This window comes from Xyrauchen texanus, chromosome 11, assembly GCF_025860055.1.
Source record: "Xyrauchen texanus isolate HMW12.3.18 chromosome 11, RBS_HiC_50CHRs, whole genome shotgun sequence".
Lineage (NCBI taxonomy): Eukaryota > Metazoa > Chordata > Actinopteri > Cypriniformes > Catostomidae > Xyrauchen > Xyrauchen texanus.
In genome coordinates, this window is record NC_068286.1 from 5,660,165 (window position 1) to 5,783,195 (window position 123,031).

Genomic DNA, 123,031 nt, shown 5'->3' on the forward strand with positions numbered 1-123,031 from the left:
AAGCTGTTGTCAGGTTTAGCTCACTTCTAGTAACAATTCTGTCCTCAAACTGTAATTCCCAACTATGTTCACACGCTCACACATTTTCTCTCCTGTCCTCTGCATCTCATAAACACACACCGATGTGCAGCTGTCGGTCAGATTATACATGTAGCAGCTGTCTATTTATAGTGTTGTTTAAACAGCTCACAAAAGCACATCAGCACTTCTGATCATACCATTTAACAGCCCATAGAAAACACAGACATACATGACATCACTGCATTCATCATTCAGACCTCGGAGCTGTCTGTCAGCAAGGCCAAACTAAACCCCACTGGCACAGTCTGTGTATGATGGTAATGATTTTAATAAGGACCCTGGGCACAGAACCACTTTAGGGCCCCCTAAACAACAATTTAACAGATTTTTAGATGGATATTTAAGTGTGCTTGAATACTATGATTTAAGGTATGAACAGAATATTGAGGGAACATGATTTTACTCAAACATAGTTTATTCACTGCAATGCATTCAGGGCATGTCTGTTGTGAAGGTGAAAATATAATTACCTGTGTGAGTACTCGTGTACAAATACAGTGGTCAAAATGTAAACATTGCTGACAAAAAAACAAGTTGATATCATTTGATAAAGCATATTACATGCCTGGGTAGCTCAGTGAGTAAAGACGCTGACAATCACACCTGGAGTCGTGAGTTTGAATCCAGGGTGTGCTGAGTGACTCCAGCCAGGTCTCCTAAGCAACCAAATTTGACCGTTTGCTAGGGAGGGTAGGGTCACATGAGGTAACCTCCTTGTGGTCACTAAAATGTGTGGTTCACTCTCGGTGAGGTGTGTGGTGAGTTGTGCGTGGATGCCGCGGAGAATAGCATGAAGCCTCCACACGCACTAGGTCTCCGCGGTAACGCACTCGACAAGCCACGTGATAAAATGCGCGGATTGACGGTCTCAGTCGCGGAGGCAACTGAGATTCGTCCTCCGCCACCCGGATTGAGCTAATCGCCACCACGAGGACTTAGGGCGCATTGGGAATTTCAAATTGGGGAGAAAAGGGGAGAATAAATAAATAAATAAAAATGTAAATGTCCAGATAGTCAACGGAGATTAAAAATACAACTAGCAAAGCAAATTGAGCACTCATTAAGGGTAATAAAGTGTTGCTGCTCATTCAAAGTGTCACATGTCCAGTGCTGATCAGATGCAAATATCATACAAATATATACATGAGACATCCAGAAATATGTATTTTGAAAATAATCTGTGCACCATCAGAAATATAATGAACTCAATGTACGATAATGTGCCACATTCACAAGGATCAACAGATTGCCTTCGACTAGCCCTCGGTTTGTTCCTCCTTAAATTATTGATAACTTGACATCTTTGATGTGTGCACAAACTGGAAAATACATGATTTAAATAATGACTGTTAAGGGAAATTTCCCTTTTTGTAGAAAACATTTTCAACCTAGTCTCACAGAATGACCGTTACTACAACAACATTTTTGCAAACGGACTTTTACGTGCCGCGTTCTACGTTTCGCCGCAGTTTCCTGGTGAAATGAACACTAGAGGCGTTACGATAACTGTGCCTTTCATTCGCTTTCACACAAACCACGAGTACAACAGTTGATTACGACTTTATATACAATTATTTTTCACACTATTAATCACACACTGCTGTTTTGATATCGAAACACTTTTACTGCAATGCATCTTTTGATATTGGACACTATCGGTTAGATTTAGGTGTTGGTTCAGGGTAAGGATGTCTGTTTTGTTTACCCCGCATTTGATCTTCGATTACTATTGGTTAAAGTTTTAGGTAGGGGAGGATCGTTTTACTCATTAAAACCTCCATCTAATATTCACTTTAAAAACCTCGTCTGATTACAACAACATTTTACTCGCGTTTGGCGCCCCCTGCTGGACATTTCACTGGGAAACTGCAGCTAAATGTGTAATGAAGCACGTCATTTTGTTTCATAAAAATTTTGCCATGGTCACGTAATGTTCATGAGACCAGGCTGAACAGTTCATGACAAGACTGCACTTCTAACACCATCTTTCAACACCAATTCATTGACCATCTATTAAAAGAAGCACAAACCAAAATAACCACGTCAATCAATTACATTCAAAAGAGCAAGAATGTGTTCAGCTTACATATGAAGCAGTTTAACTTATAACATAGCCAGGCTGGAGCAACTAAGACTCTAGAAAGTGAAAATGAGAGGAAACAAAAGTAATGAACAGCTCTTTTCACGTCTCTCTCTATAAATTGTTTGGTCCACTCAAACAATCTGAATACGAAACATTATGACCATTAAAGGTCATGAAATTGTAGGCGGAAACAATATTTTGTAAACAAAACACATCACAATAAGTGTACTAGCAAATGTGTTTTGGTGTAGTAAATAAATGTTTGTTCCTTCTTTGCATTCATGAAAAAGTGATTGTAGCCAGTCTCCAAAAATACAGAATTATCCCTTTTATTACATTTTATTCTTCTCATATCACAAGTGAAGGAATTCAAATCAGAATCCCTCTGATTCTTCCCAACTTTATTTTAAAATTGTCCTGTAGTGCTGGTTTGGGATCTGTTACCTGTGACCTGTACCTCATATCAAAACCATTGACATAAACTGATCTGGGATCAGCCGTCTATCTCAGTCGAGCAGAGAAGCAGCGCATGTACTCGGTCATCCAGCGCTCATCCACAACACACAGTTCTGATCGACGGCACTTCTCCAGGTCAGCTGATCTTGCCCTGCGTTGATCTAATCCTCTTCCACGTTTTTCCGACTCTCTACGAGTCTGAACGCCCACGTCGGCCCGATGAATCTGAAAATGAAGGCGAGTCAGAGTGTCATGCTTTGCATCAAAATTTGCATCATCTCTGTATCCATCCGAATATCCAGTTAAGAGTTCAAATGTATTAAAGGAATATAGTGCACAAGTCATGTGGACTACTTTTGTGGTGCTTTTATTGTCATTTCTGGAGCTCTATGGACTATATTTGTGGCATAATATTGATTACCACAAAAAAAAATATTGACGACTCCAAAAAAAGCAGAAATCTGGGTTCCAGTGAGGCACATACAATGGAAGTGAATGGGGGCCAATTATTTTACATTAGAATACTCACTTTTTTAAAAGGTATAGCAACAAGAGATAAACAATACGCATGTAAACAAGAATTAATTTAAGTGATTTTATAAAAATTATAAGCTTCACATTTCTGTCTTTAAACCCTCCAAAAATGTAACATTTACTTCCATTGTAAGTGACTCACTGTAACACAGATATTTGCTTTTTTAAAGAAAATGAAGGACGACTTGAAATACATTTTTGTGGTGATCAATATAATGCCACAAATGCTGTCGATTGAGCTTAACTTGTATTGAACCCGGAATATTCCTTTAACAACAACTGTCCCAATTCACCTTCACTGTATGGAAGAGTGTTTTCTTCAACTTCGGGCACTTTTAGCCGAGTGGATTTCTAGAAAGTCTCATTAAACATTTTGCCTACTAACAATGTCCAACAGGGTGCAGAATATATGCATGCATAACTGAAGATTTGTGTCATTATTCACCAGTAAATAAAGTCTCACCAGTGTCACTTCCAGCTCAAATTCTGTATTGTATGAATTGAATCCGCAGTGGAAATGATATTATACGATATTATGATATTATACGTGTTGCTAAGGCTTATTTCATAGGTAACATATTATGTAAATACACACAATTAAATAATATTGTCACACTTTTTGCATAATTTGGCAAAATTCGAGCTTGATTGGAAATGACGACAAATAAAAACATTCTGCTCACAAGTGATATTTGCATTGAATTTTCTTTGTTTCAATCTAACATCACTTGTCTCATATTTCATCTCAAGCAGCTCTTTTGTCGATTTGGTTAACATGAACACTAACTTTTGATAAACCTTTATTCAATTGTTTGGTGTCGTAGAAATGGCACTAACGACCTCGTTTAGATTTGAAAATTGATAGAAGTCATTTTCACACAATAAATATTGAAATAAGTTAATTTCACTTTGTTTAGACTATCATAGGTTTAAATATGTGGACATTTGTATTTTTATAGTGGATTTTCATAGTTTAATATTGAAAGTCTGGGTCTGGGACAAGGCCAAAACAGTCACATCTATACATAAAGGGGGTCTGGGTATCTCAGCGAGTATTGACGCAGACTATCACACCTGGAGTCGCGAGTTTGAATCCAGGGCGTGCTGAGTGAATCCAGTCAGTTCTCCTAAGCAACCAAATTGCCCTGGTTGCTAAGGAGGGTAGCGTCACATGGGGTAACTTCCTCGTGGTTGCTATAATGTGGTTCTTGCTCTCGATGGGGCACGTAGTGTGTTGTGCGTGCATGCGGCGGAGAATAGCGTGAAGCCTCCACACACGTTACGTCTCCGTGGTAACGCGCTAAACAAGTCACGTGATAAGATGCGCGGATTAGCGGTCTCAGACGTGGAGGCAACTGAGATTCGTACTCCACCACCCGGATTGAGCCGAGTCACTACGCCACCACGAGGACTTAGAGCGCATTGGGAATTGGGGATTTCAAATTGGGGAGAATTTTTTGTTTTTTATCTATACATAAAAGGTATTTAAAAAAGCACCAAACATAATCTAGAACCAGTTATGTTTTCCATTTCTACAAAGATGAAATCCAGCCTTTGCATAACCTACTAGACTTTTGTTCATCAGAGATGGTAATCTGGCTCCAGCTTCAGGATATCCTGCACCATGTTGAATAATTTACCCTTTCCACATTTAGTGTCAGATGTCGGTTGGTGCTTTATTCCAATGATTAGCACACCACTGTTCAGTTAGAACAGGTCGCTTTTGTGGTTGAAAAGTTCCCTTCTTGTATGTATAATTTATTTAAATCACTTGTGTTTTAAAAACACTCATGTTCATTTCCGCTAAAGCTCTCTCATTGTGGTTTCCACAGTTTTTCATCTAGTGCCAGTGATATATTGTTTTATTACACGGCGCTCTGGAATACTCAATGGCGCCATCTAGCGGTCTGATATCTTTGAGTTACAACCGCACATCTGGGGAAGAAGATGTATTAGACAGGTATTGCAGGTCACGTTTCCTGCTTCTCGGATCACTGTACGATCTATACAAGTAAGCTAATAAAACTCGAATCAACGTTTCATGTCCATTTATGTACTTATTTGGCAAGTAGTCTAGCTGGATAATGAAGAGTCAGACAGTCGTTTGCACAGAATAAACCAACAGAAATCGGCACAAACCAGAGGTGTATTTCAGCAGGTCAGCGATTTATTTCTTCTCGTATAATTACATAATTTCTACACAAATAAATGTTTTATGTCCATGTATTTATTAATTGGGCTAGTAATAATTTAAATGTGCAATATAAATATATGTGACAGACTGACTGCCAGTCAGCCAGTTGCCAGCGTGAAATAAATCCCTTCAGGGTGATCACGACCCCGAAAACCGGCCGATAACAACTTCTGCTTGGCCAATTAACAGAGCAAGAAAATCAAACGGGTTTGCAACAAATGTGAGATTGAGTGAATCATGGCATATGTTGGATGGTAAACAGCATGATCTCATGAAAACGACTTGACTTTGGCAACACTTTTGCGAAATGACATAACATGGTTAATTACTCGTATCGCGACCCAACCTAATTCCCAACTGTAACAGTGACATAAAAGCAAAAGTTTGTGAAAAAAAAACATTTGCAATCGCTTGCTCTTCAGGACTTGTACCCGAGTCCTTGGCACCGCAAGTACAACGGTCTATAAGTTGAGTTACGTAATGTACACGTTACAATGTATCACAATACAAGTCATGCCCTATAGTAATAGAGTACAGATCTGATAAGATAGCATTGTGTGAGGAACAGGGCAAAAAGTAACAAGTGTTAACAACGTTTTATGTGTGATTTGTGAGAAAGTGAATAAAAGTAATGAAACTGCCGTGATTTTATGCACAATGAGTCACGCAATAATCATTTAGCAAGAATGTTGGTATAGTAACGTGATTCCATGAGACTTTATATTGCAATCGGCCACCTGCTGGACGACTATGCAGTACTAGATTTCCTAGATGCGATACAGAAAGCTCCGGTTACTAGCTGGTCTCACCTCTCCTGCTGACATGGATGTTCTTATGTTTGGTGTCCTTCTGTCCCTGGTCTCAATATGCCTGTCGGCCCAATCATACTGGATAAAAGACCGTCTGTTGTCACGGTTGGATATCCGGTCCTTGGTGTTGCCTGGTGGTTGGCTCTTGGCCCTGGATGGTTTTCTTAACACAGATAGATGTGATTCATCACTGTCCAGCTCCCTTTTAGGGTAACACAGTTCTGAACGGGGCACCCGATGTCTCGGACGGCGTGTCGTCACAGATTCCGATGGTCCGTTTGTAGTTTTTGCGCCTTTGCAACCATTTTCTATAATGAATTAAAAGAAAACGGACTCATTTGCTTCAACGTTTGTTGGGCAGTTCCTAACCCATATGCTGTTATTTTCCCAAGACACACCCCTGATAGCACACATACATCACTCAGACATCTACCGGTATTTGATGTGTTTACATCTGGAAGATGTATTTTTTATAATGACAGAATTTTCTTTTGTCCTTAAGAAAGATTCCAATCAATTTAAATCAATCAAGCGATAAAATGAAACTGGCATGATCGCATGAGACGTTCACCTACCTATGGGGGTTGAGCTTTCCAAGGCTGCACTAGTATCCGTGTGAACTTCCCCATTCACCTGTGGCTTCCAGGAATTCCGGACCTCTGCGGTCTTGTTCTTGGACTCTGAGGAAGATGTGTACTGTTTGGCATTTGAGTGGTTTACCTTGTACATCTTTGGACTGGACCTTCCACTTGAGTCAGACCCGCTGTCCCATCCGTCCTCAAATAACGGTCTATGAGTCTGCTCCATCAGCCTTCGGGTCAGTCTGTATTTCACACAGTCCTCATAACATTTCGACAATGTCTCCCACTTTGGATCCCGGAACTTCTTCATGTATTCCGTCCGGATCTTTTTGGACATCAAGTTGTTATTGGTCGACATTTGGTCCTGTTGAAATAGTCACCTAAGGAATACACATAATCTAATAATAATGCAATATCACAGACTTAATATTTAAGCAGCGTTGCGATGGTCAAACTTGTCTGCCCGTACTTGACGCGCGCGCGTCAGTCACCATCTGTTGCAATGTTAATTGTAGTGTATGTGCGTATTACGCGATTTTCGCGGAATATGTTGTTTTTCCAGTTTCCCTGTACAGTAGGCTGCAGCCCAGTGACCACATAATTTATTTATATTCTTTACATAATACATACGTCGATGACATCCTCTTTCGAAAGGTATATGCGATTTAATGAATGTTTTTCGTGCAATTAATAAATGCTGCGTCGCGATTATTGAGTCCACATGCGTCATCAAAATATTTAAGTATGCTCCACTAAATAATAGGCGTATCATAAATTCGCATTTTAAACCTGTCATAAATTAAATAAACCTGCTGGTTACACTGTGAGCGCAGTGTGTTTACATGTCAGCTGCACTTATGGTGGTAAATATTGGATCGGTTAAAAAGAAGCGATTTAAGCTCACCCACTTTGACATTCCTTAACGTGAGAGATGAATAAAGACGTGCATTTTTATCTTCACATCCTCATGAATTCCACGAACATTTGTCTACTATTCCTGAGCGACGGCTGCGTAGTAAAATAAAAACAACCCTCCCCGTACCTGATGTTACAGCCAGAGATTCTTTACAGCCTCTCTGTGATTTACAGTGCGCATGCGCACAACATCCTACTATGATTGTCCGAGCACTTGACGCTGAATTGTGTACACACACGCACACAAATACACCGTTTTATTGTCCCTTATTTGATTACAACCACGTACTTTGCTACAGTAGGTGGTGGGAGTATTCTTTGGCCTTATTCCAATAATTTTGTCATGGAAAATGTCATAGACTGGGGAACGTCGAATCTAGCAGGTGGCAATCAAGCGTACTAAATAAACTTCTCTCATTACAAAGCGCATGCGCAGTAGAATTTCCCTTCTACTTGAGGAAAAGAAGCGGGAATATTTCACCTCATGAGATATTAACCGTTGTTCGACCTTCGGGGCACTTTAGTTTTTTTTCGATCATTTTGGCTGTGTTAATTGCCAAACGTGTTTATGATTTGGGGAATTTTTATATTTCAACGTCAGTTCCTAAAATACATCTATAATACACTGTGTATAAATACAAAATACAAAACAGTTACACTCAAGACCTTCAGGACAAAAATGTCCTGCAATATTTGATCGTGGTGCCATAAAGTATAAAGTCATGAATTCTATGTCCTGGTTTTATATACAAAATATTTTTTTTATATATATATATATATTTTCCACCAGATGGCGCCATTTTTCCCTCATGTTTAGCCTACGGAGCTAAAATTGTGTGGGTGTGTTGGTATGGATGCCAAGAGTGTGTTTTTAATGTGTGTATTGAGAAGTGTGTGTGTGTGTGTGTGTGTGTGTGTGTGTGTGTGTGTGTGTGTGTGTGTGTGTGTGTGTGTGTGTGTGTGTGTGTGTGTGTGACCAAACAACAGTGCCGTTATGTAAACAAACTGGCATATAAAGTGTTAAAATCCTGAAAATGAATGAATATTTGGTAGTTATGATCAGGACTGATGTTGGTTAAAAAAAAATTACTAATTGAAAGTGGAAAATAATATTAATAATATATCATATTCTTATGGTGCAGTTGATGCAGACATTTTTGTCCTCTGAGGAGTAACTTTGTTTTTTAAGGATTAAATGTAATTTTATGTATGACATTTTTTTTTCTCTTCTGCTTTCCAAAGGTTTGATGGCTTTGTATTCAAACTCATTTCCATTTTTTCTTTGAGTGGTTTGTTAAAAGTTTAAATACATTTCAGATGCTAACACTTGCTAATGCTAGCTGAACTTACCTAGCATACAGGTGAAACTCGAAAAATTAGAATATCGTGCAAAAGTTCATTAATTTCAGTAATTCAACTTAAAAGGTGAAACTATTATATTATATAGACTCATTACAAGCAAAGTAAGATATTTCAAGCCTTTATTTGATATAATTTTGATGATTATGTCTTACAGCTTATGAAAACCCCAAATTCAGAATCTCAGAAAATTAGAATATTACGTGAAATCAATAAAAAAAAAGGATTTTAAATACAGAAATGTCGGCCCTCTGAAAAGTATAATCATGCATATGTACTCAGCACTTGGTTTGGGCCCCTTTTGCATTAATTACTGCCTCAATGCGGCGTGGCATGGATGCTATCAGCCTGTGGCACTGCTGAGCTGTTATGGAAGACCAAGATGCTTCAATAGCGGCCTTCAGCTCTTCTGCATTGTTTGGTCTCATGTCTCTCATCTTTCTCTTGGCAATGCCCCATAGCTTCTCTATGGGGTTCAGGTCAGGCGAGTTTGCTGGCCAATCAAGCACAGTAATACCATGGTCATTGAACCAGGTTTTGGTACTTTTGGCAGTGTGGGCAAGTGCCAAGTCCTGCTGGAAAATGAAGTCAGCATCTCCATAAAGCTTGTCTGCTGAAGGAAGCATGAAGTGCTCTAAAATGTCCCGGTAGACGGCTGCGTTGACTCTGGACTTAATAAAGCACAGTGGACCAACACCAGCCGATGACATGGCTCCCCAAACCAACACAGACTGTGGAAACTTCACACTGGACTTCAAGCATCTTGGATTGTGTGCCTCTCCATTCTTCCTCCAGACTCTGGGACCTTGGTTTCCAAATGAGATGCAAAATTTGCTCTCATCAGAAAAGAGGACTTTGGACCACTGAGCAACAGACCAGTTCTTTTTTTCTTTAGCCAGGTAAGACGTTTGACATTTGAAGCCCATGTCCAGGATCCGTCTGTGTGTGGTGGCTCTTGATGCAGTAACTCCAGCCTCAGTCCACTCCTTGTGAAGCTCCCCCACACATTTGAATGGCCTTTTCCTGACAATCCTCTCCAGGCTACGGTCATCCCTGCTGCTTGTGCACCTTTTTCTTCCACACTTTTCCCTTCCACTTAACTTTCTATTAACGTGCTTTGATACAGCACTTTGAGAACATCCAACTTCTTTTGCAATTACCTTTTGAGGCTTTCCCTCCTTGTGGAGGGTGTCAATGATGGTTTTCTGCACAACTGTCAGGTCAGCAGTCTTCCCCATGATTGTGAATTCAACTGAACCAGACTGAGAGACCATTTAAAGGCTCAGGAACCCTTTGCAGGTGTTTAGCTGATTAGAGTGTGACACTTTGAGCCTACAATACTGAACCTTTTCACAATATTCTAATTTTCTGAGATTCTGAATTTGGGGTTTTCATAAGCTGTAAGCCATAATCATCAAAATTATATCAAATAAAGGCTTGAAATATCTTACTTTGCTTGTAATGAGTCTATATAATATATTAGTTTCACCTTTTAAGTTGAATTACTGAAATTAATGAACTTTTGCACGATATTCTAATTTTTCGAGTTTCACCTGTACTATTGAATAATGGCTGTCCTTATAAGAAAGTGCTATGGTACAGAGATGGCGTCATACTTTTTAGCTGATCAACATTGGCCAGTTTTAGCAAATTGGATTTATTCATTTAAAAAAATGTAAATCTAGGTGTCACTTCTGACCAGTGTTGAGTAAGTTACTCTAAAAAGTAATTAATAACTACTAATTACATCTTCTACAGTGTAATTAGATTACTGTACTAGTACTTTCTGAAAAATAATTGCATTACTTATAACTAATTACTTTCTAAAACCTCGACCGGATGAAAAATACAAGAATAGACATGAAACGGTTCTTTTAATTCTTTCAAATAAATCATATAAAATCAAATAAATTATTTGTGAACTGGCCAAAGAATTTAAGGGCTCAGCGTTAAATTAGAAAACATATATTTTAACATTAGACGTTACATTTATTTTATTTAGAATTGTTCTAGTTTAATAATAATACATTTAACATAATTACATCAGAAGTAACTGTAATTAAATTACTGAAAAATAAAGAGTAATCCCTTACTTTACTTTTCTCAAAGTAAAAGCTTCTGAGAGAGCGCTATAGACGTTTAACCTGCAATCGTTTACTTTTGAGTTCCAAAAACACCCGAATTTGTGAAAATGGTCCATGATTTGCTTTCTCCAGATTGAAAGCAATTATTCTAGATTTAACGTGGAACTATTGTAGACATTTATTTTGGGTTGTAAATAATTGTAATAAATACAGTATGTGATTACATTATAATCAGGCAGTATTAACTAGACTCGTGGTTATTAAAGAAGATGATTGTTGTCATGGCGAGGGGCGCATTAATGCACAGGCTTACACGGGCTGAAGCCCAGGGGCCTCCCAACTTCCATGGGGGCGACATTCGCGGCATTCGTCACGCTATTCTCCCCCGTCGACATTCGCAGGAGGAGCTCATATAAATGCATTCAGCGAGAGATGCTGATATAAACACAGAGACGGTGCACAACAGTGAAAGACTGTAGCGTATGTCCACACAATAACAATCCCTTACGGTTACCTTAATACGCCCCTAGCTCCATTTTATGCAGTGTAAACTTGGAGTCAAGTGCGATTGTCAATGCTACTGAATATAATGTCTAAAAACAGCCTTGATAGTTTATAGTTGTCAGTTTTCAGGCATAAAAAGACAAAGCACCGAGTAATTGATCTGTAAACCATCTGAGAGGTTGTGTAAATATTATGCAGTCCGTCTCAGTGTGGAGTGAATCCTAGTGCACTGTCTTATTAGAGCAAGCAGCAGTTTCTGGAATGGCATATTCATTGATGACCACCATGTTTAAAAATAAAGTTTAAGTTTTATTAATCTGTTGGTGTGTGATGTGTTGGTCATCAACTGGGGAGGGTAAACAAATGGCAGTGTCAGCATCACTGGAATCTAAGGGAGCAGGGTCATTCCATTTCAAACAGCATTCACCAAAATACAAAACCATGTAAATCAGTAATAAATACATTTCTGTGCAAGAGAGCATGCTTGGTACTTTTCTCAGTTTATCTTCACAGCTGCTCCTACGACATCAAGCAACTGCAAAAGTGTCATTCGAAAAATAACGACTGTAGAATACAATGTCCGACAAGGAGCAATCGCTCGGTTCCCGAGCAGGACGCAGTAATGAGATGGAGGGCCGGGCGTTTAGAAACACTTTCGGTGGACGATGCTGGGACCAGCCTCATCGTATTCCTGCTTGGTGATCCACATCTGCTGGAAGGTGGACAGGGAGGCCAGGATGGAACCGCCGATCCATACGGAGTACTTGCGCTCAGGGGGAGCAATGATCTACAAAGAAGCAGAAGATCAAATGTAAGCAGTCATGACACAACACTTGCCCACATCTGATAAACCGGTAAGAATGCTGGTAAATGGGTTTACAAGGAAAGTGAAATCACGGTTATGGGCAAAATCGACATCTCCCAATCAATTTTTTATATACAGTAAAACATACATGGCCCAATAAAAGAAAAGCCATTTAAGGCTTTACATGGCCTTACAATATTGCATATTCGGTCTAAGATTGTGCATGTATTCACACTCAGTGTTGTGTTCCATGCTATAAGTCCAGATTGGTTTTAACTACATGGTTTAGCTGTGTGCTCCATTACCTTAATCTTCATTGTGCTAGGAGCCAGGGCTGTGATCTCCTTCTGCATGCGGTCAGCAATACCAGGGTACATTGTGGTACCACCAGACAGGACGTTGTTGGCATACAGGTCCTTCCTGATGTCAATGTCACACTTCATGATGCTGTTGTAAGCAGTCTCGTGAATGCCAGCAGACTCCATACCTGGGTTAGTATATTGAAGACAGCACAGACTTTAGAAACAGAGAAATAGTTACAGGACTAAATTGAGCAGTAAGGTAGGAAGAGACAATCTCACTCAGATTTGTTTTCAAACGTACCGATAAAGGAAGGCTGGAACAGGGTCTCGGGGCAACGGAAACGTTCATTACCGATGGTGATGACCTGACCGTCAGGAAGCTCGTAACTCTTTTCGAGGGAGGAAGAGGAGGCGGCAGTGGCCATCTCATTTTCGAAGTCCAGGGCAACGTAGCACAGCTTCTCCTTGATGTCACGCACAATCTCACGCTCCGCTATGGTGGACAAAATGTTTTTTTGATTTGTTAAGACTTTACACATGCTAAATGCTTTAAGATACCAAGTACTCAAATGCCCTGTCCAAAATGGCCTTGGGTAAGCAGTCCAATGTTGAGTCTACACCAGTGTGGCCACAACAACAAATCAAGTGTCCCATTGGGGACAGGGCCCATCCTACGGTTAACTACATATTTTAGTATGAAGGAACAAGATACACACCAGTTGTGACGAAAGAGTATCCACGCTCAGTCAGGATCTTCATCAAGTAGTCTGTCAGATCGCGACCGGCCAAGTCCAGACGCATGATGGCGTGGGGCAGAGCGTAACCCTCATAGATGGGTACATTGTGGGTCACACCATCACCGGAGTCCAGTACAATACCTAATAGCCAACAAGAGCAAGAAATCAGTCAGCTTCACCAAACAGAAAGGTATGTTGGCATATCCTTAAATACATAGCTTAGCTACAAGTTTAGAATTATAATGGCATCAAATGCCTTGAGTATAACTATGTTCTAATTTCTCAATCACAGCATGTAATCTTACCAGTGGTACGGCCAGAAGCATACAGCGACAGGACGGCCTGGATGGCCACGTACATGGCAGGAACATTGAAGGTCTCAAACATGATCTGGGTCATCTTCTCACGGTTGGCCTTGGGGTTCAACGGGGCCTCAGTGAGTAAGGTGGGGTGCTCCTCAGGGGCCACACGGAGCTCGTTGTAGAAGGTGTGGTGCCAGATCTTCTCCATGTCGTCCCAGTTGGTGATGATGCCATGCTCGATTGGGTACTTCAAGGTCAGGATACCTCTCTTGCTCTGAGCCTCGTCTCCAACATAGGAGTCTTTCTGACCCATACCGACCATGACACCCTGGAGAGGACCAAGAGAAATGGGATGATCAGAACTGCCCAAAAGTGGTCTATGGTCAGTGTGAGAATACCAAGATGATGTTGTACACATAAATGCTATCTCATTCGCCTTGTGAAGATGAATCCAATTCCAGTCAGGAAATCGGTATTTACCTGGTGACGAGGGCGGCCAACGATGGAAGGGAAGACAGCCCTGGGGGCGTCGTCACCAGCGAAGCCAGCCTTGACCAGGCCGGAGCCGTTGTCGCACACCAAAGCAGTAGTCTCCTCATCGTCACACATCTTGATAGGTTCTAAAAACAGACAAAGCCAGTGAGACAACAATGCCAATGCGAAATAAAGAGTATGGGTCTTTTGACACAAGCCACTAAAAACTCCATATACTACAAATAGTATCGTATAGTTTACCAAATCATGCCAAGCTTGGACTAAGCGTAGTATGGTTGTATGCCAGTTCAACTTTGTTGGAGCATAATCCAAACCAAACATCCAATAACAAATGACATCAAAGTAATTCAATGAATATCTTAAGATTGTATTGATTTAGTTAGCTTTGAGTTCATCTGAGATCCTTTTAAAAAATGAATAAAGTAAAAACTGCAAAAACGTATCTAGATAATTAGCATTTAAATTAACTGATGGCATTTTTACTTTAAAGATGTGATAGAGAACAGTTCAGTTTTATTTATTTTGTATTTAATTGATAAAAATATTTGTATGCATATATAGTCATTCTGTAATTGTATTATTGCATACTCATTATAAGCATGCATGCTAATCATACAAGCTTCTTGCGCGTTACGGCTCCTTATTCGTTCAAACATTATGACGAGATATAATAGGAGTGTATGCCGCAGATTATGACTGATAGAATAGAATAGACCATTTTGAACAATTTAATAAATTGTAAACATATGAAGAGATCACTGCGTGGCATGCTAACGCATCAATGCAGTAAATTGAAGACTTTTGAAACTTAGTCATAAAATAAATTGTGGTAAAATGTTATCGTTAACATTTCCAGTTCAGATTAACGATCCTTGTTGATGTATTTTCTAAAATAAAATGTTAAAAGGCAGCAACCTCCGCTTCTCAGTCGCAAGGGTGCGCGTTCCCGCGTCTCCACGCGCACTTACCTGTGAATGTTCCTGCTCAGACTAGTGCTGAAGTCAAACTCAAACGCCGCAGGCTCCTGCTAGACAATGACCAGCACACGCCGCTATCTTATATACCCGTCCTCTTCTTTTCCAGCTCTTCGGACAACCATTAAGGAATGTCCCTGCATTCAGCAGGAATTCCTCCCGATCCTTGTCCATATTTGGGTGTCAGTGTGTCGCGCGGAGAAGCTCAGCTGCTTGTGAGTTGCACAGCGCCGCGGCTCGCGCACCCGGGACGCTCCATATATGGCGCTCCAGACCCCAAACCACACCTGGTGGGCGCAGGGCCGTGTATGGCGAGTCCAGGGCTGTGACCCGCCTCGCAACCCACATTCTTCTCCATTAGAATGGACATAGCATGAGTGTATGGATGGACGCTTTTACATTTTATTAAGGGCATGACAGGAAATGATGCCTTGTTATGCATGATAATAAACTTATTTAAGATTATAACGTTTAATTGAATTATAAATATATATGAATAATTTTTTATTAAGTTTATTTTCGTTACAGATACATTGGCTGATATGAAGGATGACAACAGAACCAGACATTACAGAGAGCATGCATTCAGTATTACACACACTGTATGAGCAACATGGTATTTCTGAGTCAAAAGAGGGGTGTGGTCAGTCTATGGGGGTGTTTAGGTCAGTTTTGGACTGTTCCACAGAAAGCCACTTTCCTTCTATATGGGAGTTTGGGCACATTTAGACAACCCACATCAAACTCAATATCACCAATTGCCAGTAAAAATAGATAAATAAATAAATAGCACACTCAGTATAATTACCATGCAGAGGAAATGCAAGATATGCAAATGTTTTTATTTCTCTTCCTATTCTTCAATTAGGGGCAAAAGGTTTATCTGTCATGTAAGCAGCTATCATTAATACTCAACCTTGTGCAATGAGTTTCATTGATGTGAATCTGAATGTTTGATGCCAAGCCTAAATTCCATTTCACAACTTAACAAGTGAGTATCACATTTCCTCCTCTCAAGCCAGACAGTGTCTGGGTATTACAGAGGCTCCTAACCCCATATAGGGTGTCGGAGGAGCCCCCATAAAACGTAGCTTATTTATCGTGGACGGCACTCATTTTACACCCTCTTCCCTATTTTTAGGAGACATTTGCTTCACAATCAGCTCAGCTGCTGCTTCACACCAGCTGCTAGAAGAAGAAAAGGAGAAAGACGGAGTCAGGGAATAAGAAAGAGAACTACACATGTTTTCACATGAAGTATAGACAAAAGTCCCACGCCAGTTCACAAGTAACAAGTGTTGATTGGGTGCGTTGATTCAACTAACATAGTCCAATAAAACAAGAGAGAACCTCTTCGGTGTTCTTTAGAAGTCATTCCTGCCCACCTGTTGTTGTTGTTGTTGCTGTAGTGCATACTATGGATGACTCCACCGATGTGGGCAGTGCCTGTGCATCATTTGACTATTATCTGGTGTCTCCACTCAGTGTTTTAAATCAATGTCGTGCTCCAATGTGTGTATATTTATGCTGTTTAGATTGAAGATGCAAAGCACTGAGCATAGTCCACAATGGACTGGATAGTTTGCTGTATTCGTACCACTTTTTTTGTTGTGCACGTTTGTACAATTAATCCTTATCTTGGACTCTGAACCTCATTTTCTCTTTTTTTGTAACCTCAACGGCCTGCCGAGCAAACTCTAATTTGGTCTCACATGAAGCCCACAGTTAAAAACATAAAACCTGATCGCTATTTGATTGACACATCTGGCACCATCGTGCATAGTTAGGCAAAAGCCCATACTTTAAGGAATAGCTCACCTAAAATGGTGTTCCTGACCCATATAATACGTGCTAAGTTTGACGTCAATGATGCCAAAACAGTAGGAATGCTATAAAATATTGATACATTGATTATTGACCAGCACGTTACTTTTTTAATACGGCTTTGAGGCATCGATACATTAACATTAGCCGACATTTCATTTAAAAGCCTAATTTGTGTGCTATCCATTCACTGTCAGTTGGCCTTCCATTGAATATATTCTGGAGTAATAGCTTTGGGAGACCACAAGGGGGTGATATTAGATTTACTGTGCTTAATATTGAAGCTAGACGAGAAGTGCTGTATTGCGGGTAGGACAAGGCACAAGTATCACACATAGTGTCGATGCAGGTGCAAAGTTTAGAATCTTGTCACCATACACAAAGTTTCGAAGGTTTTTGTACTTTAAGAATGAACAAAGTGATGTTGATGAGTTTGCAGGTTAGTGTATGAAACTGGTGGAGCATGGTGTTGGCAGTGCCAAGATCATGGGTTTGATTGCCAGGGAACACACAAGCTGGTAAAATGCACACACTGAATGCACCGAAAGTCGCTTTGGAAAAAAGCGTCTGTAAGTACAATTATGCATTGTGTAACAGCAAACTGAATGATTAGCAATGCTAACTATTTGTATGCAATTTCTCTGTATGTAGCTTGAATAGGTTTCATTCAAGATGTCAAACCACAAAAAGACATCCTTGTAACTGAAAATACATTGTGTAGGCTATTTGAAAGATTGTGTATATGTATATGTGATGGCTAGATTAAATCTATGTCCTTTGAACATGATTTTGGTCAAATTTAATACAACTTTTAAATATGGAGATAAATGGTTAACAACACCACATTGAGGGTGATGTCAATGGGATACAATGTTATCCCATATTTGTGTGGAAATATCAATTAAAATGTGAAATAATAAGTGTTAACTAACATGCTGGGAAAAATCACTATGTGCAAATTTTCCATAACTTTTGTATTTATAATTTTTTTAATTATATCCCCTTTTCTCCCTAATTTTGGAATGCCTAATTCCCACCACTAGGTCCTTGTGGTGGCACGATTACTCACCTTAATCCGGGTGGAGGAGAACAAGTCTCAGTTGCCGCCGCTTTTGAGACCGTCGATCCGCACATCTGATCACGTGACTCGTTGTGCATGACACCGCGGAGACTCACAGCATACTGAGGCTCATGCTACTCTCCCCGATCCACACACAACTCACCACATGCCCCATTGAGAGCGAGAACCACTAATCACCACCACGAGGAGGTTACCCCATGTGACTCTACCCTCCCTAGCAACCGGGCCAAGTTGGTTGCTGAGGAGACCTGGCTGGAGTCACTCAGCACACCCTGGATTCAAACTAGCGAACTCCAGGTGTGATAGTCAGCATCAATACTCGCTGAGACACCCAGACCCCACTTACTTTTTGTATGTACATTTTTTTTTAAACATAAAAGGTTTTAACATTAATAACACCAATGCCATGAAATCAAGGGACAAACATACATTTTTTTAAATTATTATTAATATTTTTTTTTTTTTGCTTTTGCACACTTGCTCTGCCTTGAACTAATGCTACTAACTAAACCCCCTTAAAAGTCAAGAGACATGTTTGTCAACATATTTTGATATGAAGTGGTGTAGTAGTGGTCTAAACCACAGTACAGGTAAGCAGAAGGTTGCTGGTTCGATCCCCACATCCACCACCATTGTGTCCTTGAGTAAGGCACTTAACTCCAGGTTGCTCCGGGGGGATTGTCCCTGTAATAAGTGCTCTGTAAGTCGCTTTGGATAAAAGGGGGTTCTAGACGCCTCACAAAACATAATCCTCCATTGAACTGCATTCAAATCTCAGGACATTTTACATTATCCAATTTTTTCACTCTGGAAAGTAACTTTTAATTGAAACTGATAGTTGCAAGGATTCATACTTGTTAAATCCACCACAGCAGTATCTATAAAAAATTTTTTAAATCCACCAGTAACACTTGATTGTGATTGGCCCATTCTGAACAGCGCTGCTAAAGTAACAGGTGCCACGTGACAGCACCGTCTTTGCGCTGCCTGCTTCAGCAGCGGTCTAGTGGTCTGTCGACATGATTTTCCAAAAATAAATGCATTTGATTTATTTAAAAGATTGCAGCTCCATATTATGATTTTCTATAATTCAATAACTTTTAAAGCACCTCTTGAGAAAAAATCAAATCAACTGATTAAAGAAATACAAAAACGTTTATTTTGAAAATTCATCTGCTGAATGCTCATGCATGTGTTTATATTTATGAACTATAAACAAGGGAACATGTAGCAGAGACAGGAAGTGATGAACAAGGGAACATGTAGTAGAGACAGGAAGTGATGTCATATCTAAGCTTTCAGGTAGTGCTCATAATTTGCACGCAGGACGAACTCAAAGTAAGGCTTTGATTTAAGACTCTCCAGCTCCTCTTGCTGCAGTAGCTCCTTCACGTCAGGCAGGTATGACTGCAGAGAAACACCTATAAACACAAATACATCCGTCATGTCTTGTCTCACGGGGTGTTTGTAAATCAGTCCATGTCCCACCGCAGTAGTTCTCTGATAAACCGATCCCATGTTTCATGCTGCATAATTAACTAGCAAAAGTTCATGCCTCAAGTCTAAAACCTTTATTTATAGTAACCCCGAGTGTGTTGTAAAACAGAATGGAAAGGGTTACCACACCTCCTTGGATGAGTTTCTGCAGGATCTTGACAAAAGTGCCGTCTCTGGCCGCTTCCAGAGGGTCATCGTTGTCATCAGAAGACGACCAGCTGCAGTACAGACAAACCAGTCAACCAAATACAATTGTGACCAAGTAAAAGCAAAAACCCAGACATATCTCAAAACCGAAGCGCATGTACAGTCTAAAAAGATTAGCCTTTAAGCGTTAACATGTTAATAGTCACACAAATGTAAGTGTGTTCAATTAAAAGGATAGCTTATACAAAAAACACTTTCATACAATGTAAGTGAATGGTGACTGAGGTTGTCATTCTGCCCAACATCTCCTTTTGAGTTTCACAGAAGTCATACAGGTTTGGAAAAAGATGAGGGTGAACTATCCCTTCAATTGTATCTTATGGAAGTAGCCATACACAATAACGGCATAAAGATTTGACTTGGTGCTTTAGTAAAGCAACAGTCTTTATTGGTGCTCACCTCTCCTTCCAGTCTTTCTTTAAGGCTTTACTGAAGATCTCTCGTTTCAGGGCCTCAATATCAACTGCATCCTCCTATGAATGCACAGAATGAAAGGATGTACAAAAAACCCCACACTTGTACAGGTAACTTGTTTTCAATGTTTTATACGTGAATAACGCGATTCTTCAAGTGCAGATACCTCCTCAATGTACTCCAGCAGGTCGAGAGCTTTCTTAAAGTCATACTCGTTGGCTCCGCGGTTCTCATCACAGATGTACAACTGGAAACACGAAAAAGAGAAAAATAAGAGAGATGAGAATAGACAGTAAAGCATGTGGGTGTAAAATTGCAGGGGAGTCTGAAAACAGCGCAAGTGTGTGGGTGACCGGAGAATTCACATGTGTGTGTGTGTTCTCACATTAATGAGGTTGTTTGGTGTCAGTAGAGGCATATTATCTGGGTTCAGCTGTTTCTCATCCAACAGTTGTTTAGGAAGTGTCTCCTGATGAAGCAGAAATCTCTCCTGCTCTACTATATCTAGATAAACACACAAACAGCTCAGTCATGACCGCTCTCTGAAAGATTTAGCATGTTAATGTGGGTATGACATATTGATCTGCTAGGCTGTTGCTCATTCAGAGCAAGTACTGAGACTTGCAACTGCTAGAAAATACACAGACATACTGAGTTAAGCATGTGGACATGCTGCTGCACAATTAGACCAAAACCATGTATGATATGCTGTTGCACAAATAGACATTACAAACAATCCACATGTAGCACATCTAGACCAGTGGAGCTGGGGTGGAGGAGGGTTTCAGAGAAACTATACCGCAGCACGCTGGAGTGAAACCAGCTTGTCTACAAAACTGAGCAATTTAAATGTTAGACAAAGAGAGAGACTCAAGTTGACTGGCTACCCGATTACATGTCAAAGAACCAATCAGCTTACACCATACTAACAGATAACAACTTGGGACATTTATAAAAATCAGAAATATTCATTAAGACATAAAACAACCAATTTTGGGGGGGCTTTAATAAATTTTTATTTGGACATGTTTAGAGATAGGACAAGAGAGGGGGATTAACACCATGACCCAACGTGTTGAGCACATTCTAACCACTAGGCCATGGCTCTGGACTGATCAAATTTGAACAAAATGTTAAAAATAATCAATAGTCCTAAAATGGCAACTAGAGGAAGAACAGCCCACCGAGTGGCACACGCTGTTAAACAAACCACCTTATTTGCATAAATATAAACCAATCAGTGCAGTAAATGCCCCAGAACTGACCGTTGAGCTGTCTGGTTTTCACAGGTTCAGGCATGTTGGATGCGCGAGCCGTGAGTTTACTGAGGGCCAGCAGGGTCTTCTTCTTCGTAAAGTATCTCTCCTCCATTTTGGCCTGACTGTACAGAGTGCCATGAGCCTGTAGCAGAGACCAGAGAGAATTTAAAAGGTTAAACAAAAACCCGCTCCATTCTGCTGCACATTAAACCTCAAATGTGTTCTGGTTAGTTGAGATTGTGTAACTTCATTCAGCAGTCCGGATATCATTTACCTGATGCTTCTATTAATTCCTCTAACCTTATGTTTGTGCATGCATCATAAGAAACGAGGCGCACTTACTCTCTGGTAGTCCTGCATATGGATGTCATGCAGCCAGCTGAGGTGATCGTGAGCCTGCAGGAAGCTGGCCAGCTGCTGGTGTGATGCTATTGGTTGAGACAACAGCTTCCCTCTCTTGCCTTTCTCCATGTACCACCGGAACAGGAAGTCAGAAAAGTTCTAAACCAACACAGAGGCATGGTTATGGATAAACATTTTAGGCAAGGGTAGCAGTAAGGCCGATTTATTCTTCTGTGTCAAACCTACGGCGTAGGGTCAAGCGGAGCTGACGTGCACGTCTTCAAAAATCTAATAACACGTGCGTCGACGCGGACCATAACAAATGTGGCCGCTTTGATACTAGAGAACGCCCCCCAGGATGACAAAAGATATCTGTGGTAGCTTCGCATTTTGTCCAAGATTATTTTAAGATCTATGCATCATATCCAGGCAGCGGCTCTGACTGCTCCAGGCGGTCGGCTAGGAGCCTCTTGCCCCCCTCTGTCCTCTGTCCCCTGGCAGATGACCACGGATGCTCCGTTGGGGTGGATGGTAGTGGCGAGGACTCTACTACGGTGCATCCCTCCTCCTTCCCGGGTTATACAAGCCCGAAACACACCGGATTAAATAAAATTACGAAAAAAATATTGGCGAGTTTTGTCATAGATTTTGGACTATAACGATAGTTCCAAAAAGCAACTATCGGCACAGATTAATTTGGTAAAACCGATATATCGGTCTATCTCTAATAAAAACAGATTTTTACTGGATAAATATTTGGTTTGTGAGTGCAACAATATTTGTTGTATTTTACTCGAGACCTCTATGTTGATGTTGTATGATGTTTTGTCTAGATTTGGCAGTATGGTGTACAGTAAATAATCATATTTCATTAATTATGGAAACCAATCACTTCTAAATTGTAAGCAGATTAAAAAAAGTACCTGTTAAGAGTTGGTTATTTTGCCTGGTAAAGACTTTAAGCTTTAAAAATGACACCCACTGTGTGTTGGTCAAGAAAGCAGTTTATTAATTTGATTTATTTTTTTAGCACAGAGTGTCAAAGTAGGCCACGATATTTATTAATTATTATTTAAGCGACTCAAAAGCAAGCGTACAGTCAATGCCTGATTTATTATCTCTCTGCATGGCAGGCAACATGTATAATAAATATGGACCTAATAATGCTATAATAACTTAATACTTTTGAAACTACAAATTGCTTTGCCTTTATTTATGAAAAGTTATTTCAGAAATTATAGATTTTACTCTTAATACAATAGCATTTTGATGGTGTACTGCACTCACAAAACGAAGCAGACGTGCCAACGCAGAACTATAACTGCAATCCAGCGCATTGGCCACTACACTTGCGCTTACGGCGTAGATTCAACGCAGAAATATAGACCGGCCTTAATGCCATTTCTACACATTTTTCAACAACTAGATTGCAAATACCATAAATTTATCTGTGTGAGAATGGCCCTTATTTTTACAGATGAACATTCATAAACATTTTTAAAATGCATTGGTCAAAAGCTACTGAGATGAAGATGATTTGCGTCATGTGTTGAATTCCTGGAAATGCTCGTGAAAATGTCACCGGGTGCGTTTATTACCTGATCGGCGAATTTGACCATGTACTGCTGGAGTCGACTCTGGTTATCCGTCCGCTCGCACAACTGAACTAATATGTCAAAGTCGCAGTATTTCTCCGCGAGGGCTGCGACCCACTGATGCTGACCCAACTCCACTACAAGAATGAAAGAAAACAAGATATGCATTAATATCCTTGTCTCCGCTTTGGGCATTCATTGGGCAATCGCAACCCACTTCTGTAATGATTCATGCACAAGAAGACTTGGAATTAAGTAAATAAACCAATTAAATTAAATAAACTAATGTAGATTTTCTGCCCTTTTTCTCCCCAATTTGGAATGGCCAATTCCCAATACGCTCTAGGACCTCGTGGTGGTGTAGTGACTCGCCTCAATCCGGTTGGCGGAGGACGAATCTCAGTTATCTCCATATCAGAGACGTTAATCCGTGCATCTTAGCACGTCTTGTTGGGCACATTACTGCGGAGGCTTCACGCTCAACTCACCACGCGCCCCTCCGAGAGCGAGAACCACATTATAGCAACCACGAGGTTACCCCATGTGACTCTACCCTCCCTAGCAACCGGGCCAATTTGGTTGCTTAGGAGACCTGGCTGGAGTCACTCAGCACACCCTGGATTCAAACTCACGACTCCAAGTGTGATAGTCAGCGTCTTTACTTGCTGAGCTACCCAGGCCCCCTAGACCAATTTTTATTTGATGTTGACACGTGTTCTTAAAATATCTTTTAAGCACAGATAAAATCACAATTCCACCCCATGGATAAGCCTTGTATGGTGAATGCCGTAAACCCACATAGAGGTGCAAGCAGCTCCGAACGCTTCTGTGTGTACTCATTCTCCAGAGCGTCATATCGGTCCAGCTGTCCGGAGCGTCGGATGGACATCAGCTGAGCCACGTAGCTGCTCAACAGAGAGTCCAACAGTGCCACCAGCTGCTCACTCAGCACATTGCGCAGTTCAGTGTCCGCGTGAGGATACGCCGCGCGGAGAATCAGCTCATGCTGCTGCGCGATTATGGTCCTGACTCCGCCCACTCCTCCTGATGCTGAGAAGACGGAGAGATATAATGGCAATACTGATTAAGAAAAACAGATTCTGTTGCGGTCATGATGCTCTGGTGGTCTGAAACAGTATTTCTCTAAAGCGTGTTTGTACCCGTCCAGGGGATGTACTCAAGTTCAGGACTGGAGCTCTCTGGTGCTCTATAGAGAGAAGCTTTCGTCTCTCTGTACTGTACTGCGGTTTGAAGCATATCCTAGCAAATAAAACACATATTATAGACGCAATCAGCAATTATCGGGAACAAGTACACCAGTGGAACTCTGTAGTGTCTTATATGCATAAAGCAAGTAAAAGCATACGATTTAAGACATGCATGAATGAATGTGGGACGCGAACCTTGATGATGTCATTGACGTTGAGCACAACTTCAGCCCACCTGACGGAGTCGTCAGGGGTTTCTTTTAAAGCTTTCTCCTCCTCATCCAAAAGACACTCAAAGATAGAGGAGATCCGAGACACCTGGAGAGACGAACACGGGATAAATTAATCAAACTCCTCAGGCACCATGTTTCTAACTATACAGCCATACATAAACAACACTATCCGCACCTTTCTGAAGAACAAGTCAGCGGGGGTGAGGTTGGCGAGTATTTCTGTGTTGCTCTTCTTCAGGGCGGAGAGGATGGCCGCGTTCATCAAATCTGGATGTTTGGCGTGATGGTTCTTCAGCACGATGGCGGCTGAAAGCTTCTCAGCATGTTCACATAGTAACAGCCGTGTGGCCATCGGAGACGAGCGTGCTGTCGTGGAAGTGAGGCGGTCCAGAAGACCTGTCTGTAGAGCGGACAGAAAGAAAGAGCATTGCTGAATTAAATCTTCTTGAAGTATGAGCGTGTATCTCAGAGTGTGTTTGAGACATTGAGGAACCTGAAGCAGGAAGTCCATGAGGCAGCGGTGAGCTTTCATCTTATCCTCCAACTGATGCAGCAGCAGCAGAGACGTCAGTGTAAATCCAGCACCCTCTACAGGACAAAACACACTACTGATTAGACAAATTGAAACTCACAAAGCACCAAATGTAACGCTACGCTAACCCATGACATACAAACTGCCTACCTATGTCAAGCCAACATAATGAACTTAAATGAAAGCATTTCTCACCATCAGGTACTGACTCAGCCCAGCGGGGGTCACACGCAGGGTAGTCATCCACAAGGTCCAGGTCAATCTGGGTCACAACCGCATCCAGCTCCGCACTTCCTTCACCATCACTGGGGAAGAGCTCGTCCACCATGCTTTGAGCACCAATCAGATCATGACTGCAGAGAAAAATCACAGGAAATGATCTGCAGCTGCATTCACTAACTCAACAAATATTCCTACAAACCGGCTGTGATAAGGAACACAATTCCATCTACAAAAATTCCCCTTTTATTGTGTAGAAAAACACTGACCGGCAGAACTGCAGGAACGCTTGCTTTAACAGTTTCGTTTTGTCCTCTTGGGCCACCATATCCATTTTAGGGGGCGTTTCTAATGGAGTGCCCTGAAGTACAAACAAGAACATATTAGGTGATGATGTCCCATGATCTCTAGTTAAGTATTGATAACCCTGCTGAAACAACCTGCTTAAACCAGCCTTAGCATAAAAGTACCCAAAGCCCATTTAAAACCAGCCTGGGAGACCAGCTAAGACCATCCAACAAGTTTAGGATATTTTTTCAGCAGGCAAGTCAGAACCCAGTCCAGACCTCAGGTCCAGGTCCAGCCACTGAAGTACAGATCGAGTCCTCCATGGCCTCGGGCAGGAGGGAAGTGGCCTCTCTCGGTTCCACTGCAACCAGTCCATTGCTCTGAGAGAAGAACACCAGTAGACCAGCGCACACACCACCGCCACGGATACGGTCACCTAGAGAACAGACAAAAGAGAAAAATGTGTAAACCAGAACACCTTGTTTTGACTTGCTTGCATCAGCGCAGTCATTCTGCAGGCGGTACCTGGAGAGCTGAAGGAAATCTTCTCCTCTGGAAGACCTCCGCGTCCAGTGCCAGTGCTGCAGGCATACAACATCTCCTCATTATAGAGGAACGCAGCAGGACTAGATGCCTGTGGCAACACCATTCGTGTCTTCTGTAGTTCCTCCTCACTCTAACGGACAAAAGAGAGAGGATATTATTGATAGTTCAAGTATTTGAAATGCCTGTACTATTTTAGCCGTTTATCACCATTTATATGTAACGTGAATTATAGCTCTGGCCTCTAGTATACCTGGAAGGGTGGGTTGTATTTGGTGACCTCCACAGTGAGCTGGTCTGGGGAGGGCACTGTGGTTTCAGCAAGAGTGACCAGGCAGAAATATGCCAGACATGGAGAGTCAGCCGGATGCCACGCTGCTGCCAACACCACCAACCCTGCACTGAAGAAACATGATAGAACATTCATCATTACGGTCTATATATTTACAGTGTAAAGGAATAGTTCCCACCCCAGAAAATCATCATTTACTCATCCTTAAGCCATACCAGATTGAATGACTTACTTTCTTCTGCAGAACACAACTGAAGATTTTTAGAAGAATATTTCAGCTCTGAAGGTCCATATAATGGAAGTGGATGGTGACCAGAACTTTAAATCTCCAAAAAGCACATAAAGGCAGCATAAAAGTAATCCATACAAATTCAGTGGTTAAATACATGTCTTCAGAAGCGATATGAGAAGTCCTTTTTTACTGTGAATCTACACTTTACTTTCACATTCTTCTTTTGTTTTTGGCGTTTCGCACTCTTCACGCATATTATCATGTGTGTGGTGCTTAGTGGGCTAAAGCACATAACTGGTAATCAGAAGGTTGCTGGTTCGATCCCCACAGCCACCACCATTGTGTCCTTGAGCAAGGTACTTGACTCCAGGTTGCTCTGGGGGGATTGTCCCTGTAGTAATGCACTGTAAGTCGCTTTAGATAAAAGCGTCTGCCAAATGCATAAATGTGAATGTAAATTATCACCTAATAGTCGGGGCTGGTCAAGGGTGGAGACTTATAATTAAAGGACTTAATTATTGATCGGATTCTCACCCACACCTATCATATCACTTCTGAAGACATGGATTAAGCCACTGGAGTCTAATGGATTACTTTCATGCTGCCTTTATGTGATTTTTGGAGCTTCAAAGTTCTGGCACCCATTCACTTGCATTGCATGGACCAACAGAGCTGAAACATTCTTCTAAAAATCATAATTTGTATTCTGAAGAACAAAGAAAGTCATACACATCTGTGATAGCATGAGGGTGAGTAAATGACGAGAACATTGTCATTTTTCAGTGAACTATTGCTTTGAAATATGAAAATGTCATATTCAAAAGACTCACTTGCTATGCTGCATATCCAGATAAGAGACATTCACTCCTTTCTTGATCTCAGAGTAGTTACTTTCGGAGTCCTATGTGAGATGAGCAGAGTATAAGACAAGCACATTTCCAATGATGTGTCTGCATGGCATTTCAGGTATGTACTGTATATTGGACACTAGGCATGAATCTACTTCTAGACTTTTCTTTTGGGGGGAAATCTGCTCTGTTTCCATGCAGAAAGATCAAGTTCACAAATGCAGACTTTATATAAAATCAGGCCCCGGCTCTGGTCTGAACTTAGTAAGATGTCAATGTAAACATAGAAGATGGTTCTGACCCAGATGGCATCAGCAATGCAGTCTGAGATCATCTGATTGGTGCTCCAGCTCAAAACCTGCTGCTCAGAGTTCTCATCCACCTCCCATTTACTGACACCACACGAACTGAGAGAGTACAGACAGCCAGTCTCCTTCACCCACAACACACTGAACACCTGTGCGAGAGAAGAGAGAAATCCTGTCACTGCCCAAAGACATCAAAAGCATAATCCTCATTTAAGGCAAAACCGAACGCATGGTGCTAACCGAGAGGTCGGCCGGTGGGCCACGGATGCCGAACAAGCTGGAAACTCTGCGTCCAATGCCAGAAAGCATTCCCTGACCCTGCTGCACGGGCCTCTGGTGCAGTTTTCCAGAAGAATCGGGAATGACCCGGAGCAGCTGCCCACGGTACGATGACACAATGAAACTACAACCCTAAAACATACAGAGAAAATGAGTCTCAAGCTTCTGCTGAGCAAATGCACAAAGACCAGCATCTGAGTTTAAGTGCCCACCTTAACAGCCGAAACAAAGTTGCACAAGTGTCCGCCCAGGTCTGCAGACATTTCCGTGTAAGTCCCCTCGTGAGCCAGTCTGGGCCAGAACCGGGCTGATCCATCTGGAGACACTGCCAACGCACTGATGGACTGCAAATAAATAAAATAAAAAACACACAAATGTATTTAGATTTTTTCCTCAATGACAGAAGAAAATTAATAAGTGCAGAACACAATCCAATTACTATGACAATACCTTGAGTAGAACTCAATACGTCAAACTCATTCAGAAAGAAGACCTCACCTGTATGGGTGCATCCTCCAATGGACTGGAGGAACTTATGGAGATGAGGTCAGCACTGTATGCAAACTCACTGGGGGGCAATTGGAGGTCCTTACACACAGACAACTACAGCAACGAGGAGAACATGCTCTTATAAACAGTACCACCAGTAAATTCAACAAGAAAACCCATTACACCATCTCCTTCCTACCTTTGCCACGGAGGTCAGAGACACTTTCCATATGATCAGCCTCTCTCCACACACCATCCACGCCCAACCGGACGCCTCAATCTTCACAGAGATCTGATCCTCCGCTGCACAGACAACACAATGTCAGTACACTTCACACAAATACACTCAACAGCATTTTAGGACATTGTAAGTGCATTCTGAACCTCTGATGACCAAATACTGTATGCTACTCGATATATAGGCCTGGCTGATTTATTTGAGCAAACATTGCATAAAATAAGTTTCTTTTACTTGAGAAATGTTGTGTACATCTGATTTGCTGTTGTTAAATTGTATTATGCATTTACAGTTCAAGTCAGAAGTTCACATACACCTTAGACAAAAACATTTAAACTCAGTTTTTACATTTCCTGACATTTAATCGTATTTATGTCAGTTAGGATCACTACTATATTTTAGGAATGTGAAATTCCAAGTTGCTGGATTTTTGTCCCATTCCTCCAGACAGAACTGGTGTAACAGAGTCAGGTTTGTCGACCTCCTTACTCAAACACGCTTTTTCAGTTCTGCCCACAAATGTTCTATCAGGCTTTGTGATGCCCGCTCCAATACCTTGACTTGGTTGTCCTTAAACCATTTTGCCAAACTTTGGAGGTATGCTTTGGTTCATTGTCCATTTGGAAGACCCATTAGCGACCGAGCTTTAACTTCATGGCTGATGTCTTGAGATGTTGCTTCAATATATCAACATAATTTTCCTTCCTCATGATGTCATCTATTTAGTGAAGTGCACCAGTCCCTCCTGCAGCAAACACCCCCACAACATGATGCTGCACCCCCATGCTTCACAGTTGGGATGGTGTTCTTTGACTTACAAGCCTCACCCTATTTCCTCCAAATATAACGATGGTCATTATGGCCGAATAGTAGACCAGAGGACATTTCCCCAAAAAGTAAGATCTTTGTCCCCATGTGCACTTGCAAACTGTAGTCTGGCTTTTTTATGGCAGTTTTAGAGCAGTGGCTTCTTCCTTGCTGAACAGCCTTTCAGGTTATGTTGATATAGGACTCATTTTGCACTTTTTGCACCAAACTACGTTCAATGAGTCTCCTTCCTGAGCAGTATGACGGCTGTGGATCCCATAGTGTTTATACTTGCATAATATTGTTTGTACAGATGAACGTGGTACCTTCAGGTGTTTGGATATTTCTCCCAAGGATGAACCAGACTTGTGGGGGGCCACAATTGTTTTTCTGAGGTCTTGGATAATTTTGTTTTATTTTCTCATGATGTCAAGCACAGAGGCACAGAGTTTGAAGGTAGGCCTTAATATACATCCACAGGTACACCTCCAATTCAGCACAGCTCCTAACAGAAGAGTTAGTTCAACAGAAGCTAATTGTCTAAAGGTTTGACAATGTTCTGGAATTTTCCAAGCTGCTTAAAGGCCCAGTTAACTTGGTGTATGTAAATGTCTGACCCACTGGAATTGTGATATAGTCAATTAAAAGTGAAACAATCGGTCTGTAAACAATTGTTGGAAAAATTATTCATGTCATGGATAAAGTAGATGTCCTAAATGACTTGCCAAAACTATAGTTTACTAATATAAAATCTGTGGAGTGGTTTAGAAAATGACTTGTAATGACTTCAACCAAAGCGTATATAAACTTCTGACTTCAACTGTATATTGGGCATCCTGCACTCTAGATATCGGTATCAGCCATTGAAAACCCCATATGGGACGACCACTAAAAGTAACACTAATGTGTACCGTCAGCCATTGTCAGCGCCTCCATGACTTTGACAGGCAGAGATGATCCAAAAGTCTTAAAATCAAAATTATACGAGTCCACGGCAGCATGAGTTTGAACTCGAGTGGGAGTAGATCTGAAAAAAATACAAATATATATAAACACGTTTTATTTATATAGCAACATGTAACCCATTTTTTGTTATAATTATGTTACGTGAGTATATTCAGTTCATCATATGCATTTTTGGTAATATATTTTTGAGGTTTTACAACTAAAATCCAACTTAAAATTTGTAAAAAGAAAATAAGATGGAATTTAATAAGTGCTGAAATCAGATGATGAATCCATGATAAATTAGTAATGTAGTATAATGTTATAGACTGAGGTACATGCCATTTATTCATGTTCACATGCATGGTATTCCTTAGTACCATTATTTGTATTTATTTTTTTGCATTATGTGTGGTGTGTCTTTAATGTATTTTATTTTTTAATCTGGTGTTATTTCAAAGTTAAAGGAATATTTTGGGTTCAATACAAGTTTAGATCAATCGACGGCATTTGTGGCATAATGTTGATTACCACAAAACATTATTTAAACTCGTCCCTCCTGGGTTACAGTGAGGCACTTACAATGGAAGTGAATGGGGCCAATCAGTGAACATTAAATCACACACTGTTTCAAAGGTAAAGACAAAAGACTTAAATACTTTTAAAGAGTTTTACGACTTAAAAGAGTTACAGCGCAAATAATACAGAGGTTTCAGCAAAATTAATGGAAGTGCTTTTTTAAAAAAAAAAAAAAAGGAAAGTGTCACATTTCTGCCGCGGGACGAGACGAAATCATTTTTGTGGTTATCAACATTATGACACAAATGATGTCGATTGGTCTTAACTTTTAATGACTCGGATTATTCCTTTAAGCCCTGTTTGTGTAAATGGACACAGGTTTACCTGGCTGTGACAGCGGAGCGGCGTGGGGAGAACAGCAGCCCGGGCTGAGCGGCGCTCATACTCTTCCGACCGCCGGTCCGGGGCGCCTGTCTACGGCCTGAGCTCGGTGTACCGCGGGGAGTAAACATACTGCACCGACACAATGTTTAACTCATTCAAAAGCGATGAAACAGGGTAAACATCTGAACCCTCCTTTTACCGCGCACTCACTGCATTCAAGCGCACTCTATTTTGCGTCATTCAAATGCGCATGCGCTTTGACCACTGACATAGATCAGTGGTTTTAACCAATCGCTCGTAGTGCTGCTCCTGGATCAGCTTTCTGACGCCTGTTAATACAAATGATGCGTCTGTTAGGGTTCAAACCTGATCTTGGACCAGCCCTACAGGACAGGCGTTTGAAAACAGCACGTTTTGGTAGATGGTTTTCTGAAGAATACATTGGGAAAGGGCTTTTTAAACTTTAATCAAAATATTGAATATTGAATTACTATAAATAAAAATACTATATATAAAATATACAACTAATAATAAAATAAATATACGTTTATATAAATCAAATTAATATAACAAATATGATGATAAAATTTGTGTGCATATTATCTGTTTATCTCAATAATATTATGTTGAATTTTCTGTCTTTTTTTATTATTTAACATTGAACAAATGATAATTAAGCTCTCATGCATCACTCGCCAGCCAATGATTTTATAGAGAGATTGTTTAGCCCGAGAAGAAACACAGTGTTAAAACTAATGTTGGAAAGTGAAACACCAAATATGGCGGATGAAGAAAAGGAAGTCCCGCCTTACAGGTAAAAGAGCCAATCACCTTTTAGAAAAAGACATCACCTGTCAGTAAACTCGCGCATGCGCATTATCTGGACTATCCTGAAAAAATAGCGTTTTTTTTTGTTTTTGTTTTGTTGAACTGAGCTAAAGAAGAACAATTTATAAAACCATTGTAGTTAGATTTTATTGTTTATTTGAAATATTTTCTTTGATCGTAATTTTGATCAACCGTTTTGTGAGATTTGGTCTTTACCCATTCAAGTGAATATGAGCTGTACTTTTATGCCACTTGTATCCAGAAAATTGTTGACAGGGAGCGTTCCAAAGATGGCCGCCGAGTGGACTGACTTGCTTTGAAAAAACTTTGCTTTATGTCACTTGCTTGGAGACATTATTTAATAGTTATAATAATAATATATATATTTAATCTATACTGACTTAATCGTACTTTTAATCTCTATTTTTTTTTTAAATAAACTACAATTGTAAAGATATTCACTTCACTTGCAGTTGTTTTAACGTTGGCTGTTGTTTCGCAGTGAGGCGCTAGATGTCGCAGATCAGCGCCTGTGATGTCAGGTTAACCCGCTGAAGAAGAGAGCGTGGAGGGATTCTAATGAAGCTTCTACTGAACACCTCTTCAATGGCTTAAAAGGGCGACTTTCTATTGACTTGTCACACGAGGCTGTGGACTGTGCAGTAGGTGCTAAACAGCATTGTTAAACTGTATCTAAACTGCTCTGAGTTTTGCATGTTTCAGATCAAAGTGTGGAGAAGTCTCAGTCATTGAGGCCGCGCTCATATCTGCAGCTGCAGGACTTTTAGTTTATTTAATAGAGTTTATTTAATAAATGCAATCCTAAATTACACCAAATACTATTCTAGTGTTAATGGCTGCGTCTCAAAACCTAGTGGAAGTCAAATGCGCGTATGTTCAAATGTTCTAATGCATTAGTTTTAAATATGCAATGATTACTTATTGCATGACATAAACTTCTGCTGAGACCAGAGATGCATGTGAAGTATAATGGAATATGTCCCCTGCAGGAAATGAAGCGTGCCAGGACAGAACAGATCCAGTGCACATTGACCCAGTATCTGAAGAGGAGGCAGTACATAGATACAGATGGGTCTTTGAAGGGCGGCAAACTCTCCCAGTCTGCGGAGGAGATGGCTGCTAGTCTCACAGGTAACAGCCCTTTTAAATGTGATTTCTCAGTTGTAATTTAAATGAATGAACTAGAATTTTAGAGTGCTGTTCTCTCTCTTCTGTACTGTGCAGTTCATACAGAGTCCAGCTGTGCAAATGTGGTGTCTGCTTCCCCTGCCAGTCAGACCCTCAGCAGTATGAGACCCAGTTCTCTAGACTGCGCTCATTTCTGAAGGGTGAGAGATTGTATCAGAGATGCTCTTTCTTAACACTTTAGTACTTTTGGCTCTGTTCTTGGTTGTTTTTTTTACAGGGATAGTTCACCCAAAAATGGAAATTCTCTCAATAATTCAGCCTCATGTTGCTCCAAACCCATAGACTTCCTTTCTAAGGTGAAACACAAAATGAGGTTTTAGGATGGTTATAGCTTTGAGGGTTTTAGAATGCTAGCCTCTGTTACCATTCACTTTCATTGCATCTGTTGAATGGGTTTGGAACAACATGAGGGTGAGTTTTAATATTTGAGTGAACTATACCTTTAAGAACCTCATTCTGGTTTAGATGCTGAGGTGCCGTTGAGGAAGGAGGTTAGCGGGATGTTGTTTCCACTCTTCCTCTACTTGCACTTGGACATGGCGCAGTGCGGCCTGAAGGGGGCGGTAGACTCGTTCTACCATCGCTTCCACACGCTCTTCCAGCTGGACCCTGAGCAGAAAGCCATTGTGGATCTGCTGCGAGGAGCCGTCACATTGCAGGTCAGTAACCAAGGCAACATCTTGGTGTAATGCATCTCGAGATAAATGTCCAAATAAAGTCTTCAAGTCATGATAGAATGACCGTATTAATGATAATAATAAAAGGTGCACATGAATGTGTCATAATTACCAGCAGGTCATTTTAGATCTTCTTTAAGCCCTGACTGTTCGATTTGGGGGCGTGTCAAATAAAGAATCATGTCGGCAATAAAACTTACAAAATTCACGTTTCAATGTTTGTTATGACTTCAGAAATGTTTCGGAAACTCAGATCTGTCATGAAGAAGAGAGGTTGTGATACTTCTTCAGAAGCATTCTGAAGAATGCCTATTGATTTTGTTTTACAGGATGTGACCTCGAATCCTAAACTCTGCTCCCTCCTGGATCACAAATATGTGGTTCACCTGACAGATCAAGCATATAGCTACTTGCTGCGTTACCTGCAGAGTGATGACAATAGCGCCATCTGCTGGGTGCTCAGCTCACATGTACAGGTATGAACAATGTCACTATAGCGGCCTATTTTTGTGGTATAATCTATTGCAGATTTGTGGTTGGTTGCTTGATATGTGGGTTAGATGGTCTCTTCCGGTCTAAGTGGACCGTTCTTAATAATCTGCAACAAGGTCTTCTCTTGCCGATTCACCAATAGTCTAACCATGATCTAAATCAGAATCCCTCCATCCTTTTTCTAGTTTTTAATTAGCCTCATATCACAAATACTTTCTTAGGTGGAAGTGACAGCAGCACGTCAACCTGACTATCAGTTGTATGGGGCGGGGCTTGGAACAGGAAACGCAACCTCCACTTCCTCTTCCTCCGCTACCTGGTGTGCAGTTGACAGGTTTGAGGGGGCGGAATCTGTAGATGTCACGGCAGGGCTACCTCAGAACGAGGCTGCATTGGATGTGTTGCAGGACTGCATCAAGCGTGTGTGCGAGGGACCGCCTTCCCTGACCACTATCTGCTTCTACGCATTCCAGCACACGGATCAGCTGCTGAACACTGCCGAGGTGTCGGCGGACAGTCGCTTGCTGGCGGCAGGGTTTGATAACTCCGCCGTCAAGCTGTGGAGTTTACGGCCACGAAAGTTGAAGGCGGGGTCTCACAGGGTCGATGTGTCGAAAATAAGGCTTGCCTGTGATGTGCTGGAGGAAGAGGTGAGTGAACTTCCTTAGTGTTTCCTGCAAGATATTTCTGCGGCGTTTCCTCAGTCTTTCTTACAGGATTTTACTGCAGTGTTTTCCTTAGTGTTTCCAACTGGATTATCCAGGAGTTTTTCCTACATGATTTTCTTACAGTGCTTTCCTCAGTGTTTCCCACTGGATTATCCAGCAGTGTTTCCTTCAGAATTTCCCTGCAGTGTTTTCTACAGGATTTTCCTGAATTATTTGCTGCAGTGTTTCCTACAGGATTTTCCCATCTGTGTTTCCTGCAGTTTTCACCACAGGAGTTTCCTTTAATGTTTCTTGTTTCTATTTTTCCTGCAGTGTGTTCCTCTGTGTTTCCGAACGGATTTTCATGCAGTGTTCCCACTGGATTTTCCTGCAGTATTTACTGCAGTGTTTCCTACAGGATGTTCCTGCAGTATTTCTCACTGGATTTTCCTGCATTATTTCCTGCAGTGTATCCTACAGGATGTTCCTGTAGGAAACACTGCAGGAACATCCTGCAGTGTTTCCTACAGGATGTTCCTGCAGTGTATCCTACAGGATGTTCCTGCAGTGTTTCCTACAGGATGTTCCTGCAGTGTTTCCTACAGGATGTTCCTGCAGTGTATCCTACAGGATGTTCCTGCAGTGTTTCCTACAGGATGTTCCTGCAGTGTTTCCTACAGGATGTTCCTGCAGTGTTTCCTACAGGATGTTCCTGCAGTGTATCCTACAGGATGTTCCTGCAGTGTTTCCTACAGGATGTTCCTGCAGTGTTTCCTACAGGATGTTCCTGCAGTGTTTCCTACAGGATGTTCCTGCAGTGTTTCCTACAGGATGTTCCTGCAGTGTTTCCTACAGGATGTTCCTGCAGTGTATCCTACAGGATGTTCCTGCAGTGTTTCCTACAGGATGTTCCTGCAGTGTTTCCTACAGGATGTTCCTGCAGTGTATCCTACAGGATGTTCCTGCAGTGTATCCTACAGGATGTTCCTGCAGTGTTTCCTACAGGATGTTCCTGCAGTGTATCCTACAGGATGTTCCTGCAGTGTTTCCTACAGGATGTTCCTGCAGTGTTTCCTACAGGATGTTCCTGCAGTGTTTCCTACAGGATGTTCCTGCAGTGTATCCTACAGGATGTTCCTGCAGTGTTTCCTACAGGATGTTCCTGCAGTGTTTCCTACAGGATGTTCCTGCAGTGTATCCTACAGGATGTTCCTGCAGTGTATCCTACAGGATGTTCCTGCAGTGTTTCCTACAGGATGTTCCTGCAGTGTTTCCTACAGGATGTTCCTGCAGTGTATCCTACAGGATGTTCCTGCAGTGTATCCTACAGGATGTTCCTGCAGTGTATCCTACAGGATGTTCCTGCAGTGTTTCCTACAGGATGTTCCTGCAGTGTTTCCTGCAGTGTTTCTTCAGTCTTTCTTGCAGGATTTTCTGCAGTTTTCCCCTCTGGATTTTCTTTTAATGTTTCCTAAATAATTTCTCTGCCGTGTTTCTAAAATAATTTTCCTGCTGTGTTTCCTACAAGATTTTCCTGCATTGTTTCCTACAGAATTTTCTAACAGAGTTTCCTTCAGGAAGTACCTACAGTGATTTCCCCCCTCCCCCAAAAATTGGGCTTTAAAACATGCTTAAACTTTAAAGCTTAAAGTCTTTATTTAAAATCCATTTATTTGAGCAAAACTGTGTTTTTATATGCATGTTAAAAAGCGATATCATAATTCTTTTAAATGAGTTAATGAGTTAAGTAGTAAGTCTCGTGTTTGTCCTAACATGACTGCTAATTAAACATCAAATATCTTCTAATTGGCTGTCAATATGAGCAATATTTTCACCTTTAGCTTGGACTGAAAATTTGCTTTTCATCAGACCCAATTAGGACACAGTGCAAACCACATTATGGTGGTGATGATATTGACCATTTTACTATATAAGATTAAACAATTGTGTAACAATCATTTATTTGACAATGAAGATTCTCTTCTGTTTTTTTTCATACCAGATTTGATTGATGTTTAGGTGTGTTTAATGAATGTTCTCAATTTAATCACAAGTTATTCTTGTTTCATTTGATTCTGAACAGGCAGATGATGAGCACACATCAGGCAGTGAGATCAAGACCCTGCGTGCTCACAGTGGTCCTGTGTACCGCACGTCGTTCCTGACGGATGGCTCCGGTCTGCTGTCATGTTCAGAGGACTCCACCGTCCGCTTCTGGGATTTGAATAGCTTCACCAACACTGTCCTGTACCGCGGTCACACCTACCCCGTCTGGGACTTAGATGTCAGTCCCTGCAACCTGTACTTCTCTACTGCGTCTCACGACCGCACCGCCCGCCTCTGGAGCTTTGCCTGCACATACCCACTCCGTCTCTACGCTGGCCACCTCTCCGACGTGGACTGCGTCAAATTCCACCCGAACTCCAACTATGTAGCGACAGGCTCTACTGATAAAACCGTGCGACTCTGGAGCACACAGCAGGGGGCATCCGTCAGGCTGTTTACCGGGCACCGTGGTCCTGTGCTCTCGCTCGCCTTCTCGCCCAACGGAAAGTACCTGGCATCTGCAGGAGAGGACCAGAGACTGAAGCTGTGGGACCTGGCATCTAGTGCTCTGTTTAAAGACCTCCGTGGTCACACCGACAGCATCACAAGCCTCTCTTTCAGTCAGGACAGCAGTCTGGTGGCTTCTGCCTCCATGGATAATACTGTGCGTGTGTGGGACATACGGAACGCTTATGCAACCGCCCCGCCTGATGGCTCCAGCAGCGAGCTGATCGGACAGTACACGGGCAACACTAGTAATATTCTTAACGTGCAGTTCATGGCCTGTAATCTGCTGCTAGTGACGGGCACTGCGCTAGAGAAACAAGAACAGTGAGAGACGATGTGTGTGAATTGCATAATAACATTTTCAGGTCACACTTCACCAAATCAGAAGTATAAAATGATATGTTGCTTAAATGAAGCCTATTTTGTTCATGAAAATCTGTGTAAATTTAAAGGCAGAACTGTCCTACTGTAACAATTTTAAGTACAAAAAAAATAACTAAAACAAACTAATTTAAAGAACATTGTTTTTGTTTTTGCATTTCATTTTTTGCATTATGGTAATGAGAAAAAAATGGTTTCATGTTCTTTATTATAATTTATATAATAATTAGGGCTGTCAATCGATTACATTTTTTAATCGAATTAATTACATGTTGTCCTGATTAATCGCGATTAATCGCATATACTAATATTTGCTGAGAAAGCCCCTCATATAACAATAATTCAATATATAATGATGAAATATTTATACATAGGTATATATATATATATATATAAATAAAAAATATTCAGATAATTAAAATGCATGACATTCTTGTAGCAGAAGAGTTCATCATTGATAAGACGATACAAATAGCAGCTTTAGAATACAATGTATTGTTCATTACCATATTATTGATCAGAAGTCAATCATTGACACACAGTTCCGCCACTGCTGCTAAATGACTAAATGTTAATTTTCGTGTGATATGTGGACCCTTAACCTGTTTTGCATGTATAGCGGCCACTCAATCCTATGATGATACCGCTGAGAGACTAAGACAGGGACTTTATGCACTTGTGACGCATAAATAAAAACATCGATTAGGTGGCTGATCTTTTACTAGCAATTCTTTACTGCTGGTTGATGTTTCTTGATGGTACAAAGTTTAATGGTCAACAAAGAATACATCGCCCCTGCTCACCCCTCACACCTATCTTAATCAGTGAACAGGTGACTAATATTCACATACCTACGTAATCCCGCGACACCCCCACCATGATCACGTGACAATCAAAACATTAACTCGTTCATGTCTACTACAGCATGATTGTAAAGCAATTCAAGGCCTTAAATCAACTGGTTTGGAGTTTGAACGCACCACTAGTTAACTACATTATATTTTACTTTTCTTTGAGTCTCAACAGAGTGGAGCTGTATGGTGCATTTTGACCCATAAGAGACGTTTATGAATGGAATGTAGCCATTGCAGTGGGTTGCCATGCAACAGTTTTGGAATGCAGGTTATTTATTTATCTTGCTGATTCTAGAATCTAGGGTTTGTTTTGGTGGAAATAGGCTCTTAAAGGGATAGTTCACCTATAATTGAACATTCTGTCATCATTTACTCACCCTTATGGTGCTTCAAACCTGAATGACTTTCTTCTGTGAAACACAAAAGCAGATTTAATGCACACTTTTATGGACTGGCGACTTTAGTCCCCCTTCATATTCTTACATCCATAAAAAGTTACGTCTTTTGTGTTCCATATAATTTACTCACCCTCTTGTTGTTCCAAACAAGTTTATTTATTACAGAACATTTATTTTTGGGTGAACTATCCCTTTAAGAACTGGCTGTCAGTGTTCACCAAGTTGTGGCATATCTAATTAGATTATCTTATCAGTTGATCTCCCTAAGTGTCCACACCCTTCTCGACTCTTATGTTCTCTTTCGATTCGATTTTTAGGATCTCTCAATGAAACTACAACTGCATTTCATTTCAGGGTGTTGCCTCAGAGAAGTGTGTGAGCTCCGTGGAATTGATGGAAGTTTGAGAATGCAATAAGAATGTGAACTTGCCCTACACAGGCCGCTTAGGCATTCGCACATCTACAGTCACCACAGCTCATCGGAGGTGTTGTGCCTTCTAGATACTTCTGCACAAAATAGCTTTAAGTTTAACAATGCCAAACTGTCAGGAGCAACAATAGACGCCGGGTACTAATGACACCCACAAACCAACTTTTATTATAATAGATACATAAAAGGAAAGAGTTTTTATTTGATTGCTGATGTATTCTCTTTTTAGATCAGTTGCTCGTTGTGTGGACAGTGCATAGAGTAGCTGTTTTTGAGGATATCTTCTTTGCTCTGTTCAGTTTCAGCAAATCTGCAAAGACCCCAAATTCATCACTGGAGGAGCAACCAGGACAGACATCTGTCAAGGACAGCTGGGTATGCTGTGCCATTAACTGTATGCCAAAGAAGAGCCCTGACATTACCTTTAATGTTTTCTAATTATGTTTATAAGTTACAGAACTGTATATATCCAGTTTGTAAAAACTAAACGTAAAGGTATCTAATCATCCAATTTGCATTGCATTTGTTGCTTCCGTATCACTGTACAGGAGACTGTTGGTTGTTGGCAGCGATCGCCTCTCTCACTCTCCATGAAGAAACACTGAAGAGGGTGGTACCACATGACCAGAGCTTTGACCACGGCTACGCTGGCATCTTCCACTTTCAGGTACTGTATGAGAGTTTACTCTCTCATGTCTATCTCCTCATTAAGCCTCAAATGGAGGTTAAAACTTTATTAAAAGGGTTTTACAATGTCATATATTTTGTTGCACAGTTCTGGCAGCACAACAAATGGCTGGATGTGGTGGTGGACGACAGACTCCCATGTGTGAGGAACAACCTTGTCTTCCTCCATTCTGCTGACAACACTGAGTTCTGGAGTGCTCTTCTGGAGAAGGCCTATGCCAAGTATACACTTCAGTTTACGAAACAAAACATCTAGCAAATCTGTTTTTGTGTTGTTGTTGTTGTTTTTTAATAAGACAAGGCAGAAATGGCGAACCAATTGTCTCCTATGCGTTTGCCAGGCTGAACGGCAGTTATGTGGCCCTCAAAGGTGGAAGCACCATGGAGGCCATGGAGGACTTCACTGGGGGTGTGGGGGAGATGCACGAGACCAAGAGCGCTCCAAGCAACCTCTTCAACATCCTGAAGAAAGCCATAGACAGAGGATCCATGCTCGGCTGCTCCATAGATGTATGTTAGGAGAACCATTTTAAAAGTAAAACTTGACTAATTTACTAAAAAGCTCGGCACACTATGTTTAACCCTTGGTTAATGTCTTTATTAAAACCAGGGTTAGGCCACTGTTAACCCAGGGTCAAGCAACATTTCACACTTGCAATTCAACCCTGGGTTATGAAGATTTTGTGGTGCTTACCCGACTTTTGTCCAAACAGTGTGCAACAATCCGTTGCTAGAATGGCGAGATGTTTAGCCACAGACAACCAATCGTAAACAAAACAATGCTTAACTCATTGAATATTCATGTGCTTTGTACAGTCACAGAAACTTTCATGTGCTGCGTTTCCTTTTTAAGTCTGAGGGAAAGTTAAAATAAACAATTTTTTTATATAAGTGAGTGAATATAATTCAGATGCTCATTATTGCAAAATAAAACTTGAACCATCACAAACTAAACCTTAAGTTTGCGTTCCCTCGCAATATGTTTTACGCTTCCTCTGCAATAGTTTTGGATTATCTCACAGTAAATTTTACGTTCTTTCCAAAATACAATTTGCATCCCCTCTGATTGTGTTGCCTTGCAATAGTTTGCATTCACACATAATAGTTTAGTGTTCCTCACAATAAGTTTTACGTTCCCTCCGCAAAACATTTAGCATTCTCTTGTGTTTTGGGTTCCCTCAAAATAGTTTTTGGTTCCCTTTAAATAGTTTGCGTTCCCTCGCATTAAGTTTTACGTTCCCTCTCAATAATTTAGCTTTGCCTAGCAATACATTTTGCGTTTAATTCCAATAGTTTGCGTTACCTCGCAATACATTTTGGGTTCCCGCCAATAGTTTTCCATTCCCTCGCAGTAAGTTTTCCGGCTAATGTTTTGCATTCCCTGGCAAACGTAATAGTTTTGCGTTCGCTCGTAATAGTTTTGCGTTCCCTGGTAACAGTTTTGCGTTCCCTGGTAATAGTTTTGCGTTCCCTGGTAATAGTTTTGCGTTCCCTGGTAATAGTTTTGCGTTCCCTGGTAACAGTTTTGCGTTCGCTGGTAATAGTTTTGCGTTCGCTGGTAATAGTTTTGCGTTCCCTGGTAATAGTTTTGCGTTCCCTGGTAATAGTTTTGCGTTCCCTGGTAACAGTTTTGCGTTCGCTGGTAACAGTTTTGCGTTCGCTCGTAATAGTTTTGCGTTCCCTGGTAACAGTTTTGCGTTCCCTGGTAATAGTTTTGCGTTCCCTGGTAACAGTTTTGCGTTCGCTGGTAATAGTTTTGCGTTCGCTCGCAATAGTTTTGCGTTCCCTGGTAACAGTTTTGCGTTCGCTGGTAATAGTTTTGCGTTCGCTGGTAATAGTTTTGCGTTCGCTGGTAATAGTTTTGCGTTCCCTGGTAATAGTTTTGCGTTCGCTCGTAATAGTTTTGCGTTCGCTCGTAATAGTTTTGCGTTCGCTCGTAATAGTTTTGCGTTCCCTGGTAACAGTTTTGCGTTCCCTGGTAATAGTTTTGCGTTCGCTGGTAATAGTTTTGCGTTCGCTCGTAATAGTTTTGGGTTCGCTCGTAATAGTTTTGCGTTCGCTCGTAATAGTTTTGCGTTCCCTGGTAACAGTTTTGCGTTCCCTGGTAATAGTTTTGCGTTCCCTGGTAATAGTTTTGCGTTCCCTGGTAACAGTTTTGCGTTCCCTGGTAATAGTTTTGCGTTCAGCTCGTAATAGTTTTATGTTCGCTCGTAATAGTTTTACGCTCCTGGTAACAGTTTTATGCGTTCCTGGTAATAGTTTTGCGTTCGCTGGTAATAGTTTTGCGTTCGCTCGTAATAGTTTTGCGTTCGCTCGTACTAGTTTTGCGTTCCCTGGTAATAGTTTTGCGTTCGCTGGTAATAGTTTTGCGTTCGCTGGTAATAGTTTTGCGTTCGCTCGTACTAGTTTTGCGTTCCCTGGTAATAGTTTTGCGTTCGCTGGTAATAGTTTTGCATTCCCTGGTAATAGTTTTGCGTTCGCTGGTAATAGTTTTGCGTTCCCTGGTAATAGGTTTGCGTTCGCTGGTAATAGTTTTGCGTTCGCTCGTGATAGTTTTGTATTCCCTGGTAATAGTTTTGCGTTCGCTGGTAATAGTTTTGCGTTCGCTCGTAATAGTTTTGTATTCCCTGGTAATAGTTTTGCGTTCGCTCGTAATAGTTTTGCGTTCCCTGGTAATAGTTTTGCGTTCGCTCGTACTAGTTTTGCGTTCCCTGGTAATAGGTTTGCGTTCGCTGGTAATAGTTTTGCGTTCGCTCGTGATAGTTTTGCGTTCGCTGGTAATAGTTTTGCGTTCGCTCGTAATAGTTTTGTATTCCCTGGTAATAGTTTTGCGTTCGCTGGTAATAGTTTTGCGTTCAGCTGGTAATAGTTTTATGTTCGCTGCAGTACTAGTTTTATGCTCCCTGGTAATAGTTTTGCGTTCAGCTCGTAATAGTTTTGCGTTCGCTGGTAATAGTTTTGCGTTCGCTCGTAATAGTTTTGCGTTCCCTGGTAATAGTTTTGCGTTCGCTCGTAATAGTTTTGCGTTCCCTGGTAATAGTTTTGCGTTCGCTCGTACTAGTTTTGCGTTCCCTGGTAATAGTTTTGCGTTCGCTGGTAATAGTTTTGCGTTCGCTGGTACTAGTTTTGCGTTCCCTGGTAATAGTTTTGCGTTCCCTGGTAATAGTTTTGGTTTCCCTCACAATAAGTTTTGCTTTCCTCTGTGATAAGTCAATCGCTCGTAATAGTTTTGCGTTCGCTCGTAATAGTTTTGCGTTCGCTCGTAATAGTTTTGGTTTCACTCTAAATAAGTTTTGAGTTCCTGCTCAATAACTTATTGAGTTGTAATCATTTTACATTCCCTCGCAATAGTTTGCGTTTTCTTGCAATAATTTTAGTGTTCCCTCACAACAATATATTCACATTATAATCGTGCATGTTGCCATTTCTGATTTCTACGATACTGATGTTTTCATATCACTAGATCACAAGTTCTGCTGAATCCGAGGCACAAACCACCACAGGTCTGGTTAAAGGCCACGCCTACTCCATCACTGGAGTGGAGGAGGTAACCAAAGCAACTGTATTTAATGTTTGTTTATTGTTATCTTCTTTGTTTTTTTTCTCATATTCACTCTCTATGATTTCTTTCATCTTGCCTCCACAGGTGAACTACAGAGGAGCAAAGGTCCAGCTGATTCGTGTCAGGAACCCCTGGGGCCAGGTGGAGTGGAACGGCCCCTGGAGCGACAAGTATGTGTTCACTTATGATGACATCACACCTAATAGTGCACTCCGTAAGATCGCAGACACCTCGAACCATTTTCTTCATTAGCGACGTCATTGTAAAAATGTGCTATTTATAGTCAGCCATGATTCATTTATTATGCAAGAGGATGCGTTCATCTCAATTTATTGGGATGAATGGAGTACAAATCGGCTGGTCATGTGATCTCAACATAAATGTGCGCCCAGCACCATATATGTAGTATAAAGCAGACTGCTAGGAGTCTTTCTTTCACATGCGTCAACATCATGTAAGTATACAGTAGTTTTAAAGAAACTATTCTACTTGTACTATTTCTGGCTGTTGAAAGGTTTAGCAATTGCCAATTGGTAGAGCATAACTGAGTGCACCTTTAAATTAAATTGAGTTGGCTGTGAGAGGTTAAAGCTGTAAATCAAATTTTACCTATCAGTTCTTTTGCACATTATAAGCTCAACATTGCATTTGATGAATGTATTTATATTTTTGATGTCAGTGTAATAATAATAAATGCTCCATATCTTGTCTTTGCTCAGCTCTAGAGAGTGGAGCGTGATTGACAAGGCGGAGAAAACCCGACTGCTGCAAAACTCCCTGGATGATGGAGAGTTCTGGTGTGTTCCTTAGAGACCCTGTTTAGGGCAAAATTACAGTTTTGTTGTTTTCAGTCCTTGCGTTAGTTTTGAGCGTATCGAATGAGAGGGAAAAACATTTTTGGAATTTGAAAATCAAATATTCTTACTGTATTCCTCACTAAAACAAACATCCAATAAGCTCATTCAGACCAGAGGAACTCATATGACTTGGTGTGTATCTCAGGATGGAGTTTGGATCTGTAACCTGACTCCAGACTCTCTGACAGATGACACAAAAATGAAATGGGAAGTGAACATGTTTGAGGGCAACTGGATCAGGGGCTCCACCGCTGGCGGCTGCAGGAACTTCATCGGTTAGAGAACTGATCTGATAACAGATAACAGCTTTATTCCGTAATGCAAAACCGAGGCATATTTCTGATTTCCATTTTTCTCTCATCAGACACGTTCTGGACAAACCCTCAGTTTAAGCTTCGTCTGGAGGACCCTGATGATGGAGACAATAAGTGCAGCGTCATCGTTGCTCTGATGCAAAAGAACCGCCGTCAACTGAGGAAAGAGGGGCTTGACATGGAGACCATCGGCTTTGCCGTTTACGAGGTGAGGTGGAAAGCAAAGAAAGGGATTTGCATTTAGATTCCCGGCCCACACGACTCCACATGCCGAAGTGTCCTTGGGCAAGACACTGAACCCCAAGTTGTTCCCGATGGCAGGCTAGCGCCTTACATGTGTGTGTGAATGGGTGAATGAGACGCAGTGTAAAGTGTTTTGAATACCGCTAAAGTTAAAAAGGCGCTATATAAGTGCCGACCATTTATCATATCCACAGGCACCTAATGATGAAGACTACCAGGCAAAGGACTTTTTCCGTTATAAAGGCTCTAAAGCCCGAAGCCGTGCGTACACCAACATGAGGGAGGTGTCGGAGCGCTTCAGACTTCCTCCTGGAAACTATCTGCTGGTGCCCACCACCTTCCAGCCGCACACGGAAGCCGACTTCCTCATCCGGATCTTCTCAGAGAAGAAAGCTGGAGCCATGTATGTTTATCCAATCACGTATTTTAATGAAAAATGTCTGTTTTGTGGGGTTGTATATTTCAACTGAAAACATTTTTCATAAAATGTCCTAATTCAAAATTCAATAATAAATATGCACCTTCCAAAGTTCAGTTCTGAAATATTATTATTTTTTTATTTTTTTTCAACATTGTATTTATTGATTTTAGACACATTTACAAAAAAAAAAAAAAAAAAAAAAGGACAACATCTATACTATACAAATGTCAAGACAATGGTACATTAGTATCATAACATGGTAAATGTTATTCCTGGTTACACCGAAAATAAACTATTTGGTTCAGCTTCCTTCAAAAATTCTATAAAGGGGTTCCATACTTTGAAAAACTTTCCAGATTTTCCTTTAACAATATATGTAAGTTTCTCCAGAGCCAAACAACCTGACAATTCTTGTAACCATTGTTTAAAATTAGGGGTTTCTGAGTTTTTCCAATGACGAGCAACTACAAGTTTTGCTTGTAATAAACAGAAGGTCAACATTTTCTTACTAGAGTTAGTTAGAGTGCAAGTTACAGGGAAAATATTAAATATACAAAGTTTAGGACATTTGGGGACATTATGTTTCACCACCAGTGACAAAAAGTCCAAAACCTTTTCCCAATAAAGTTGAACTTGAGGGCACTTCCATAAGCAATGGTATAAAGTTCCTATCTCTAAGTTGCATTTTATACATTGATTGGGGATGTTGGGATTACATTTATGAAGCAATTCTGGAGTTATGTATACTCTCATTATCCACTTGTACTGCAGAAGTTTAAACCTGGTATTTGTGCATCGGCACTTTACTGCTTTTCCTAAGGTTGAATTTACAACTGAATTTTAACCACGGAAATTTTAGAGGCGAAATATAATTGACCATATTATCTAAATTTTTTTTAAAATAAATAATAATATTTCACAGAAGATGAATGGCAGAGTATCTGCTTAAAGGCCCAAACCCAGACAATAATCTTCTCTTGCTGCTTCTAGGATTCACCACTAGGTGGTGCAAGCACTGTTGAGGCAATACGTTTGTTTTTCAATTAGACATAAAGACATTTGTCATTAAAATACTTCCATATACACTGATATCGTAAAATCACAAATTTGGATACACAAGTTGATTTTATTGTTCTGTCATACAGCCAAACAATATGATTTCTTTATTTGTGTTTTCAGTGAGATGGGAAACACCATTGAGTTCTGTCAACGGCCACGAACAGATGATGTGTCGTGTTACTATATATATATAAAACTAAAAAATAATTTTCATCGAAATACCATCGTTAGGCTACTAGAGGTATTGTTGCAATAAACTGACAACTTGTTATTACCCACCATTGATTGCAACATCAACAAATGTAATTAAACATAATGACAGAAAGATTTGGAAAGCTTTTACACTGCTTGAATCCCACATTTAGTTTTTCTAACATTAACTGTAATAACTGTGGTTTCCGAAAGTCACTGTGGTGAATTTCTCTCAGTGTGCTGGGAAAGACTCATCCCAGCAAAATACAGACCGCATGACAGACATTCACTGGTAATTTATGTAAGAAATATGTGTTTTTCTGTGGGACTTGTGCAGCCACCAGCTCCCAACCCTCCAGAGGAGGAGACCGATGAAGAGAAGGGTTTGAGGAGGCTGTTTGAACAGATCGCTGGCTCGGTAAGACAGAAACATCTGCAGTATTACACAATTATTATTTCATTATTCATTGGCATTATATGCATGTATATAAAATAAATATATATTCAGAACTGCCTTAATTCTACGTGGCATTGATTTAACAAGGTGTTGAAAGCATTCTTTAGAAATGTTGGCCCATATTGATAGGATAGCATCTTGCAGTTGATGGAGATTTGTGGGATGCACATCCAGGGCACGAAGCTCCCGTTCCACCACATCCCAAAGATGCTCTATTGGGTTGAGATCTGGTGACTGTGGGGGCCATTTTACTACAGTGAACTCATTGTCATGTTCAAGAAACCAATTTGAAATGATTCGAGCTTTGTGACATGGTGCATTATCCTGCTGGAAGTAGCCATCAGAGGATGGGTACATGGTGGCCATAAAGGGATGGACGTGGTCAGAAACAATGCTCAGGTAGACCGTGGCATTTAAACGATGCCCAATTGGCACTAAGGGGCCTAAAGTGTGCCAAGAAAACATCCCCCACACCATTACACCACCACCACCAGCCTGCACAGTGGTAACAAGGCATGATGGATCCATGTTCTCATTCTGTTTACGCCAAATTCTGACTCTACCATCTGAATGTCTCAACAGAAATCGAGACTCATCAGACCAGGCAACATTTTTCCAGTCTTCAACTGTCCAATTTTGGTGAGCTCTTGCAAATTGTAGCCTCTTTTTCCTATTTGTAGTGGAGATGAGTGGTACCGGTGGGGTCTTCTGCTGTTGTAGCCCATCCGCCTCAAGGTTGTGCGTGTTGTGGCTTCACAAATGCTTTGCTGCATACCTCGGTTGTAACGAGTGGTTATTTCAGGCAAAGTTGCTCTTCTATCAGCTTGAATCAGTCGGCCCATTCTCCTCTGACCTCTAGCATCAACAAGGCATTTTCAGCCCACAGGACTGCCGCATACTGGATGTTTTTCCCTTTTCACAACATTCTTTGTAAACCCTAGAAATGGTTGTGCGTGAAAATCCCAGTAACTGAGCAGATTGTGAAATACTCAGACCGGCCCGTCTGGCACCAACAACCATGCCACGCTCAAAATTGCTTAAATCACCTTTCTTTCCCATTCTGACATTCAGTTTGGAGTTCAGGAGATTGTCTTGACCAGGACCACACCCCTAAATGCATTGAAGCAACTGCCATGTGATTGGTTGATTAGATAATTGCATTAATGAGAAATTGAACAGGTGTTCCTAATAATCCTTTAGGTGAGTGTATATATACAGTATATATATATATATATATGTATGTATATGGTGCATTAAAAGTAATTAAAAAAATGATTTATGGTAATGATTGATTCTTGCATGGAAATAAGACTAGGCTGTGTGCGCCCTCTTCTGGTCTGTTTAAGAATCACTGTGTGTGTTTACATGCTGTATTTCATGTCTGTAGGATAAAGCCATCAGTGCCAGAGAACTGCAGCAGGTGCTGAACGGCGTTCTGAGCAGGAGTGAGTCCGTTCCTTCACATCTTCATGAAAAATGTTTATGTGTTTCTCAAACAAGTGTCTCAGATATATGGTACAGTTCTTGAAACAGGTCTCAGATCAGACATGTAATGTTAGTCCAGTGCTGTTTGACTTCAGTCCGTATACAATGAAAAGGTCTGAATACTAACATGTCCCTCTCAACACTGCTGTGGTCTCTTGCAGGGAAAGAGGTGAAGTTTGACGGTTTGACCCTCAACACCTGCCACAGCATCATAAACCTCATGGATGTATCCTTCACATGGTCTAAACTACGGTTCAGTGCTGCCCCTGAGATTATGCACATTCATATTCTTCTAATACATGCTACTACGACAAGTTTTCCTCAACTGAGCTCAGGTTGATAACACAGGAATGCTGGAATTCGAGGAGTTCAAAGTGTTCTGGGATAAACTGAAGAAATGGATGGTAAGTCATACAGAATGCAACATTTACCTTCAGTTTCCTATTAATAGGAAAGATAATTCAACTGTCCGGAGAGATTCATTAACACTATCAGTGTGAGCTGCTGTAGATGCCATCGTAACTGTTTGTGTCTTGTTTTAGATGCTGTTCCTCTCTTTTGATACGGATCGTTCAGGACGCATGTCCTCCTATGAGCTCCGCAGTGCTCTTAACGCTGCAGGTAATAGTCTTCACATTTAATAGAACTGCTTTTATGATTTTAATATTTTCTGAAATTAATTATCAACCCTTTTAAGAAGCTATCGTAGTTCTTTGAAACGTGAGATGCAGCATGAAAGTGAGTTTTACTCCGGTAGACGGATCATTTTTATGTTTCAATATCTCCACAGTGACCCGTCCATGATCTTAAACGGCCTATAAAACGTATATTGTTTGTGCTTTCTTTATCAAGGGATGCATTTGAACACAAAGCTTTTGCAGTTGATTTGTCTCAGGTTTGCTGATGAGCATTTTGACATTGATTTTGATGATTACCTGACCTGCATCGTTCGCCTGGAGAATATGTTCCGTAAGTGGGCGTGGCCAACATGAGACAAACATTTGGGGCCATATGTTCTAGGTTCTGTCTAGTCTTTAAATAGCTTTTTTCTTCTATCAAACAACATACTTTGTAGGCCATTTAAGATGATGTAAGTAGTACAACAATTATTGTGTTCCAAAAACATGTGCAACGTAAATAAAACTTGAAAACCACTTATTTCAATGCATGTATTGTCCTTTGTTCCAGGGGTTTTTCAGGCCTTTGACAGGCAAAAGACAGGAGAAATCAGCCTAAACATTCAACAGGTAACGCATCCTGTTTTTCCAGTTTGTAGAGAAACTGTAAGTGTGTCTGGGGGCATGTGACTGCCTGGGGTTTTAACATGGTCCAATCACTTACTGTAATATTAAAACGGCGTGGACCAAACTTCCTCATCTTATATACATGGGCTGGCGCTGTTTCAGTACATTAAAGGAACAGTTCACTCAAAAATGAAAATTCTCATTTACTCACTCTCACGCCATCCTAGATGTGTATGACTTTCTTCTGCGTAACACAAATCAAGATTTTTAGAAGAATATCTCAGCTCTGTAGGTCCATACAATGCAAGTGAATGGTGACCAAAACTTTGAAGCTCCAAAAATCATTCAAAGGCAGCCTAAAAGTAATCCAGTGGTTAAATCCATGTCTTCAGAAGTCATATCATAGGTGTGGGTGAAAAACGGATCAATATTTAAGTGTTTTTATACTATAAATCTCCACTTTCACTTTCACATTCTTCATGTGTTTTTGTTGATTCGCATACTTCATGCATATCGCCACCTACTGTGCAGGGAGAAACATTTATAGTAAAAAGGACTTGAATATTGATTTGTTTCTCACCCACACTGATCAAATTGCTTCCGAAGACTTTTATTTAACCACTGGAGTCGTATGAATTACTTTTATGCTGCCTTTATGTGCTTTATGGTGCTTCAAAGTTCTGTTCACCATTCACTTGCATTGAATGGACCTACAGAGCTGAAATATTCTTCTAAAAATCTTTGTTTGTGTTCTGCAGAATAAAGAAAGCCATTATTCCCATTAAGGTGCCATGTTTATAAAAGTCATGTGTTTATAACAATCAATGAGCTGAAATTCTCAACAAGTCTTTATTTTTTCCACAGTTCCTGTTTTTGTCCATGAATGTCTGAAGATTTCACCAAATGAGAGAGAAGAAAAGGACAAAGACGTTTTAGATGGAGTCAGTTGTGCCACTGTGGATTTTGAGTGTTGAATACACTTGTTTGTTTGTTTGTTTGTTTAGGGTTCTTTCCCATTAGGCCTACTTCTGAATATGGGTTTATAAGAGTTTTGCTGTGATTAAAACTTTCATGAAACTGTTTTGTAAACAAAGTCTCCGTGTTGTGTTCTTGGTGTTTATGCTGTTTTGTTTTAGGGTGATTTGAGGTATATTCACCTTTTATATTTGTTGCAACTTGCTGAAATTGTTTTATATTCAGCTTTCAGCTATAATTTGCATGTAAGAATGAACAAAAGCACGAAAATAAATTAATTTAAAAAAGTGACACAATGAGTTGCTGTGGTTACTGCAACCTGTGAGAGAGAAACCAAAAATGGAAAACTTTAAACGTCAGAAAATGAAAAAGAAATTAAATAAAAATAAATGCTATCCCTTGTTAAATAAATACGATCATAAACTAAAGGGATAGTTCACCCTAAAATGGAAATTCTGACATCATTTACTCACCCTCAAGTCGCTCCATACCTGTATGACTTTCTTTCTTCTGCAGAACACAAAAGAAGATATTTTGAAAAAGCCTCAGTGTTTTTTGTCCATTTGATACAAGTCAATGGCGTCCAAAACAACATCGGACCCCACTGACTCTTAATGTATGTACAAAAAACACTGAGGCTTTTCCAAAATATCTTCTTTTGTGCTTTGCAGAACAAAGAAAGTCATACAGGTTTGGAGCGACATGATGACAGAATTTAATTTTTTGGGGTGAACTATCCCTTTAAGTCCACCATCTTTTAAAATGAAAAAATACATCCATGTCAACTCCAATTAAAATACGTAGTTAAGATGTAAGAAAAAAGTAAACAAAATTAAAGCACTTCGAATTCACAATCGTCATCTCTTTATATTTAAAAGAGTCATCTCGATTTTTATATTACTTATATATTTAAGAGACTCGGTAAACAAAACAATCTCAGTTTATAAAATCATTAAATGTTTACTTTTATATATAATTTACCATATACAATCCATATTCAATTCACCGCTGTCTGTGACGTATTCAAGACGTCACTTCCCCGCCTTAGTAGACTAAACCAAAAGTGAATCAGGGATGTCTCCACACAACTACAAACCAAAGTTGTTCCTTGCAGTGTCTCCTTGTTCCGTTCCGTCAATGAGTCTTTACAAATTAGACCAATATGTTTAGTTACGTTTTAAATGTTATAACCCATGCTGTTTACGTCTGCTCTCGAAGGCGAAACTACCCCAATGTTTGTGCCCCCCTCACTCAGTCAGAATGGTACAGTCTCAAAAAGGCCGTTGTTGTCCACGTGTTGGTGTTTTCGCTGACAGAAGATTTCTTATGATTTCAGTCGACAGAAAATACTTTATGCAACATTGATGTTTTTGATGTGACTTCAGATTTAGAATACACAAACTCAGATTATAAATTTGCTGTCATTTAAACATGGTAAGTCATTTTACTCTGGTTTTGTCTACACGGTTAGCTGACAGGCTAGTGAATCTAGTCCCTTTAAGAATCACACGTTTTGCTGGAGTTGTTTAGAAATGTATTACATGAACGCTGACTTAAACTTAAAAAGAAAGTTTTCTGTTGCATTGACTGTTTATAGCTTCAGCAAAAAGTTATATGTATGCTGTGCTAACGAGGTGCCTTTTTATAAATGTATGTAGTGTATTTAATGTATCAGTTGAAGTTGTCCAGCTTAGTTTATAGTCCAAATAGGCATTTTGTTACACATTTAAAAGAAGAAGAAAAAAAAACATGGTCTAAAACGTATATTTTATTAATAACATGTGTCTAAATGACTGCTGTCATTGAATATGCCATATCTTGATCAGGTGTGATCTGTTTCTCTCCAGCCTCACAGAAAGAAGAAAGCTTTCATCAATAAGAAGAACTCTGTGTCCTTTCATTTGGTGCACAGAAGTCAGAAAGATCCACTTGCAGCTGATGAAACGGCACCTCAACATGTCCTCCTACCTGCCAATAAGGTAAAACAAATTGTCCTTCATGTACATATGACAGTTATTGATGTACGTGAAATTAAAGAAAAAGTTCACTGAACATTTTTTATTAATTTACGTCATTTACTCACGCTCGTGCCATCCCAGATGTGTGACCTACCTACTTCTACAGAACACAAGCGAAAATTAAAAGAAAAATATCTCAGCACTGTAGGTCCTCACAATGCAAGTGAATGGTGACCAGAACTTTGAAGATCGGAAAAGCACATAAAGGCAGAATTAAAGTGAGTGGTGGTGGCGGCGTAGTGGCTAAAACACAGGGCTGTTAATCAGATGGTTGCTGGTTCGAACCCTACAGCCACCACCATTGTGTCCTTGACCAAGGCACTTAACTCCAGGTTGCTCGGGGGGGATTGTCCCTGTAATAAGGGCTCTGTAAGTCGCTTTGGATAAAAGCGTCTGCCAAATGCATAAATGTAAATGTAAAGTAATCCATAATACTCCAGTGTTTTAATCCATGTCTTCAGAAGTGATGTGATAGGTGTGGGTGAGAAACAGATCAACATTTATGTCCTTTTTTTACTATAAATTATCACTTTCTTATTCTTGTGGTGTTGTCAATATTTATTCTTTGTGCATATCGCACCTACTGGGCAGGGAGGAGGGTTTATAATAAAAAAGGACTTGTATATTTATTCTCACCCACACCTACCATATTGCTTGCAAAGATATAGATTTAACCACTGTAGTCTTAAAGGCATGAGTAAGTAAATTACATTTTTGGGTGAACTGTTCCTTTAAATGCACAATACAGCGTTTATGTGAGTGTTTTGATAAATGGACAGTACGAAAGAAAGTTTTGAAGTGTTAAAAAAAAAGAATCTGTTATTAATTATTGACCCTCATGTCATTCCAAACCTGTTTGACTTTGTTTATCATTGGAACACTAAAGATGATGCTGAGGAGAATGTCCGCACTGCCGTTTTCCATATAATGACCATAAAATGTTTTTGGGGACCGCCAAGCTCCAAAAAGCACAAAATAGACACTATTGAAAGGAAAATAAGGAGGAAAGTAAGGAACCAATTGAAAGTGTTATTCACTGAAAATCTTCGCCTATTTCATGGCTCATCTCATTTGTGCTTGTGTGCATCCAAACATGGCTTCAATTTGGTCAAACATCATTAGTTCTGTTGTGTGTGAAAATCCCAGGAGACCAGCAGTTACAGAAATACTCGAACCAGCCCGTCTGGCATCAACAATCATGCCACGCTCCAAATCACTGAGATCACATTTTTCCCCCGTTCTGATGGTTGATATGAACATTAGGGCTGCCCCCTAATAGTCGACCAAACGTTAGTCGATGAGAAGTCTTGGCTGACCAAGTTTTGATTGGTCGTATAAAAATCATGTCAATCAGTGATTTTTATATGTTACATTAGGAATTGGTATAGAGTTTTGTTTGATGTTCAGTTTTCAGAGTTGTGACAAGATTTACTTTCTCATGTCAAATGCACTAAAGACTTTCAATAAAAAGGCATTCTTTAACCAGAATGATGTGTTTTCTACTGAAATATCAGTAATAAAATTCCCACTACTTAGTAGGTCCTCGTGGTGGCGCGGTTACCTCAATCCGGGTGGCGGAGGAAAGTCTCAGTTGCCTCTGCTTCTGAGACCGTCAATCCGCGCATCTTATCACGTGACTCATTGTGTATGACACCGTGGAGACTCGCAGCATGTGGAGGCTCATGCTACTCTCCACAATCCACACACAACTCACCACACACCCCATTGAGAGAACCACTAATCACCACCACGAGGAGGTTACCCCATGTGACGCTACCCTCCCTAGCAACCGGACCAATTTGGTTGCTTAGGAGACCTGGCTGGAGTCACTCAGCACGCCCTGGATTCAAACTCACAACTCCAGCGGTGATGGTCAACGTTAATACTCGCTGAGCTACCCAGACCCCCTAGTCAATGATTTTTAATACATGTATTATTAGCAAACTGTACATTTGGGTGTCCAGCTATACAACCCACGTTGCACAAATGCCTGTTTTCCCCATTCTATATGTACCACTTGATATGAAAACTAAATGCGAAATAGAAATAAAACTAAATTAAAAATGTAAAACTATTATAACCTTTATCCCCATCATAATATATCTCGGTATGAAAAAGAGTAGCTCACATGTTTGTCATAATGACAGTGTCACTAAAGCTCTGATGTGTTTTCGCAGGCAGATTTGGAGAAAAGGATGGTGGAACAGAGGAACTTTGGAGTGTTTTTCGATGATGACTATGATTACCTGCAGCACCTGAGAGAGGTGGAACCCCCCACAGAGCTGGTGTCCGCCCCTTGTGTCCGCAGAGACGCTCAATCAAAGACCGCAGAGCAGGAGACAGAGGAAGAGGACATCAGCGTTCCTGTAAGGCCGGACAACAGCTCCTCCCTCCAGACATCCGAGTGTAGTCTGCACATTTGTTTTAAATTTTAATCTGATCTAGAGCCACACACACACACACACACACACACACGGAGTAAAATTTGCTCGCTAACCTTAGTGATAACTGATTTGTGATAGTATCATTCTTTTGAGATGTTCTTTACGATGAATCAATCAAACCAGTTCACAAATTGGTCTGAATTTTTAAAACCTTATCCTGGAAATTCAGCCTTTAAAAACTGTCAGAGTGCTCAAAAATAACCACAGAACTCTATTAAAGCAGTCAGGGAGTGTGACATGCAGACAGTGTCATGGTCCGATTGTGTCCCCTGTAGATCTTATGATGAGCATCATTAGACTTGTATTTGCAATCCAGATAAGGTTTTATTTATGGTAAGGTCTTGTGTGTGTGTGTGCAGGTGTCCTCCATCAACCTTCCCTCGTCTGTGTTCGCATCAGAGTTTGAAGAGGAAGTTGGTTTGTTAAACAAAGCAGCTCCTATTTCAGGTGAGTCGGGCGGATCTACTGCAGCTCACATTATTCATAAATAAGAATAAAAGGATCAAGATGTGCTGCCATCCTGTGCATGTAGCTACTGTCACAAACTGGTCAAAACATGAATTTGTGGCAAAATGATTAACACACAAATTTAGTTCCAGGTGATGCACTTACAATGGAAGTGAATGGGCATGTCTGTGAACTTTTAAAATACTCACTGTTACAAAAGTATAGCTACAAGACAACAACATTACATGTGTTAAGATCATTTTAGTGTGATAAAATCACTTACTGACATTATCTTTGTGAAGTTATATCAAATATTGCAACTTTGTTGCCATGACGTCTTCATGCTGTTATCTTGTAATCAATTGTATCACATTAAAATCACATTACAATCATATTAACATGTGTAATGTTTACATCTTCAAGCCATACTTTTGGAACAGTGTATTGCAAGGTTTATTGACTGGCCTCATTCACTTACATTGTAAATGCCCCCCCCAGTAACCCAGATTACTTTTATTTTCTATTTAAACGAGGGGCCATGGGGGTCTGGGTAGCTCCGCAAGTAAAGACGCTGACTACCACACCTGGAGTTACGAGTTTGAATCCAGGGTGTGCTGAGTGACTCCAGCCAGGTCTCCTAGGCAACCAAATTGGTGCAGTTGCTAGGAAGGGTAGAGTCACATGGGGTAACCTCCTCGTGGTCGCTATAATGTGCAATACTCGCTGAGATACCCAGACTCCTCTTTTTAATTCTTAAAAAATATCGATTCAAAGCCCTAATTTTTAGCTTGCTTTTTGTTCTTTATAGAGAAATATTTCCATCGTTTGTGTTTTACTGTCTCCCTCAGGGCCGCGGCTGGATATGGACCCAGACATTGTCGCTGCTATGGATGTGGACTTTGATTTCAGTGACCCAGAGAACATGTTGGATGATGATTTTGTCATCAAGGCAAATGACATCATGGGCAATATCGGGTAAAACTGATGAAAACACAAAATAAGATCATTTGCAATAAAATCCAGATTTGCTTCAGGACGTGAGTGAGCAAAATTGAATTATACAGGAAGTGATGTAGACTGACAATGTTGAAATTAAAAGAAATTTGCATGTATTTCTCATTGTTTTGAGGATTTTCAGCTGGAGCTGGTGTTATGTAAGTCTTGATAATATAAGTGAAAAAAGTCGGGCACTGATCTGCGTAATCCCGCCCACATCAGCTGTCATAATTATTTCCTGTCTTTGACCTCAGTGATGATGATGATGATGAATGGGAGGACACAGATGAGGAAGACGATGAAGAGGATTCAACAGGCGATCTGTCATTTGATGAGGAAGGTGCCCCGCGAGAGTTCATGTTTGGGGATTGTGAGACGAAGAGTCGTTTTACGGAGTACTCGCTCACCTCCTCCGTCATGAGGAGAAACGAACAGCTCTCATTACTGGACGATCGCTTTGAGAAGGTCAGTCAGTAAGTGTGTTTACATGCACGCCAATAAGCTAATAAATGCAAGAAAAGTAAGTTTGCGTGACATTTGAAATCACAGGATTGTTCTCTGCTTTTGATGTATGTTTTACACACACTGCATAAGCCAGAAAGAACGCTGGTAAAGGTGTTTACATGCAACATGAAATTGCCAAAAGTCTTCATGTGTCATTGGGTTTTTGCTTACACTGACCATACTCCGATAAAGAGAAAACATTTCACGTTTAAGGCGTTTACATAACCACACATTTTGTCGGCTTATTAAGCATAATCGGTCTAAGATTGTGCATGTAAACACGCTCATTAGAGATGAGAACAAACGGTTAATTCCAGTTCACACCAAGCGTGAAATTTTGTCTCATAATGTTGTCTTTAAAGCTACAGTGTGTGATTTCTGTGCCACTAGTGTCACCAAACAAAATTGTAATAATAATGAAAAAAAAAAAAAATTATTTCCATTGTATTTTTTCCACGTTTTCAGTTTTATTTTCTCTGAATTCCAGGATTTAAAGTTAATTACATATCATTAAAACAAACTGTCTTGGTCACTCGGCGAGTATTGATGCTGACTATCACACCTGGAGTTACGAGTTTGAATCCAGGGCGTGCTGAGTGACTCCAGCCAGGTCTCCTAAGCAACTAAATTGGGCCGGTTGCTAGGGAGGGTAGAGTCACATGAGGTAACCTCCTCGTGGTGGTGATTAGTGGTTCTCGCTCTCAATGGGGCGTGTGGTGAGTTGTGTGTGGATCGTGGAGAGTAGCATGAGCCTCCACATGCTGTGAGTCTCCGCAGTGTCATGCACAACGAGTCACGTGATCATATTGACGGTCTCCGAAGCGGAGGCAGCTGAGACTCATCCTCCACCACCCGGATTGAGGTAACCGCGCCACCTCGAGGACCTACTAATTGGTGGGAATTGGGCATGCCAAATAAAAAAAAAAACTGTCTAATCAAATGAATGCATAGAATTGTAATCAAATGACAAGTTACTTTTCAACATACCATTGTAGTATTTTTATCAAATGAAGACCTTCTATACTGATCCTCACCGCACAATCCAAAACCCCAAAATGTTATTTTTTGTTTTTTTGTCAAATAAATTGCTGCACAGTAGAGCATAACCGCATTAATGAAAGCAGCGATGAAACTCTTGCTGTTGAGATATTGCTTTAATATAATGTAATTATTGTTGATATATTATCATCATTATTTTTACTACTACATTGAATATTGCATTCATCTATATAGAAGTAATTTATTTGTTGCATTTTTTCAATTTAACATGTCTAGTTGTTGGAGCTTTTATTTTGACGTTTAGGTGGAAATTCAGATTTCTTTGGCAACGTCACACATCCGGTAATGTAGCTCGCTACATGGCATGATGTGCTTGCTAAACAGCAATAGGCATTGATTTAATTATAAAGATATATAATCTCCATGTTCACAGTGAATAAAGTGTTTTGCTCTGTCATTAACGCACACACAGAGCGCATGTGACGTTAATGATGCGGTTGGTATGTAAGGAGCAGCTTCTCAAATTCACTTAGTGTTTAAGCGTTTAGCTCAAGCATACCATACATTAGTTTGAATATTAATCTGCGATAGGAATAAGTATTTCAGCGTTGCAGCTACTTTTAAATAAATGAATCCCTGTTGATCCCTTCAAGAATTTGCTTTGCACATTTTTTCATTGCAATGCAAATTTCCTAATGTGGCAAAAAAAATCGCTGACTGTTATGACGTGATGTTTAATTTAGCAATAAATCAAGTTTTGCTGTAACATGGGCTACATGTGTATTCGGAATATGACTTTTGTTTAGTAATGTGTAGTACGCCGGCAAAAATGTGTGCCACATGTAGGATCAATCATTTTGAGGCTCTTGGTGTTCATATGTTTAAAATAATGTGCAATAGTATTTTTCATCAGTATTCTGTTTCTTGCACTGTTTGCTGTTGAATAGTTTTACGAGCAGTTTGACGATGATGAGATCGGAGCGCTGGATAACGCTGAGCTGGAGGGATACATCGAACCGGACAGCCAGCGACTGGAAGATGTCATCAAAGATTACTTCATACAGAAAGAGAAAGAGTGAGTGTGTGTTTATGAGCGAGACTCACATATGTGTGTGTGTACGTGCTCACTCAATGAGTGTATGTGTTTGTGTAGATGTCAGAAGCCAGATCAGTTGGGTCCTGCACAGCTGCCTTCTGTGAGAGAGGAGGAGGAGGAGGAGGAGGATGACGACGACGACGAAGAGCAGGTGGAAATGGAGACACTGGTGATAGAGCCGCCTGTAGAGCGCTGGGACTGTGAAACTATCATCAGTGAGTCTCGACGTATATGCTTATTTATTGTGTTTCATGAGAATAAAACAACAATGTTGTTTTGTGAAATTCCAGCTCAACTTGATTCATTGAAGTATTTGATTCAGTGAGTTGCTGATTCAAAGTGAATCATCTGATTCATTTAAGTGACTCATTTGACAGAATTTTCCCGCTATTCTATATAGAGTAACTGGAAACTAGTTTATTGAACAAATAAGTAATTTTTCTTGTTAAGGTTTTTGAAACTTGATTCTTTCTGTGGTGATTCACTCAAAAATAAGAATGATCTCCTCATTTACTCACACTCATCCCAGATGTGTGACTACTTTTTTTAATTTTTTCTGCAGAAGACAAATAGTTTTTAGAAGAATATTTCAGCTCTGTAGGTCCATACAATGCAAATGAATGGTGACCTGAACTTTGAAGCTCCAAAAATCACATGAAGGCAGCCTAAAAGTACTCCTTAAAACTCCCGTGGTTTAATCCATGTCTTCTGAAGCGATCCAAATGTTTTTGGGTTAGAAACAGACCAAAATGTAAAATTTTTACAAATCTTGACATCAGCAGTCTCCCTGGCGATTTCAAGCTCTAATTTACTTCCTAGCATCATCTAGCATTTTATGCATGCGTCAGGACCTTGAAAGTGTAATCCGGCTTGAAATCGTAATCGCCAAGGAGACATGATTACTTCAGAAGACATGGATTAAACCACTGGAGTCTTGTGGATTACTTTTATGCTGCCTTTATGTGCTTTTTGGAGCTTCAAAGTTGTATTGATCAAAAGAGCTGAGATATTTTTTTTATCTTAATTTGTGTTCAGCAGAAGAAAGACATTCACATCTGGGATGCCATGAGTGAATAAACGTTGAGAATTTTCATTTTTGGGTGCACTGTCCCTTTAAGAAAAATATATATTTTGAGACCATACTTTCAATGTTGTTTTGTGTAGATTAACATAGATTTAAACTCTTTATAAAAGTACATAGACTTTTAAAATCCCTTTAATGCATCAACAAACCCAGAGTGCTCTTTATGTTTTAATGAGATTATGAGTATCTGGAGTGATTTATCATGTTTGTACTTTCTCCCACACAGGCACTTACTCCAACCTGTACAATCACCCCAAAATGATCCAGGAGCCTCCAAATGTAAAGACCTTTTGTCCCAAAACCTCTGATTCTGCCCAGTATATTTATGGTCTGTGAGAGAGATATGACTGTCAGTATTTTAGTTCAAGAGAAAGCATGTGTGTTCATTGGGATCATCTCCATCATCTTTGGGATGCACAGAGAGTTTCTAATTCAAATCCAAAGTTTGCATGTAACCATCAATCAAATGCATTAAAGGTGGCTCATAACAGAAGGTGTGTGTGTTTGTAGCCCAAACAGATCCAAGTGTCCAATAAGACTGGGATTCCTCTGGACGTTCTGCCTAAAAAGGCCTGACGGCCAAACAGGTGGAGAGAATGGAGCGGATCAACGACTCTGACTTGCCCAGAGCCTCAACACAGCCCCGCTTACGGGAGGAGAGCACAGAGGAGAGGAGAGCCAGGAAACAAGCCATCAAGACGGAGAGGAAGGTACGTACAGCTAGAGTTTGAATGCCACACTAAAATAAATCTTGCTACTTCTGAAACATACAGCGTGACCAGTGTAGCTCAATACTCAAGACATATTACTCCTAATAATTCAGTTCTTTTGAACCTACAGGGGAAACATGCAGCCGCCAGTGTTGTCCGATTTCTTAACTAGGGATGCACCGATTTTATCTCTCACTCAGTTTGAGTGAACTCTTATCTCTCAGAGTTTGTTTTTTTGCATAATCCGTTTAAAATATCGTTACGTTTATTGTGTGGAATTAATTGAGTACACTTTAATATGAGAAGAAACACAAACCTCTAACTACACATTATTTCAATATAAGCGTATAGATTATTAAGAAACACTTTATTATCTCGTATACTGGATAATGTAGCAGCAACAATAACAGTAATTCCAGTCATCAAGTCTTCAGTAGAAAATAAACCAGTGTTTTATTTGTGCATTTTTCTTTTCCTCAAATATTTGAAATTGCATCTGGACTTAAAAGGATTCATATTTCTGGTGCCGTTCTAAATGCACGTTATAAGTGAACCGAACTATTGAGCATCTACATTTGAGATGAGTAGTGCTCGTGTGAAGGCTAAAAATAGCCGCGAGTGCATCACCAGCTTGTCAACTGAGCAGCAGCGTTCACTAACATGCTGGTGTTGCACATACTATATACTTATTAAAAAGCCTTTCATGATTCACAGCTATCGCACGTCTTCAGGTGGCTTTTTGTGGTTTGACAGTAACACACAGAATCAGATTTGGACTGATACCCAATCCGTCTAAAAGTTTCAGTATCGGAGCCGATACCGATCCAGGTATCGGATTGGTGCATCCCTATTCTTAACGAACGACTCCTGAGTCTTTTTGTATTTTTTTTATATCTACAGCACAAAACATACAGTGCGACAAGTATAGTGCAGTTCTGACTCTTGTTGGTACTTTTGAATCTACAGTGTCATCAGTGCAGTACGATTCTCGAACGAATGACTCTTATTTACTGGTTCTTTTGGATTTACAGCAAACGGATCATTAAAGTTGCACTGACTTGCTTAATGAGCACTGTTCATGTTGCTGTTTGGACTTTGCTGTTTGGACTTATTGCCTACTGAAACAGGAAGTAGGGGTGGGACATGAACGACTCGTCCCATGTTTAAAAATAGCCAATAGGCTTTAGTTTGCAGCCCCACACACACACACCTCTTTCCACAAAGTTTTGAGAACCGAATGATAATCTGTCAACATTACTACATAACCAGCCCACAAACGCACACAGCGGTCTTTGTTTACGAAGAGGCGGGAGCAATGTGCCAAAGAAAATATATAAATAAACTCCAGCCACTTTTCCAACACATACGCGAATACTCCTATACTCCTTCAAAGTGTAACTGGCTATTTCCTCTATATGATATTAATCTAATATAGTATCACATATCTACATGTGCTTATAAGCCAATCAGAAAGTGTGAACAGAGTGCTGTTATTTGTACATTACCTTCTGTCAGATGGCATCATTATTTGAACATCAGTTAAAAGTAGATTATTGTTTCCAACACCCTGATGCTTGTATGCATTAGCCAGAACATCTCTCGGATGTTTTGTAAGTTCACTCTGTTGAAACTGAATTTTAACATGGTTTTTTTTTTAAACCTGTGATCGTGCAGGAGAGAAGAACAGAGAAGAAAGCAAACAAACTGGCGTTCCAGCAGGAGAAACAGATGCAAGAGAAACAGATGGTTGGTTTAAGAGCAAACGTTCAAGGTCTGAAGCTCTCATAAGACCTTAAAGACCATCAAGAGACTGTTCTGAATTTCGGAAGAGAGTCCAGGATCTCACTGAGGAGTCATTCTTTGACACAGACATTATGTGCAAGTGTACTGATGATGTCATGACATCATTCAGGTACCACTGATGAAAGTCGGACCCAACTTACTTGGATGTTTCTTTTACACACTGACAACACACTGTTTAAGAACAACCTGCAAGGACCTTTTATTATAAGATTAACTCTTGCATGGGTCCTTCACAATGAACAGAATATTACAAAGTAATTTTCTTAATGAAGTTTGGCTGTTTATCCATATAGGGGTGAATATATTTGCTGCTTTGGAATATATTTGCTGCAAATGTGATCTTTAAAATGTAAATTAAACCTCTATCCATTTCGAACATGTTTCTTAATGTGCAACCAATTTTTACATATGAAAAACTACAAGTATTTTAGCATAGAATCCCAATGTCATTTTTAATAAACAATTTACACTGGACAGAAATCCCTTTCACCACTTGTACTCAACCAATCTAACAACAGAAACTATGATTGTACCGTATCAGCTGTCTATAAGCTAAACGAATCTTGATTATTGAACGCAAAATGCATCATGTTGTTTACCTGAAATGTTCCTTCTACCTTACGATATTCTCTGATGATGATCCACGTCAGAACTTCCATGCTTTGTTAGTCAAAATTAAATGTAAAAAAAAAAAAAAAACTTTTGGAAAGCTCTGACATCTCTCTCTGTCGTTTTGACTTCTAAAAATAACCAAAATAGCTGCAGCTTTAACAATTAAACCAAAGTAGTTAATTAGCAACTAAGTCTTTCTAGCATGTCAGTCCACTGTCGGCCATCTTTGGAACACTCTTGGAAGAGAGCATGAATATTTCCAGTCACGCCTGTGCAGCTGTTATCTATTTGAATTGGGGGGGGGGGGCACAGAAACTCAAAAACACGATCAAAGAACATCTCTCAAATCGGCAATAAAATCTTATATTGGAATCATAAATTGTGCTTTACCTCATATTACGCTAAAACACGCAATTTTTCCGGCTTGTGTAGCTAATGCACGTGTGTGTGTGTTAGCGAGTTGATTGACAGGTGATTTCTGTATCTTAAACGGGATTGGCTCTTTTACCTGTAAGGTGGGACATCCTTCTGGTGACCATTGGGCGCTAGAGCTTCTTAGTTGGGCGTTCCAATGTATGTTCTCCCATTCAATTAAATAGAAGTGGCCCGTCTCTTATAGCAACCTCTACACACACTATTGGGTATGCAATTTAATTTGACCTAGTGTGACGTCTCATCTTACATTTTTCTAAGAGGTATTTTGGGAAAGTAATTTAGTTAAGTTTTATTTTTCTGGGCCCAATTTGGTTGACTTGCTTGAGTTAAGTCAGTTTTCGGTCATCTCGTAATAGAGTGCAACAGTCGGGTTCCAGAAGTAATTTCCTCCAAAGGCAATTCGCTTTAACGATAACATTTTGCAATAGAATTTATAGGTGAATTCATGTAGCTATTAAGTATTTTCCAAGACAAATTTTGCCATAGAAACACATAATTTGAGAAAATAAATAAATTAACAGCTCAGAATTAAACCTTTCAACTAATCGTGTAATTACGGCAGTTCTGCCGAAAAGTGAACGCAGCACACATCCAATGGCTTGATTCACATGACCTGAGAAGCACCATTAAAAGATGTTGTAAAACTTGTCTTACAATGCCTTATGACATCATTCTGGCCAACAAGATACATAAAAACCTGCTCAAACATGATGGAAAAGAAATGCTTAATTCCAAAAAACGAGTGTAGAGATGACATGCTTAAATCATTGTTCCTTTGTGTTGTGAACGGAAGTATTTGGGAAATTCCATTTCATGAATTCATGTGGAGACCTGTCCATGTACTGACAACGGTCACATCAGGCTGCTGGCCCCAGGCCAGTGAAGTTCCCAGCAAAACGACATCCCAGAAATGGGTACTGGGGGGTGTTATCGTGTTTTTAGGTGCTTTTCCTTTTCTTGTAGGCCCCTGAAAGCAGTCTATTGCAGCGCCAAGGTGCTTTAGTAGATTCCGTAAACTTCTACCATATCGTCAGGACTCATTTCTTGTTTCGTGACATGTGGACAGTCATACCCTGCCGATAGGTCACTGGTGGACCCCATTCTTGACTCAGTTTTGACAAGGTCATTAAATCCACTGGAATAGTCATCTTCCAGCTCATTGCCTCGCACATTCTTGCAGTTGTGGTCGGAGCTGCCGGAAGTGTTGTGCCAATCTGAGGACTGGTCCTGATTGCAGATCTCTATTAATGATGATGCATTTTCTATAGGGTCCCCGATGCATATTAGCGGTACAATCTGAAGGTCTCTGACCACATACTCCTCCTCCAGTTTCGAAGGTTTGCACAGGTCTGTTTGTGTTGGTGGGAAAACCTGACAAATCAGAAGAGAAACAACTTACAATAACCCATCCCAGTAATGCCACAGACAAACAATTCTACAATTCTGTTCTGACAAAAAAAGATCAGTGCTTATGAAGCTTCATTCTTTGAGCGCTTGCCTCAAAAAGATTTGACACTTAAGTTACTTCATATTTCTGAATGGCAGTGCACAAGATGAGGAAAACCATAAAAACAAGTGGCATCTGCATGCAAATGCTGTAAGAGCTTTTCTCAGAACTAGCATCACTTTTCTGAGCTTTTAATAAACTGATGTCAAGGTGATTTTTAGTGGATGTGTGAAGTTGGTTCCCATCAAGTTGCAACAATCACTCTGGAAGTCGTCACGATGTTTCCGAGCGTTCCAGTGCTCGAAGATCCGCCATATTATGCCGACTCGCTGAAAAGAGGCATGTCCCAGTAGACAATGTGCATCAGCTCTAGCAGGTTTACCCCTGTGGCGCAACTGGATGTCCGGAACTGGGTTTGGATTCCCGCTTTGAAACCAGGAAGTAATCGTGGCCGCATAATCAGTGACGAACTCCATTCGGAGATTGCATTTTTTTAGGTTTAGGTCGGGGAGGATCAGTTTACAAAATAAGCATTCCTCACTCCTTCACATCCTGTACTGCTAAAAAAAAAACATGCCTGACTACTCTCTTCTGGTGCCCCCCTGTGGACATTACACATGCCCATACGCCCAACAACACTTACCAATTTTTAGCTAAAGAAAACTCAACCCTCTGTTTCCGATTTTTACACATTTACCATCAACATGTTCCTCTGCAATTTGACAACCACCTAGACTTGTGCCCCCATGCCAGCAACATTGTATTGGCAAGATTGAGCAACCTTTGTATTTATCCACGTAAATATAAATATGGTGGTTAATTGTTGTCCATATTTCGGTCATTTGATTAAAAGTGCACTCAGAACTTTTTTTGTTTGTCGGGCTTCCACTGACACCTAGTGGCCTGGATGCAGCATCATCCAAACGCAATCGTTTTCAGATACTGATGTAAATATTCACAATTCAGTCAGCCATGATTGCTTTAATCAATGAGTGAAAGTGTCAAATAACTGGGTGGTTACTGAGATTAAACGAGTAGCGTTCGGCTGGTCATGTGATCCTAACATGGCTGCCCCCACAAGGGGACCCCCTCTATGTAGATTGAAACAACGTTTATAAGGTTACAGATATGACGAGTCCTCATGATTTTATACAAATATTTAAAATTACAATTAATTTCTATTGGGGAAAAAGAAAATGCAATGAGTAAAAAATGACTGCATGCACCTTTAAAGACAATGAGAATGTGTCTTACCAAGAACTTGCGAAGAGCAGATTCGGCTTTCATGTTCAATTTCTTGATTAATTCATTTGCTAGCAGCAATAATAAACCAGCTATAAACAACAGCATTAAAACAGCTCCCAGCACTGAAAACAGGACCTTATCTTAAGGAAGAAAAGGAAAGAAAAAACAGAATTACATCAAGCTTCTTTAAAACCTCTAGAGCAGACAGCTGTTGGTGCAAAGTATATTTACAGCTTTTAATGTCTCCTTCGTAACACTTGGAGGTGGGCCTGAGCTCTCTCTGTCCGATCAGTCCCGTGAGATTGATGCAGTATTTCTTCCTCTCCTCGGCAAATTCAATGGAAGTCTCACATATTTTAAGCTCCAATCCACAGCTGAATGTATTTTCCTCTCTGTAGAGATAATAAATCTGTATATGAGACTCGTGCATTGTCTACAGAAGACACGTTCCTGGGTTTCCTGGTGATGTCATGTGAAGTCAGATTTACCATTAGCTAGCTTCTAGATGGAAAACTGAGCTTTACCTCTTCGGTTTTAACATCATATTGAAGACTGTCGGTGACATTGTGCAGAGCCGGTGAGTTTTTGTAGAGTTGCAGAGGATTGCTGAACTGAAGGTGAAGTTTTCCGTCTTTGGGAGACAGTTTAACCTCAGGGAAGTCCAACTGACCTGAGCATACAGGAATAGCTCAGGTTAGCTTAAACAGAAGGGGTTGGGTATGACAGGATACATTTACTTCAAAAATAAAGAAAGAACAAAATGTAGACTTACACGTAATTTTGCTTGTTGCATATTTATTGAAGCTGAATCTTTCTGATTTCGCTTCCTTAGACTTGTTTATTCCTGAGATGGCCGTCACAGTGACAAAGTATCTATTGAACTCCGGGTTCCACAGCATACTGGATATGTTTAAAGAGTGCTTCCTGGTAATGTGGGATTCAACCCTCATCCTGGACAGATTAATACATACAAATTAATAAACTTGGTTGGTGTAAACAATGGAAGATTTTTTAATCTGAGGATTAATTACCAGATGTCTGGCTTGATGACCACCTGGAAGAGGACACCGTTGCTGAGATGAGGATATTGCCAGTGTACTTCAACTCCATAGTTGTCACACCGGATAGACACATTGGTGGGAGGAGGAAGGGAGCTTTGAGCTAAACGAGTGCGACAGACAGATTAAATAAAAGTTAAGAATTACAGTTTGATTAATAATTCTCACCTGCATTTCCAGAACCAGGAGAGAAATGTTATGGGTTCAATACAAGCTAAGCTAAACCATAGCATTTGTAGCATAGAGTTGATTGCCAATAAAAAATTTTGACTGGTCCCTTGTTTATATATATATATATATATAACAAAAAGTGGTTACAGTAAGGCACTTCAAATATTTTTAAATAAATGAGGGAAATTGCCAAAAACTGCAGATTTCATACAAAGGTGTCACTACAGTTTTCAAAGATAAAGCAAAACTGTCTCTAACAAGGACAGAAAGAGATGTGGAAGACCAGATGTGCAACTAAACAAGAGGATAAGTACATCAGAGTCTCTAGTTTGAGAAATAGACGCCTCACATGTCCTCCGCTGACAGCTTCATTGAATTCTACCCGCTCAACACCAGTTTCATGTACAACAGTAAAGAGAAGACTCAGGAGGACTTATGCGAACAATTGCAAAGAAAAAGACACTTTTGAAACAGAAAAACAAAAAGAAAAGATTCGAGTGGGCAAAGAAACACAGACATTGGACAACAGATAATTGGAAAAGAGTGTTACGGATCTGAACCCCATTGAGCTTTTGTGGGATCAGTTAGACTGTGAGGTGCGTGAGAAGTGCCCGACAAGACAGACACATCTATGGCAAGTGCTACAGGAAGTGTGGGGTGAAAGTTCAAGTGCTACAGGAAGTGTGGGGTGAAAGATCAAGTGCTACAGGAAGTGTGGGGTGAAAGGTCACCAGAGTATCTGGACAAACTGACCGCTAGAATAACAAGGATCTGCAAAGCTGTCATTGCTGCACATGGAGGATTATTTGATGAGAACTCGCTGTAGTAGTTTAAGTAAAAACAAATTTAATAGCAATTTTTCACGACAATATCCTTACTATACATTGTGATTTGGGGAATAAAAGTTGCAATTTCTTTCCATAAGAGCAAAATCTACATTATTCCAAACTTTTGGCCACCTGTGTGTATGTATATATAGAGTATTATGTAAAATTATATCGAGATCACAAGGCAGGTCACTTGAGAATTTAGGCCCTGGTATAAATATATTTCAGGCCTTAAGAGTCTCTCTCTCTCTCTCTCTCTCTCTCTCATATATCAGGCAGTATATCAACTGCTAGTTCTATGGTCCACACACTCAAACTTGCAGCACATTATCAGATGTCATCTTATATATCACGCACATTATTCCGTTATTACTCATGCTGGTGACAAAGAAAGTCCTTTGGGTGGACCAGTTTTTCCAGTTTTGTTTGTTAACCAATTACCATCACAACTGTGCCATTAAAACTTTGTAGACATGGTAAGTAAATGTGAGAGCTATACAAATATACATCCACCCTTTACGGTCATCAATTACACTTTTGAGAAATTCCATTGAAAAAATGACGCAATGTTTCTCAGAAAGTTTTAAAGGGATATTTCACCCAAAAATGACTATATACTTTCATCATTCAATCTTCATTTTAGCATTAATTATTGCTTTAACGTTAGTTTCACAAGAAGGGCCAAGTACAAACCACACACTGAGCAACTTTAACTTCCTTAAATCTGTGCCAACATCTGAGAGCTCTCAAGTTGCAATCGCAACAGTGGCCACTTCTTCAGCTGTCTTGGTTCCAGAAGTATTTTCTCCATAGGCATTTAAAAGAAATTCGTCAGTAATGAGTTTTAAGCCATAAACCAAAGCAACCAGCTCTGAGGTGAGTCACAGCATTCCAACTTTGATTCAAAGTGAAAAGCATGTGTTCAAAAAAACATACGACAATAGAAGGATTGGCGACTCATCCCGAGAAGCATTACTAATCTAATCAGATACAACAATACAATATAAAACTATTGAGTGCAACGGTTCCGACTATTCATTTCTTCCATTGGGATTTCATAAACTCAAACAATGAACCAAACCAACCAGCCCCAATGTGAATCTACGAAGACTAAAATGTTTAAATGACATTACGAATGGCAAAATTTTATAAAACAAAACTTGCTTTAAAGTTGCGGCTGCTTTTGCAACTATTCCAATTTCCATCTTAACACTGACTTCTCTGATTGGTGGATCTTGCTTGAGGGTTGTGGGTTGTGTAGTGCTTCACTGGAAAGTTGAATGATTTCTTCAATGAAGTGAAAGCACACAGACTTATGACTTCAACAGAAGCATATACCATCATTTAACGCATTCAGAAATCATGGTGTTTCTTGAAAGGTTTATATGTTATCGCTAAAAATCAGTTTTCCATTGAGAAAATGCACATGTATAAAGTAGTCAGCTTTACATTATTATAATCTAAATTATGTACAGTATAACACCAAAGATAAAAACAAAAGACCAACAATGATCTTACAGGACACACTATCAGTACCAGCCACTGTGCAAAATGGCTTTTTGTGAAAAGATATGCAAATACACCCATGCAAAGCAGAAATACACCAATAAGCCACAACATTAAAAACACCAGCTTAATATTGCATAGGTCCCCCTCGTTGATCCAGCACATCCCATAGATGCTCAATTGGATTGAGATCTGGGGAATTTGGAGGCCAAGACAACACCTTGAACTCTTTGTCATGTTCCTCAAACAGTTCCTGAACCATTTTTGCAGTGTGGCAGGGCACATTATCCTGCTGAAAGAGGGCACTGCCATCAGGGAATACCATTGCCATGAAGGGGTGTACGTGGTCTTCAACGATCTTTAGGAAGGTGGTACGTGTCAAAGCAACGTCCACATGAATGCCAGGACTGGAGGTTTCCCAGAAGAACATTGCCCAGAGCATCACACTGCCTCCGCCGGCCTGCCTTCTTCCCATAGTGCATCCTGCTGCCATCTCTTCCCCAGGTAAACAACACACATGCACCCGGCCGTCCACATGATCTAAAAGAAAACGTGATTCATCAGACCAGGCCACCTGCTTCCATTGCTCCATAGCTGCTAACGTGCCCATTATATGCGCTTTCGGCAGTGGACAGGGGTCAGCATGGGCACTCTGACTGGTCTGCAGCTCCACAGTCCCGTACACAGCAAGCTGTGATGCTCTGTGTGTTCTGACACCTTTCTATCATGTATTAGTGCAACAGAAGCTCTTCTGTGAGATCGGACCAGACCGGCTAGCCTTCGCTCCCCACATGCATCAATGAGCCTTGGGCGACCATGACCTGACGGCGGTTCACCAGTTGTCCTTCCTTGGACCACTTTTGGTAGGTACTAACCACTGCATACTGGGAACACCCCACAAGACCTGCTGTTTTGGAGATGCTCTGACCCAGTCATCTAGGCATCACAATTACACCCTTGTCAAAGTCACTCAGATCCTCACGCTTTCCCATTTTTCCTGATTCCAACACATGAAATTCAAGAACTGACAGTTCACTTGCTGCCTAATATATCCCACCCCTTGACAGCTGCCATTGTAACAATATAATCAGTGTTATTCACTTCAGCTGTCAGTGGTTTTAACGTTGTGGCTGATCAGTGTAATGTGTGTATATGACGAGGAGGGCGTGGCAGAGCCGTGATGATGCATGGCCGGCGCTGAATCAGCTGATTAGCGGGAGAGCGAGATAAAGGGGAGCAGGAGACGCCAATTCGAGAGAGAGAGAGAGAGAGAGAGAGAGAGAGAGAGAGATGCATGTGGCCGCTTTGCATGTGTGTCTGTGTCCCGCCTCCTCCTTGCCCGGCCTTTAACTGTTACAGTCTATAGCATGTATAATATTTGTTTGGAATGTTGAAATTAACTAAAATGTGTATTTATTCAGTGAAGACATATTGTTCACCTGCTGGTTGCATTTTAGAGATAAGTTAAAGCAAGTTTTGAACCGGCGACCTGTTGCAACAGAGCCAAGCGCACTACCCCAAGTCTATTGGTCTATACGTGGCATTAAAGAACTATTATAAAGTTTACTCCACACCATCCTCTTTTATCACATATAATAACAACAAAATAAAGCACATTTACATTCCAATATGCTTATGAGCGGGGTTTTAATTAAACCATTTAGTCTACCACTACCAGCTAGTCGGGTCAATTAAAACACGGGTTAATGCCGTAAATTAAATGCATTGTTGTTTTTACAGTTAGGGCTAACAAATCAAATTAAGAATGTTTACAATACATTTTGATTTCGATTTTCAGGAAGATTGCACGATTAAACAATATCTATGAAGCAACTGTTTCCATTTATTAAAAAAGGCTTATTCTTGCATTTTCTTCTATATACAAATGGTACATTCATGAGCTAACTACGTTAACGGAGTTAAAACTTCAATGATGCCTTTAATGGGTTAGTTCAACCCTTTACTGAAAATTAAAATTATCCCATAATTTACTGGCTTCTGGATACGTCCGCACGTTCACAAGAGAGTCAAGTTCTGGCGTATCGTAAGCTCCAGTGAGAAGAGACGAACGCGGAAGCGCAGAGGACAGAGGAAACCAGAGAACATGCGGACGGCCGTTAGCGGAAGCCAGTGATTATAGTTTATACTTTTATACATATCGCTTCACTTCAGAAGGCTTTTATCAACCCCTGGAGCCGTATGGATGACTTTTTTGATGGATGGATGTGCTTTTTTGGGATTCAAAATCTAAGGTACCATTCACTCCAATTATAAAGCTTGGAAGAGCAGGATATATTTTAATATATCTCAGATTGAGTTTGGCTGAAAGAAGAAAGTCATATACACCTAGGATTGCTTGAGGGTGAGTAAATTATGGGATAATTTAAATTTTTGGGTGAACTAACCTTTTGATTTTGCATCGTTAGATCTCCTTCTACACAATTCAAATAATAATAATAATAACATTGTTAATCTTTATAACTCTCACTTTCTTCACACTTAACTATGGTGCAAATCGTGTCTCTTTTGTGATGCTGTGAACGAGTTACACATGTGGCTTGTGTGTTTTTATCACAGCGGGGGTCGACACGTTAGAAAGGATCATTCTGGTTGACAACCTACTGTAGACAAAGTTTTTGCATTGTTTCCACACACAATTTCTGCCATGTTTTTAGTATTTCTGTAATGATTTTCAATCATTTAAGCATACGCCTTCAGATCAAAAGATTTTTAAGATCATGAGAAACATTTCAGGCAAGTGACACCAAACTTTTGGCTGGTAGAGCGCATAACGAATAAAACGGTAAAAAGTATGCAGACACCCACTTTGAATGAACGAGTGTCTTTTTTCAACTACACCCCTAATAACAGGTGCATAAAATCCATGTGGTCTCCCTAGACAAACAGACTCACTTTGTGGAGTCCTTTTCTGTTCAGCCATGACAATAAAGGCTTTTGAATGCCCTGTAATCAAAGCTTCTGCCAAATGAACAAACGTAAATACCAACACCCAGTAATGATATCTGAAAGCTGTTAGGTCATATGTACTGTGATAAGAGTGTTCCAGCTAATTCAGCTGTATTATGCTTGAACTTCACTCCGCTTTATGGGTTTGTTAAAGTGCATTGCATGTACTGAGATTTTTAGAGAAACAGTGATGCTGAAACTATGAAGAGACAGGATGTGTAAAATGTTAAAACATGTTTGAAAGGTCTGCCGGTTAGGGGAGGGCTTTATCTGTCTGTCTTTGTCTTTCCATGGCGAGTTTTGACAAGTGATTCCAGCATTCGGGTTGAAACTGTAAGCACAATAAAAACTGGCACCCGTTCCAAACATTAGAAACACACAACCCACGTAAAAGTGATCATGGTAAAACTATGCTGTTAAAGGAGCAATGACCTTTGTAACAACAGTTACATTTACAGAAATTTACATTTCTATTTCAAGTATTTCCACATCAATTAGGTAAGACCGGGGCTTTTTGTCACATGGGAAGTTGTCAGAAGGGCTATATCACAGTATCTAAATTATAGACTATTTGTCTATATTAACTATGCTGGGATACATTCAAGGGCAAGGGTCAACTATAAAATGAAGATTTTACACAGCTCAAAGGTCAGGACTAAAGTAGTTTTTATAGTAGAGCCGCGTCAGGTCACGAAAGGAGGACGAAACAATATTTTGTAATCTTTACACTTTTTTTTTTTTAACTGTTTTATGGCTTATAATCATTTTACTGTTTGCACTGGGTTGAAGATCATCTTAAAGGCTGTTTTAAAGGCAAGTTCTGACAACTTATCCCCATATAATGTAAGTGTTCATTGCTCTGTGAGCAGTTGCCCATAACTGTATTGTTTTCACCCTGAGCAATAACACTGGAACATTTTCAAAAGCATATTTATTTACTTTTTATGTATTTGTAACCAAAACATTAAGGTATACGTCCCTATTGAGCTAGCCAACCTCCCCTATGCATAAGATATATTTGTATGTGAAACAAATCAACAAGATAAGCAGTAATAGCTATTATACATACACTGGTGGCCAAACGTTTGGAATAATATAAAGATTTTGCTCTTATGGAAAGAAATTTGTACTTTTATTGACCAAAGTGGAATTTAGTCAGGACATTATTAACGTGAAAAATTACTATTACAATTTGAACACAAATGTACTTAAACTACTTCAAAGAGATCTCATCCAAAAAATCCTCCACGTGCTCCACATTTCACCCCACACTTCCTGTAGCACTTGCCATAGATGTGTCTGTCTCGTCGGGCACTTCTCACGCACCTTACAGTCTAACTGATCCCACAAACTCTCAATGGGGTTCAGATCCATAACACTCTTTTCCAATTATCTGTTGACCAATGTCTGTTTCTTTTGCCCACTGAAACCATTTCTTTTGTCAGTTTCTTTGGCAATTTCAAGCATTGTGTCGCTTTCATTCTTCAAAACAATGATTGACTGACAAGTTTCTATAGAAATGGGTTTCTGTTTGCACACTGTGGCAACCCAAAAACAAAGACAATGTTAAGTATGTATGATTTTATATGATCAAATTAGCAATTTAGCATGAATACTCGAGGTTAAGGTGTTGGAGTGATGCTGCTGGAAATGGGGCCCGTTTAGTTTTGATAAAAATTACTTTTTTCAAAAAGTGTTTTTTACATCAGTAATGTCCAGACTATATTTTGTGATCAGTTGAATGCCACTTTGGGGAATTAAAGTACCAATATCCTTCCAAAACAACAAAATCTTGTAAATTATTCCACATTTTTGGAATAATATTCATACTATAACAAAAATACAAATTTAATTCAAGAAAAATAAATAAATATATTAATAGATTATATACAAATATAATTAAATATAAAAATAAAATGACATTTAATGCAAGAAAAAAATAAATATTTAAATAAGTAAAACCGAACACTGCGTCTCACCCTCTGTTGCAGATGTGTAGATGAGGATCAAGGTAATGAGAGAGACCTGTATCCGCATTATTATTCACATAGTATAATCCCCAGTGAAGATAGAATAAATCACGTCGATATTATTGTTCTTCGAGTTTAATAAAAGTCATGTTTCCGTGGTTTCAGCGCGCAGGAGCAGCGGGAAATGACGCGCCTCAATCCTTCAGTCCCTCTGGGACAACACGACGACGACTGTTGCTGAGGGTGTTTACAGGTAACTTCAGGAACTCCATGTACGGAGATTTCAACTAGCTGAGACTTGAATCATAGTCATTTAAATTCATTAATGTCGCGAATCAAAAAGAGGTTCCTTCATGCGTCTCATTTCAAAGAGATAATCGGTAATTTCCTGTGTGACGCACATCAATTATTCAGATCCACCTCATGTTGGGTCAAATTTCGCCCTTTGGTTAAAATCGGATAGTGCCCTCTGAAGTTATATCTCTGTATTACATTATAAACAATGTGAAATTTGCTATGATAGACCTACTACTGCGTTTGAAATATTTTGGGAAAAGTGCAAACATTTCCTGAATTGAATGTTTGCGGAGTAGCTATAATTCCCTGATCTTTTACTTTAAATCCTTATTTTCTGCAGTAATCCAAAGTAAATCCAAAAAGTAGCCTATTTGAACACTTAAGTCACACTTAAAAATGTATAACTGTGATTAGCATGTATCAAAGCACATGCCATGCACCTTAAAGTGATATGCACACAAGCAAAACATTTCACAAAAAAGAAATTAGTTGGGTTTAAATTTATAATAACATGGATAACATGTTCAAAATGAAGATAATATATATTTGGGCTCTTTATGGTTGTCAAACATTAGTGGAACATGTCCATTGGTAATGTGCGAGCGAGTATAAGAGCCGGCACCAAGGGTGTAGATTTGGCTCGAATATTGGGGGGTTGGGAAAACGTCCCTTTATCAGGACACTGCATTTTAAAGATAATTTTGGTAAAAATCCAAATAACTTTACAGATCTTCATTGTAAAGGGTTTAAACAATGTTGTCCATGCTTGTTCAATGAACCATAAACAAGTAATGAACATGTACCTGTGGAACGGTCGTTAAGAGACTAACCGCTTACAAACGGCAATTAAGGTCACAGTTATAAAAACTTAGGACACTAAAGAGACCTTTCTACTGACTGTGAAACACACCAAAAGAAAGATGCCCAGGGTCCCTGCTCATCTGCGTGAATGTGCCTTAGGCATGCCTCATGGTGGCATGAGGTACTGCAGATGTGGCCAGGGCAATACTGTGAGACACCTAAGACAGCGCTACAGGAAGGACAGCTGATTGTCCTTGCAGTGGCAGACCACGTGTAACAACACGTGGTGCAAGGACACGTGTAACAACACCTGCAAAGGATCGGTACATCCAAATATCACACCTGCGGGACAGGTACAGGATGGCAACAACAACTGCCCGAGTTACACCAGGAATGCACAATCCCTCCATCAGTGCTCAGACTGTCTGCAGTAGACTGAGAGAGGCTGGACTGAGGGCTTGTAGGTCTGTCGTAAGGCAGGTGCTTACCAGACATCACCGGCAACAATGTCGCCTATGGGCACAAACCCACCTTCACTGGACCAGACAGGACTGGTAAAAAGTGCTCTTCACTGACGATACGCAGTTTTGTCTCACTAGGGGTGGTGGTTGGACTTGCGTTTATTGTCGAAGAAATGAGCGTTACGCCAAAGCCTGTACTCTGGAGCGGGATCGATTTGGAGGTGGAGGGTCCGTCTTGGTCTGGGGCGGTGTGTCACAGCATCATCGGACTGAGCTTGTTGTCATTGCAGGCAATCTCAACGCTGTGCGTTACAGGGAAGACATCCTCCTCCCTCATGTGGTACCCTTCCTGCAGGCTCATCCTGACATGACCCTACAGCATGACAATGCCACCAGCCATACTGCCCGTTCTGTGCGTGACTTCCTGCAGAACAGGAATGTCAGTGTTCTGCCATGGCCAGCGAAGAGCCTGGATCTCAATCTCATTGAGCATGTCTGGGACCTGTTGGATTGGAGGATGAGGGCTAGGGCCATTCCCCCCAGAAATGTCCCGGAACTTGCAAGTGCTTTCATGGAAGAGTGGCGTAACATCTCACAGCAAGAACTGGCAAATCTGGTGCAGTCCATGAGTAGCAGATGCACAGCAGTACTTAATGCAGCTGGTGGCCACACCAGATACCGACGGTTACTTTTGAGTTTGACCCCCCTCCCTCCTCCCTCCTTTGTTCAGGGACACATTGTTCCATTTCTGTTAGTCAAATGTCTGTGAAACTTGTCCAGTTTATGTCTTAGTTGTTGAATTTTTTTATGTGAGAGGACGTTTCTAGAAGTCGTTTAGGACATCTACTTTGTGCAAGACGAGTCATTTTTCCAACAATTGTTTACAGACAGATTGTTTCAGTTTTAATTGACTATATCACAATTCCAGTGGGTCAGAAGTTTACATACACTAAGTTAACTGTGCCTTTAAGGAGCTCTGAAAATTCCTGAAAATGATGTCAAGCCTTTAGACACTTAGCCAATTAGCTTCTGCATAGAAGGTGTACCTGTGGATGTATCTTAAGGCCTACCTTCAAACTCAGTGCCTCTTTGCTGGATTCTATTATATGCTTAGAGTCTGAAATCAGGAAAGCATTAATGAATAAAGAAGTGTTAGTGGGAGTGTTGTCGACGTGGAAAAAGCCTATGATATGTTGTGGAAGGAGGGACTTTTAATTAAATTGGACAAAATGGGTATTAAAGGTAGGTTATATAATTGGATGATGGATTTCTTATTTGGTCGAACAATACAGGTCAGGGATGGATCAAGCTATTCAAAGATATATACAATAGATAACGGAACTCCATAAGGGAGTGTTTGTAGCCCGATATTGTTTAATATTATGATTAATGACGTCTCTAAAGTAGGACAAAGGATAGGTAGATCCTTATACGCAGATGACGGAGCACTGTGGAAAAGAGGAAGGAATGTAACATGCAGAAAGTGGAAAAGTGGGCGAATAACTGGGATCTGTCATTTGGGGGTATGGATGGACTCAAAGCTTATGTTTGATTATCACATTAAGAAAATATTAGACAAATGTAAAAAAAGAATAAATATTTTAAGATGTCTGGCAGGGGTCTGTGTGAATCGGCAATCATTAAAAATAATATATTGTGCAATGATGGAAGCATAGTATATAGTTCAGCATCAATATTAAGGAGAATTAATGTCATCCAATCACAAGCTTTAAGAATAAATTACAGGACATTCAGAACATCCCCTATTCTAGCAAAACTGGTAGAAATGGCAGAGATGCCTTTGGAAATTCGGGGGGTACATTTAAAAATAACATACTGGAGTACATCAAAGGGACATGCTGATAAGCACCCAGCTAAAAAGGTTCTTGAAAAATGTTGGGAACCTGAAAGTGCAGAATTAAATGGCTTGGGATGGAATGTACAAAAAGAAACTCAGAACATAGAAATGGACCAAATTAATATCAGTTCCACAGTGGCAGTGCCAATAATACCTCCCTGACTTTTCCCAGTGCCAGCCATTGATCGTCAGTTGCTAGATAAGATACATGAAAAGGGAAGAAAAATTTCAATGGATATAATTGTGAACTTATATACAACAGTTCAACGAACAAGTATATTTAAAAAAATTAGGATAAACAGAGTGCGGTCATAAAAACGCATTTGTGCATGGAACAGATCAGAATCTGCCGTTGCTGTTCAAAATAAATGATGCGTCCAAACCTTCATTAGTGATTGAAAAATGTCACTTTAGAAATAGTATCATGACTTGTGCTGTTTCTAACAAGTCATTGGATAAACAAGGATAGACGGCTGGATGTGTGTGTGTGTGAGAGAGAGAGAGAGAGCCTTAATCCTGAAATTGTCCATTTAAAGCTATTTCCTATCTTTGATAATGTAGTGGTAATAGGAGCGCTGTTCTATGTAAACAATAACTAACGGATTCACATTACATCACCAACTGGCTTATATTACACACAAAAATTATCTTTTGCCACCACCTGATGGTGTCAGACCATCAGTGCTCATGGAATGTCCCTCGTCCAATCAGACTCGAGGACCAGAACTAACTGTGGTGTATATATATATATATATATATATATATATATATATATATATGTCCCACTGAGAAAAGTTAAAGTGAATGGAATTATTAAAAAAGCTCTAAATAAGAAGCATAAAGGAAGATACTATAATATCCAAACTTCGAATTGGGCATACGTCCCTTAATTATTCTCTTTTGGTTATTTGAAAAACACACACCTCTCTCTCTCTTCCCCCCCACACACACACCTCTCTCTCTCTCTCTCTCTCACACACACACACACACACACACACACACACACACACACACACATCCATCCTTGTTTATCCAATAACAGGTTCGAAACAGCACAAGCCATGGTACTATGTATTTCCATGCACAAATGTTTTTTTATGATCGTTTTATGATCGTACTCGTTTTTTCAATTTTTCAAATTGACTTGTTCATTGAACTGTTGTAAATAAGCAATATCACACGAGGAAGAGTGTGATATGGCCCTATATCAGCACTGCTGTCACTGTGATTACCCGCGGCCGAATCACAGCTGTGCTGATGTAGGGACATATCTCACGATTGCCAGTGTGATATTGCTTAAATGGATGCATTTCCTTTTTTATTTCTTTACTTTAATTTCTGTTAATAAATATATTCTTACCTGTCAATCATTAAAAAAATGAATTTGTAAGCTCATAATTTTTTGCTAGGTTTGAAAAAGTCTCTGATCCTTTATCAGTGAACAGATGCTGATATCTTATCAGACCTCCATGTGCCCAAAACGGAAATGTATTATTTAATCTATTTGGCATGAAATCAGGATTTCAGCATTTAGCATTTTCTTGTAAATGTCTTTCTTAATTGTACTATTTTTCTTAACCAACTTCTAAAAGTACTTTTAATACAAATATTATCTATTGATTTGAATGTGTTGCTTTGGGTAAGAACAGGGATACACTAATAGTTCCCCCATTTGATACATTTCCATCTTGCTCCATTTCACTTTAGATTATTTGTTCATCCAAATCAATATAGGTTGAATTTGGGCAGCTTTATAATAATTTATTACATTTGGGAATTCCAGTCCTGCAAACCTTTTTAACAATATAAAATGTAAGACTGATTCTAGGTTTCCTGTTATTCTGTATATATTTACAAAGTCATTTATTCCATTGTCTAAAAACACTTTTACACTAACTGGTACATTTTGAAAAGGGAAAATAAATTTAGGGAGAATATTCATGTTTATACTCTTCGTTTTGTAATCAATAGTAGCCTTTATTATTAGTATTCATTTTGAATGATGTATAAAGTTTTCAATTCAAAGACATGTAAAAGCTTTTATTATTAATAAGCCTGTGCGTTCTTGTTGCAGGCCTACATGAATTCACTTACACATTGCTTTACCAGCTGCTTTATATATATTTATCACATTAAGAATTAGTTTGCAGCAGTCCTCTTGAGCTCTAGTTGCAGCTGCTGTTTTTCTTGTTGTCTAAATGCCTACGATTGGTTGTGCACCACAAACGTCACTCATTCATGTGCACGAGAACATGTGCATCTTATCTTAAAGTCATGATTGAAACCTGAGTTGACAGAGAAAGTTGATGTGCTGCATCATGGTACCATTTAAGCCTGATTGGATTGCTTTGAAACAATCCTGAAACCTTGAGTTTTTTCAGTTCGTTCTGCGCCCTTCATGGTACAGGCCTCTCGTCAGGTTAAAAATGTAAATGTATACAAAACCCTTCAACAACTGAATATATAGGTTACAAAAAGCTTAATTTGGTAAATACCTATATATAAAGGGTTGTAACGTAGACAAGTCTCCGTCATTTCAAAATAAGCGTCCCCAGTGTGTTTTGGGGTTGTTTATAAAAGTCCTGCTTTATCCATCAAATCTTCATTTCCTCTTGACATTACCCCATAGATTCAGGCGAGTTGGCTGGCCAATCAAGCACAGTAATACAATGGTCAGCAAACCAGTTACTAGTAGTTTTGGTACTGTGGGCAGGTGCCAAGTCCTGCTGGAAAAGGAAATCAGCATCTCCATAAAGCTTGTCAGCAGATGGAAGCATGAAGTGCTCTAAAATCTCCTGGTAGACGGCAGCATTGACTCTCGACTTGAGAAAACCTAGTAGATGTCACGACACCCCAAATCATCACTGGAAACTCAAACTATGGAAACTTCACACTGGACTTCAAGCAACTTGGATTCTGTGCCTCTCCATTCTTCCTCCAGACTCTGGGACCTTGATTTCCAAATGAAATGCAAAATTGACTTTCATCTGAAAAGAGGACATTGGACCACTAAGCAATAATTATTTGCAGTAATTCGTGCAAAATGAGCCCCGGCCATGTATTGAGTGCATAAATTAACATACTTTTCAGAAGGTCGACATTATAAATTCTTTATTAGAATATTTTGGATGCTGGACACCTGTATATGGGGTTTGTTTCCTCTCGCTACATTTTACATTGTACATTTTGTGCTCAAGACAGTGCCGAAAACATACAAAGCAGGTAAGCAAGCATTAGCATAAAAGGTCACATTGTTCCATCTGAGGCCTATTTCTCACATGCGCAAATCGTTCACGCAGCACCACACATTTCTCTCTTACAATGACTTATTGGGTTGCGTATACCCTTGTCGGGGAAATGCAAAGTGACTTACATGTGAACAATTCTTGTTATAAATTCAACATAAATAATACTACTTTGGCACTGTGTGACCCATGTAATGTTAACTGATTACATTACAACTGATTGTTATCAGCTTCCACCCAACACTAGTTATTGATACATTTATATTTCCTATAGATTGAAAAAAACAGCTAATAATTTCGGTTACAGGCTTGAGCCTGATCAATGCAATTAACATTACAACTTGTTCAAAAATCAAGATCATTTCTTTTTAGCAAACTCACCGAGATGTTATTTACATTCATATCGCTGGTAGTTTATAGCAACCTACTGGGAAACAGAGTTCGTAGAAGATAAATAAGGACATTACTCAAGCAGTTATAATAAACTTTACACTTCAATGACAACAATACAGTGACTAACACATTAACACAGTGAGTTGAATATTAAGATTAATATGTTGTCAGTCAGTTATTAAGTCAAAATCCTAAAGTGTCAATAAAAAGCACATGCACAAAGAGAAAGAAAAGGAAAGCCATTGCTTAAGCCTCTTAAAGGCTTACAGCTGATGTGCTTTGTGAAAGCAGATGTGAGGTGAATGTGATCATTGAACAAACAAAGAATCCTGCCGGACAGGTGCACTAGCGTGAGGAGACATCATCTGGCAGACATCACCGTAGACGGCCAATCAATGTTTTAACAATGCATTGTAATGGATCAGGAAAATATCAGAGGTATTCAACTTAAAAAAACAAAAACATTTTATGTAACGAATTGCACTCAAATTATTATGTCTATTTTCAAAAATGACTGGTCATAAATGTGTACTACTTTTTTATGGATGCTAGCATATGGAAAAAGTGTGTCAGAGTAGCTTAATACCTTCAAATGTCCTGCATTGTGACATGCTACACCATTTAATACTACTGAACACAGTGTTTTGAAATGAACTTGTGATGGCAAAATTATGAGAAACTTGAAAGAAATGGTTAACAGCATCTTAAAGCATACACTTTACCATCGACATATGCAGTATAGTAGTAGACACACACTCTCCACACCATTGAGTTTGCTATAATACTGCTGCACACAGAAAAGCAGATGCAGGTCAATCTTCATATAGCAGCAATATGCTGAGAGCTCAGCAGTTGGTATAACCTCCAACATGACCGGTCAAGGGCACACGCGCTAAATCATCAAATCCCTGGCAAATGTTCCCACCCTTACTTTACGCCCTTTATAGAAGCATCAGATATACAGTATTCACATGGTATAGGAGATGAACACAGCCCTGTTGGTAGATCACAGAGGGCTGTTCCCACACAGGACTAACTAACTGACCCACTGACTGACTAGCTAGCTAACTGTGGAGAAACAAATGGAGAGTTATTCCAACGCCAAACATAAGGAGAGTTGCAACCAACCAACCCGTACAAAAAATGTTGTTCAGACAGATGTTCGTCTAACAGCTGTTTTGTGTTTATCCTGATTGAAAGAGAGTGAGAAATAAAGCTCTACAGAATTGTAATTAAGAGACAGAAATGACATGAAATTAAACACAAGAGCTATTCATATTTAGATCATCTATAATAAAATAAACAGATAAATAAATTGAAAAACTGTAGCAGGAAATTTAAATTGACACTTCTCAACATTTCTGATGTAAAGAAACACAAAGAAATATTTAAATGCTTTAAACATATTACTCCATTTATAAAGATAGGCAGATGTAGGATGCAGCTGTAACCTCACGGTGTGTCTTTTTAATTTTTACACTTAATACTCTATTTAATAAACTGTTAATGCCATTTATGTGCTTTCCTTCACACATTTTTGTGAATTTGTTACATGATGTTACATGACAGTTTTAAATGATTTGATAAGATATAACGTAATGTAGCTGTAACATCTACATGATGAAACAAATCATTTAAAATAAGCTATTATTAAATTATAATGAACTAAAAGTAAATAATGAATTCATATTTACAAAATTAGTGTACATGTTTATGCTAATATATTTTAATAAACTATGTTTTTACTCCTTGTTTTAGGGGAGAACAGCAGTTTGGCACGTGAACACTGATTTTTATCCCCAAGAATATATCATGATTTAAAACAAACAGATTCAAATGAGCACAAGGGCATATGCACGATGAGACAAAGGTATTATTGTAGAATTAAGGACAGTGCCTGTAAATCTTCAGTATAAGTGATTGCGTAACACAACAGAGAACTTAAAAGAGTAAAACCGAAAGAGTGAAAGCGCCAGTAAAGACTTTATATTACAGCTTAAAAACAGAGACCAAACAGATTGTCCTCCTTTTTTTATATCCCCTTTTTCTCCCCAGTCTGGAATGCCCAATTCCCACTACTTTAGTAGGTCCTCTTGGTTGCGCGGTTATTGACCTCAATCTGGGTGGCGGAGGAAAGTCTCAGTTGCCGCCACTTCTGAGACCGTCAATCGGCGCATCTGATCACGTGACTCGTTGTGCATCCACGGAGACTCACAGCATGTGGAGGCTCATGCTACTCTCCACGATCCACACACAACTCACCACACGCCCCATTGAGAGAACCACTAATCACCACCACGAGGAGGTTACCCCATGTGACTCTACCCTCCCTAGCAACCGGGACAATTTGGTTGCTTAGGAGACCTGACTGGAGAAAGAAGAGCAAGAATGAGAACAAAAATATTTAACAGATGGAATAAACAAAAAAATTAGAGAATGAAAATGTGAATGAACAACCACAAAAGAAACAGAACGAACAAACAAAGGAAAGAAAATAAACAAACAATGAACAAAAAAGGAGAATGAACAAATGTAGAACAAAGAACGAATAAAAGAATGTAAAAACAAACCAAAGAAAAAACAAACAAACAAACAATAGAATGAAAGGAGGGAAGGAAGGAAAGAAGCAGATTGTAGCATATGTTTAAATAATAGCAGATTATTAGAATCCTTTTGTGATTCTAACTGGTCATTTCCTGTTTGAACTGAATGTATGTTAATAGACGATCAGTCTGCACATTCTTATGACATGCACACGGATGTTGTTGGACGCAGACACTAGTCTATTTAGTTGGGTCACAGATTTTCTCATCACTCCACCCAGGACCAGCGCTCCCTGCCTGGGAGCGCTGGCCCCCTCTGCCTGGGAGCGCTGGCCTCTGCCTGGGAGCGCTGGCCTCTGCCTGAGAGCGCTGGCCTCAGCCTGGGAGCGCTGGCCCTCTGCCTGGGAGCGCTGGTCCTGGGTGGAGTGATGAGAAAAGCTGTGACCCAATTTATGTCCTCGTGCCAAATGTGTGTGTGATTAAGAGTGTGTGAAGGGCTAACGTGTCTGGTTGCTCTGTGAACATGGTGCTGAATATGAAGCTGGGTGACACTGAAAAATAAAACTGAATAACTAGATAAACTGAAGGCAAAAGTTACTATATTCAACGATTTGTTTTTTAATGGAAGAGTTATTTACGATATGACCGGAAGTCCTTGTCTTAATGAAATCGCGAGAATGTGTCAAAGGAAAAAAGGATGATTTTTTTGCCTTGTTTCTCATGCAAATTGGGGAGTAAATTATAATTTTCTTAGAATTATGATTTTTGGTGAATTATTCTTTTTAATTTTGTACATTTTATTTAAAGACAAACACACCGCCACAGTGCTAGGGTGTTGTGGGTGGTTGCTGGGATGTTCTGGGTGGTAGCAAGGGTGTTGGTAGGTGGTTGCTAGGGTGTTCTTGGTGGTTCCTGGTTAGAAAAATCCAATGTTCAAATCCCTAACTCTAAAGGCACCCCGCAAACCTCCGTATGCGAAGAAGGCATGGACGGACATTCAGCGCATGTGAAACCAGTAAAAACCAATTGCCAAGCGGTCTCTTTTTAATGCTGCACTTGAACTCTGCTAGAGTGAAGTAGAAAAGTAGCTTGATGCTAAAATAATATCCTTGCCATTGTTTATTTAGTTTAGCTGTGTATGAAGCACCGCCCACACAGGGGTCACAGCCATACCAAGCAACTTCCTAATGGTCCACACGGTGATTTCGTCTGTCAAAGTTCGCCAAACTTGAAGAGATTCTTACCCACGGAATGTCCATCGTGCAAAATTCACTATTGCACATATTCCCATTAAGGTTTCTAGGTTTGGAGAGGGACGTCCTCAACCACTAATAAATGAAATGTACTAACAGTGATCCACTGCATAACAGTAATGAGCTTTAGTCCTATTAAAACTATTACAGTGATGCTGCTTTGGATTTTGCAGTGTTTTATGACTGATTGATTGTAGCTTATCTTAAATCCCCAGGCAATCATTTCACATTGTCAAACAACTAGACTAATTCACCCAGAGCGGTTCTTTCTTAAATTCTTCCCAAGCAATTCTGTCTCTTATGTCAACAGCTGCTTGCCTTTACCATTCCTAGAAACTCGTGTGAACATGTATCACGCTCGCATGAACACGAAAGTTCTCAGGACATCTGGTGATTTCATCGCTCGTGTGCCACGTGCCCGGTTTGAAAGCAAAGAAAATGTCCTGCCTGTTTCTGCCACTGTTATAAACAGCAGTAGCACTTAAACTCGGTTGATTGATAGCTCAAAGAGGCTCTATCCTAGTCTCCTCAATCCCTCTTCACATTTTATTAAATATAGGCCAGCTGCACACATCACAAATCCCACACTGATTGCCATTCGCGTCTCTCTTTGCCCCGCGCCATTGGCTGGCTGCTGGCCTGATTTCCAATGATCTGCGAGCATGTGAGAGCCTGTGAGACAGTACTTAACACGCAAACTCTGACTCTCTCACACACACACACACACACACACACACACACACACACACACACACACACACACACACACACACACACACACACACATACTCTAAAATCAGATGTTCTGTCGCTGTACACTTTAGACAGCTGCTGGTCTGTCTGTTGCATCCATTGAGCGTGCACTCAGTCTCAACCACCATAAAGTTCTTGTTTTCGGTCAGAATGCGGAGGTTGCTGGACAGCAGCTGGATAAAGTTTGGACCGGCTGGTAGAGATGACTGGGTGTCGGGGTCTCCTTCACCGCCCACTGTTGAAAAACAGCGACAGGTTAGTAGTGATGCCACTTCAAGAAGGCTGTAGTCATTGTTAGCCTATTTTAGTGGAGATTAAAGAAAGGAACCGATTGCTAAAACAATTGCAGTTATCTTAAAAGAGTCCAAAAGTCTGACACTACGAGTGAAAATGATACTATCGCTTTTTCGAATTTAGATATTTTTTAATAGTAAAATGTATATTAAATATATATTATACATTAAATCATTATTTTTAAATAAATATAACATAATTCTAGTTATATATATATATATATATATTTCATGTATATGATTATATATATATACTGTATAATATATAGAGTAAAAAATATACAAATATAATTTAAATTATACACACACACACACACACACACACACCAATCAGCCATAACATTAAAACCACCTGCCTAATATTGTGTAGGTCCCCCTCGTGCCGCCAAAACAGCGCCAACCCTCTTCTCAGAATAACATTCAGAGATTATATTCTTCTCAGCACAATTGTACAGAGTGGTTATCTGAGTTACTGTAGACTTTATCCGTTCAAACCAGTCTGGCCATTCTCTGTTAACCTCATCAACAAGGTGTTTCCATCCACTGAACTGCCGCTCACTGGATGTTTTTTGTTTTTGGCAGCATTCTGAGTAAATTCTAGAGACTGTTGTGTGTGAAAATCCCAGAAATACTCAAAACAGCACGTCTGGCACCAACAATCATCCATGAGATTTATCTTATCAGCCAATCGTGTGGCAGCAGTGCAGTGCATAAAATCATGCAGATACGGGTCAGGAGCTACAGTTAATGTTCACATCAACCATCAGCATGGGGAAAAATGTGATCTCGGTAATTTGGACCGTGGCATGATTGTTGGTGTCAGACGGGCTGGTTTGAGTATTTCTGGGATTTTCACACGCAACAGTCTCTAGATTTTACTCTGAATGGGGCCAAAAATAAAAAACATCAAGTGAGGGGCTAACAGTCAAGTCTACAGTAACTCAGATAACCACTCTGTACAATTGTTTTGAGAAGAATATAATATGTGGTGTGGAGTGGTGGTGGTGCAGTGGGCTAAAGCACATAACTGGTAATCAGCAGGTTGCTGGTTCGATCCTCACAGCCACCACCATTGTGTGCTTGAGCAAGGCACTTAACTCCAGGTTGCTCCGGGGGGATTTTCCCTGTAAAAAGGCCACCGTAAGTCGCTTTGGATAAAAGCGTCTGCCAAATGCATACATGTAAAATGTAAATGATATCAGAATGCTAATCTGTGGTGCGGGTTAGCGCCGTTTTGGTGGCACGAGGGGGGCCTACTGTACACAAATTTAGGCAGGTGGTTTTTAATGTTGTGGCTGATCTTTGTATATTATTTTCCACATCATAATTAATAATTCATTAAATATACATATATTAAATAGCATAACTTTTTTTTTTTCAAATTTGAAAACTTTTGTCAATATTTGTTATTTTATCAATATCCTGTAATGACAGTATGCACTCGGGCCGGCATTGAATCTGCATGTTTGTGCAAAGCCTGATAATCCATGTGATCCAGCACGATTTGAGAACGTTCCAAAGAACATCTTGTATGCTTCAATAGAAGCAAGGAAATCTTTTGCATAAGGAGTTAACATGGTCAGCGCCACAAATTTGTTTCATCGATTGAACCTTGAAATATGCTGAATCTTAAAAATGTCTTCCTTTATGTCATACTGTGTCTTTGTTTAAAATGTGTCAAAATCCCAAAATTTTGCTTAAAATAAAATTCAGTGTAGTCTCAGACTTTTGGACCCATTTGAAAGGGAAACCACAGAACAAACAGACCGAAAGTGGACGACTGCTGCACTGTCCGTGGTCCTGAAGTTCAGTTCCTTGGACAGTTTCTTCCAACAGCGACTGTTACAGTGGACAAGGCTTTTATTCGTATATCAAACCAAGATGATAAACAGTTCCAGACATTTCTAGTGTTGAAACTATTTATTTAACTCATTTGAAAGTGTAAATTTCTGATGCTCTAGGATTCTGAAGTTTTCGCTTTGATTTCAAATATGGGTTTATTTGAGGTGACACCGAATGTTTGGCATAAACAAGTGGGATTAAAGGACTAACGTATCTCATCTATCTGAAAAGCAGCATTAAGTGATTAGTGCTAGTAAAACGGTGAGAGAAGCAGCAGATTTTGGGACGCCCTGCAGTGACGGTGAAGGGTCCGTACTGGCTCTCCAAGGACATCGATGGTGTGGCTGCTTTTTCGTTGCACTTGAGAGCAACCCTTATGTGTCTGTGAATTGCAGATTGGATGAAATAACCTACATTTTAATTAGAAAGGCTCTTCAATGGTTCTTTGCAACACTTGGGGGTAAAACCCTGATCTTACCATGACCCATTTTTCACTGCAGATAATTCTTGTGTTGACTGTAGTGCTCTTTGAAGATTAAAAAAAAGTTCTGTATGTTACATTGTAGCTTTCAGATCAGTTTATTGGTGTCTGGATTCATTCAAAGCACCAGTACAGATGTTATACTAAAGAATAAGAGAATTTAAGGAATATTCTGGGTTCAATACAAGCTAAGATCAATTGACAGCATTTGTGGCAGAATGTTGATTACCACAAAAATAACTTTGACTAAGCTTATAATAAGTGCAAAATAAAGCACTTACAATATTATTGTCTGCACTTCATTTTTTGTACACTGTGTCCCATTCATTCACACATTCATACACCAATGGCGGCAGAGCTGCCATGCAAGGTGCTAGCCTGCAATTGGGAGCAACTTGGGGTTCAGTGTCTTGCCCAAGGACACTTTGGCATGTGGAGTCGTGTGGGCTGGGAATCGAACCACCTACCCTGCGATTGGCAGCCGACCCACTCTACCATCTGAGCCACAGCCGCCCAAGTTAATAAGTTAATTATTGCTAATTTCTTCAAGTTTTGTAGCTATACTTTTGAAACAGAGAATATTTGAATGTTTCCGGATTGTCCCTATTCACTTCCGTTGTAAGTGACTCACTGTATTTTTCTATTTTTAGAGAAAAGGAGGGATGACTGAGCTTAACTTGTATTGAACCCGGAACTTAAACACCACTGGCCCCTATAAGTTTATAAGTGGCTCAGCGGTTAAGGCTCTGGGTTACTGACCGAAAGGTCGGGGGTTCAAGCCCCAGCACTGCCAAGATACCACTGTTGGGCCCTTGAGAAAGGCCCTTGACCCTATCTGCTCCAGGGGTGCTGTTTCATGGCTGACCCTGCGCCCGATTTTCTTCATCGGTGAATTCAAAGTGGTCAAAAAAATGCAATTGGAACTTTTTTTCATTTTTTTCTGGGCTGACATCCCTTCTATCTTCAGACATTAGTCTTTCATTCTGAATAGTTTTCATGCATTCAAATGTTATGTATTGTTAAACTACAACAGCTTAAGTGACTTCATATTTTGTTTACATCCCCTAGGGTCACCACTTGAACGAGGTTTCGGCAGAAAACGAGGCGAAATCGGAGCTTATACTGTACATAGTCATCCCTCTCGCCACACTCCTCGTTTTCGGTGTCGTGTTCGTCGTCCTTTACCGAAGATTCAGGCAGAACAAGCTCGGACTGGCCAACATCATTGCGCTGGACCTTCATGACCCGGAGCGCAATGCCGAGATTCTCTCGTCACTCACAGGGAACGCTGAACGGTTGAACAGCACCAGCTCGGACATGTCGGACGGGGTCTTCCTCATGGTGTACCTCCCGCCGCCCTACGAGGAAACCCTGACAAAGATCACGCGTGCCGCAAGCCTCACCAGTGGCAAAGATGTGGAGTCCATCAAGATGGAAGATCTCGAAGCCAAACTGTGTCCTGAGCTCAAAGCACGGGGGGAATATGTCTGAGAGAATACTAGATGTACTATAAAGAGTTTGCTCATCGCTGATACCAGGAGGGACAGAACAAATCCAGCACAACGCAGAGAGGATTAAGTGAAGATCATGCATGCAAGAGACATTCAGTCCCAGCGGTCAGTTTTGCCTCGTAGTTCAAGGGCTATCTTGGGTTTCTCAAACGCACAAATCCTTGTGTTCTCCAGTAATCTTGTTTTTTTTATTGGGGCAAGTTGTCACATATGTTTTATATGTTGTAATTGTATACAATGCATTAACTACAGTTTACTGTATGTTGGGGAAAATGATGGTTTTCTATGTTACCTTTCCCATTTATCCAGTTTTGTTTTACTGTTTAAATTGAGCTAAAACGATTGTAATAGACCTTTTAATGGCATTTGCACTGTGACAATTTACCACATATAGTTGAACTGCTTCTTTTTTTCCTGGACAGAACAGCTTTTTTTAGTAGCCAAGATGTTAAGGTATTTGCCTATACAGAAACTAACTTTCAATGATCTATAATCGATCCTAAGAAATAGAGTAAACATGTGACAACATGCCCCGGTCTCCCCTATTGTGAAGACTTTGACTGAACTTAAGTTTGTGGATAGTTTCAGAGACTGAACAACCACTGTAAATGATTTCTACTCTGTACATGATACAGCTGTACCCAAATGATACACATATCTTACATTTTATAATGTCTAGTTTAGATCTGAATCATGTGCGCTGTTATGAGACTCAAAATCTGTTGTGCTTCTTTTAGGGATTTCATGATACCATTTTTTTTAGAACGAGTAAGAGTACCGATACTCCCTTTTCATTACCCGCCGATACAGATTGTAACGTGATCAATGGAAAGGAAGAGGCGAGAACTGGCTTGACGATATAAATCATATTTTAATGAGAAACTCAAAAGACAACATAAACACACATGACGGACATGTCCGCTAACGATCTCTCTCTCCCGCACGGCCCTCTGCAGTTAGCCTTTAAACCTCACAGAGGCATAATTAGCCTAATACGGGACCGGTGTGTAGTATCACGACCCGGCCCCGCCCTCCGCCCTGCCACACAGATACGATACCTGTTTTTTAAATTCCATATCAGCAGTTTATTTCAATTATATCATAGAAATTGTCTTTTAATATATGAATCCATTAAAATGTAAATCAAGTGAAAATTTACAATTGATATGTATTATTTTTATCAAAACAAGTGCTGCATAATAGCATCACAGATGTGAGATATTGTTTAAATATAATATAATTACAGTACTACTGATTTATTATTAGTAGTAGAAGTAATAGTAGTAGTGGTATTACAGTGAATATTACATACTGTAACAAATAAATAGTGAGGTACTGTATTTCTTTTGAACTTATTTCCATTCAAATTGAACTTTTATTTAGGCGGAAGCTTTTATTTTGAAGCCCTTTCCATTTCGGTGTGTTTTTGACAGGAGCTTCTCACTTCCAGAATAGCATGTCGCTATGTGATCCATTGTGATTATTAAACTGCAAAAGGATGCAATTTGAAGTGAATATGTAGTAAGTGAATGAGTGCTCTGCTTCCTGTCATCTGCTACAGCACGCAATGCTCATGATGGGGTTTTTTGTGTATGAGCCAAAGAGCTGTAAAAGCTACGAGACACAACACCAACTCCTCATATTTGAAATGCTCACATTTAAAACGCTCAGCACATGCAAACTATATATTTATCTCATTAAATGCAGTCTTTGTGGTCTAATAATCACACTAGGACATAACGTTACTTTGTGTGCTGAATGTTTACGCAAAGACATTGGTGCGTCCGATGGCATCGTTTTTGGTTTTGGAGCATTTTTACGAGCACAAGTACAAGAGCTCGGTATCGGACCTGATTCTTAAAGCAGTATCGGTATCAGGACATCCCTTGCTTGTATTGTATTTATAAAGACAAAAGAGTAGGACATGATATGTAAAAGAATTATCACCACGTGTCGTGCTTTACTTTGGAATTGCCTGTAGGCCTAGTTAGACACTCATCGTTTAGGAACCACAATTACAAGAGATTAGTTAATTACCATCAGTAATGAATGAACTTCTATGACTCCGTATGTTTGCATCAGTCTTTGTTTGCATACTAATCTACCCCACAGCACAATCCCGACAGGTTCGCATCATGAATGTAGTTTTGCATTAAGCCTCACCTTGAAAGTATTTATAATAAAGACTATATTAAAGACCGGTAAGTGTCATTGAACTTTTCGATATGCAATATGCTGTTCACACATTACGTTGTCCAGTTTTTTTTAGGTCTGGGAATCGATTCCAAATAGAATTGATTCTTTGATTCTGATGTGTTGGGAATCGAGAATCGACTGCAAAGTTTGGAATAGACTCCGCCCTGGGAATCGACTTCGCCTTGGGAATCGACTCCGCCCTGGGAATCGAATCTGCCCTGGGAATCGAATCTGCCCTGGGAATCGAATCTGCCCTGGGAATCGAATCTGCCCTGGGAATCGACTCCGCCTGGGAATCGACTCCGACTTGGGAATTGACTCCGCCCTGGGAATCGAATCCGCCCTGGGAATCGAATCTGCCCTGGGAATCGACTCCGCCTGGGAATCGACTCTGCCCTGGGAATCGACTCCGCCCTGGGAATCGACTCCAAATAGAATTGATTCTTTGATTCTGATGTGTTGGGAATCGGGAATTGACTGCAAAGCTTGCAATCAACTCCGCCTTGGGAATCGACTCGGCCCTTGGAATCGACTCGGCCCTTGGAATCGACTCGGCCCTTGGAATCGACTCTGCCCTGGGAATCGACTCCGACTTGGGAATTGACTCCGCCCTGGGAATCGAATCCGCCCTGGGAATCGAATCTGCCCTTGGAATCGACTCCGACTTGGGAATCGAATCCGCCCTGGGAATCGACTCTGCCCTGGGAACTGACTCCAAATGGAATTGATTCTTTGATTCTGATGTGTTGGGAATCGGGAATTGACTGCAAAGCTTGCAATCAACTCCGCCTTGGGAATCGACTCGGCCCTTGGAATCGACTCGGCCCTTGGAATCGACTCGGCCCTGGGTGTGATTTTTTCGGAATGTGTTAATATCCTCAACCACTCAACGTTCCAGAAGACTTAACAGCACTAACTAAAATTACAGATTAAAAAATGACTGCCGTTAAACCTTCATAATTTCTCGCTCGATCGACCAGAATCTTTTGTAGTCCATCAGCCATCAGTAAATCTGCTCTGTTTTCGCACAAGCCCGTTTACACACCAGACAGCTGCTTTCCATTTATTGGAATGTTCATCGAAAAATAATTGAGAATATAAGCCTGAAATCAACTCTTGGGAACGATTCCTTCGCAATCGCAATCAGAGCTGACTCCAAAATGTATGGATTCGAACAGCCCTTGTTGTTTTCATACTGTTATCGGCACCACACACCGTCTGTCTTTAGTTCATTTATTTTAGCGCCCCCTAGTAGATGGCAACGTAATTATTCTCCATGTTTGGAAAGGCTTACACCGTACCACTTCCTGACTGCACAACAGATATTCTAGTTTTCCTAAAACAGTATGCAACAATAAACGTCTCATGCTGTCAATCAGAATTATCGTAAATACGAGATTCCTATTCGGACTTGCACATGAATGCCCCTTCATGTCGTTGGCCTAATTACTGATTACTAACGCATCTTTAATAAAGCAGTTGGAGTTTTAATCATTTTTTTTTATTATTATAATTTTATAGTCCAAGGAAGAAGACAAAACAACTCTTGGGATCTGAATCAAATATATTGCATCAAGAAAGAGATCATAGTGAAAGAAATATGTGGTTAATATTACTTACGGCTCATTCATCACACTATAAATAGAAAACTCGAGTGTCTTTGTATTTCGGCAAATCAAGTTGGTCATCCGAGTATTCCTTGCAGAAATAGTGCACACTGTATTGTATAGGCCTGCACGAGGCAGAAATAGTGCACACTCTGTGTTGTATAGGCCTGCACTAGGCAGAAATAGTGCACACTATGTGTTGCATAGGCCTGCACGAGGCAGAAATAGTGCACACTATGTGTTGCATAGGCCTGCACGAGGCAGAAATAGTGCACACTCTGTGTTGCATAGGCCTGCACGAGGCAGAAATAGTGCACACTAGTGCACACTATGTGTTGCATAGGCCTGCACGAGGCAGAAATAGTGCACACTCTGTATTGCATAGGCCTGCACGAGGCAGAAATAGTGCACACTATGTATTGCATAGGCCTGCACGAGGCAGAAATAGTGCACACTATGTGTTGCATAGGCCTGCACGAGGCAGAAATAGCCATTTGTTTCAGTCTGTACACAGAACAAAGAAACACACAGTCATTAATGAAAAAGGTTTTAATGATTTAGATAAAAACATACATCTAGAGTTCATGGCGCTACCTGCACGATTGCTATCTGTGCTGAGGTGCGTTGTTGGACACTTTGGCAAGAACGTTAAGAACATAAGTGACCAAAAATGAGAAAGTAAAGGAAGAAGCTTCATTTATTAGGATTTAGACTAACTGATCCAGATATGGTAAGATTAGGGTTTTAACATTCAGCGAAATATGAAGAAGCCACCACATTGGCACACTCTGTCTTGTAGATCGAGGAGATCCTGTCAAATTGAAGAAAACATTTTAGTAACATGTATATAAAATATAGAAATCTTTGCTTCTAGGCAAACAAATAAACAAAGTCTAATAATGACTCCACTGTGCGGAGCAGCTACTTGACAGATTTCACATGTGTTCACATGTAAACACTGTAGTCAAAGACATGTGTGACATTAATGACTTCATTTGATTGGTTATTCTATATTAAATGAGCACTTTAGGTTTATAAACTTACATTTTGCGGATGTGGTCAGCATGTAGGGCCTTAGGAGTGACTGCCACCCTGTTACAGTGAGATTGAATAAAAACATTATATTACCGTAACGCATGATCGTACGATTAAAAACACAAGGCATGAGATGATACTTTAAAACAGAATTCAGGGTTTTATTAAGATTACAAAATATGAATGGCATATGGGATGTGGTTGCTATAGTAATAGGAGTCACGAAGTAAATCTGATTACTTTTTATAAAAATAAAAGTAGTGTAAAGCAGTACATTCATAATTCTTGTACTTGGGATGTAACTTAAAAGTACATTGCTTAGAAATGTGATCTGTGGAGTAATCAGATTACAATTTGTAGAATAAGTAATTAGTCATTTTCAGTGGATTACTTTCTTTGAATAACTTCCCCAACACTAGCCATGATTAAGTTTGCATAAATAGTGTAAAAATAATTTTTTACTCACATTGTATTTAAAAGGACCTGGACACATGCCAAGTCGTCACTGATATCATCGTCAATTAGCACTTAAAAAAGGATAAAATCACACTCGTTTAAGGGCGTATTGTTTTCAGAAAGTGTACAGAAACGTGCAGTGATAGTGTTGGCTACTCACTGTTGCAGTTCAGGCCGCAGAGGTTCAGGGTTGGAGAAAGTGTCGAGTTGCACGCCACACGGTTACTCAGCTGGAACAAGCCGTACTGGGTGCATGACTTTATACCATTATATTCGTGGCTCTCACCACTGCCTGAACTTTCTGCAGAGGTTGGGCGCTTGACATTACTGGAGGGTCGCCCTTTATTTTTCCCGCTCCCAGCAGAACGGCCCTTGCGGCCACCATGACCCTGTGAATTTTTGGCTTTGCTTGGCTCTGTAATCAGCTTCACGGAGCTGGTATTAAAGCCAGTGTTCAGCTGAATATGGCACACAACTGTAAAGAGAGTTGTTGGAGAATGATTGTCTTCCAAATATGGGTGTTTCATCAACTAGCTCCGGGCACTTTTAGAAGTTTTATTGTGTTGGCTTGAGGAAGTCAACTTAATGTTATTCCACAAACATGGTTCAGTGGTTTTCAAAACACGAACTCCTCCTTGTGCTATCACGGTACATTGCCACAAATTGGTACAGACATTCAGTCTGTTCTGGAATAGTGTGCTATTACTTTTCTAACTGATCGGACTCATGTTTTTTGCACAACGGATGATCAAACATTTTAATAATCTCATAGACTTGACACTGATGGAATGTTCAAATGGACGAATGGAATGCTTGTTAATTCAAACTCCAACTTTCAAAAATTCAAATGTAAACAAACCCACATAAGGCCTTTGATCTGCTTTAAATTGCTCTCTCTCTCTCTCTCTCTCTCTCTCATAGATTATCTAACTATCAAAGTGACTGTCTGTCTGACTAGCTATCTAGCTGGCCTATTTATATCAAATAAAATATATTTGTATATACTGTTGCCAATAGCAGCCAAATACACAGATATGTTTGTATTAATATTCATAAACAAATACTGAATCACACTCTACATGGCCTGCTATTTCAAAATTATTTCATTACCACACTTAAAAAGGAGCATATGTACAGTTGTTACCTTGAAAAGCTCTTTTAAGGCCAACATTTTCTCATTTTTTTTGACGAATATTTACAGTGCACGTAATGCAGCACATGTGGAAACTAGTGAAACAATGTTATCTATATTAATCTAAATAGAACATCAGTGTTACGTAAGTCCGACGTGAAGCTCAGGATATGGGTGGACACTCACTCTTTGCTAGAAGGTCCACAGGAGTCGTTTGGTTCAGAACAACCTCAGGCAGCGTAAGGGTTACTTCAAGCTGTTGCTTCAGCCCACATTTATTCAGAATCACGCTGTCGCCCATCCCAGCCACCAGGAATAAAACAACCATGACCGCCAACATCTTAACTTCTGGATAGATGCTCATGATGTCTCTGTGTCCAAGGAAACTCTGCAGGTAGATGATGTGCCTACAGTACCTGTGAAGATATAGACCCACCTGTTCCCCTGAGAGAAGACTTCTGTTACACCTCATATGCGTCAGTGGTTTGGGGGAAAGAAAAGATTTAGAAGGTGATTTTATAGTACCTCGTGTTCAGTTTGAAAGTTTTGGGTTTCGGTGTGGAGCTGGGACAAACCCTTTTCATCCAAGTTCTATAAATAGGGGAAACACAATGACTGTTCTGAAGTTGTACTTTGTGCATCTTTCATAAAGAAGTGTCTTTGTATCAGGGAAGATCAGATGTCTTTTAAAGGTTATGTGACACCTTTAGACTACAGTAATAAGGATGTGAGAAGAGGACGAGATTAGACATGGACTTGCGGGCACACAAGACAATGGGAGGAGAACTGAGTTTGTCACATATATGAAACTTACTAATGGACACAGACAGTGTTGGGTGTGATCAAAGTCCCATTCAAGGCAAGTCAATCCACTCTGCGGCCATCTTTGCAATGCTCCCAGACAGCTATTTTCTATGTAAACAAGCGGCATAAAAGTACAGCTCCTATTTACTTGAACGGGTACAGGCTGAAATCTCCAGAACAGCTGGTCAATCTGACAATAATGGTCTCATGATTTGTGCTTCTTTAGCTCAGATCATGCTAGAAAAAATGCTAGTTTTCAGGCTTGTCTGGCTAATGCGCAAGCGCGTTCTCAAGTTGATTAACAAGCGATGTCTTTATCTAAAAGTGATTGGCAGGACTTCCTTTTTTATATCAGCCATATTGGCCATTCCAATTTCTCCATTCATTTTGACTTTTAAGTATATTACTTGGGTGGCACATTTTTCTAAAATAATATGATGTATAATACATTTAAAATATGAATTAATATGTTCATAGGTATATCTGTTTTAATGACAGCTGAAGGATCTGCAACAATAAAGAAGGAAATATAGACATTATTTGGATTTGTTGAGAGGAACTTGTTTTGCAAAGTTTGCTGCTTCAGTATTTGTAGATCATTTTTTTTCACATGTTTCTATGGAATACTGGAAAACACTGATAAGCATTTCATAAGTTTAAAAAAATATTCAATAAATGCAAAGAGTCAATATATACAGTGTTGACCCTTGTTCTTCATCACCTCTGCAATTTGCTCTGGCATGCTGGATATCAGCTTCTGGGCCAAATCCTGACTGATGATCCATTCTTGACTTATTAGTGCTCGGATTTGAGTTTGTCCACTCGCCTTTTGAGGATTGACCACAGGTTCCCTATGGGATTAAGATCCAGGGAGTTGCCTGGCCACGGATCCAAAATGTCAATGTACTGATCTCCGAGCCACTTCATTATCCCTCTTGACTTGTGACATGGTGCTCCATCATGCTGGAAAATGCACGGATCATCACCAAATTGCTCCTGGATCATTGGGAGAAGTTTCTCTTGCGGGACGTTTTGATACCATTCTTTATTCATGGCAGTGTTTTTGGGCAGGATTGTGAGAGACCCCACTCCCTGTATGAAAAGCAACCCCACATATGGATGGTCTCAGATGCTTCACTGTTGGCACGACACAGGACTCATGGCAGCGTTCACCTTTTCTTCTCCGGACTATCGATTTTCCAGATGTCCCAAACAGTCAGAAGGGGGCTTCATCAGAAAACATATCTTTGCGCCAGTCTTCCGCTGTCCAATCCTTGTACTTCCGCTGTCCAATCCTTGTACTTCCTGCAGAATTTCAGTCTGTCCTTGATGTTTGTCTTGGAGAGAAGTGGCTTCTTTGCTGCCCTTCTTGACATCAGGCCATTGTCCAAAAGTCTTCACCTCACTGTGCGTGCAGATGCGCTCACACCAATCTGCTGCCAATATTGAGCTCTGCACTGGTGGTGACACGATCCCGTAGTGGACTTCTCAGGAGGAGACGGTCCTGGCACCTGCTGGACACTCTAGGACGTCCTGAATCCTTCTTCACTGCAGTTGAACCTCTCTCCTTGAAGTTCTTGATGATCCGGTAAATGGTTCTTTCAGGTGCAATATTCTTTGCAGCAATTTCCTTGCATGTGAGGCCATTTTGATGCAAAACGATGATGGCTGCATGTCTTTCTTTAGAGGTAACCATTGTTAACAAGAACACAGTGATTGGAAGCATTACTTCCCTCGTTTTATAGCGATCATTCTGCTCTCATAATCCAATCAGAATGATAGAGTGATTTCACCTGACTAGTACTCGTCCAAACTTGATATGATTTGTGAACTGATGTTAGCTGGTCATTTTGTGCCAGGCCAAAAAACATTGATATGTGTTTTTTTGTGATAAAGTTCTTTTTTTTTTGGCCAATGAAGCTTTTAGCAATTATTTAAAATGCATCTGATCACTCTGCACAATAATCTAGAAACAATGCGCATCGACACTACAACAACTGAAGCAGAAAACTTTGCCAAACACGATTTATGTCAATTTATGTCACTGTTTGGCCACAGCTGTATGTCTCCTCGGAAACTCTGATATCAAAATTATCTCAGGGTTTCCCAGTCGTAATTATTACTTGAGGGGTCATTCATGTGCAACTTAGAGTGGGAAAATCGTATTTACGATAATACCATTGGCATATGAAGGCAGCATTAATCTTGTATTAATAATGTCAATGAATGTGGATCAAGTCGGCAAGCATTCAGATTTTTTGGGGAACAATGCCCCATTATGATCCAGAAGTTAACCCTATGCCAAACCAACAGCCAACACAATTAAAACAGGTTCAACAACTGACACCGCACAACAGGATTTGAGATAAGAAATAACTAAATTCAGCACTCTTTTCAAGTGGCAGAAGTCTGTTTAAATCAAGCGGTCTTTGATTAGAGAGATAAATAGGGTACACAGCAAATCAAACAGATCTCTTTGTGTTGTCAAAGCTGTCAAGAGTAACCATAGCAAAATAGGGTTCTTGCAAGTAGAATTGGGGTACTTTAGTTTGGACTTGGACTTAAGTCTTCTTCTTCTTTTGAGTTTATTGGTGGTTGGCAAACCAGCTTTTGGTGTATAACCACCAACAACCGAACTGGAGTGTGGGGCAGCGCTAGGGAAGGACAAGTAATCCTCTAATATTGAGAAAATAAATAATAAATAAAAATGTATTGATGGTATAAATGTACTCATGACTCCATTCCTGTTGCTTTCAAATCTCTAAACAGCATCTCTCATTGGAATACTCCCATGTTTTTCAGACTCAAATCCAATTTTAATAGACTTGGACTTGTCACGGACTCGGATGCATTTTTACTCTGACTTGACACGGACTCAAAGCCTTTGGGACTCGGGATTTAGCCGAGTCCATGGCATTTGGGGGACGGGTATTCCAGAAAGCAAGGTTAACCCACTGAGACATAAACCCTGAACTCCAGGTTGATTAATCCAAACATTGCCTACTCGCAGTATTCCGGTTCCAGAACATCTGTGAGGAGTTAGTTTGATCAACCTCCTATTGGTAACCAGAGTTAATGCACACACACGGTGAGTACAAATAGATATTGTCAATGGAGTGTCGATTTCACACCCTTTTTTTGGCCTGTAAGTTTTCATACCCCTTTCAGAATGTATACAAATATAAGAGATAAAAGATTATATATTTGATGGAGTACTGCCCTTCAAAAGCTACATTACACCAAATGTACTGTAATTTACACAAATCCTCCTGTTCAAAAGTTTGCATCCCCTTGGTTCTTGTGTTGCCTTCTTGAGCATCAACGAATGTTTGCACCTTTTGTAATAGTTGTGTATGTGTCCATCAATTGTGCTGAGTGTCCAAAGCTAGATGTCTATATCATTTACCCACTGTTGGGAAGAACCGAAATTTGCAGAAGATGCTTGGACACCAAAGAATGTACAGTACTTGTGGGGGATTTTCCTTGAGAAAAGTGGGCAGCTTCACAGTCAGGACAAAGCAGGGACTCATGAACAATTATTACACAGTCATTAATCATCGAGAAAGCAACACACCATATTAAAGGGTTTGCTCTCATGCCAGGAGCTCTAAAGTCTCAGGAGACCAACGTCAAGAATTTCACTTAATGCATCAGATTTCAGTTTGTTTCTCCTAAAAGAAACAAGACATGAGTCACATACAATAATTTATTAGACTTCTGAATGATACTTTTGTGTCCTTTTGAAGCTTGAAGAGGTGGTCACCATACACTGCCATTGTATGACATCACTGAGCACAATTTCTCCCTATATGTTATGAAAAGAAAGAAAGCAACAACACAGGGGTGAATAAACAATGACTACATTTTCATTTTTGGTTGAACTAATCCTTTTAGAGCCAAGGGAATGTAAACTTTAGAAACGGATCATTGGTTTAAATCCAGTTACTGTTTTGTCTTGTGGATTATATGTGAGTGTCTGTTGTCAAATAGCTTCTACAAGGTAGTACTAAATAAATGTTTATGATCCCTCTTATTTTTTTAAACGATAACACATGGACGCATCAGGGTTTTAGTTGCATGAGATGTGCACAGAACTGCCCCGCAAAACTGAAATATCACTAGGGATGTCCATGCATTTTCGACAGACCACATACTACAAGTGCACGGCTGCGTAAGCAGAGAGTGTGGGTGATAAATTGGGCTGTCTGCAGTCCTGACCTGTCTCCAATAGAGAATATGTGGTGCATTATGAAGCATACAAAGGCCCTGCCCTGTACAATTGTGCGGCTGAAGACCTGCATAATGGATGAATGGGGGAACATTCTGCTTGCTAAACTTCACTAAGTTGGGTCATTAGTGCCCAAACACTTAATAAGTGTTATTAGAAGAATTAGGGATGTTACACTGTGGTAAACACTCGACTGTTCCAACTTTTTGGAGCGTGTTTCAATCATCTGATTTGAAACGAGTGTCTACAATTAAATTCACAAGGTAAAACATCAAACAATCTGTTGTTGTAGTGCTTTTGATATAGCACATGGTGAATAAAATGTACAAGTCACTCCTTTTTGTTTTTATTAGCCCTGTTCATACGGTCCCACCCTTTTCGAAATTGGGGTTGTATATAGTATAGTATCAGAGTATGGCATTGTTACTGCATTTTGGCTTTTCAGGGCAGTATTTGATTTTCTTTTTTCTGTGTGTGTGTGTGTGTGTGTGTGTGTATGATTGTGTGTATGATTGTGTGTGTGATTGTGTGCGTGATTGTGTGTGTGTGTGTGTGTGTATGATTGTGTGTGTGATTGTGTGCGTGATTGTGTGTGTGTGTGTGTGTGTGTGTGTGTGTATGATTGTGTGTATGATTGTGTGTATGATTGTGTGTGTGTGTGTGTGTGTGTGTGTATGATTGTGTGTATGATTGTGTGCGTGTGTGTGTGTGTGTGTGTGTGTGTGTGTGTGTGTGTGTGTGTGTGTGTGTGTGTGTGAGAAAAAAGACTACAAGTATACAAGGAACTCTTTCATAAACAATTTTACTTGTGTATGTTATTGTACATGAAGCAGCAGAGATTGTGAGATTTGATTGTGGTTATTTGAGAACATTTTCCAGGTGCTGCATACAGTAGAACAGAAGAGCGTCTGAGGAACGTTTAGACACACTCTGCAAAGTACTGTGTGGCATTGACAGAGCGACACTCCTCCATGCTCAGCAAATCCAACCTGTAACACACAAAACACAGTTAATCTTATTTCATGTGAAAGGTGTGAACATGCAATGATGGTAATGGACTGTCATGTTTACTTACATCATCTTGTGGGGAGGTGGAAGAACCGTGCTGTAAGAAAACAAGAGGGCCATTCAGGAACAGTTTGTGAGTGTTTGAGTATGTATTACAGTTGCAAAATTTAAAGGGGAGATATTGATGAAATCACTGAGAGCTAGCAGAAAGATTTGACAACACTAAACGCTCCTGTTGTGATCAACAAAGCTGTTTTGCTCATTTGCATCCTTGTCAACTTTGATGAGTAAAACAGAAGCATTTAGTTTTGTCCCGTCACTTGCATTGCATAGTAGTGAGTGAGTTTGTGCAAACTTACACATTGTTCAGTGAGTCCATCAGGGTCTTCAGGCAGGCAATGTCATCCCTGATGTCATCATCAATCAGAGCTGCAGAAGACAAAGTTGAAGTTGGAAGAAATAAGAAATCGCTCTAATTTGACATGTACACATGTCAGAAATTGTGACGGTACAGTTTTACAAGAACGTCACCTCTGAAACTGTCCAGAATATGATATGGAATGTAATCTTACATATTCATGATCATCCACGAAACTCACCTCTGCAGTTCATGCCGCAGACGTTCAGGCTTGGGTTTGATCCGGAATCACAAGCCACGACATCGCTCAGCTGGAAGATGCCGAACAGTTTAATGGTAATACCAGCTGCGCCCGTCACTTCCTCTGAAGACTCGCCTGAACTGCCACCGAACTTGCCATGCGATCTTTTTCCCCGTCCACCTGGGCGGCCCATAGATGGTTTACCAGGACTTCTGTCTGGTTTTTCATTTGGCCGACCAGAAGGGGGTCCATTTGGTTTGGAAATGGATTGGACTTGTGGTTTGCCTGGAGGTTTGGCGGAATGGTGGCTCATCTTGATGGTTTTGACAAGGCTGGTGTCAAACTTTGAAGTGCGTTCCACCGTACAGACAACTGAAAGAAAGAAAACATTTTAACAGAGAGTAACTTACGTTACTAACTCAACCCAAAAACACCATGCTGGTCGACCAGCTTCAACAGCACCAAATTAACGCTAGGGCAGTGTGCAATTGGCAGAATTTAGCCTATCTATTCTACAATACTTACTTGTGGCTGTGAGATTTCTGATGATATTTCCAACCACACCTCCAGTCAGATTTCCAGGTAAACTTCCGGCTATAGTTACAGGCACACTCGTATTTCCAGCCACAGTTCTGGTCGTATTTCCAGCCACACTTCCGGTTACATTTGCAGGCAAACCTGAATTTCCAACCACACTTTCGGTCAGATTTCCAGGTAAACTTCCGGCTGTAGTTACAGGCACGTTCATATTTCCAGGCACAGCTCCCAGAGCTGCCTCCAGTTGGGCCTTCAGTTCACATTTACTCAGGATCCGTCCTTCACTCACACTGGATGCCAGAAGAACCAGAGCCAACATTGCCCAAATCTTCACTGAGAGAACACTCTCCATCTCTCTCTCTGCTCTGATATCTGTACATTAAATGCAAATCAATGCAAAATTCATTCAAATGATCCTAATCAACAGTTTAACTCAATTTAGCTGAACAGTTCTGCGCATTTGATAAATAGTGGGTTAGAGGGCTTGATGGGGTCACAGACAGCAGATAAAAAACAATGCAAATAATACAACACATTTAACCATATAACGCATAATTACATTAAGATACCTAAATAAATTGGGAGGAGAAAATTCTATATAAATCTCTTATCATGTCTTCTGTTGTTGACGTTGATGGCAATCCATCCAATCAAACTCTAAGACACAAATGTATCTACTATTTGGAAGAAGCTCGCCTGATTAGAAAGATTTAAAAAATCCAAACATCGAGATTACATGAATGGGCCAATTTTTGGAGGTCAGAAATGTGAAGCTGATAATTTTATAAAAGCACTTCCATTAATTCTTCAGTTAAAAGTGTGTTATTTGAGATGTAAACGGTTTTACGGTTGTTTTAGGGTTTAGGGTTACTTTGTCATGCAACAAAGTTGTAAAATTGAATATAACTTTACAGAGAAAAGGTTAGCAAGAGATTGTATCACACACTTCCATTGTAAGTGCCTCACTGTAACCTCGATTTTAGCTTTTTTTAAAGAATAGGTGCGACGAGTTCAAATTAATGAAAATTGAAACAAAAGGCAGGTTTAGTCAGGTTGCCTAAAATTTTATTTTTTTGGCAAATTTTTTAAATATGTACAGTAAAATTTGTACCTATGCATTTGCATGTTTCATAACCGTTTCCTTGCAAATAAATGAACCATTGTATTGTTTCGAATCAAAATGTAACACATCTGCACATTAAAATAATTCTTCACAAATTAAGAGAGATGAGAAGTGACTTTACCAGAATTGCGTTTGCTGCTGAAATAGATCTTTCCTCCAACTTATGCAGAATAGATGAGCAATGGGACTTATATATTTAAGCAGGACGTCATGATCTCATCACATTTAGAACTCACTAAACCGGTCCATTGACCAACACATGATTGTAATTGCATAGACAGTGTCATGTTTATTCTGTTAGTTCCTGTTTTTCATGTCTCTTATTTTGAAAAGTTCATGTCCATGTTTTGTTCCAGTTTCCTTGTCATGTGATCTTCCTGTTTCCCTCCATGTCCATATATTTAAGCCCTCATGTTTGCCATTGTCTCTTGTCTAGTATTGATGTACACTCACCTAAAGGATTATTAGGAACACCATACTAATACTGTGTTTGACCCCCTTTCGCCTTCAGAACTGCCTTAATTCTACGTGGCATTGATTCAACAAGGTGCTGAAAGCATTCTTTAGAAATGTTGGCCCATATTGATAGGATAGCATCTTGCAGCTGATGGAGATTTGTGGGATGCACATCCAGGGCACGAAGCTCCCGTTCCACCACATCCCAAAGATGCTCTATTGGGTTGAGATCTGGTGACTGTGGGGGCCATTTTAGTACAGTGAACTCATTGTCATGTTCAAGAAACCAATTTGAAATGATTCGAGCTTTGTGACATGGTGCATTATCCTGCTGGAAGTAGCCATCAGAGGATGGGTACATGGTGGCCATAAAGGGATGGACATGGTCAGAAACAATGCTCAGGTAGGCCGTGGCATTTAAACGATGCCCAATTGGCACTAAGGGGCCTAAATGTGCCAAGAAAACATCCCCCACACCATTACACCACCACCACCAGCCTGCACAGTGGTAACAAGGCATGATGGATCCATGTTCTCATTCTGTTTACGCCAAAATCTGACTCTACCATCTGAATGTCTCAACAGAAATCGAGACTCATCAGACCAGGCAACATTTTTCCAGTCTTCAACTGTCCAATTTTGGTGAGCTCTTGCAAATTGTAGCCTCTTTTTCCTATTTGTAGTGGAGATGAGTGGTACCCGGTGGGGTCTTCTGCTGTTGTAGCCCATCCGCCTCAAGGTTGTGCGTGTTGTGGCTTCACAAATGCTTTGCTGCATACCTCGGTTGTAACGAGTGGTTATTTCAGGCAAAGTTGCTCTTCTATCAGCTTGAATCAGTCGCCCCATTCTCCTCTGACCTCTAGAATCAACAAGGCATTTTCAGCCCACAGGACTGCCGCATACTGGATGTTTTCCCTTTTCACACCATTCTTTGTAAACCCTAGAAATTGTTGTGCGTGAAAATCCCAGTAACTGAGCAGATTGTGAAATACTCAGACCGGCCCGTCTGGCACCAACAACCATGCCATGCTCAAAATTGCTTAAATCACCTTTCTTTCCCATTCTGACATTCAGTTTGGAGTTCAGGAGATTGTCTTGACCAGGACCACACCCCTAAATGCATTGAAGCAACTGCCATGTGATTGGTTGATTAGATAATTGCATTAATGAGAAATTGAACAGGTGTTCCTAATAATCCTTTAGGTGAGTGTATGTATATGTAGCCATGTTTAAGTCAAGCCATGTTTAAGTCTAAGTCTAGTCTAGTTTTGCTCCATTATTAAGATATGGAGGCATTTGTGCCTGGAAATGTCATGAGTTAAAATTCTGATGTCCTTTGAAAAGGTAATTGGTGAACTTCAGGGCAGAGTTTAACCAAACCGGTGTGACCTGTATCATTTTTATTGTATCTTAAATTAACTTTAACCTTTCGGGCTGAAACTTCATTATATCCTTCATATAAGTGATTTGGACGTTAAAATGATTAATTTCATATTTAAAAATGTACCTAAGAAGAGCTCACGAGTCAATTTGTCCCAGTCTTTATAATGACTCACAAAAAAGCTCAAAATGTTATTTATTGTAAGTACACTTATTGCACGTTCATGTGAAAACGTGCTAAACATGCTACAGTTTTGGACTCCCCGTGTCAAAGTCCATCACCTGGAACAAAACTGAAAAAGTTAAATAAGTGTTTTGTCTCAAAATAATTGTGATCATTTTATGGATTCTCATTAGCTGCATAACATTTCAAAATTTATTAAATACTAAATCAATTTACCTCAAAATCCATGTTTAGACATTGCACACAAGGATCTTATGGATTGCAGTGCTTAATGACACACAGGTGTTAAGAAAACTTTTGTTGTAGTTTTTGTTGCTATTTAATGTATAAATATAAAATATAATCAAAGGTTCCTTTTACCCTGTTGTATCTGGTCAATATTTATTATGTGTATTCTGGGTTAGGAGGGTTACTTTTGAAATGTATTCCACTACAGATTACTCAAGGTCAGTAATGTAATCTAAATACATTGGATTACTTCTTCAGCACTGGTAGATTTTTTCACTTGTTTTGACAATAAAATCTCAAAATGTTATGAATACATTAAAAATACATTCTCTGAAAAACGAAATATCTTATGCAGTTTCTAAAACAAGATCAATCAAACTGATCTTGCTTTAAGGATTTTTAGATATTTTTACAGGAAAACAATAAAAAAATTATTATCAAGAACATGATTTTTGAAAAAAGAAATTATGATCCAACATTAATTTTCTTGTTAAATAAATATGATCATGTCTGGTAACACGTGCATGCTAGAAATAGCATTTTAGCTTAGCATAATGCTAACAATTTACACAAGGTTTATTTCTATTTCTTCTGCTCCAAACTGACTTCAAACTACTTCTGCTCGTATGAATGTAACACATCATAAGAAAGTGTTTCACCGCTGTTCAAATGCACTTTGGATCACATCATTTATATGTATAAATGTTTTCCATCTGAAAGGACTAAATATTAAATGAAACAAATGACAATAAAATCCAAAGTAATCTCTTCAGTAATCAAAATACTTTTTGAATGTAACTGTATACTAATTACCAGTGATTTAAATTGTAACTGTAGTGGAATACAGTTAATTTTATTTTGTATTTTAAATTTGGAACTCCGTTACATGTATTCCGTTACTCCCCAACCCTGTGTGTATTAGTTACACTAGGCGTTAATAGCACCTGCCACACAGTGTGGCTATTTACACTCAAGTATTCTGGTGGAAACATTAAAGACAAACTGCGCTCCAGTTGTAGCTTTAATGGCGTGAATTGTAAAGATGCTATGGATGTCAAACGGGCAACCCGGGTTCGATTTTGCCCCAGTTTTTCCCATCCTGTTTCCTGTCTCCACTCTAATTATTTCCTTTAATACTACTTATAATACATGCAAATTAATATAATAGTTGATTGTCTTGCAGTGATTGGTCCCGATGATGGTTGGGAGTTTTGAGAACAGTTTGAGCCGGGTAAAATTTATTATGGTTTTATTATTGTAAAATGGTGTTAAAATAATAACCATGTTTTAATTTATGTAAGTGAAGTTTAGGGTTAGGTGTATGGTGTCTGTGGCACTCTAAATAAACACAATAAACATGCTGTAGTGATGCCCTATACTGAATGTTAGTATTGAATTAGGGGTGCAAAGAGTATTTTGTAGAATACATTTTTTTTTTTATTCGATATAACCAATTACAATGTGATGGTGATGAATAGGGAAAGTCCCGACTCTATGGTTGCATGTAGAGAGGACAAAGGTGGACTGTTATTGTTCACCTGGTTGGATTCCTGAAGTATTATGTCATGTTAGCTGGGCTGCCAGACAGATTTGATAGTAGTTGATAACTGAACAAGTGTATTTTGTGAGTTATGTACATTGTGTAGAAAATATGTTTAAACAGTGCATGACAAATTACAGAACAAATGTACAATATTACAAGACCTCTGCACAGTTTCTCTCGTAAGACTGGAGGACAGTCATTGCTCATTTCTGTCCAGTTGTGTTAATATGTTTGTATCTTTATATATACAAATCAGCTGTACATGAAATTATGCTATAACAGGAAGTGAATGACTAATGCCAATATTAGATATGTTTAGAACTATTAGTGGTTAAAATTAATAAACTACTGTGAGTAAGTGTTGTGGGGTCAATGGTTAAACAAAATGATTTTGTATGAACTGTTTGTATGAAGTTTTAGTGTTAAAGTCCTTGAAGTGATCCCGAATTAACTGAGGAAAAACACGTAGATTCATTGTCCTTTGATCTTTGGCTGATGAGGGCTTTTCTTTGTGGTGAATTCATTTTCTATGCAGTAAATGTTTTTAAGAGAGAGTTGTCCCTTCTTTGACCAAGTTGATCATTCAGTGAGGAGCATCGCAGTCCCACTGGAAGCTTATGGCAGGTCATTTTGGTGAAATATTTCTTCTTCAATATTACTGTATAAAACTATAGATGTAATGTGGATCTCCTACCTCAGATAATTTGCTCTTGGAGAAAGAGGGAGATAGGAAGAAAAGAGAGAGAGAGAGAGAGAGAGAGAGAGAAGAAACAGACAATATTCTTATTTGGCTCCCGTGGGCACAAGGCCTAGCTTGTCCTCAGCCGCTCCTCTGCCTCCTGGCGAATGGCAGCAGCTCCTCCGCCCCCTAGTGGATGGCAACGGCTCCTCCGCTATCTGGCGGATGGCAGCGATATCCTCCGTGCCCAGGGCGGGGAGTTCTCCCAGACAGCGTGCTCTTCCTCCTTTCCCTGGTTTCGGCACCAGTGTGGCAGACAAGCCTCTTGTTCGTCGGGAAAGGAGGAAGCAGGAATCGGGTTAACACTCACAAAGTCTTTAATCAGACCCCAACATAAAACTGAATCATAACGACATATTGACACACACACAGTGGCCGAGTGCGTCTCTCTCTCTTTCTCTCTTTCTCTAAAATGCACTCTTCCACGTCACAGTTAGGTTGACTTTTCTTTGGCTAAAATCGGTCTGTGCTTACCGAAATGCAAGCACTGCACCAGGTGGACAAAGAGCTAAGTGTTGTTAGGTCTCCCACGCTGCTGATGCAACACATTTCCAGTCCCGCCACAGGTGAAGTGAAACACGCCAGAGCCGATGCAAAAATGGCTGATGGAAGATTGTTCCACTTGCTTGTCGGTGAGTCGGCATAATGCGGCCGGTCATAGGGTATACCAGAACTCTCGGAAACAATATGCCGACTTCCTGTGTGACTATATTGCTTTTCCAAGAACAAAAATCTGAGATGCAAGACACTTAAAGTCACTATTGCTCTCCATTTAATCACACTGCAGGAGAAACAAGTGAGAATTTTATTTTGTATTTTTTTGTGGATTTAGAATTAAACTGCTTGTAAAGAAGTACATTAAAGTGAATGTGGTGATGTGGAATTGCACAAACACACACAATGGATCACGTGAGAGAACAAAGTGAACAATGCATTCGAAGAACATGATGGTCTTATGTTGCATGAGTGTTGAGTTTCAGGCAAATCTGAAAATCATCTGTGTAGATAAAACATGAATTGTTCAGTGTTTGTGTAGTGAAGTGTCAGCTTGCAGGAAGTGAAGAGAGGTTAGAAGAGTTTGAGTTGATTTTGGCACATTTTAGTCAAGATCAAGAAAGTCAGCATGACTCAGACATTTTTTAGATGTCTAGATTTAGAACCAGTTGCCAACAAATACGTCACACTCTTCAACAATGGTGCGATATTCAGATATTCTGATTCAGTCGAAAAGTGAAAAGTAGTTTAGTTTAAATCTAAATCCCTTTTTGTTTGTCCACTTTAAGCTTTTTAGGTTTAGGGGTTGTGTTGGGTTTAGGGGTTGTCTTGGGTTTAGGGGATGTGTTGGGATTAGGGGGTGTGTTGGGTTTAGGGGATGTGTTGGGATTAGGGGGTGTGTTGGGATTAGGGGGTGTGTAGGGTTTAAGGGATGTGTTGGGTTTAGGGGTTGTGTTGGGTTTAGGGGATGTGTTGGGTTTAGGGGATGTGTTGGGATTAGGGGTTGTGTTGGGATTAGGGGGTGTGTTGGGTTTAGGGGATGTGTTGGGATTAGGGGGTGTGTTGGGTTTAGGGGTTGTGTTGGGTTTAAGGGATGTGTTGGGTTTAGGGGATGTGTTGGGTTTAGGGGGTGTGTTGGGTTTAGGGGATGTGTTGGGTTTAGTGGGTGTGTTGGGTTTAGGGGGTGTGTTGGGATTAAGGGATGTGTTGGGATTAGGGGGTGTGTTGGGTTTAGGGGTTGTGTTGGGATTAGGGGGTCTGTTGGGATTAGGGGGTGTGTAGGGTTTAAGGGATGTGTTGGGTTTAGGGGGTGTGTTGGGTTTAGGGGGTGTGTTGGGTTTAGGGGTTGTGTTGGGATTAGGGGATGTGTTGGATTAGAGGGTGTGTAGGGTTTAAGGGATGTGTTGGGTTTAGGGGATGTGTTGGGATTAGGGTGTGTTGGGATTAGGGGCTGTGTAGGGTTTAAGGGATGTGTTGGGTTTAGGGGATGTGTTGGGTTTAGGGTGTGTGTTGGGTTTAGGGGTTGTGTTGGGATTAGGGGCTGTGTTGGGTTTAGGGGCTGTGTTGGGTTTAGGGGATGTGTTGGGTTTAGGGGCTGTGTTGGGTTTAGGGGATGTGTTTGGTTTAGGGGATGTGTTGGGTTTAGGGGTTGTGTTGGGTTTAGGGGTTGTGTTGGGTTAGGTTAGGTTTAGGGGATGTGTTGGGTTAGGTTAGGTTTAGGGGATGTGTTGGGTTTAGGGGACATGTTGGGTTTAGGGGTTGTGTTGGGTTAGGTTAGGTTTAGGGGATGTGTTGGGTTTAGGGGTTGTGTTGGGTTAGGTTAGGTTTAGGGGATGTGTTGGGTTTAGGGGTTGTGTTGGGTTTAGGGGTTGTGTTGGGTTAGGTTTAGGGGATGTGTTGGGTTTAGGGGTTGTGTTGGGTTAGGTTAGGTTTAGGGGATGTGTTGGGTTTAGGGGTTGTGTTGGGTTAGGTTAGGTTTAGGGGATGTGTTGGGTTTAGGGGTTGTGTTGGGTTAGGTTAGGTTTAGGGGATGTGTTGGGTTTAGGGGATGTGTTGGGTTTAGGGGTTGTGTTGGGTTATGTTAGGTTTAGGGGATGTGTTGGGTTTAGGGGATGTGTTGGGGTTAGGGGATGTAATCTATAGTATATAGATAATTTTGTCTGTGGAGAGTCCTCATTTACATCAGGGTGCAAATAGCCTCTGGCAAATATGTTTCACAAAGGAAAATCATAGTTATGCATGTCAGATAGTCTATGTATGGCTTGCAGTTGTCTTCCTGTGGAAAATAACTTGCTGACAGATCTGCTGTGTCACTGTCTGCTCAAATTTCCCAGGGAAGAACGCTTTGTACAAAGTGAAAATATGTGTTCAGTGCTCATGTCATACGGGTTTTCAGCAACATGAGGGTTCAAGACTTACGAATGAGTGTTTGGTTTAAAACAATCTGTGGAAGATGCAACTTGATTGGATAGAACTAGTTAAGATTTGTGAATTGGGTGATTTCCGCCACAGTGCTTTTGACATAATATATATTTTTTTAAACTTCCAATAAAAGTTCAACTTAATTATCAAAGATGCAAATATATTAATGGAAGTTGCATTCAAAACATAAAGGTAATCTTTCCTGTATCTCCCATAGTTCTGTTCGACATCCAATGGGTGTGAAATTGGCGTGAACTTATAGACATCAGGACCTGCGTAAAACAACATAAAACATCTTCAGACATATGTATATTATTTAGCAATGTACTTTACATTTATATGTTTATAGGTATAAGGTATAAGGTTTATAAGAACTGTCCAAGACTACTCCACAGACTCTGGAAGATCCTGAAGGTGATTTGGAGGAGGGGAAAGGTGGTAGACCAGTGGAGACAGGCAGAGGGTGTGTGGATCCCGAAGGAGGAGAAGTCTCAGAAGATCGAGCAGTTCAGGACCATCTCACTGCTGAGTGTTGAAGGAAAGATTTTCTTCAGCCTCATTTCCAGGCGACTGACAGACTACCTCCTGAAGAACTCCTACATCGATACAGATCATCCAGAAGGGAGGAATCCCAGAGGTATCTGGGTGTCTGGAGCATACAGGTGTGGTCACTCAGCTTATCAGGGAAGCCAGGGAGAACAAGGGGGACCTGGCTGTGCTGTGGCTGGACCCCGCAAATGCCTATGGATCCATACCCCATAAACTGGTCGAAGAGGCGCTGAACCGGCATTATACCCCGAAGAAGTTCAGAGACCTCATCCTGGACTACTATACCAACTTCCATATGAGAGTCTCCTCCGGAACAACAACCTCAGACTGGCACAAGCTTGAGAAGGGAATCATCACTGGCTGTACAATCTCAGTCATCCTTTTTGCACTCGCCATGAACATGCTGGTGAAATCTGCGGAGATGCAGTGCAGGGGGCCCCTCTTGAAGTCTGGAGTTAGACAGCCACCCATCCGAGCCTTCATGGATGACCTGACAGTGACCACAACATCTGTCCCAGGCTGCAGGTGGATCCTGAACGGCCTCCAGGAGCTGATGTCCTGGGCTCGCATGAACTTCAAGCCGGCTAAGTCAAGGTCCCTCGTGCTGAAGAAAGGGAAGGTCACTGACAAGTTCCACTTCTCACTTGGCACCACCAAGATACCATCACTGACAGAGGAACCTGTGAAGAGCCTGGGGAAGGTGTTCAATTGTAGCCTGAGAGATGCAGCTTCCACAAAAGCGACCAACCAAGACCTGGAGACCTGGCTGGCCGCGGTGGACAAGTCTGGCCTTCCTGGCAAGTTCAAGGCCTGGATTTACCAGCACGGCATCCTCCCTCGGATCCTCTGGCCCCTCCTGGTGTATGAAGTCCCCATTTCAATGGTGGAAGGCTTTGAGATGAGGATTAGCAGGTTTTTGCGCATGTGGCTGGGACTGCCTCGAAGCCTGAGTAGCATTGCACTATATGGGCAGAAAAACAAGCTGAAGCTTCCCATGAGCAGCCAGAGCGAGGAGTTCATGGTGACATGGTCCAGGGAGGTCTTACAGTATCGGGATTCCAGTGATCCAAAGGTTGCCCAGGCTGGGATTGAGGTCAGGACAGGGCGGAAGTGGAGGGCTGCCGTGGCAGTGGACGACGCAGAGTCAAGGCTACGGCAAAGGGTGTTGGTCGGCTCAGTGGCACATGGGAGAGCTGGCCTGGGCAGCAGAAGAACTCCTCGCTATGACAAGGTAGAAGGGAAAGAGAGGAGGTCCCTGATCCTGGAGGATGTGCGTGCAGGAGTTGAGGAGAAACGAGCTTGCCAGATGGCTGGGATGCGGCAACAGGGCGCCTGGACAAGATGGGAGCGAACAGTGGAGCGCAAAGTCACATGGACTGAGCTTTGGAAGGCTGAACCCTACAGGATAAAATTCCTGATCCAGGCGGTCTATGACGTGTTGCCAAGTCCATCCAACCTCTTCTCCTGGGGAAAGGTGGAGACACCAGCATGCCCCCTATACCAGAGGAGAGGAACGTTGGAACACATCCTGAGCTGTTGCCCAAAAGCCCTGGGCGAAGGGCGTTACCGCTGGCGGCATGACCAGGTCCTAAAAGCTGTAGCGGATTCTATCTGCAGTGGAATTAGCCACAGCAAGAGCCTTCGCCCAGTGAAGACCACAGCCTTTGTCAGAGCTGGGGAGAAGTCAATACCAGCTGCCCGGGGCACCTCCTCTGGCCTGTTGGCAACGGCGCGCGACTGGGAGCTGGCAGTTGATCTGGGCAAGCAGCTGAAGTTCCCTGAAGCAGTTGCCATAACAACATTAAGGCCTGACATTGTGCTCACCTCAGAGGCCTCCAAGCAGGTGATTCTCTTAGAGTTAACAGTGCCTTGGGAGGACCGTATGTAGGAGGCCAACGAAAGAAAGAGGGCAAAGTACTGATTGTTGAAAGACCCGAAACCCCCCGTGATCCTAGGTTACATCACTGATGATATGTCCAGGTGCACCAGACGGTGTATCAAAAACCTACAAATGAAAGGATTTCAAGCCATGGCCTGGCAGTTGTGACACTCTGGATTAATTTCACCATTACATTTCAGTTCCCCATTGCCTGTGCTCTGTCTTGTTGTACCTATTAATAAAATTGACTAAGAGAAAATGCCATCACCTCTGAACATCCAAAATTCTAACGTTTTCTTGACGTTTGTCATGCGTTGTGTGTTCTGCAGTGCACACCATTGCCATTGGCTTGTTGTGTTTACTGAGAATCAACACACCAGCAGGTGAAGTGATTTTGTGGCATTGTGTGTTACATAAAGTTACGCAAATAAATGACAAAATAGCCAGCACAAAAGCCCCACAGCAGTAGAGTTACATAGAGGTTTTGGTCACTTAATCATCTTGAATTAGTAGTGTCTACGAGAACAGAAAATGTCATCCATAAGTCATTATACCTTTTGAACGTCTCTGATTTCATGGGTGTCATTTTGGGTGGATAACGCTAAAGCCAAAAAGGTTTATACAATTAAGCCAATTCTCAAATAAGTTTTCAAAATAGTTAAACTTCAGTACCGAACAGAAACCTGAAACTGGGATTATACTTCTCATTGTTTTATGAACAATGTTTCTATTCATCCACCCAAACCAGATTAGTGGTACAATGGTAATCCATACAATACATTAGTATTGCGCAAAGATGTGTGAACATACACCCTGTGACAGTTCAACATCAAGGGCGTAGCAGCCGTGGGGGACATGGGGTACACGTCCCCCGGACTCTTTAAAAAGATGATTTTTGTCCCCGCCACTTTTCAAAGCTAGACCCCATACAGAGTCCAAATGGTGGATTTGTACACAGTATTCTTGTGTTTTGTTGTTTTGGGCTGATTGAGCGAGCATCCAGCCAATCACAGGTGAGTTTCATGAGCTGAAACAACCCTTACGTAATGGGCCGTCAGTCAGAGAGTCTAATCGGTGCAGCTCCGTTCATTTCTATAAAGTTGCTTTCAACAATGCTCATTTATCCATGTTTGTTATCGGCATTGATGTTGATCTAAATTAATCATCTAGAGTTTATATCAGCGCATGAGTCTTCATTAAGTTATGATTTTTACATTATGTTGGGAGGTAATAGTTTGATCAGTTGTTTTTGCCAATTTAAGCAGATTACTAGATCTGTGTTAAATATGTAAAGCTATTTTTAATATCAGCACCTGTTTTTTTACCTCTATGTTGGTTTGCAGTCGACAAACTGCAGGAAAAAATATCGATCTGCTGTGTTCAACTCTTATGCATTTTACTGTAGTCAATAGATATATGGACGCACTTTTTTATGCATGAAAATGTATGGACGTTATTGAAACTCATTATAAATATTTTATGACTATTATTGTTGTCTCTTGAATGTAATGTGAGATTTTTGAGATGAAATCAAAGACCATTTGAAAATAATCATAAAAATCCTCTTTATGGCCAAGTGTGATCATTAAACAGCAGAAGGATGTCATTAAATGAAATAATACACAGACACACGCACTGCGCGCCACTGTATAAAAGGTGAATCACCGCCCTGTCATCTCCTTCACACACAAAAACACGCACACACACAAGCACACACAGGCACGCACACACAAGCACGCACACACAGGCACGCACACACAGGCACGCACAAGCACGCGCACACACAGGCACGCACACACAGGCACGTACACAAAAGCACACGCACACACACAAGCACGCGCACACAAGCACACGCACACTCAGGCACGCGCACACGCTCACACACAGGCACGCGCACACGCACACACACAGGCGCGCACACATACACACACACACTTTTTTTTTTTTTATTGTTTTTTTTTCGCAGTCTTTTTTTTTTATTATTAAATATCACAAAGCATAAAAGCAATACAGATAAACATGGAAAAAACAAAACAAAAAAGACAAAGATACACGAATACAACTAATTTGCCAGGGTAAGGAAAAAAAACAAAAACCAGGATCAATGCAATGCATTTACTTTAAGAGGACACAAAGGATGAATATAGAGATGCAGTTTTCAATGCTTTGGGATTAACAGAGCTTTGGATAGTTTCCATGTAATTGTCTAGATCATTTTTAAATAGAGAAAAGAGAAGTTTAGAGCCAGTACATTTTTGCTTATGTATGTGAAATTTAGCTAGAAGGAAACACAAATGATGTAATATTGTCCTGTTTTCTCTTTTGAGTAGTCAAACAAACCAAAGAAAACATCTTTAAAGCAGAAAGAAAAGTCACTTACAAAATAAGATTGGAGAAACATTAACAAATCTGACCAAAATGTCTCTGTGTGGGTACATTGCCAAAACAAGTGAGTGACATCTTCCTCAGGAGCGTGACAGAAACAGCAATTCACTTCAATGTCTGACTTCTATCTCCTAAGAAAGATTTTGGTTGGGTAACATTTGTGAATAAATTTAAATGTTATTTATTTTACTTTATTGGTAAGCAGATACTTATGAGACACAGACCAAACGTTTTCCCACAGTAAATTCTCTACAATATTATTCCAGTATGGTATTACATAAGGAATTGTCCTTATCTCTTTCAGAAAGAGAGCTCTGATTTTATCATTATTTTTTTTGTTGCTCTACAGAAAAGAATACATTTCCCATCATTGTGTCAGTTAGGTTCAGAGAGTAAGTACATGGCCATGGAAATGTAGAATATTGCAACAGAAAAGATGCTCCAGAGGGAATTGCATTAAAAACAATTGCATATTAATTAACAGTTATAGCAATTTTATATTTCTGTAAAAAATCGAAATAGTTGTAAAGTCTACCCTGTGAATTAAAAAGCTGACCAACTAAAAGAAGATCATTTTTGAACCAGTTGTCAAAAAAAAGAGATTTATTCTTGTAGAGAATATCCTTATTATTCCATAAGTAATATCTGTGTGGGGAAAAGTTGTGTTTGTATATTAGGGACCATGCCAAGAGCATCTGCTTATGAAAATGAGAGAGTTTGATAGGGATCTTTGGAACATTATAGTTACAAAGTAGGAGAAAATTCAGGCCACCTACTTTTGAGAAAATATAATTAGGGATAATATTCAAAGTGAAGAGGGATTATTAAGGGAATTTTTAAGCCAATTGATTTTAAAAGTGTTGTTTAAGGAAGTAAAATCTATCAATTCCAATCCCCCCTGTTTTAATGAATTCATCAGTACTGATTTTCTAATGAAGTGGGTTTTATTTTTTATTTTAACCTTTTTTAATGTCCCTTTATCAACCTCCAAGGAGAGAGCCGCAGACATTAGTCTCGACAGTCCTTCAGCTTTAGAGAGTCTCTAATCGACAAGTCTCTCTGCAGCCAAGAATTGAGTTTCCTTTGGGTTTTCATTATTAGAGGAGCGAAATTTAGTTGACATCTTGTTTTTGGTCTTTATTAATTACAATTCCTAAGTATGTAACTTGATCTTTCACAGGGATATTGCATATAGAGGGAACATTACAGCTTTAATTGATATTAACTCACATTTGTTAATATTTAGATGCAGACCAGAAGCTCTGGAAAAGGAATCAATCAATCTTAAAGTTAAAGGGATTTGAGAGGCATCATTCAAAAACAATGGTGTCATCAGCCAGCTGTCTATCGCACACACACACACACACACACACACACACACACACACACACACACACACACACACACACACACACACACACACACAGGCACTAGTGATGGGCATTCCGGCTCTTTTGGCTCCCAAACGGCTCTTTAAAAAAATAATGTTTTGTATTTTTTCAAGTCAAAGAGTTTGCGATAGTTTGACTATGATTGATGTTTAAACCATTCTTATTAAATTATTAGGGTGCACAGTTCACATATGTCGGTGTAGGTTGTGCATAGAAATGGATTTATATGAGATTTTGTTTTGGCAAATTCTACACTGTGCTCTAACATTGTCTACATTATTAAAATGCATCCAAATGCAACTGTGCTTCCGACTTATTTTCCACTTTCCAGCTGTTGTTTTCACAGCTGTCCTTCCTCTCTCTCTCCTCGGCTACCAATGCCTCCTACACACTACACGACTTTCAAAGACGTCGGATCGTGATACCGTTCATATTACACAACTGTCTCATGTGTTGTGGAAGTCGTGGCGTTCTCAAATTACACGACGAATCGGCGACAGGTGAACACATTACTAGACCTTTCACTATTGACGAATCCCCGACGACTCTGCTTGAACTCCAAATTACATTTCACAACAGAGTACATGTGAGAAGTGATACGAGATATGAAAACAAATGCATGATCGTATGTTATGCATTTCAGAATATGATGTGCATGTTTTTAATTGCCTCAAGGCATCATATATTTTATTGATTACAATATAAAATCGACCTATTTGCTTGCCTGACTGTCCAAGAGAATTAGCAAATTCTCTTCAGCACTTGTCTTTCTCCACCCGGTTGTGGGACAGTTCAGATGACACATCAAATAGGCGCTGGTGCTCCTGCCAATGTTCCACTAATATGCTTCGATTTACCTACGATTTCGTGCTTTTGTCGGCAATCTCCACAAAACAGTCTGCGATCGAAAATCGGGCTTAAAATCGTGTAGTGTAAACTCGGCATAAGTGTGTGACTGCGGCTGTGTCTCGTTTGGAAGGATGAGTCCTCCTGAGGTCGCATTTGTCGGCCGCATACGTCATCGAGTCTGTCTCGTTTCAGAAAAGTGAGTAGGACACTTCGAATGCAAACCTTTTTCCCAGGAATTCGGAGGATGCATGAGGAGTTTCCTTCATGGGCAATCACAAACCACAATACTTCGCTTCAACGGAAATGTCTAAAAAAAAAATGACACCAATTTGCCCGTAAATATGATGTTCAAACGCAAGGAATGTTAATTCCCAAGTTGAAGTACTTCAGTAGATGGGTGCAGAGTATATAATATATATACACTCACCTAAAGGATTATTAGGAACACCTGTTCAATTTCTCATTAATGCAATTATCTAATCAACCAATCACATGGCAGTTGCTTCAATGCATTTAGGGGTGTGGTCCTGGTCAAGACAATCTCCTGAACTCCAAACTGAATGTCAGAATGGGAAAGAAAGGTGATTTAAGCAATTTTGAGCGTGGCATGTTTGTTGGTGCCAGACGGGCCGGTCTGAGTATTTCACAATCTGCTCAGTTACTGGGATTTTCACACACAACCATTTCTAGGGTTTACAAAGAATGGTGTGAAAAGGGAAAAACATCCAGTATGCGGCAGTCCTGTGGGCGAAAATGCCTTGTTGATGCTAGAGGTCAGAGGAGAATGGGCCGACTGATTCAAGCTGATAGAAGAGCAACTTTGCCTGAAATAACCACTCGTTACAACCGAGGTATGCAGCAAAGCATTTGTGAAGCCACAACACGCACAACCTTGAGGCGGATGGGCTACAACAGCAGAAGACCCCACCGGGTACCACTCATCTCCACTACAAATAGGAAAAAGAGGCTACAATTTGCAAGAGCTCACCAAAATTGGACAGTTGAAGACTGGAAAAATGTTGCCTGGTCTGATGAGTCTCGATTTCTGTTGAGACATTCAGATGGTAGAGTCAGAATTTGGCGTAAACAGAATGAGAACATGGATCCATCATGCCTTGTTACCACTGTGCAGGCTGGTGGTGGTGGTGTAATGGTGTGGGGATGTTTTCTTGGCACACTTTAGGCCCCTTAGTGCCAATTGGGCATCGTTTAAATGCCACGGCCTACCTGAGAATTGTTTCTGACCATGTCCATCCCTTTATGGCCACCATGTACCCATCCTCTGATGGCTACTTCCAGCAGGATAATGCACCATGTCACAAAGCTCGAATCATTTCAAATTGGTTTCTTGAACATGACAATGAGTTCACTGCACTAAAATGGCCCCCACAGTCACCAGATCTCAACCCAATAGAGCATCTTTGGGATGTGGTGGAACAGGAGCTTAGTGCCCTGGATGTGCATCCCACAAATCTCCATCAACTGCAAGATGCTATCCTATCAATATGGGCCAACATTTCTAAAGAATGCTTTCAGCACCTTGTTGAATCAATGCCACGTAGAATTAAGGCAGTTCTGAAGGCGAAAGGGGGTCAAACACAGTATTAGTATGGTGTTCCTAATAATCCTTTAGGTGAGTGTAATATATGAATATACCATTAAAATAATTAAAATATAGTATTAGACTAAAAGTACACGTGTAAAATCTATTTTCTTTTCTCTTTACATAATCATACCTTCCCTTCTAAAGGGACTTTGTTTCCTTCTCACTCAAAGCACTTGCGCTTGTTAAAGAGTGGCGTGCTGTCATAGCAACCATATTACCTTCCGTTTCCATTTGTCCAACAAAGTTGCAACAATCGTTTAAACGAGGCTTGTTTAAAGGAGGACACTTGGTATACTGCAGCCTTCAAAGGACGCGTCCTACCTAGCATGCAGCCTTCCAAACGAGACACAAAATCAAATCAAATCCCT

General features: G+C 40.3%; 10 protein-coding genes across 14 annotated transcripts; 4 read left to right on the forward strand and 6 right to left on the reverse strand.

The window, feature by feature from the left end:
* Positions 1 to 382: 382 nt before the first annotated feature.
* Positions 383 to 7,883, reverse strand: ccsapa (centriole, cilia and spindle-associated protein a). Of its 4 annotated transcripts, none has more exons than XM_052137938.1 (4): positions 7,781 to 7,883; positions 6,733 to 7,118; positions 6,158 to 6,465; positions 383 to 2,845 (listed from the first exon to the last, which is right to left on the reverse strand). In XM_052137938.1, the coding sequence occupies exons 2-4, from the start codon at positions 7,094 to 7,096 to the stop codon at positions 2,666 to 2,668; spliced, it is 852 nt and encodes a 283-aa protein (XP_051993898.1). In that variant the 5' UTR covers positions 7,097 to 7,118; positions 7,781 to 7,883; the 3' UTR covers positions 383 to 2,665. The 4 variants fall into 4 exon arrangements, with proteins under 4 accessions (XP_051993898.1, XP_051993896.1, XP_051993897.1 ...); XM_052137936.1 differs by having other exon boundaries at positions 7,647 to 7,781; XM_052137937.1 differs by lacking the exon at positions 7,781 to 7,883 and adding an exon at positions 7,643 to 7,769.
* A 4,005-nt stretch (positions 7,884 to 11,888) lies between these two features.
* acta1a (actin alpha 1, skeletal muscle a) lies at positions 11,889 to 15,343 on the reverse strand. Its single transcript, XM_052137021.1, has 7 exons — positions 15,210 to 15,343; positions 14,227 to 14,366; positions 13,750 to 14,074; positions 13,424 to 13,585; positions 13,009 to 13,200; positions 12,711 to 12,892; positions 11,889 to 12,387 (listed from the first exon to the last, which is right to left on the reverse strand). The coding sequence occupies exons 2-7, from the start codon at positions 14,353 to 14,355 to the stop codon at positions 12,244 to 12,246; spliced, it is 1,134 nt and encodes a 377-aa protein (XP_051992981.1). The 5' UTR covers positions 14,356 to 14,366; positions 15,210 to 15,343; the 3' UTR covers positions 11,889 to 12,243.
* Positions 15,344 to 19,280: 3,937 nt separating this feature from the next.
* nup133 (nucleoporin 133) lies at positions 19,281 to 32,023 on the reverse strand. The gene is made up of 26 exons (XM_052137599.1): positions 31,799 to 32,023; positions 30,862 to 30,977; positions 29,105 to 29,208; positions 28,915 to 29,019; positions 28,629 to 28,760; positions 28,378 to 28,548; positions 28,131 to 28,286; positions 27,812 to 27,882; positions 26,711 to 26,858; positions 26,440 to 26,590; positions 26,193 to 26,350; positions 25,896 to 25,987; positions 25,603 to 25,760; positions 25,369 to 25,463; positions 25,051 to 25,275; positions 24,838 to 24,960; positions 24,595 to 24,694; positions 24,233 to 24,484; positions 23,438 to 23,571; positions 21,840 to 21,998; positions 21,504 to 21,639; positions 20,624 to 20,742; positions 20,405 to 20,485; positions 20,224 to 20,297; positions 19,747 to 19,835; positions 19,281 to 19,541 (listed from the first exon to the last, which is right to left on the reverse strand). Exons 1-26 carry the CDS (start codon positions 31,924 to 31,926, stop codon positions 19,411 to 19,413), a joined length of 3,408 nt encoding a protein of 1,135 aa, XP_051993559.1. The 5' UTR covers positions 31,927 to 32,023; the 3' UTR covers positions 19,281 to 19,410.
* Positions 32,024 to 32,994: 971 nt separating this feature from the next.
* On the forward strand, positions 32,995 to 38,700 carry taf5l (TAF5-like RNA polymerase II, p300/CBP-associated factor (PCAF)-associated factor). Its single transcript, XM_052137898.1, is given in 8 exon segments — positions 32,995 to 33,292; positions 33,637 to 33,778; positions 33,872 to 33,907; positions 33,910 to 33,975; positions 34,301 to 34,494; positions 34,842 to 34,988; positions 35,226 to 35,654; positions 37,735 to 38,700. Coding segments are annotated over 7 exon segments (1,809 nt in total). The 5' UTR covers positions 32,995 to 33,292; positions 33,637 to 33,639; the 3' UTR covers positions 38,533 to 38,700.
* A 1,678-nt stretch (positions 38,701 to 40,378) lies between these two features.
* On the forward strand, positions 40,379 to 45,873 carry LOC127652049 (calpain-9-like; the record flags this gene model as incomplete). Its single annotated transcript, XM_052138104.1, has 10 exons — positions 40,379 to 40,405; positions 40,567 to 40,642; positions 40,816 to 40,934; positions 41,043 to 41,176; positions 41,296 to 41,464; positions 44,418 to 44,501; positions 44,601 to 44,686; positions 45,236 to 45,313; positions 45,519 to 45,648; positions 45,738 to 45,873. Coding segments are annotated over 9 exons (798 nt in total), but the record flags the coding sequence as incomplete, so codon positions are not given.
* Positions 45,874 to 47,650: 1,777 nt separating this feature from the next.
* On the forward strand, positions 47,651 to 52,021 carry LOC127651872 (calpain-9-like). 2 transcript variants are annotated; one of them, XR_007971622.1, is made up of 7 exons: positions 47,651 to 48,020; positions 49,447 to 49,504; positions 49,706 to 49,770; positions 49,880 to 49,948; positions 50,087 to 50,165; positions 50,397 to 50,791; positions 51,653 to 52,021. XR_007971622.1 is itself a non-coding variant. In XM_052137911.1 (7 exons), exons 1-7 carry the CDS (start codon positions 47,913 to 47,915, stop codon positions 51,677 to 51,679), a joined length of 465 nt encoding a protein of 154 aa, XP_051993871.1. In that variant the 5' UTR covers positions 47,651 to 47,912; the 3' UTR covers positions 51,680 to 52,021. The 2 variants fall into 2 exon arrangements, 1 of the variants encoding a protein (XP_051993871.1); XM_052137911.1 differs by having other exon boundaries at positions 50,733 to 50,791.
* Positions 52,022 to 53,044: 1,023 nt separating this feature from the next.
* On the forward strand, positions 53,045 to 63,872 carry ltv1 (LTV1 ribosome biogenesis factor). Its single transcript, XM_052137906.1, is given in 12 exon segments — positions 53,045 to 53,197; positions 53,611 to 53,742; positions 55,959 to 56,147; positions 56,585 to 56,672; positions 57,521 to 57,647; positions 57,923 to 58,133; positions 60,119 to 60,246; positions 60,325 to 60,482; positions 61,578 to 61,630; positions 61,862 to 61,913; positions 61,916 to 62,061; positions 63,736 to 63,872. Coding segments are annotated over 12 exon segments (1,401 nt in total). The 5' UTR covers positions 53,045 to 53,194; the 3' UTR covers positions 63,850 to 63,872.
* A 2,024-nt stretch (positions 63,873 to 65,896) lies between these two features.
* Positions 65,897 to 76,533, reverse strand: ifngr1 (interferon gamma receptor 1). Its single transcript, XM_052137912.1, has 7 exons — positions 76,112 to 76,533; positions 68,635 to 68,764; positions 68,376 to 68,554; positions 68,123 to 68,273; positions 67,835 to 67,995; positions 67,613 to 67,743; positions 65,897 to 66,282 (listed from the first exon to the last, which is right to left on the reverse strand). The coding sequence occupies exons 1-7, from the start codon at positions 76,167 to 76,169 to the stop codon at positions 65,911 to 65,913; spliced, it is 1,182 nt and encodes a 393-aa protein (XP_051993872.1). The 5' UTR covers positions 76,170 to 76,533; the 3' UTR covers positions 65,897 to 65,910.
* A 19,685-nt stretch (positions 76,534 to 96,218) lies between these two features.
* On the reverse strand, positions 96,219 to 99,562 carry LOC127651870 (uncharacterized). The gene is made up of 5 exons (XM_052137908.1): positions 98,446 to 99,562; positions 97,288 to 97,602; positions 97,138 to 97,198; positions 96,681 to 96,728; positions 96,219 to 96,447 (listed from the first exon to the last, which is right to left on the reverse strand). Exons 1-5 carry the CDS (start codon positions 98,729 to 98,731, stop codon positions 96,381 to 96,383), a joined length of 777 nt encoding a protein of 258 aa, XP_051993868.1. The 5' UTR covers positions 98,732 to 99,562; the 3' UTR covers positions 96,219 to 96,380.
* Positions 99,563 to 104,076: 4,514 nt separating this feature from the next.
* Positions 104,077 to 106,734, reverse strand: LOC127651869 (uncharacterized). Its single transcript, XM_052137907.1, has 6 exons — positions 106,680 to 106,734; positions 105,424 to 105,807; positions 104,899 to 105,270; positions 104,659 to 104,728; positions 104,367 to 104,396; positions 104,077 to 104,280 (listed from the first exon to the last, which is right to left on the reverse strand). The coding sequence occupies exons 2-6, from the start codon at positions 105,785 to 105,787 to the stop codon at positions 104,211 to 104,213; spliced, it is 906 nt and encodes a 301-aa protein (XP_051993867.1). The 5' UTR covers positions 105,788 to 105,807; positions 106,680 to 106,734; the 3' UTR covers positions 104,077 to 104,210.
* Positions 106,735 to 123,031: the final 16,297 nt, after the last annotated feature.

What these genes read in the sequence shown, in the direction of transcription:
- ccsapa (XM_052137938.1), bottom strand. Translation starts at nt 7,096, where the DNA reads ATGTCGACCAATAACAACTTGATGTCCAAAAAGATCCGGACGGAATAC. An exon ending in GGAAAGCTCAACCCCCATAG is followed by an intron (nt 6,466 to 6,732) that starts GTAGGTGAACGT and finishes AATTCATTATAG; the next exon opens with AAAATGGTTGCAAAGGCGCA. An exon ending in CATCCATGTCAGCAGGAGAG is followed by an intron (nt 2,846 to 6,157) that starts GTGAGACCAGCT and finishes CTTCATTTTCAG; the next exon opens with ATTCATCGGGCCGACGTGGG.
- acta1a (XM_052137021.1), bottom strand. Translation starts at nt 14,355, where the DNA reads ATGTGTGACGATGAGGAGACTACTGCTTTGGTGTGCGACAACGGCTCC. An exon ending in TGCTTCTGGCCGTACCACTG is followed by an intron (nt 13,586 to 13,749) that starts GTAAGATTACAT and finishes GTTGGCTATTAG; the next exon opens with GTATTGTACTGGACTCCGGT. An exon ending in CTAGCACAATGAAGATTAAG is followed by an intron (nt 12,388 to 12,710) that starts GTAATGGAGCAC and finishes GCTTCTTTGTAG; the next exon opens with ATCATTGCTCCCCCTGAGCG.
- nup133 (XM_052137599.1), bottom strand. Translation starts at nt 31,926, where the DNA reads ATGTTTACTCCCCGCGGTACACCGAGCTCAGGCCGTAGACAGGCGCCC. An exon ending in GGCTGAGTCAGTACCTGATG is followed by an intron (nt 25,464 to 25,602) that starts GTGAGAAATGCT and finishes TTTGTCCTGTAG; the next exon opens with AGGGTGCTGGATTTACACTG. An exon ending in AAGAAAGACTGGAAGGAGAG is followed by an intron (nt 19,836 to 20,223) that starts GTGAGCACCAAT and finishes TCTGTACTGCAG; the next exon opens with CTGGTCGTCTTCTGATGACA.
- LOC127651872 (XM_052137911.1), top strand. Translation starts at nt 47,913, where the DNA reads ATGTGTTTTTCTGTGGGACTTGTGCAGCCACCAGCTCCCAACCCTCCA. An exon ending in TTGAACAGATCGCTGGCTCG is followed by an intron (nt 48,021 to 49,446) that starts GTAAGACAGAAA and finishes TCATGTCTGTAG; the next exon opens with GATAAAGCCATCAGTGCCAG. An exon ending in GCATCATAAACCTCATGGAT is followed by an intron (nt 49,771 to 49,879) that starts GTATCCTTCACA and finishes AACTGAGCTCAG; the next exon opens with GTTGATAACACAGGAATGCT.
- ifngr1 (XM_052137912.1), bottom strand. Translation starts at nt 76,169, where the DNA reads ATGCGGATACAGGTCTCTCTCATTACCTTGATCCTCATCTACACATCT. An exon ending in TGCAACAAGCAAAATTACGT is followed by an intron (nt 68,274 to 68,375) that starts GTAAGTCTACAT and finishes CTGTATGCTCAG; the next exon opens with GTCAGTTGGACTTCCCTGAG. An exon ending in CGAAGGAGACATTAAAAGCT is followed by an intron (nt 67,744 to 67,834) that starts GTAAATATACTT and finishes TTCTTCCTTAAG; the next exon opens with ATAAGGTCCTGTTTTCAGTG.
- LOC127651870 (XM_052137908.1), bottom strand. Translation starts at nt 98,731, where the DNA reads ATGAGGTGTAACAGAAGTCTTCTCTCAGGGGAACAGGTGGGTCTATAT. An exon ending in CTGCGGCCTGAACTGCAACA is followed by an intron (nt 97,199 to 97,287) that starts GTGAGTAGCCAA and finishes TCCTTTTTTAAG; the next exon opens with TGCTAATTGACGATGATATC. An exon ending in GCTGACCACATCCGCAAAAT is followed by an intron (nt 96,448 to 96,680) that starts GTAAGTTTATAA and finishes TCAATTTGACAG; the next exon opens with GATCTCCTCGATCTACAAGA.
- LOC127651869 (XM_052137907.1), bottom strand. Translation starts at nt 105,787, where the DNA reads ATGGAGAGTGTTCTCTCAGTGAAGATTTGGGCAATGTTGGCTCTGGTT. An exon ending in CAGAAATCTCACAGCCACAA is followed by an intron (nt 105,271 to 105,423) that starts GTAAGTATTGTA and finishes TCTTTCTTTCAG; the next exon opens with TTGTCTGTACGGTGGAACGC. An exon ending in CCACCTCCCCACAAGATGAT is followed by an intron (nt 104,281 to 104,366) that starts GTAAGTAAACAT and finishes TGTGTGTTACAG; the next exon opens with GTTGGATTTGCTGAGCATGG.